At 46.5% G+C, this 144,179-nt stretch overlaps 1 protein-coding gene across 1 annotated transcript; it reads right to left on the bottom strand.

The window, feature by feature from the left end:
• Positions 1–49,852: 49,852 nt before the first annotated feature.
• Positions 49,853–113,852, bottom strand: SAC3D1 (SAC3 domain containing 1). Its single transcript, XM_078662116.1, has 3 exons — positions 113,797–113,852; positions 71,830–72,467; positions 49,853–51,071 (listed from the first exon to the last, which is right to left on the bottom strand). The coding sequence occupies exons 2-3, from the start codon at positions 72,458–72,460 to the stop codon at positions 50,602–50,604; spliced, it is 1,101 nt and encodes a 366-aa protein (XP_078518242.1). The 5' UTR covers positions 72,461–72,467; positions 113,797–113,852; the 3' UTR covers positions 49,853–50,601.
• Between the last annotated feature and the right edge of the window lie 30,327 nt (positions 113,853–144,179).

Raw genomic sequence — 144,179 nt, forward strand, 5'->3', positions numbered from 1 at the left:
CATTTTTGGAGCATGTAAGGTAGTACTCCTGTAGTACTCGTTTGCATACTTTTACATGCCTTTGTGAGTTGGCCCCAAACATTTAAAATGGACTATATAGGTAACAATGATATATAATTAGTAAAAAGAGAAAATAATGTGCCCTCTTTACACTTTTACTAATAGGGAGGTGGAGGTTCTGGGGCATTTAAAGGCATGTAAAAGTACATTCAAGTGTACTAGTGCAGTACTACTTCCAATTCTCATAAATGCATTTGGGAATAGGCCCCCAAACAGTATAGTTTTTTCAAAATATTTCTTTTTATTGAAAGTTGGGAGCAAGGCAACTATCTTTAATGACACATTTTTACAGCACATGTTAACAAATACAATTATTGCACAGTGCAGGGTACACATCAGTTACAATATGTTCTAAGTTATAGGTAGCATGTGTAGTATTTCCCCACTCTCATTGTTCCCCATGTTAAGGCGAATCCTCAAACAGCATACATAACATTCTTGTGCTTTTGTTCCAAATCCCCCAGATCCTGGTCCACTTTTGAGGACAACCTCTTCCCTCGTAAATCACTCCTTCAGCCTGCATGCACCAGTCCATGTCATTTTCCCATTCTCAGAGTCTAGGCCTGGCTACCCCCTCCACCTCTGTGCGATATTGCGTTTCACCACCATACAACCCAGGACGATCCAGGTTATTTCTTTGGATGTGAAGTCGTTGTTGTCCCAGACATTAAGTAGACACCATCGGGGCGAAACCATTACTTGTTTACCACACAGTGTCAACATTCTCCCGGTTATTTTATCACAGTACCTTTGAATAATCGCACAATCCCACCACTGACGAATAAAAGTTCCCATTTGACCACAGTTCTTGGGCAGAGTGAAGAATCAGAGACGCCCATTTTGGCTAGCGTCGTACTTTTGTAATATATTCTATGCAAGACCTTTAGTTGTATTAATCGGAATCGAGAACGCACCGCCACGACCCGGGGGGACGCCAGTGCTTCTTGCCAATCTTCATTGCTCATATCTCAGACATCCCCCACCCATCTAGCCCGTATTTTCCCCAGGTGATCTGGCATATTATTTAATATTTTCATATAAGATAGTGATATTGCCTATTTTGTTAAGTAGTCATCTAACAGTCTATCCTCCAGGGGGGAGGAGGATGGGAGCTCAGTCCCCCTGGGGACTGCTTTTTGAAGTGCGCTACGCACCTGTAAATATCGAAAAGTTTCCCCTATGCCAAGTTCATAGTCCCTTTGGAGATTGCCCAAGGGAACTAATTTCCCCTTTTGCCCATAGGTCCCCAACCTTGGAGAGGCCAATGAGGTCCCATTTATCAAAACCAGGTTGTTTAGCCTATAATCCCAGTTGTGCTGACTCCAATTCTGGAGTAGTCAATGTTACTTATTTTTCCATCCCAGTACAGCTGTTGCCGTATGCCATAGTGTGATTGTTGTTAATGTTGATGTGTGCAGCGGCGCGTTGCCTCGCCCACTGTAAATCGCTCGTAGGTAATTTCCGGATGGCATATTGTATCTGTCCATCCTGTAAGCTGGCTCTGTTCTTGACCAGTGCACCCAGTGGTTTGTAACTGCGAGTTGAGCCGTCCAATAGTGATACTGGGTTGCTAGGAGGGCTATACCCCCATCGTACCAACTTTTTGTGAGCTTAGTCAGTAGGGTGACCGACTGGCATGGGTGAAAATTCAGGACGGTAAGTGTACAAATTCAGGACAAAGGGTCAAAATTCAGGAGAAAAATTCAGGACGAAAGGTCAAAATTCAGGACAAAATTTCGGGACAAAGGGTATGTTTTACAGACACTACAAAGGAGGTTGTGCAATTGGCAGTTTGCAATTTGCCATAAACCTATCTGGTCATTCACCTTTCTCAACTCCCCACCCGCTGCCTCTCCTAAGATCTTTGTAGCCTGCTCCACACTCTTAACTACTCTATCCATCACCATTCACTTTATCTATAGTCTCTCACGCTATGATAAAGCCTAGAAAGGCGACTCCCAAACTTTGAACCCATCACCAAGTTAAAGACAAAAATAATGTGGGCTACATGGACACCTATGTCTTCATCCCCTATTTTCAATTTTCAGGCCCATCATGTCTGTTAACCCCAATGCCACAACGCCATCCAGACCTTTAAAGAACTTTCACTGATTTGTATTGTCACCAGCAGAGTACCAGAGTATGTGTACAATTGATTGGAGGTACACCCAAAGTATAAGACCACTCATAATGCAAGGTTGCTACTTCATCTTCAAAGGGCTTTGAACAGAGAGACACAGGAGGTGGCAGTATTTTGCTATAGTTGGGGCTTTTGTCTTTTCCGGTACCCCTGGGACGGGCGCCTACCGTTCCTTTTGGTAAAATCTTTTTATGCATTCAAACATTGAGTAATTCACTTGAACTTTCATTCTTCTTGAAAAATAACAAGTCCTGGATGAAACTCACTTGGCTCTGATCTTACAGTGAGAAGACAAGGATCCTTCTTCTTTGTCTACTGAATCCTCACCCCTACCTTGCTCATGGCCAGATACTATGGGCCCTCCACTGAGGAATATACAAATGGCATGTATTGACTGACCTCTCCGTCTCAAACAAACTAAATACAGTCACCAAAGATATGTTCCAGCTCCTATGACACCTTTAGGAAGTTCTACATCTGCTGATTCTTCCTAATAAAATATCTCTGGTTCTTCTTTTTTTTAGTCTTTTTTAACACATGCATACTGCAACTCCATTTAAACATGGCAACCCAAAAAAGGCCTTGCAATTCTTTAAAGAGACCAAAATTAGGCGGCTCGGGTGTCACACCCAATATGAGATGTTGTCATCATATTATGACCAGGTTTAACATATTAACAGGGCTTCCTGTAAAAGAAAGATCACAGTTCGAAACAATGTACCTGTTTCAAAAAGCATTGGTTAGTCTCACACACCAGGCTATCCTTCAGCCATACTAGTCCTCCCATCAGCCAAAACCAACCTTCAAACCATCCATCATACAGATACAAACAAACCAACTCAAAATCGTTTCACAGACAGCAACCATCACAATGGACCAACCTGTCTTCACACCTAAGGTCCAGGCAGTGCTTAATTTGTAAAAGAAACTGTGTTGGTGCCCGAAGCTGTGCTCAGCAGCCCCCAGTCAGTGCAATTAAATGTGGATGCACCAAATAGCGACTGGCAGCCTTAAATCCAGATCATGCCTCTTTAATCCACTACCAGACACTCCCTGCCCCTTCATCTCACTCCTGCAGGTTCTTGCTTTCTCCCTTTGTGACAGTTTTTCCGTCTTCAGGCGAGAAGGCGTCTCCAAAAACCACAAGAGTCCTTACTGTATGCGAGAAAGGCCGCTTTTATGAGACAGGTGCAAACTTCAGTTATGCAAAACCTTGGCCTCTAGCCATACAAACTATTTAAACCTAGTATCGTTAGAAATTATAATACCTAACCAGCCACATCCCCTCCCCTATGGAACCCTTTAAATACCCATGCTAAACACAAACATTTGCCTTTCTCTTGCCTTTCAACTTGCCATCCTGCCCTCTGCATCTCTCAACTGGGTCTTAACCTGACCAGTTTCCCTTGAAATAACTTTAAACGTGTTCCAACTAACCACCCCCACACTTTGCTCCTGCTCACCTGGGGCAAATGACACACCATCACAACCTTGAAGAAAGATAACAAGCCTGTCACCCCAAAAAATGCCAGCTCCAACGTAAGCCCCAGCAAATATAAAACCTAACTAATACTGCCCTATTTCCAGAGAGGGAGGGTGGGATTTTTTTTTACTACCTCTGACCGACATGTTATGTCCTCTGCTACCTCTGTAATGCTCTGTCATCAACCATCTCTGCATATATTTGCCTGGCCCCACCCCTTAAGGGTATACCATCAATACCTGCCACCTAGGTACCCAGACTACACCACCCACCGAAAAGATTAGGTGGGAGGGGCTAGGGCTAAACGCCAATCCCCTCCACCCCCAAGCCAGCCGTGGCCCATGCAGGTTGGAGTTGTGGGGTGCTGGGGCCGAATGTGTGTGTGTGGGGGGGGGGGGGTAGGATTTGACTGACAAAGACGAGGGAAATTCAATTATTTTTTTAATTTTCCCTCGTCTGTCGAAATCCCCCCTCCCCTGCTCTCACTTGCACTGGCTGCAACTGCCCCAAGCCCCCATTCTCTTTCTCCCTCTTTCTGATTTGTGTGTTTTTCCCTTGTATGCTCTCAGGGCCAGATGTACAACCCTTTTTTGCAGCCGCAAACGGTAGGTCCTCCCGTTTGCGGCCGCAAAAAAGGGTAATAGCATGTACAACTGCTATGTTGCGAGTCACTGACTCGCAAAATAGCATATGTGACTCTCGCTATTAGGAAGGGGCATCCCTTACTAATAGCGAGTCAACATGCTATGTACTAATGTTTTGCGGCTGCAAAACACTCTCAGTTTAACACCTACTTCAAGTAGGTGGTAAACCACTTTTGCTTTGTGAGTATGTGGGAAAATATTTTTTAAGAGCAGGCAGTGGTCCCAGAGACTACTGTCTGCCCTTAAAAAAATTAAACTGAAAAGTTTCATTTTTCTTTTTTAAATGCATCCTGTTTTCCTTTAAGGAAAAAGTGCTGCATCTTTTTGTAATTGCTTTATTGAAAAAGCAGTAACAGACATGGTGGTCTGCTGACCCCAGCAGGCCACCATCCCTGTGAATGCTTGCCATTCCTTAAGGGTTCGCAAATTCCGCCTGCCTCATTAATAATAATGAGGCATGCAATTTGCGACCCCATTAAGAATCGCAAACAGTGTCTGACACACCGTTCTGCATTTCAATTAGCGATTCGTAAATTGTAAGTTGCAAATGCGACGCAATTTGCGACTTGCTAATTGGCGGGTCATACTTCCGGCCCTCAGTAAATATCTGATGGGTAAAATAAGTGCTGTGGGCCACACCGGCAACCAACGGCTCAAATCAAGCCCTGCATCCAGGATAGGTTTCTGGCAGTACGAATGTCATATGCTGCACTCTTTCATGCATGTTTGACTATGTTAATGTGCATTATAGTTCACAATGCACGATAACAAGGTCCGTGTTTGTGCATTGAATAGCACATTTTGTGTGTGTTCGCTTAGCATAGTGCAGTAGGCCTGAAATTCAAGTTGGGAATGAATGACAATTTTCTTTCTTTCTTTCCTGTTAGCTGATGGATTGTTTTTTGTATGCAAAATTCCTTATCTCCTCTTCTAGGTTATTTCAGCTGAAGGCAAATTTTCCATGGACTTGCTGAGTATTAGCAGCTGCTACTATGAGCTCTGCAGAATTACTAATGTTTTCTCAAATCTTCTTTTGAAACTATTGTTTTCAGCTTGATGTTGCACATACGGGGTTCTGGGTGATTAGACCCCACTTCGTCTTTAGAAATACTAAGGATGGAAAAGTATATGAACATGCTCTAATTTGGGAAGGACCGAGAGAGAAACCGGATGCAGAGACATTGAATTGAAGACCTGTTCCACAGGTATGCAGGGGAACTATATGAATTGGCTACAAGCAGAATAATAATACAGTGCCACAAGGAAACCAGGGAGTTCTTGACTAATTGATTAGAGTTCTATTTAGATACTAATTATTTGAGCATATTGAGGTTTGTTAGGACAATGAATATGGGGGTTCAAGCACAGACGGCTCCTCCTAAATGGCGGAGGAGCATTGCCCCACCTGCTGCGAGCACAGCAGACAAACTCTAATAGATAAAATGGCACAATAATGCCATTTTATTTTGCCACCAGCTCGCATTGTGTACAGCGCAAGTGTGGGGTGGGGGGACGGGGCTGAATCCTGCTATTGCAGTATTACAGCTGCCCTTACAGTGCACGTCAGGTTGGCCAGCTGACTACCTATAGCCAGCCTGGCATGCGCACTGTACACCCAGCAATCCCATGGCTCTAAAACAGCCGGTAGATTGCTGGCTCAGGCCCCCAGCCTCAAAAGGAGTGCTGGGTTAGCCTACTCCTTACAATCCTGGAGCTGCCCTAATGCTGAAAGCAGCTTTACGATTGGTCAAGAGTCACGTTCAATCAATCAATCAATCAATCAATGAATTTATAGAGCGCGCTACTCACCCGTGAGGGTCTCAAGGCGCTGGAGGGAGAGGGGGGGAAGTGTCGCTACTGCTCGAAGAGCCAGGTCTTGAGGTGTTTCCTGAAGGTGAGATGGTCCTCGGTCAGTCGTAGGTGTGTGGGGAGGGTGTTCCATGTTTTAGCTGCCAGGTAGGAGAACGATCTTCCTCCGGTGGTGGTTCTGCGGATCCGTGGGACGATGGCGAGGCTGGCAGAGCGTAGCTGGCGGGTGGGGGTGTGGAACGAGAGGCGTGTGTTGAGGTATTCGAGGCCATTATCGTGTAGAGCTTTGCGTGCGTGAGTGAGGAGCCTCCACTGGGCAGGAAGGGCAGTCCTTCCCTTTCCTACTCGTGGATGTCACATCGCCAGGAGTGTCACACTGGACTGAAGATCGAGGTGAGTTGGGCGCATGGCGCTCCCCGTTGTTTGGTATAGCCAGCCGCCGCTGGGTTCAAGGTGGCTCCCTTTACCGTTACCATATAAAATCAAGAGACTGACAGGTCTGTCAGTTTGTAAGGATCCCTTTACAGCTGTAAAAACAGCTGAGAGTACAGGTTGGAAAATAACCATCTGCTTTCCTTTTCTCTGCAAAGGACACAGTTTCTCTTGGGTTCTAGGGAATGCAACCGGGTGAAACCCCCAAAAGAGTGCTGTTCTCAAAAACCAAAGATTCCTGAAGATCCACTCCTACCACTCGGCCTCTACCATCTTACCATTATCCCATACTCTAAAGGACTCTATCCCACACATGACCTCCTTCATAGGGTGACCAGAGTTTGAGAACCAAAAACAGGGACACACCAGAAATAAAAGTAGGACTAAAGTCTTTAGTCTTCTAAATCTGACCTGTCCTGGTTTTTGTTTAGCCTTGTAAACGGTAGGCTTCCAAAGTATGTGTTCGCCCATACACACACACACACACACACACACACACACATGCATACATTTACAAGTCTACATTACTTAATATTATACATTAAGGGGCTTATTCATGAGCCCAGGCGTCACTTTTGCGCCGCCGATGGGTCACTTTTTGTGACGCACCAGCGGCGTAAAAAATGCACGATGTTGCGTCATATTTACAAAGTGATGCATCCAGGTAGATGCGTCACCTTGTAAACCCCTGCGCCACATTATACCTGCACCAGGTATAATGTATGCAGGGTGGGCGTTCTGACGCCAAGTAAGCCTCATAGACGTGACGCTGTGAAATCTATGAGATTTCACTACGCCACATCTAGGACGCAAATGCGTCAATATCTTACGCCTGCCTCACAGCAGGCGTAAGACTGACGCAGGCACATTTGAAATGTGACTTGCCCCTGTGAAATGACCCACTGCTGGAGTTGCGTCACTTTTGTGATACACTCCAGCAATGTGTCATTTTTGCACCTACAGATACGTCAGAAATACTGACATATCTGTAACTCCTTGCAACATGATGCGTCATACTGTAAATATAACACATCCAGCAGACAGCATCCAGCAGACAGAAAACTCTGCAGCAGCAGAATTCATAACATGTGTTCTTGTCCTTCTCCCCTCACCAGTGTGTGGCTGAGCCTTGGGCCTCAAAAACCAGGCTGAAAAATGGGGGTGTAATTTCCTTTTACAGTGTTGTAGCCTAGAGATTGAGAAAACATGGCATAAACTGCAACCTGCATGGAGCACCGAACCTATAGCACAGATAGCACAAGACCCACAGGAAACTCATTCCAGCTAAATAGGACTGGATTTTGGACAAAGACATCATTATCTTTTAGAATATTCTTGAGGGTGTGTTAAGGACACCAGGAGAACTTCACCATCCCTTCCTGGGGAGCCTGCTCGCCCTTGGTACCTGATGGACTGTGAACCTCAGTGTGTGTGTAGGATTGGTTTGAAGTATACTTAACCAACGCTAGGAACTCTTTCAAAGCCCCCTTAGGTTTGCGAGATCTCTTTTAACTGGGGCGTATATATCTGCCTTTTCTGACTCCACCAGGAGCGCGCTGAATATCATCTTTCAGGTAGCTCCTTGTCTGGTCACTATCTAACAGACCATAGCCCCCTGCTAGAACCTCCTTGGCTCCTCTTCCCAGCCAACATAAAACATGAAACACACATCCAATTTAAGGCCATCAACACCTACATACATCTATGTTATAGATAACATTGCCATTGATGGTTGTCTTTGAACGAACCAGATGGAAGAATGCACTGCAACTATAGGAATCTAGAAAATGCAGAGTGTTATTGCACCAGCCTATCACAATCAATATTAACCCATTGAAGGTAATAAAGGAAAATCTATAAAGAATGGGGGGGATATTTTGTAACTGACATTTAGGACATAATGTCAGATCAGGTCAAGATATCTTTATTTGATTTGCAACAGCAAACCTAAGAGTACAATAAAAATAATTTGTAACAGCAATAAAAACATAATCACAATATTTCTATCAGACAATATGTTTGCTAATAATATTCTGACATACAACCCATGGTGAAGAAAACGAGGGAAGCAAACGATTTGCCCTTAAGCCCAGTGGCTTAACATTCTGTGAAACATTCTGAGAATTCCTCCTGCAATTCAGGACCTACTTTACCTGACCATCCCTCTCTCTCTGTCCAGCCATCTCCTAAGCCACACTAGTCTGGTCTGCCCCACTTATTTCTTGTACTTTTCCACAGCCGTATACTTCCCCCTGCATGGTACCTCCTTCCCCATTCGAAAGCCTCAGTGCCATAAATAATTCTCTTTGTGCCCCATCAAGTGCTGCGAATTATTATCTTTGACCTTAAAAATGTTTTCCAAAGACCATCTCCAAATCATTTCCCCTTGGGATCTGATTTAGACTTGGGTGGTAATGGAAAATCTTCCAATTTCTGAAGGAAGTGCCAAATTTGTGCGAAATATATTGGTGGAATTTTTTTCCAGAATGCTATCTCGATGGTGCTGCAAATCCCATCAGCGGCTTCTCTTCCACATTTATTACTTCTTCAGAATTACGTGGATTTCCCATTACTACCAAACTCTCAATCAGATCCTTAGGCCCTGATTTTCAGTGTAGAGATAAATTCCAATCCTTGCACAAACTCCTGCTCATTCACTGATCGGAATTCCAAGTTGTGCCATGGTTATCACACCCCAGAAATTTTCCCTTAATGATTTCTGAAGGTTAATCTAGGCAAAATTAAATAGTGAAAATGTGCAACAGAACACATAGATTACAATTTGCTCAACCTTGAGTCTACGTGCTGTGCATCATTTGACTTTCCAAAACTTTGACCATGAGGTATTTACAACACCCAGTAAATACCTCACCAATGGGTATTGTTAGTTACATAGGGGCGTATTTACAAGCCCCTAATGCCACCATAATGTCACTTTTAGAGACGTTGTGGTTGCGATAGCCGCCTTATTTACAAGGCAGTGTTAAGCCAATTAACCTGGCTTAACGCTGCCTTGACAATAAGGCACCCTTTGACACAGAACTTAGCGCGAAAGGGGAGGGCAATGGGTGTTTTAGTGGGCGTCCCACCGCAACACCCATTGATTTTGATGCTGCCCCCTAGTTACACGGGTGGTGTATATAGGAGGCAGCACCAATATTAAAAGCAAGGAAAACCTGGTCTTAAACAGGCGAAACGAGGAGAAATGCTTTAATTCTCCTTGTTTTTGCTATTTCCATGTGTGCTGCTTTGTGCAGCACACATGGAAACAGCAACACACCAATGATTGTCTATTTGCAGGAAGGTGTCCCTTCCTACACATGAACATTCATTAAAAACATTACATTTTGTAACTTTTATGTGTGCTTCATTAAACAGCACACATAAAACTTACAAAACCCCATTTAAAGGTTGCTTATGTGCAGGAAGGGACACCTTCCTGCACATAGACCATCTTCCCCGCAAACAGACACCGTTGCACTATGGTGCAAGGGTGCCTGCGATGGCGCCAGGCAGCTACACTTAGCATCAGCGCAGGGAGAAACGCAGGACTACACCATATTCTTGTGAATATGGTGCAGCCCTGCATTTCTTAAGTGAAGGGGCGTGTTGTTAGCCTTCTAGGCTTAACGACACCCGTTGCCACTTTGTTGTAAATATGCCCCATAGTTTTCTAAATGCCTTCTCCATTCCAAAATGCGCAGACCCAGGACCTTCATCTTTAGTATCAGCCAATGGGCTCACAATCATAGAAAACACAGTTAATGAGGCACTGAGGGGAATAAAGCAAAACCAAAGGTGGTGATGGACGGAGCGTTGACAATACAAGCACTCATCCCCAGTCAACTGATCTGGGTTTAATCCATCACCGTTCTTTAGCCCATTCTGCCACCCCAGTTCAGACATGGCCATATGCAAATCAGTCTGACCCTGTGCCTCATGGGAACAGTCGAGTCCGAACTGCCAAGCCATGCCTTTCCTGGACCAGAAACAAGCTTCCGAGGACCGGTTTCAAATTACATTTAACTTTTAAACACAGTTTCATTTAATTTTGCTGTCTGCCAGGGGCAGATAATAATTATTCCTGCATGGGAACACATGAAAACGCACATACGTCTGTGCTCAATCTACCCTCTCTGAAAAAGACAAATGCTAAATTTACTGAAATTTACTGTGAATGATCATGGACACAAAGGACTGTCCCTGCAAAGGCAAGACACCAGGTCAGCCTCCCTCAAGTGCTATGTTGGGCAGAATAGCCGTCCATTTTAATTGTGCAAATTACTTACTTATCGGGTCAGCCGTGGCACTGCATAAGACAGACAGACGCCAAGAAGAGGAGCTGCAGCTAGAAGGGACGTCCATTTTCGAATACAAGCTGGTATCACCCTCAGCATGGAGTTTTGTTAGTTCACAGTTTCATGTGCATTTGTGATTTTTAGGTTACGCCTAAGGCAGCACATGCTCTGTCCCTTGAGAGACCTCTTGATTCTTTACAGGCGGGCTTAGAGGCTGTCCATTGCTTACTATTAGTTGCGTTCATTGTCACTCTTCATTTGCTTGCTTCTTATTAGTCAGCTTCCGTAGGCTTCCTTCCTCTTTGCATGCTTGTCCCTCTTCTGGAGCACAGACACATTGCTTGTGTCCTTCCACTGCTCATTTTTTCATGAGATACTTTTTTCTTTTTGTTTAAGCACTCTACAAGAGTGTGTGTTTTCCAGCTGCCTCTCTCACATACTTCTCCCTAGTACTGTCTTCGTGTTTCCCTCTGCCCCTCACACCAACTCTCTATTGTCTGTGTGTGTTGCCCCCATACCTCCCACCTACCCACTTTCCCTATGTCAATTTGAATGCCCCCAGTTTGTTCCACCAACATCTTCTTGCCCCCCACCCCACCCACTCTTCTTTTGCTTGCCCCCCACACATTCCATTGTCCTTGTGCTCCCCACCCCCTTTTACCTGTCCTTCCCTCCCCTCATCTCTGTGTTGCCTTGGGGAGCACACAGCAGAAAAAACAAAAGCGCTATGACACAGCTTGCACTGGCCGCGTCATAGCACCTTATTTTATTACTTTTAGCCACGCTGTACACATGGCTACAAAAATTGACAAAGCCAATAGCTCTTGGAAGAGAGACCTAGTGGTTTTGCCAATGCTTGGTATTTCTGGCTTGCCAGCCTTGTGTAGTAACTCCCACCTCCTCCTTTGGGGTATAACTGATAGAGAAGCTGTCTGAAAGACATATTGTCTATCAAAATATTTTTTTTATTTATTATATTATAATTGTCTAGCTAAAAATTGCAGTTATGACACACGCGGCCGTGCACCACAATGCACCCAACTACCTCGCTCAAAAGTTGTCTATATCAGGAGGTTCGAGATCCAATAGAAGTACAAAAAATCTACTCCTGAAACCTCGTAGATTCCGGAAAGAGAAAACATACAAGCGCTCCTTCTCAGGAAAGCACCCAGGATCTGGAATGCGCTCCCTCCTGAAACCAGGCTTATCTCCTCCACTGCACTCTTCAAGAAAGAGGTGAAAACCATCCTTCTGGCCAAGATCTCCTGAACCTTATAGGTGCTGGATCAGAGACTCTGCATTGCTCTGTATCACTGTTCACCTTGTCCTTTGGCACTATACTTCTACTTGATGGGGGTCACTATTACGCTACTCTCTTAATACCGACCAATATACGATACACTTTGGTTTACTGATTCACTCTCCCGATGCCCCCACTCAGTGTTCTCTCTACACTAAGACACTGGTATAAGCCATCCACACACCCAAGGTGTACCTGAACACCTCTGTAGTGGGATCAATGACTGGTGCCGTCTTATATTACTTGTTTACCTGTTTGTATATTGATATGTATTATGTATGTTATTATTATCCTACCATGTCAGTGACTATTATACTGCTTCCATTATCTCTGTTCATTCCTACTGCCCCTACCCTGTCTTTGTGAAGCGCTCTGATATCTGTAAGGATCTTGTTCGCGCTATATAAAACTTTGAATAAATAAATAAAATAAATAAATAAATAATACTTTGGCTCCCCCTAGAGTTTTATTACTCTCTCACCTCATGCTGCTGAATATTTGGTGCATCATTCCCTTTCCAGCGGATGATGCAGCAATGAGGTGCTTCCTGTGCAATGCACGGGGGACTATTTTACATTTGAAAAGTACATTCAATCATCACTCTATTTATTTATTGAACGCGTATAAAGGTGGATCCACAGAAACACTACTCTACATATATGCCTGTCATAATAAAGATATTCAATAGTAATATATACATATATTTCAAAATAAAATTGCAGCATGCAGAGTTAACACACACAATCACATATCTATTAATAAAATCTGCATGGATGGCACATTCACAGATATCTTGAATATATGGTTATTCATCCTACAAGGCTTCAACTAAACCATATGATAATTCACATTATCTGCCTGCCCGTCCCTAAGCAGGCAGTCAAAAATCTGGGGGTATGGGTCGACTCTGCCCTTACATTTCAGGCCCAAACCAAAGCAATAACCAGGACCTGTTTTGGACTTTTAAGTGGGCTCAAGCCTTTGTTAGGTTTTTTCGACCCTACCATCCGTCAGGTCATCGTCCAGGCCAATATTCTATCAAGGCTGGACTATGCTAGGTCACTCTACCTGGGGGCGAATAAAGCGGAGATTCTCCGCTTACAAAGGGCGCAAAATGCTGCTGCCCAGACACTACTCGGTTTGTCGAGAACATGTCCTACAACCGACTGCATTGGCTGCCAGTGGCAAAACATATTGAGTTAAAAACTCTCTATATCGCCCACAGAATTCTGAACCTTCAAGCCCCGGATATCTTGGTAAATCTTCTCCCAGCCTACATATGCACCCGCCACTTACGCTCAATGGACCAACACCTGGCTGTTGTCCCCCGGGTGAGAAAAACCAGAGTAGGAGGATGCTCCTTTCGCGTCCTCGATGCAAAGCTCTGGAGCTCCCTCCCTGGAAGCATCAGGAGCATTAATAACAATGCTCAATTCTGAAAAGTCACCAAAACACATCTTTACCCTGCTTGATGGGTCTCCGGTGCCTGTTCCATGGTGTTTTTAACAGTTTGCAGTTCCAGCGTCGGGACACCCGTTTGCTGGGGCAGCTGTGCGCTTTACAAATCAGCTAACATAAGCTCCCAAATACATTGTAAAAATACTAAAAACTTACATAAATGTTGATGTATCAGGATTATTGATCATATCAGTACACCTCAAAAGGATAGAGTTGAAAAATGTCATTCTACGTTAAAATATAGAATACATTCCATTTTTTAAATATCATAATAATGGATAGTAACCATATTTATTACATCAAAACTACATGCGATTACGCAGACAGAATTATGCGGGGAGCGTAACCCAAATTTTTGCGCCACTTTCTTAGTGCAAAATGACCTCCTCATCCAAAATATATATTTTGTGGTAAGAAAATAGCGCTAAATGCAACAGAACATGAACAGCAGCAGCAAACAGCCACTCGTGCTCAATACGTTTGTTGTACCTGTGCTCTTGAGGTAGAACTTTCAAGTCAAATGATTCATAATCATGCGAACAGGCGTAATCGTATGATTTTCAGTAATTTTGCATCAAAAGAGTAACACAAAATTACTGAAATTAATCCAATCACTCCAGTGTAATTAAAATTTTGCCCAGGCTTAGTTACATGATGTATTGGATCTTGTGTAGGAGACTTACAGCGCAATTTAGCAGAATACCTTACAGTACAATAGCATGATAAATGAGACACAGTTCAGATCGGTTTACAGCATGTACCAATACTAAATGTACATGAGTAAGTTAATAGGGTCACATCATTGTCGGTGAGTCTTGGGGAAAAGAAGTGTGCAACAAGATTCACAAGCTCCTGGTCTATAATTTGCCTTTTTATACCATGCCTCTATCTTTTTAACGGATCCAAATACTGCTGGTATAGGTGGGATACTCTTGGTTTCTTAAATACAAAATTACGTTAATTTAGCTTTCCTCCAAGTGCAACTGTCTTCAATCTAAGGGAAGTTAATGGAAAAAAGTAAACTCTCCCAATTTTTTTAAATCTCATTTTATCTGCTCCCAGATGTTGGCATGCACAACACCACATAGCTGTTAAATTGTTGACTCTAAAGTGAGGGTGAAGTCATACGCATTAGAAGGTCATCTCATTGAGGTGAATGGAAAATGAACAGTTTTTTGGACAGTGATAAAGGATTGAAAAGATGCTGATCCCATTGAAGACTACTGAGAAATTTTGTTTTTTAGGAGTGTGAATAGGAGTAAAGAAATAAGGGATAATCGGTTTCCATGTCAGCAATGCACCTCTATTAATCACCATACTTGTCATCATGTTGGAAATTGAATGAGGGTGAGATTAAATGTTTAAGAGGATGAACCCATTAAAATGAATGGAGATTTTTTTTGGGGGGGAGAATGTTGTATGGTTTGCAAACATGGTGACGTTATGGAAGTCTACGGAGGATTTTTGCTATTTTTTGGGGGGTGAATATAATTAACAAGCCAAATTCAGAAGGCATCCACAAACAAGGCTGCTCTGCATGATTAGGTGATGCAGTTCACCGTCTGCTAAGTCCGGCGCCTACCGGGGCCGGAGGAGACAATACGGACACCTACAAGCCGCCGCCAGGTTCGGGTTAAAAGGAATCGACGCCTCCTGCGTAAATGGACTTTGTGCTTACCAAAGCTGCCGCCCTATCATGAGTCGCGCATGCCGCCTACAAAGCGGCGAAATGAAATACAAACAATACGTGTGCGTGCACTGCCGAAGCCTGTCGTGGGGCGGGACTTCCATTTTCTGCTGGAAGCCCGTGCCCACGGAGTGGCTGGCCCGAGGAGCAGTGGTGACGCGGGGCTCCCATGTCCGAGGGAGAGCCCCGCGGAGGCTGTAGAAGTCCGGAGTGGCGCCGATGCGGTGAGTGGGCTTTGTTGTACTGGGGGTGGCGGCGGGGGAGGAGGGTGTCTCTGTGCGCTCGTGTGTGTGTGTGCGGCGGGGCGGTGTCTGTATGTGTGCGCTAGTGTGTATGCGTGCATGTGTGTGTCTCTCTGTGTGTGCGCTTGTGTGTGTGTGTGTGAGCGTGTGCGAAAGCAGGGGGAGGTGTGCCTCTGTGTGTTGGAGCTTTCAAGGGAGACAGGAGATGGTGAACGCACGCGCGACCTGATTTGATTCCTGAGGCTGCGCGTGCCCATCTCCTGTCTCCCTTTTGGCTCCTTGTAAGCAGAGCCGGCAGCAATAGGGTCTCGCTGCGACAGGGCTTGGCCCTGTATCGCAGGTGCGAAACCTAAAAAGGGGACGTGCGCCAAATTAGTTTACGTTGACAGGTATGTATCATCTCCCATTCATCGATAGTTCTACTTGAGAGTTGGGCACAACTAGGCCTGGGTAAAAAATGTATTACGCTGGCATAATTTGGGGAATTTTGCAATATGCTTGCTATGCAATAGTCTTCAAATTACGTCACTACACCTCATTGCGTAATTACGGTGCGGTCATGGCAAAATTCTAGCCTGCGAACAAAGCAAATGACCGTACCTCGACTGGCTGTCATAAGCAGTACTTGTGGCGCTATTGTTTTAGAGGAAAATGTGCCCTAACGTCCAAAGCATAGCACTAAATGCCAAATTGGCATTTTATGTAATTCGCAAAATATTCTGGAAATTTCACGTCATTACATGAAAGCAAATTACGCTATTTTAGCACATCCTTAGACACAACACTTGTTAGCAAGCCCCATAACTGGACACAACACCGTAGATGTGGTCTGTAGACATAGGCACAATACAGAACGCCTCAAACGTGGCCTCAAGAACTGCACACAATAGAGATGCAACCTGTGGATGCTGCTTCCAGAATTTGACAAGGCCATTGCACCACCAGTGCATCACTTTTTTGACGCTCTGGTGGAGTGGTGTGCGAGCCCATATTTACAAGGTCACGTAAAGTCACCCTGCATAACTTTTTATGGCCTTGTAAATATGAGCCCCTTTCATGCGTGGAAGGGGCGCCTCATGGGTGTTGCTTTGGGTGTTCCCAAGCAATATCCATGGAACCCGACACATTCCCAGATTTACAAAGTTTTGTAAAGCTGGGAATGCGTCAGAACCCTACACCTACCCAAGGAAAGCGTATGAGTGGTGAAGAGAGGAGAAATACTTGTATTTCTCCTCGTTTTTTCTGCAGCACGCATAGAAAGGGAAAAATGCCATCAATGATTATTTTTGTGCAGGAAGGTGTCCCTTCCTGCACAAAAACAATTATCGACACAACGCAGGTACACCCTTGCAACATGGCGCAAGGGTGCCTGTGCTGGTGCATGGCAGCCAATTGTGCACCAGCGCAGGGGAAAGCGACAGATGTGTCATATTGTTGTTAATATGACGCATCCCTATGCTTTTAAAATGGCGCACCTCAGCGCAGGAAAATGGCTTACGGCACCGTGCTGCCTCATTATTTTATATATCAGGCACTAAATGCCCGATTAGGCTTTCAGACTTGTGCAATACTTCATTGATAGCCTGTGGCACAAAATTATGCCCCCCCCCCCCCCCCTGCAAAATGTAAAGGGGGCATCTGAGTCTCCCATATCTCATGTCTATTCATTGAGTTTTGCGTTAATGGGGTCCTCTGAATGGCTGAGGGGTGGGGTACCTCCCTGCGCAGCTCGGGCGGCAGTGGCTTGTCTCACACGAGCCTCAACAGTACAAAGGCAGGTTATGAACACGGGCATGTTAGCGATCGGTCGGTGATGCCAATCGGGAAATAAAAAATATAAAAAAACAAGAACAGCGGTGGCAGGGCAATCCATCAGGGCGCAGGCACAATATGTGCCCCCTCCCCTTCAAGTAAACACGACCGTCTTATCTCTACACCAGCATCCAAGGCTGAGCTCCTTCCCAGGGGAGCAGCAGCTGCTCGCAGGTATGATTTGTGACCTGTCCCCTGTAAAGAATAAAGGCCGTGAGCGGAGGGGTTGGGTGGAAAACCCGCCTTAGTGATAAGAGCTGCTCTTCTCATGCTGTCCAGTGAAATATACGACCCCAAAGGCCTGCCTGGCACGTCACGGTCTTGTCCTCAAGTAGTCCTTGGTCTGTCCATCAAAGGACACCCCCAAAAAGCAATATATCACTAGCCCCAGGGCGAAAAAGGAGGGTATGTACTCTTATCCCAAGCCGCCACCTCCCAAAGAATTACAGAGGCGTATGTGTGTGAGTATCACTGTTTTTTCCTGTCAAGGGAATGGTTCTCAAAGGCCCATTGGGCTGGTGAGTAACATGTCTTGTCTCCTGATAAAGGCACCGAAGTGCTGAAACATCTCCTTGCTGTTGCATCCGTCTGTCTGGGACTGTTCTAACTGTGCCTGTGCACTCGGATATACCCCGACCAAATTGTGCAGTGTGCAGCGGAAACAACTGCTGTGGCTGCATTTAGCCAGTGAGGGTTAGCCATGGGTATCAGCTGATACCCCTGGGTTGTCATTTGGCACCCCTATCAGTGCCCTTGCTACCCAAGATCTCAGGCGCCCTGAGACGAGTGGGAGGAACAGAAAGTAAGCAAGCCTTTTTGGTCTCAACAGGCAGTTTTTACTGGGTGAAGTCGTCGATCCATTGTGCACAATACCAATAATTAAGGTGGATTTAAGTCAGCCTGTTGTTTGGCTTTTTAGGTCATAGCATACCAGAAAACACAGCTGTCCAGTTGCGAAAAGACGTCTTAGGGGCTTGTTGAAAGCCGACCACGGAATTCATTCCGCCCAGTGCATACCAATTGGCTTTGTGTTTTGTCACTCACATTTGTGTGCTTTTTATTTGCTGGCTTTATTTGTTTGATCACCTCCAGCATATGTGTGCCCCTCCCCTGGAGTATAGCCTATTTACTGTATTCTTCCACAAGTGCTTGCTTTTTTTGAACAGGCCTTTAAATTTTGTTCTGCTCTGATCACATTTGCTCTGCATTCAAAGACAGAGGTCAAATGTCAGGCTATGTATTTCGAGGGAGCATGGTGTTTACTTTTCTTTCTCTGATTTCAAAGTGAGAGGATTTATTTGCCAATCTAGTGGTGTGAAAGGAAATACTTTTTTTCTAGCACACAACAAAATTTAAGTGTATGTAAATGAACTGTGCAATATTTCTGAATATATTGGGATTGCACAAAAGAAGCCCATTGTTTTTATAATTCTCAAGTGTGGTGGAAACAAATACTTTAACACCTTAGGAGCTTCGTAAACATACCTCCCCAGTGCTGCGCTGTCCATTATCCAGTGCTGAACTGGACGTCCAACGGTCGCACGCAGCACTGGGGAGGTAGTGCCCGTGACGACCGTTGGCCGACGGCAGCACTTAAAGGGTTAATGCATTCAAAACAAATCAATACACTAGATGGTGTAATTTGCACACATTATCAATACAGCGCACAGACCAAATCACACATTGTGCACTGCATAATTTTATCAGTAAAACAGAATGTCTGTGCAAATGTAATGCTCATTTCATTTGAAAATGTGTTGTCTATAATGGCAGTACACTATAACACCATGCATTCTCCACTCTACGACACACCACAATGCTCTATGCCACTCTACTCCATTCCACTCTACGACACACTACTCTACTTCATGACAGTCTAACATTCCACTCCACTGTATGCCACACTACTCCATTCTACAATACTTTACTCCGCTCAACACTTCACTCTACGTCCTTCAACTCCCCTGTATGACACTCTACTCCACTCAACACTACCCTAATCTACAACACTATACTCCACTCTTTGCCAATGCATGCCACTTAATTCTAGGCCACTCTGCCTCACTCCACTCTGTGACACTACTTCACTCTGTGACACTCCATGCCACTCTACGTAACTTTACTCCACTTTGGCCACTCTACGACACTTTACTCCAGTCTACACCCCTCCACTTTGACCCTGCACTCTACAACACCTAGGTCTCTCCACTCTATGACATGCAAATTCTACGCCACTAACGTTTAGCCATGCTGAATAGCAGCAACACTGCTTAACCCCTTCGACGCTCATGACGAGCTCAGCTCGTCATGAAGTACACCTCTTGTACACTCATGACGAGCTGAGCTCGTCATGAACCGCGGGTTTTTGAATTTTCCAGCGCACAGCGGGAAAATGCACCGCATCGATGGTGTTAACAACATTGACAAAACTATTGACAAAGCCAATAACTCTTGTATAGGCGAGACCTATTGGCTTTGTCAATGCTTTTTTTGTCAATGTCATTTGCTTACTTCTTTTTGATGCCTTTCCTTCCTTTTGTTGCGTTTGCCACTCGTCAGAGCACAGCTGTTTGCCATCTATTTGATTGGATGACTTATGTCCTTCCACATCTCCATATCAGTGAACAACTTTCTTTTCCGCACCCCATGTGGGGGCATGTTTTTTCTTCCCCAGGTACAGCTCCAGTCCCTACCTATCCCACATGGGTTTTTGTGTTTTTTTTTTATTAACTCCCACCCTTCCACCCAACTTCTCTACTGCTTCCAGTACCCACTCCACTGTTGCTCACCTGCCCCACCCATGATCTTCCTTTATTTAAAAAAATATTTTTTCTTGTTTGACAGCCAGGCAACTGCAATTTGCTGCCAGGCCACTTATTTCTAACTAAAGCATCTCCATAACCTATGAATATTGTTCTATTTACTGTTCCTAAATGGGCATCTCCCTTCTTCTCCAATCTTGGAACAGTACATACAAATAATGTCCCCCCACAGCATCATAACACATACATGCATGGTGAAGCAAGTCTTTGTATACGTCATCAGGCATACATGCCCGTCTGGTGACGCACGCCTGTGTATATGGCAATACACTGCAGCTTTTTTTGCCAGTGCTATTCAACATCAGTTAAAACCATTTTTTTCTAGTGCTGAACTGCTTTGGAAAGACAATTAACTAGCACACAATATCGGCTTCCCTCCTTGACAAAACTTGAAACCCCCATTTTGCTGGTTTAATGTTATTTCTGGGGTTTAGTCTGTGCACTCTGGGGCACTGCTGTTCAGTGTGTGGTCTCTGACCCTAAAAACACGTTAAATTAGGTTTTACTCCCAATTGGCGTATTTAACTTACATAAAAGTCCCTATGTTATGGTGTACAAGTGCAGCCAGGGCCTGTAAGTTCAATTCCACTAGTGGGCTGCAGTATCTATTGTGCCATCCACTACCGTGACAGTGTAAACATGGCTTTAGGCCTAACAATGATAACTGTGGCAGTTTAAAAACTGCAATTCAATGTGTCAAAATAAGCCCTTTTGACAGGTCTAAACCTTCCTTCTATATAATATTTATTTATTTATTGAAGTTTTGTATAGCGTTAGCTGGACCCGAAGGTATCAGAGCGCTTCACAGCATGTACAAATTGCGAGCAAACAAGTTCGTTCTGAACGGAAAACGAGAGCAGAGAAGAAAACAAAAACAGAAACATCTTTAGTATACCACAGAGGCAAAATGACAACAGTTGCGGAGCATGACTCCGTTGGTGGGATTTCGATAGTAAACCTTCCTCAAGTCCTTTCTGGGTTCCCCTTTACGTTCGAGAGCGCTCTAGGAAGAGGGCTTTGAGAAGTATCTTGAATTTCGGGAAGGAGGTGGTCAGTCTGATGTGGGGTGGGATGGAGTTCCAAATTTGGGGCGCATTACCCGCAAAGGATTTAGTTCCGGTTTTGAGTTTCCGAGCACTTAGTGGGATGAGTAGAAGCGTGTTGGAGCTTCTGAGGTTCCTGGACTGACCAGCCCTTTTGAGTTTGGCGGCCAGATATTCAGGTTTGCCTGTGTGCAAGGCTTTATGCGTGAGACAGGCTGTGCGAAAGCTGGCTCGTTGGTCAATAGGAAGCCACTTCAATTCACTAAGTGCCGGAGAGATGTGCTCAAATTTTTTCATTCCTGTGACCATTCTTGCTGCGGCATTGAGGGTTGTGGTCAGGGAACCCAAGTGAGATTTTGCTGAACCGGTCAAAGATGCGATTCCATAATCAATTTTGGAAAGCACCAACGCCTGTGTGGCCTGTTTGAGATCTTTTGGAGGTAGGAAGGGTTTTATTCTGTACAGTAGCTTCAGGTTTAGGAACGCGGATTTTGTGGCTTTTGAGATGTGTTTTTTCATGTCCAGCTTGGGGTCAAGGGTAATCCCTAGGGATTTCACAGAGTCCGTTGGCGTGAGAGACCCATTAAGGGCGTCTAAGGTTTTGAGCCATTCCTCGATTTGAGTTTTTTTTGTCTCAATTTGAGATGAGGAGAACTTCTGTTTTCTCTTGGTTGAGTTTCAGGTGGTTCATTGAGAGCCACTGTTGGACCTCTTTGAGCGTGACGTTGTCTGTGGATGTCTTCGATCGAGGTGGTTTCCAGGTAGAGTTGTGTATCGTCCGCGTAGAGGTGGAAGGGAATGTTAGACTCCCTTAGAAGTGTGGTGAGGAGTTCCATATATACGTTGAAGAGTTGAGGAGAGAGAACTGACCCTTGTGGGACTCCTCTGCTGACGGGTCGGGGGTCGGACTCGAAGTTGTTGATTTTTATTCTTTGTGAGCGGTTGTGAAAGAAGGAGGAGAAACATTTTAGTACCATCCTTTCAATGCCTGCTTGCTCTTGGAGGGCTTTGAGGAGCAGGGTGTTGTCAAACTGTATCGAACGCGGCCGATTGACCAATGCAACCTTCTCATCCTACTTGACCTGAGTCGAGAGACATGTGAAGATCGTCTAGGACATTTAAGATTGCGCTTTCGGTGCTGCATCCCTTTCTGAATCCTGATTGGTGAGGGTCTAGTAGATTGATGTTCTCTAGGTGTTGGGTTAACTGAGGGAGAACACATCTTTCGAGAATTTTGGATAGGAGCGGAAGGTTTGACACCGGTCTGAAGTTGTTCATGTCCTCAATGTCCAGACCTGGTTTTTTTAGTAACGGAGTGACTTGGCCTACTTTGAGGCAGTCAGGAATGAGTCCCGTGCTCAGTGAACTGTTGATTATCTTGCACCAGATTGGGGCTAGGGTGCGCTTCATGTCTTTCATCAGGTTCGAGGGTAGCTGATCTAGGGAGTGGGATGAGGGTTTAGCGGCAGCTATCATCTTGATTATCTCATCTTCCTGGATGGGGCGGAAGGAGGACTAAAGCGTAGGAGAGCTCACTAGGGAGTTGCTTATTGTTGCTAGTTTTGAGGTCCCCATGAGGTAGGCGGGGTCAGTGCTGAGAGCCAGATCTATTTTGGCGATTTTTTCATTGAAAAAGCTAGCAAAGTTGTCACAGAGCGATTTTGACGCCGTCATATTGGATGTTGACGGTTTGGATGTTTGGCTCCTAATGATGTTAAAGAATTCGTTGGGGTGATTTTTAGCGTTGTCTAGGGCATAGCATAAGAACGATGACTTTTTGTTCTTGATGTGCTTGTTGTAGTTTCTGCGTGCTGCCTTGAATTGGACACGATGGGAGGAGGGATTATTCCTCCAAGCTCTTTCTACGGTTCTGAGGTGTCTTCTTTCCTCATTGATGTCAGTGGTGAACGAAGACCTAGAGGGGGGCGTTTCTGGGTTTTTTTAGTTTCAGGGGTGCCACCCGGTCCAAGGTGAGCGTCAGGTTAGAATGGTAGAGTGAGGTAAGTTTGGAGGTTGAGAGGTGCTCCGTTCGATTGGAAGGAGCGTGCTTAGCCCTTCTTCTAGCGTGTCTCGAGGGACTCGGGATGTATTCCTGGCCCATTTCGGAGGAGCCAGAGTGGGGGGTTTGGGAAGGGCCGGTTGGTTGATATGAACAAGAATAATGTGGTGATCGGACCAGTCAACAGGAATGATGTAGTTAATAGTGATTGATTTCTTGTCCGAGATGATTGCATCTAGGATCGCTCCTCTGTGGTGTGTTTCTTCTTGGCAGTGTTGAAACAAACCATTGTCTAGCAGGAGTCCATTCAGAGATTGGATGAGCGGGTTTTTTGTTTCATTCCATCTTAAGTTGAGGTCCCCCAGAATTAAGCGGTTACCGTTGCTGAGAGCGCATTGGGTGATCAAGTCCGAGAGCTGTGTTCCAAATTCATTGTGGTTACCGGGAGGGTGGTACAGGAGATGGCAGAATAGTGGGCTGTTAGTACGCGATTTGATGATGACCAATAGGCATTCGAAGGAATTATAAAGGCAAGAGGGATATTCTGAAATGGAGAGGTCGCTCTTGTGAATGATTGCTACGCCACCCCCTCTGTGCTCAGATCTATCTTTGTGGATGATTGAGAAACCTGGTGGCACCAGCATATCCATGGTGGGATAAGACAGGGTGTTTAGCCAGGTTTCCGTGATGAAGGCTACATCCAGGTCATGTGAGAGGATGGCTTCTACTATTTCAGTAGCGTGTTTGGAAGCGGATCTGCTGTTGATGAGCATGCAGTTAATGCGCGGTTCTTCTTTAGTGTCAGGGAGGGCCCTGGGTATAGAGGATAGGTGCTCTGGAGGTCTGGGGGCTCTACGGTGGGGGGGTCCCTACCCATACCAGTAATAACTTGGATTGCGGATTTGGGTGAAGATATCAGAGACGGGGTTTGAGCTAAGGTGGGCAGAGTCGTTATCTGTGGGTGGGGAGCTAGCTTGTGGCAGGGGATGGTGGGGTGATCGTAAGATGAGGCGAGTGTAGTTGCTTGCCGGGGGGAAAGGTTGGGGTTAGTTCTTCTGGGTCTGTCTGTTCGTGATTCCACCCAGGGTTTCGTGAGTGAGGGCCGGGGGCCTGCGGGAGCCGTGGTCTGGGTGGGGGGTAGTGAGTCAATTCTCTTCGTTAGTGGAGGAGTGGGGGGGTAGCGAAGACTGGGGTTGACAGCTGTATTTTACCTAGGGTGGAAAGTGTTTCCTTTAGGCCATGAATTAGTATCCCGAGCTGTGCTTCTAGCAGGTCAAGGCGTTGCATCATTCGGTCCCGCGGGAGAGGGCTGCTCCAGTCCAGGAGAGGGGGGGAGGGGGTTGCTCCTGACCTCCAACTTTGCGGAGGGCCTCAATAAGTTTCGAGCTCCTTAGGAAAAGGTAGATGTCCGGGCGGAGCGACCATTTTGGGGTCAGGCGGCCACGGTGGCAAAAAGATTTCTTCCTTAGGTGTCGTGCTGTATGGTTACTGTCGAAGTTCAATACCATCCTCCTGGGTGGATCCGTTTCAACTTCAAGATTTGGGACACTTTAATCACACAGTATGCGCTAACATGGATACATCCAGGTGTTAAGGAATAAGACGGGAGGAGTTATCAGACATTTATCCCAAAAGTACGAATATTGTCTAAGCGACAGTTGAACAGTGAGGAGAGTGGCAGCTACGTCGCAAAATGAACCTGCTGGCACCATCCTCTTTACAACTACCTGGTGTTAATATGTCTCAAGCTCTTTGGGAAAGGGCAGATGTACGGGCGGTGCGGCCATTTTGGGGTCAGGCGGCATCAGTGCCAAAAAGGCGCGCTGGGGCTCAGAATCCTCAGCGCTGGCGGTGATATGGTGCGGTACTCTTTTCGGGGTGGTGATCCTTTAACATTCGACCCCAGGTTGGCGGCTTTAGGTGGTGAAACCGGCCTTGGCGTTTATTCTTTTATCCGGCTTCGGCTAGCGGGCGGCAGTTTTAAAGGCAGGCACTCACCGGAGGCGAGGAGCGCAGTGTCAGCTCTGCGATGAATCCAGCCTCCGCCTGCAAGGGGACTCCGCTTCGGGCTCGGCCGTTCTTTGAGGTTGGCGCTTTGTCTACAACTGTCTCCGCGCCGAGTGCTTCATCAAGGGGATCCGATTTTATCACTGCGGCTCGTGCTTTACTGTGAGCTGAGATCTCCGTTAATGATTACTTTGGCTCGCCTCGCCGCCAGTCCCAGGCACGGGTAAGTGCCTGTCTTATTCTCGCCTTTGGGTGGTGTTCTATTCTGGAGGGTGCTGTATCAGTTCTCCTGTCTTGTCATGGAGGGGAGGGCGGTGTTTCCCATGATGGCTCTGCCGCCAGGATCGATGACCCCCTCCGTGTTCCTCGGGGGTTTCAGGGATCCCGGTTCAGGCCCGCAAGAGGGACCCTGTTGCGAGCTGTGTCGATCAGAGGGAGAGGGGGGGGGGGGGGGGAGTATCGGGGGGGGGGGGTCGCTCCGGTTGGGATTTTCACTGGCTGTGATCCCAGAACCCGTAGCTCATGCCCGTTGCTCCCTCCTTTCGGCCCCTCCACACGTCTTATAGCACATGAGGCAGGATACATGGTATTTGAACGTAGGACAGGTAGAAAGTTAATATTAAACCTGCCCCTACAGTGACCAGCACATAAAAGCTATTTTCACTGTAGAAAGGCTGACTGTTCCATAGAGAAACACTGGGATGCACTATTAAATTTAATAATGCTATCTTCAGCTAGGAAGCACCTAGACTTTTAATTAGTGGACGTTTAAAAATATTTACTAAATGATTAATTCACTGGTGAAGTAAGATTTTAGTAACTATTAAGAAAAGGGTACTTTTGGAAAGGTACCCCTGTCTAGAGCCTCTGGAGGCTTATTGGCATTAGCCTCCAGCTGCAGCCCTCGGACTGCCTGAGTCAGACAGGCTCCGATCCCAGTGGAGAGGGAGCTGCTTCCAGAACTGCTTTGAAGTGACCACACAGGAAGGGTTGCTCATTTCCCTGTCCACACCTCTGGGGTGGGAACACAGGCTCCGCACAAGGGGAGAAAGGTTTCACCACACTGGATTTAGGCAGAGAGAGTCATTGAAGGACTGTTTGCAGCAGGAAACACAGAAACTACTGCAAACGTGGGTAGGGGTACCTCAGGGAACTTTTACCCCATTGGCAGGGACCAGGAGTCACCTCCACCCATAAGCTAGTGACAACCCTAAATGTGGCATCCCCAGGCACCTTTCTCACAACACTCTTGACCTGTGAAAGAAGAGAAGAAGGACTACACCTACTGTTTGAGACCTGAGAGGAGACCAGAAGGGCAGGTCCTAATCACACTTTTACCCAGGACAAGGACAAGGATTTCAAGGGTCATTTGGCCAACAAGTCTATATCCTTGGGAGTGAATTTCGAATTAACCCACTCTGAGCTTTTCCTGCCCTAAACAATGGCCTCACAGGCTCCTCGTTTAATGCCTATCTGACATCGTGGAGTCAGTCTTGGATCCAGCCCGCTGCTTTGCCCTGCTGAAGGATTTTGACTTCTAGAAAAAAGACTAAGTCCCAAGGTAACTCCTCTGACCGGGTCAAATCTGACTGGTGTATTTGACCTGTTCTTCATCACTTTTGGACTCCAATCGCACTTAGGATGCAGTCTACTACGACCAGTTGATTCACCTTGGTGCTTAAGGCTTTATGGTGCTAATTTTAAACTTGAAAAATTAATCTCTCTGGTTCTCCATATTGGAGTTTTGTAATTTTGTTAATTTAATTATTCTCTATTTATATGAATTGTAGTGGGATTTGTATTGTGTTGTGTTAAATTTTTTAACTCTTTTGGAACTTCTGAATTTTTCACCCACTAAGCCCGTCTGCTTTGTGCCATAGCTACCAGGGGTTGAGCTAAGGTTTAAATTACTGAAACCTTTACAGGGCGTAACAAGATAGTGACATTGTTACTTGTGGTGAACTTCCATCCACACCAACAAATAATACACTTCCCCACAGAAGATTATCAATTTAGGAAGGAGGGTACCCTTACACACTTAATAGATACTCCCTGGTGTGGTCTCAACGTTTCCTTTGAAACTCTACTCAACACTTGGTAGCTGAGGCATAGATAACAGAGTTCCCCAGAAATATGATTGAAGCATTACGAACAATCTTAAATCCAAGAACACAACATAATATTCCCAAAGCAATTAAAGAAAATATTACACCTATTAAGCAGAAAGGAACCAAACCAATCACATTTTCAAAAAAAGCTTTAAGTCAAATAGCACCTAGAAAAAGGAAAGTGCCAATTTCAATGCTTAGTTCATAGGTGATTGGAACCTTGGAGCAATTTCAGGTTGACCACAATGAAGTGGAGGTTGGTAAGCCAAGCAGGTCACACAAGTTAATGTTTTTATCATGTGACTTAGTCTAATTTTTGCAGCTCAAGTCTTCCGGCAGGGTAAGTTCAAATCGAATGCCATCAAGGTTCCCTCAAAGTCAGATACCTCATCATCCAGCTCACACTGAATCTGTTGGTTTTTGCACTAAACGCGGAGCCGGACAAAGCCGGACTTCATAGCTGCAGATGCCTCTACACCACTGAAATAAATCTGCCCCCTTTTTCAAGTACAAGATTTTACCTTTACCCTTTGGTTCTCAAAATGCACCAGTGAGGCAAGACTTGAAGTTGTAACCAGAGAGGGCTCTAGAAGGCTGGATACCTTTAATGCAAGGTCCTGCTGAACCAGTTTTTAAAATGGCAAAAGCCCAAAGTGTGACAGGTGTGGTAGTCTTGCATAGCAAGGGTATGCCCTCCTTAGGGTAGCCTCAAGACCTTATCCTAGTCCAGTTGTAGGTATACAGCCAGTCTTCTCCTTGGAAGTACAGTGGCATAAATGATGATCCTCGAACTATAGGTTGTCGCAGTAATGAAGCACGTAATGTGTATCCTTTGGTGCTGGTTAAATAGTAGTCCTGCTGTGGTTTTCAGAATCCTTTGAAATGTTTAGGTTAAGAAACAGGGGGAACCAAGGGGAAGACTATTAGAATCATCAAGCTTGTGAGGGGCAGAATTACTTGTAATTTCTATTGGTACCTTTGTTAAAGTGAGATGGGTCTTACACCTCAATCAAAAGTGCTGTGTTAAATTGTAATTAAGGCTCCCTGTTTTCTGTTTTTATGGATTTTTATAGATAAATACAGACAGAAAACAATTTGTTTTCTGTCTGCATTTATTTTTAGAACTGGATGAATACAGGACATTGTGCTGCTTTTAAGTGACTGTCTTTCAGTTAAATAAATATGGAAATGTAGTTTTACAACTTCATTTAAACACAAAACACAAAATAAATATGGATAAATACAGATAAAATGGCCCAAAAATAAAAATACAGACGGAAATGTTAAAAAATTAAATACCATAAAACCGGGAGCTCTAATTGTAATGCCTCTACAAACCACAGTTTGCATGCATGGGAGAATTAAACCGTTGCCAATAGAATCCAAAAGTTTTCTACCCGAAAAATGTTGACGTGTTAAACCTGCCAAGATTTACTGAGTGAAAAATGCCCAGCAAATACATCGACCGGCAGATTTTGGTGCAGAAAGTACCCAAACCTATCCTATGCCCCCCAGTTTAATGGAGAACGTCGAAATTGGTGATTTGTATTGCATCTGATAGTTAACTATCGCTTTATTTAGCAAGGAATGATAAATATGGTACAAATATCGAGCCACTTGTAATTGAGCTCTTACTGTTTTCATAGTATACAATGTGCTCTTAGTGACTTTGATATATGTAATTGAGCATAGTTATGAATCTTTATTCACACCAAGATTCCTTACTTCCATTGACTTTTCTGAAATTGCCTAAAGTTCTCAAGGCCAGACAGTTGTGGGTTAGTGGTTGTGCTATTATCCACAGGTCATGATCCCTGTTTTTATAGTGTTGGGCTTGAGGTGGTTAGACCTTATACATTCATTTATTTCATGGAGATGATCGACAAGACCCAATATGTTTAGGTTCTTGGGGTTGTCCAGTTTAACCCCTTTGCTGCTAGGCCTTTTCCCCTCCTGTGCTAAGGCTTTCTTTGGCGTTTTGTGGTAGTGCGCGCTTAGGCCCTTGTAACTTTTTGACCACATAAGGTATCCACGCCAAATTTGAGTCCTTTTCTTCCAACATCATGTGGATTCTAAAGGCGCCCAGGGTTTGTGGATTCCCTTGGAGGGGTCCCAGAAATTAACCAAAATATAGTGATTTTTTTGTTTTTTTCAGAAAAATGGGCTGCAAATGAAAGCCTCTGGGTTTTTCCCTGAAAATGTTATCAAAAAAGGTTTGTGGGGCTGAAATCTCCATTTTCTTAGCTTTTAGGGAATGACAGTCTTTTGTCAGAGAACCGACATTTTTCACACAGTTTTGGCATTTTTCTGGGACATAGCCTATTTTTGCTATTTTTAGAGCTTTCCACCTCCTTCCAGTTAATGGTAGAAATGAGTTTGAAAGCAATAATGGATCCTGGAAAGCCGTACATTTCCGAAAAGTAGATAAAATTCTGAATTCAGAAAGGGGTCATTTGTCTAAATCCATGAAGGTTTCTTTATAGAAACTAACAGTTAAATATTGGAATGATTTAAAATTTGTTGAAAAAAACAGCCTTTTGTCTCAACGTTTTCACCTATAACTTTTTTTAATTTTGACAGCTCTTGGAAAGCAATATACCGTTACATCCGTTAGACCTTCCTGGTTGTGGGGATATATAGGACTTGTATTTTCACCAAGAACCCGACGAACCCAGATCCAAAAACTGAGCAGCAACTTGCAATGGTATTTTTTCATTTACTGGGTATACAGCACTTTGTCTTGGAAAATGTATACATGGAAAAATCTGTATGAAGGACACCTATGTATTTCTGAATTGGGTACAAATTATAGAGTTCAGAAATAGTATATAATTGCACATTTTCAAAATTGGGAATACTCATACTAGCGTGAGAATTATTGGTCATTTTTCAAAAAGATTTTTTTTTTTACACAATGTTTTTCATTGAAAGGGAGAAATGCATGAAAGCTCAATTGGTAATAACAGTTGATTTACAAATCTGAATTACCCCAAGTCTCCCGATAAAAACGGTACCTCACTTGTGTGGGTCGGCCTTGTGCCTGCGACAGGAAACGCGCAAAATGCAACGTGGTCACACCTAAATTTTGCAGTTACAAATTGACCCTTTTTTGGCAAAGTGCCTACCTGTAGTTTTTGCACCCTAGCTCTGCCGGCACCTAGGGAAACCTAGCAAACCTATACATTTTTGAAAAGAAGACACCCAGGGGAATTCAGGATGGGGTGACTCGACTGCCTACCACCAGGTTTTGTTACCCAGAATCCCTTGCAAAGCTAAGAATTTGACAAAACACATTTTCCTCACATTTCTGTGGTGGAAAGTTCTGGAATCTGCGTGGATCAACAAATTTCCACCCACCCAGCGTTCCCCCAGGTCTCCCGAAAAGCATGGTACCTCACTTGCGTGGGTAGGCATAGTGGCTGCGACACGAAACAGCGCAAAACGCAACGTGGTCGCACCTCAATTTCCCAGTGAAATCTTGCGCTTTTTGGACAAAGAGACTACCTTTTGTTTTTGAGCCCTAGCTCTGCCAGCACCTAGGGAAACCTAGCAAACCTATACATTTTTGAAAACTAGACACACAGGGGAATTCAGGATGGGGTGACTCGACTGCCTACCACCAGGGTTTGTTACCCAGAATCCCTTGCAAAGCTAAGAATTTGACAAACAAAACACATTTTCCTCACATTTCTGTGGTGGAAAGTTCTGGAATCTGCATGGATCAACAAATTTCCACCCACCCAGCGTTCCCACAGGTCTCCCGAAAAAAATGGTACCCCACTTCCGTTGTTAGGCATAGTGGCTGTGACATGAAACAGCGCAAAACCCAACGTGTTCGCACCTCAATTTCCCAGTGAAATCTTGCGCTTTTTGGACAAAGAGACTACCTTTTGTTTTTGCGCCCTAGCTCTGCCAGCACCTAGGGAAACCTAGCAAACCTATACATTTTTGAAAACTAGACACCCAGGGGAATTCAGGATGGGGTGACTCGTCTGCCTACCCCCAGGTTTTGTTACCCATAATCCCATGCAAACCTAAATATTTGACACAAAAAAACAAATTTTCCTCATATTTCTGTGGTGGAAAGTTCTGGAATCTGCGTGGATCAACAAATTTCCACCCACCCAGCGTTCCCCCAGGTCTCCCAAAAAAAATGGTACCTCACTTGCGTGGGTAGGCATAGTGGCTGCGACATGAAACCGCGCAAAACGCAACATGGCCGCACCTCAATTTCCCAGTGAAATCTTGCACTTTTTGGACAAAAAGACTACCTTTTGTTTTTGCGCCCTAGCTCTGCCAGCACCTAGGGAAACCTAGCAAACCTATACATTTTTGAAAACTAGACACCCAGGGGAATTCAGGATGGGGTGACTCGTCTGCCTACCCCAGGTTTTATTACCCAGAATCCCTTGCAAAGCTAATATTTTGACAAAAAAAACACATTTCCCTCACATTTCTGTGGTGGAAAGTTCTGGAATCTGCGTGGATCAACCAATTTCCACCCACCCAGCGTTCCCCCAGGTCTCCCGAAAAAAATGGTACCTCACTTGCGTGGGTAGGCATAGTGGCTGCAACAGGAAACGGTTCAAATCGTACGGTGGTGAATTTACAATACCCTATTGCAAAACGACCTTGATTTTTTGGGGGGGGCACCTGAGTTTTTGGCCATCTTTGGAAACTACCAAACCCAAACACTTCTGAAAACTAGACACCCGGGGGAGTCCAGGGAGGTATGGCATGCGTGGGTCCCCCAATGTTTTCCTACCCAGAACTCCTTGCAAACCTTAAAATCAGGTAAAAATATTTATTTTCCAAACTTTTTAGCATGGGATCTCCGTGCCGGCAAAAATGTCCTACCACCCAGCGTTCCCCTTGTTCTCCAGAGTAAAAGGATACCTCACTTGTGTGGGTGCCCCAAAGCAGAACAGGCCAAAAATGAATTTTGAAAAAAGTAGTATTTAAGTTTTACAAAATTAAGCCCCCCTACCTTAGTCACAGGCCTTTGGCCCACCCACACAAGTGAGGTATCATTTTACTCGGTAGAACAAGGGGAACGCTGGGTGGTAGGACATTTGTGCCGGCAGATCCCACCCAAAAATGTATGGAAAAGTGGGTTTTTTAACCTAAATTTAGGGTTTGCAGGGATTTCTGGGTAGGAAAACATTGGGGGACCCACGCATGCCATACCTCCCTGGACTCCCCTGGGTGTCTAGTTTTCAGAACTGTTTGGGTTTGGTAGTTTCCAAAGATGCCCGCCAATCCCCGGGCCAAAAGCTCAGGTGACCCCCTCAAAAAATAAGATTGTTTTGCTAAAGGTAATTTTTTGGTCTCCACAGTACGAATTGGGCCTTTTCCTGTAGCAGCCACTATGCCTACCCACGCAAGTGATGTACCATTTGTATCGGGAGACCCTGGGGAACGCTGGGTGGGAGGTAATTTGTGTGAGCCCAGTGATGCCACGCTTTCCCACACAAAAAGTGTGAAAAAATGATTTTTTCAGCTAAAATTGAGGTTTGCAAGGGATTCTGGGTAAAGGAACGTTGGAGGATCCACACAAGCCATACCTCCTTGGAAGCCCCCGGGTGTCTACTTTTCAGAAATGTGTGGGTTTGGTAGGTTTCCCTAGATGGCCGTCTAGCACGGGGCCAAAAACCCAGGTAACTCCTCTTGCAAAAGCTGGTGGACCATTGTCAAATCCACCAGCTTTTGCAAGAGGAGTTACCTGGGTTTTTGGCCCTGTGCTAGACGGCCATCTAGGGAAACCTACCACACCCACACATTTCTGAAAAGTAGACACCCGGGGGCTTCCAAGGATGTATGGCTTGCGTGGATCCTCCAACGTTCCTTTACCCAGAATCCCTTGCAAACCTCAATTTTAGCAGAAAAAAAATCAGTTTTTTCACACTTTTTTGTGTGGGAAAGCGTGGCATCACTGGGCTCACACAAATTACCTCCCACCCAGCGTTTCCCCAGGTCTCCCGATAAAAACGGTACCTCACTTGCGTGGGTAGGCATAGTGGCTGCAACAGGAAAAGGTCCAAATCGTACGGTGGTGAATTTAAAATACCCTGAAGCAAAATAACCTTGATTTTTTTGGGGGGGGCACCTGAGTTTTTGGCCCGGGGCTCGGTGGCCATCTTGGGAAACTACCAAACCCAAACAGTTCTGAAAACTAGACACCCGGGGGAGTCCAGGGAGGTATGGCATGCGTGGGTCCCCCAATATTTTCCTACCCAGAACTCCTTGCAAACCTTAAAATTAGGTAAAAATATCACTTTTCCAAACTTTTTTGCGTGGGATCTCTGTGCCGGCAAAAATGTCTTCCATCCAGCGTTCTCCTTGTTCTCCAGAGTAAAAGGATACCTCACTTGTGTGGGTGCCCCAAAGCAGAACAGGCCAAAAATGAATTTAAAAAAAGGTAGTATTTAAGTTTTACAAATTAAGCCTCCCTACCTTAGTCACAGGCCTTTGGCCCACCCACACAAGTGAGGTATCATTTTACTCGGGAGAACAAGGGGAACGCTGGGTGGTAGGACATTTGTGCCGGCAGCGAGATCCCACCCAAAAATTTATGGAAAAGTGGGTTTTTAACCTAAATTTAGGGTTTGCAGGGATTTCTGGGTAGGAAAACATTGGGGGACCCACGCATGCCATACCTCCCTTGACTCCCCCGGGTGTCTAGTTTTCAGAACTGTTTGGGTTTGGTAGTTTCCAAAGATGCCCGCCAAGCCCCGGGCCAAAAGCTCAGGTGACCCCCTCAAAAAATAAGATTGTTTTGCTAAAGGTAATTTTTTGGTCTCCACAGTACGAATTGGGCCTTTTCCTGTAGCAGCCACTATGCCTACCCACGCAAATGAGGTACCATTTTTATCGGGAGACCTTGGGGAACGCTGGGTGGGAGGTAATTTGTGTGAGCCCAGTGATGCCACGCTTTCCCACACAAAAAAGTGTGAAAAAACTGATTTGTTTCAGCTAAAATTGAGGTTTGCAAAGGATTCTGGGTAAAGGAACGTTGGAAGATTCACGCAAGCCATACTTCCTTGGAAGCCCCCGTATGGCTACTTTTCAGAAATGTGTGGGTTTGGTAGGTTTCCCTAGATGGCCGTCTAGCACGGGGCCAAAAACCCAGGTAACCCCTCTTGCAAAAGCTGGTGGACTTGACATTGTCACCATTGTCAAATATATAGACTCCTGAAACTTAACAAAAGACATCTTCTCAGGACAAGACTTCTGGTACACAACGAAAGCATTAAAGGATGCCAAGTGGAACAGATGGATAGCCAACTTCTTGTACCAAACGTAAGCCTTTCGAAGAGCAGCATAAGGTTCCAACCTCTGATCTACTCTGTCAACACCACCCATGAACTTAGTGTAAGCTAAAATGCACACAGGTTTGCGCACTTCAGCACCCTGACCCCAAACAGGCACAGGTTCTGTACTTTCATCGTGGATAGTAGTCAGCATGTACACATCTCTCTTGTCTGCAAACTTCACAGCTAGAAGCTCCCCACATCGCAATGCTGTAGACTGTCCCCGCACAAGCCTTTTGCAAACAAGTTCCTTTGGGAAACCTTTACGGTTACTGCGCATTGTGCCACAAGCAACAGTGCCCACTTTGGCCAACTCCTGGAACAACCGCACACCAGTGTAGAAGTTATCTACATATAAATGATGGCCTTTGTTAAATAATCCTCTACCTAGTTCCCACACAATTTTCTCAGTCACTCCAAAAGTAGAAGGACAACCAGGAGGGTTAATGCTGGACTCCTTACCAGTGTACACCCTGAAATTGTAGACATATCCAGTCTCACTGTCACACAGCATATACAGTTTGATTCCATAGCGTGCCCTCTTACTAGGAATGTATTGCCTAAAAACCAAGCGGCCCTTGAACAACAGCAAAGACTCATCCACTGCAATTTCTTTACCAGGGACAAAGATCTCAGAAAAACGATCAACAAAGTGATCAAGGACAGTCCGAATTTTAAACAAACGGTCACAATCAGGGTGATCGCGTGACAACGCTAAACTATTATCAACAAAATGCATCATCCGAAGAAGAAGCATATACCGATCACGACTTATGACTGCTGGAAATATAGCTGTTGCCATCAAGGGACTAGTGGACCAATATGAAGTCATTGACGGCTTCCTTAGCAAGCCCATCAAACAAGTTAATCCCAAAAACTTCTTCATCTCTTCAACATTTGTGGGAGTCCACCGGATTGCTCTAGAATAGGGCTTAAGGCTGGAACTGTTGGCCCTCAAAAATTGTTCTGCATACAAATTGGTTTGCTCAACGATCTCTTGCAAAAACACATCGTCAAAAAACAACTGAAAAAATGTATTGGCAGAAAATTCTCAGTATTCACTCTACATCCAGGAACACCAGTGAACTCTGGCAATGCCGGCTGCACCAAGCCAGGGGGAACCCAGAGGCCATCCCTATCAACGGGGGGAGCAGCCACCCCAGCCTGCAGCCCAGAAGCCTCTTACTGCTGTTCACCAACGGGAAGCCTAACAGCCACAGATACTTCTGGCTGCACAACACCAACAGAAGACATAGCATCACCAAAGGGCTCCTCCTGCACTACACCAACGGGAAGCCCAGCAGCCTGAGATGCTTCTTGCTGCACTACACCACCGGGAAACCAAGCAGGCCCAGATGCCTCTTGCCGCTCTACACCAATGGGAAGCCTAACAGCCCCAGATGCCTCTTGCTGCAATACACCAGCAGGAAGACGAAAAGCACCAGATGCCTCTTTGCGCACCACAGCAATGTGAAGCCTTTCGGGCGCAGGCTCCAGCCCACATGCCTCTTGCCGACGTAAAAAGAAAGGAAACCTTGCAGCCCTAGGCAGCAGCACAGGTGCCTCTTGGCCCACTACCGGCACCTCAATGTCCTCCTCTAACATAGGCCCTTCATCAGCACTAGAAGAAGATTCATCATCCGATGATGATGATTCCATGCGAAGAGAAAACTCACTGCCTGAATCTTCTGCCCCTACCTGGGAGTCCGAATCGGACTCAGTCTCTGAACCATGGTCAGAGGAAGACTCAAAAAGCAAACCAAGAACCTGCTGAGCAGTAATCCTGCGACTAGCCATTATCCTTACAAAGCAAGAAGACTGCACACACAAGTGAACAACAACCTACACTGTGCAAAGTAAGAAGTAAACAAGGTAAGGCTTTCACAAAAAGATAAATACAATCCAAAACAATGTCTCTCTTACCAAATATAGCTACACTCACCAGCACCTACTCTGCTGAGACACAGCAAAAAGAAATGATATCCCACTAGAAAGATAAAAAGAAATGACACATTAGAAAACAAAGTGCACATCAAACACTAATGCTGAAAAAAAAAAACGAAAAAAAAAACACAGTGCCACACAAACTGCTAGAAGTACAACCTTTTTCAAAAAGGCAAACATCAAGGGAAAGTAGTACAAAATATATTCACTTACCAAGCACAATCAACTACACAAGCTGCAAACAGACATGCAACCTACAACAATCCAAACAGCAAAAGCCTGGAACAAGACAAAAATAGAGAAGAAAAAAAAAATTACTACCACATTTCACAAACAATATAACAATTAAAACACACAAATCTGCCCCCCAAATTTAAATTCGGCCAGATGGGCCATCAAATAGGGCTTAGACCAATTGGGATTAGATGAGGTTTAACATCAAGACACTGGTTAATTTTTTGAATTTTTTTTACTGCCTGACCCCTTTGGTGCCAGTCAGTCTTTTGCTCCTACCAGTACACCCATCACACAGGGGCAGTAAGGACATTCATACACCTTTTGTACGCGTGACACATACAAAACATTCACACCGCCAGCCGCCAGCGCCATTCAAGGGCCCATCACTTTCACACGCCCACATATCTGACACAGTAACTTCAGAAAATGATGGACTGCGTAGAGTGTCACTCAACTAGCAGTGTGTGTAGTGACCAACAGAAAGTAACTACTCACACACCGCCAGCCGAGTGCCAGTCCACCCACACCACCATCCAAGCACCAGACCATGCACACCGCCAGCCAAACATCACTCAGCGCACACCGACAGCCAAGTACCACTCCACGCACACCATCCAGCCAAGCGCCACTCCACACACACCACCAGCCAAGCACCACTCCGTGCACAGACAGCCAAGTACCACTCCACGCACACCACCAGCCAAGCGCCACTCCACGCACACCGCCAGCCAAGCACCACTCTGTGCACAGACAGCAAAGTAGCACTCCACGCACACCACCAGCCAAGCGCCACTCCACACACACCGCCAGCCAAGCAGCACTCCGTGCACAGACAGCAAATGACCACTCCACACACACCACCAGCCAAGCGCCACTCCACACACACCGCCAGCCAAGCACCACTCCGTGCATAGATAGCCAAGTACCCCTCTACGCACACCGCCAGCCAAACACCACTCAGCGCACACCGACAGCCAAGTACCACTCCACACACACCGCAAGCCAAGCACCACTCCACGCACACCGCAAGCCAAGCGCCACTCACCGCCAGCCAAGCACCGCTCCACGCACACCTTCCAGCCAAGTACCACTCCACACACACCGCCAGCCAAACACCACTCCACACACACCACCAGCCAAACACCACTCCGTGCACAGACAACCAAGTACCACTCCACGCACACCACCAGCCAAGGGCCACTCCACACACACCGCCAGCCAAGCAGCACTCCGTGCACAGACAGCAAAGTAGCACTCCACGCACACCACCAGCCAAGCGCCACTCCACACACACCGCCAGCCAAGCGCCACTCCGTGCACAGACAGCCAAGTACCACTCCACACACACCACCAGCCAAGCGCCACTCCACACACACCACCAGCCAAGCACCACTCCGTGCATAGATAGCCAAGTACCCCTCCACGCACACCGCCAGCCAAACACCACTCAGCGCACACCGACAGCCAAGTACCACTCCACACACACCGCCAGCCAAGCACCACTCCACGCACACCAAAAGCCAAGCGCCACTCACCGCCAGCCAAGCACCGCTCCACGCACACCATCCAGCCAAGTACCACTCCACACACACCGCCAGCCAAACACCACTCCACACACACCACCAGCCAAACACCACTCCGTGCACAGACAACCAAGTACCACTCCACGCACACCACCAGCCAAGCGCCACTCCACACACACCGCCAGCCAAGCAGCACTCCGTGCACAGACAGCAAAGTAGCACTCCACCAGCCAAGCCCCACTCCACACACACCGCCAGCCAAGCACCACTCCGTGCACAGACAGCAAAGTAGCACTCCACGCACATCACCAGCCAAGCGCCACTCCACAAACACCACCAGCCAAGCACCACTCCGTGCACAGACAGCCAAGTACCACTCCACACACACCACCAGCCAAGCGCCACTCCACACACACCGCCAGCCAAGCATCACTCCGTGCATAGATAGCCAAGTACCCCTCCACGCACACCGCCAGCCAAACACCACTCAGCGCACACTGACAGCCAAGTACCACTCCACACACACCGCCAGCCAAGCACCACTCCACGCACACCGCAAGCCAAGCGCCACTCACCGCCAGCCAAGCACCACTCCACACACACCACCAGCCAAACACCACTCCGTGCACAGACAACCAAGTACCACTCCACGCACACCATCCAGCCAAGCACCACTCCACACACACCGCCAGCAAAGCAGCACTCCGTGCACAGACAGCCAAGTACCACTGCACGCACACCATCCAGCCAAGCGCCACTCCACACACACTGCCAGCCAAGCACTACTCCTTGCCCAAGGGGTCGCTTGCTAAAAACTAAATTTAAATTCCCTGGTGCTAGTGGGCATTTTCTGCCCCCCCTGGGGGCAAAACGGCAAAAAAAACGGGCCGATTTGCCCCCAGGGTGGACAGAAAAACAAAAACACAATCATGGCCACCTGGAAGCGACCCTTACCCAAGGGGTCGCTTCCCAAAACAAACACATTGCCCCAACAAAAATCCCTGGTGCTAGTGGGAAATTTCTGCCCCCCCCTGGGGGCAAAACGGCCAAAAAACGGGCCGATTTGCCCCAGGGGGGGCAGAAAAACAAAAAGTTAAGTGTGAGGCCACCTGGAAGCGACCCTTGCCCAAGGGGTCGCTTCCTAAAAGCTAAAAACAAAATCCCTGGTGCTAGTGGGCATTTTCTGTCCCCCCTGGGGGCAAAACGGCATAAAAAAAACGGGCCGATTTGCCCCCAGGGGGCACAGAAAAACGTAAACAAAAAACATGGCCGCCATCTTGGCTCCAAAAAACAACCCTGGTGCTAGTGGGGAATTTCTGCCCCCCCCCCTGGGGGCAAAACGGCCAAAAAAACAGGCCGATTTGCCCCCAGGGGGGGCAGAAAAATGAAAACAAAGTCACACCCCGCCTGGAAGCGACCCTCACCCAAGGGGTCGCTTCCTATAAACTAAAATTAAATCCCTGGTGCTAGTGGGGGCATTTCCGCTGCACGATCGCGACGCTGTGCGCGATCGTGAGGCAGAAATGCCCTGCAAAGAGACATCAGGGGAGAGGAAAATCTCTTTCCTCTCCCCTGATGCCTCTTCGCTGCCCCCAAACCCCCGCCAGCCACGAGAAACCCACCTTCTATCCAAGCGCGCAGGAAGCAAATGGCTTCCCGAACACTGGGAATCCCTGATGATGTCAGCGCGCGCTGTGCGCGCTGACGTCATAAGGGATTCCCATGGGGGTGGCGGCAGCGGAAGCTCTTCCGCTGCCGCCCCCAGCAAAACAACGAAGATCAGAGACCCGAGGGTGGTGCGCCAGCGCTTCCCCCGAGGGTGGGGCTGATGACGAGCTGGCCTTGTCATCCGCGCACGACCGGTGCGCGCCATGACGAGCCCAGCTCGTCATTAGCCCCGAAGGGGTTAAGTATGGTTTGCATGTCATCAGTGGAAGTATCCAAGCAGTTGCGGAACGGGGTCCAAACAGTTTTAATAAATGGATACTTGTAGGACAGCACAGAGGTAAATGGCGGTGTATTCACAAGCCTCTGCCTGGTTTATTTTAAGGAATGAATAGACCCATATTAGTGAATTTCTGTGCATGTGGATTTTTTCAAGTTTAAGGCATAATGGTGATGGAGCTGATAGATCCAGAAGGAGCAGTGCTGTCAACCACCATTATCATAGTAAGTTTTGTGCGGAGTGTGTATTAAAGGAGAATGCAGATTGTTACGACCCTTGACTCTGCCTGCAGGCAGGTCGCTCCCACGCCACACAGCACCACCTATCTGTGCCGTGTCCCTGCTCTCAGCCGCTGTTGGAAGTTCAAGGCCCTCCTCCACCCGCAGGATTCCACCTGCGCCTCATCCCTGGTGGCCCAGTGGTCGGCTGTAGGTGAGACTCTGCGCGCCTTGCCTGTCTGCCGTCACGCTCTGTTGCCAGGAATTGTACTGTATTGTGCCCTTATTTCACTGCTCTTGCTTTTCTGCTTTTTTGTACTTGTTTCTCTGTCTCTGTATTTGGCTCCTGTTGCCCCCTTGTACTGTATTGTGCCCTCCCTGCTGCCCGCTTCACCTGCACTTCCAGATCCACACCGACCCCAACACCACCCTCTGAGGAACACTCATCTACAAACCCCCCGGACCACAGCTCCAGTTCAGCAACAACATCGTCGACTTAGTCAGCCCGCACGTCCTGGCCTCGACAGACTACATCCTCCTCGGAGACCTGAACTTTCATTTCAAGAACAACGACGTCTCCAACTCCACCACCCTGATCGACAACCTCGCCAACCTCGGACTCAGACAGCTCGTCACAACGCCCACCCACTCCACCGGTCACATGCTTGACCCCATCTTCTCCGCAAGCCCCCACATCAACTTCAGCCACACCACCGAACCCCACTGGACCGACCACCGCTGCATCCACTTCACCTTCCGGAAACACACCATGCACCACCACACCCAACAGATCCCCCGCTGCAGCTGGAGCAAAGTCACCGCAGACCAGCTGAACATCAGCCTCACCCGAAGCCCACCTGCCGATCCCACTGACACCGACTCCCCCACCCGTTCCTCAGGCGCTGGATCGACAACTGCGCCAACACTCTCGCCCCGCCCAAGAAACCCTCCAACAGACGCACCGACAAGAGAGCCAGCTGGTTCACCTTAGACCTCCAGGCCTCCAAACAAACCTGTCGGAAACTTGAGAAGACATGGCACCACGAACAGACACCAGACAGCCATGCAGACAACAAGAACGCCATCCGCAGACACCATCACCTCATCAGATTCGCGAAGAGGACCTCCTTCGAAGACTGCCGCGTCAACGCACACAACAGCAAGGAGCTCTTCAACATCGTGAAGGAACTCACCAACCCCAGCTCAAACACCAACGACATCCCATCATCTAAAGACCTGTGCGACTCCCTCGCCACCTTCTTCCACCGCAAACCGCCCTGACAGCCACCAACACCTCAGACCCCACACCCACCATCGACTATGCCCCCCGTACTCGCCTGGGCCAACGTGAACAATGACAACACCATAAAACCATGAGCACAATCCACTACGGCTCACCGTCAGACCCATGCCGGACCACATCTTCAACAGAGCCAGCGCCACCATCGCACCCCACCTTCGCAAAGTCATCAACATCTCCCTCGAGACCGCGACCTTCCCGGAGAGCTGGAAGCACACGGAGATCAACGCCCTGCTCAAGAAACCCAAGGCGGACCCGAGAGACCTCAAGAACCTCCGGCCCATCTCCCTGCTCCCGGCTAAAGTCATCGAGAAGATGGTCGACAGGCAACTGACCCGCTACCTCGAAGAGAACAACATCCTGGACACGTCCCAGTCAGGGTTCCGCAGCAATCACAGCACCGAAACTGCCATCATCGCCGCCACCGATGACATCAGGACCCTGCTGGACAATTGTGAAACCGCGGCCCTCATCCTCTTGGACCTCTCAGCCGCCTTCGATACAGTCTGCCTACGCACACGCCTCCACAACGCAGGGATCTGAGACAAGGCTCTGGAATGGACCACTTCCTTCCTCTCCGGCAAAACCCAGAGAGTCCGCCTCCCCCCATTCCAATCTAAAGCCTCCGAGATCATCTGCGGCGTGCCCCAAGGATCGTCCCTCAGCATGACACTGTTCAACATCTACATGGCCTCGCTCACCCACGTCGCCCGACTGCACGACCTCAACATCATCTCCTACGCCGATGACACCCAACTGATCCTCTCCCTCACCAAGGACCCCCCTCACCGCCAAATCCAACCTCCACGAAAGAATGAAGGCCGTCGCCAAATGGATAAAAAACAGCCGACTGAAGCTGAACTTAGACAAGATGGAGGTCCTCATCCTCGGTTCCAACCCCTCAGCCTGAGATGACTCCTGGTGGCCGACTGCCTGGGAGCAGCCCCGACACCCACCGACCACGCACGCAACCTGGGAGTCATCCTCGACTCAACACTCTCCATGACCAAGCAAGTCAACGCCGTCTCATCCTCCTGCTTCAACACCCTCCGCAAGATCTACAGATGTATCCCCACCGAAAAAGAAGAACAGTCACCCATGCCCTCGTCACTAGCCGGCTGGAATACGGAAACGCCCTCTACACGGGAGCCCCGGCCAAACTCCTGAAACTACTACAACAAATACAGAACACCTCTGCACGCCTGATCCTCGACGTACCCCGCCACAGGCACACCACTCCCCTCCTGAGAGACCTACACTGGCTCCCCGTCAACAAGAGGATAACCTTCAAGCTCCTCACCCACGCACACAAGACACTCCACAACACCAGTCCGGCTTACCTCAACAGACGACTCACCTTCTACACCCCGAACTGCCAGCTCCGCTCAGCCGACCTCGCCCTCGCCACCCTCCCTCACAACCGAAGAGCGACTACCGGCGGCAGATCCTTCTCCCACCTCGCTGCCAAGACCTGAACACCCTCCCCCTGCTCCTACGACAGACCCAGGACCTGCTAACCTTCAGGAGGCTACTCAAGACCTGGCTATTCGAGCAATAGCTGCACCCCCCCCTTCACGGGTGATTAGTGCACTTTACAAATGTATTGATTGATTGATTGATCTGACACAAAATTGTTTTCCTCAACAAAGATAGAAAGTTGGGCAAAGACAGCTCTTTCAAACAGCTCATCTATAAATGAGCCTTTGGCTACTAGTCTTTAGTTTGATGATTCTATTGGTCAATGTTCTTTTTTGTGGTGTGGTCTAATATAGCAGTTCTTTGGCTTGGATCAGAATGATGCTTGTTCTAAGGATTTGTTCAAGACACTCCTGGTTATTGATCCAGGACGAGTATTTGGGAAATTACTTCTAAACATTTTTGCAGGTGTCCGTTGGGGATTTAGTATGGTTGCTTGCCCTGATTACATTACTTGTTAGCAAGTATCTGGCAGGAGGTTTGTAATCGTTTACATTTTCATTTAGAAGGATCCTGTCTGTGTGTGATGAGTTTGAAGGTTAGTCCCCTTACCTTTCTATTATTGAAATACATTCTTTGGAGATAGAGTCACAGAATACTTTATCTTGTGGTGTCTGAGGTGAGTCCAGAATCTTGTGTAGTTCCTGATGGGAAGTCACCATTCATTACGCTTTCAGAGTAGTTAACTCTCAACAAGTCTGGTTGCTGATTTGTATTCTCTGTTATGGCAGTGTAGAAGGATTTTATCATTCTCATCATGTGACTTTCTGCATTTGCACTGTATTGTAGGTGTAGGGTTCAGTCTCCAGCTTTTTAGTTTTATCATTTGCATATGTGGCCCTTTCCTTGTGTTTAACCGTGGTGGTTGTTTTGAGTGGTATCTGAAAGTCCAGGCCATCGATAGCCAGTTGTTGAAGGTTGACATTCCTAGTGGCGGTGTGTTAGCTGGGTTCTCTGTAAGATGAGTTAATTAAGACTATGATTAAAACTGAACCGAGCTCTTGAGGCGGAAGCCGAGAGCGTTTTTACTTCTTTTTAAAAAAAGTTACGAATAATTTGATTGTCACTTTAACTTGTTGCACGTGTCACTTACTCTGCTCAGGTTGTACTCTGCGCAGTGGATCTAGCGCTGCCGAGGCCCCCAGAGCAAACAATCTTCTCCTGCCGCCATCTCGGCAAGGCCGCAGGCCACGCCCCCTTCAGAGGCCACGCCCCCGCCGCCGCCCATAAAGCGACGCTGAATACCAGCGCCTATCATTAAGACTGAACCGAGCTCTTGAGGCGGAAGCCGAGAGCGTTTTTACTTCTTTTTTACGAATAATTTGATTGTCACTTTAACTTGTTGCACGTGTCACTTACTCTGCTCAGGTTGTACTCCGCGCAGTGGATCTAGCGCTGCCGAGGCCCCCAGAGCAAACAATCTTCTCCTGCCGCCATCTCGGCAAGGCCGCAGGCCACGCCCCCTTCAGAGGCCACGCTCCCGCCGCCGCTCTTCCAGACCTATAAATCATGTGTATCTTTCGGACGGGCAGCGGATGAGCGCAGCGGGCGCGACGTTTGCGCGCCGAAGGCGCGCCAAAGGAAAGCCCGTCTGCGCCCGTCCGCGCCAGGCCGGGCCCTAGGGCAAGCCATGCTGACCTTCCCATCTCATACTCCGCACAATCTCTCAAAGACCTACAGCATCTTGCCCCTCCGGTGTCTCCTAATTCCCACAGCCGTATACACACAGCTGGCCTTTTGCGCCCCGCTCTACTCTCTCCATTTGGACGCACTCCTACAGTTAAACCGACCAGGAACGCCACTTCCATCAGGGTGTCATACCTGAACACCCGCTCTTTAGTAAAATACCGCGAGGACATTTTCATCCTGTTGTCTAATAACAACCCTGACATACTCCTGCTCACGGAAACTTGGTTAACTCCAGAATCCCTCCAGATAATCTGGCGGCCCTTCCCCCTGACTACTACATCCTCAATGCCGATCGCCCTGGCGACCGGCCCGTGGGTGGGGTGGCAGCCATCATATCTAAGCGCCTGAGCTCCACTTCCTCTTACTCCCTCCTCCTTCCAGAGGTGGACAACTTGCTGGTTAGCCTGGAGACTGACGCCGGTGCCCTCACCATTCTTCTTTTATATCGGCCCCCTCATCCTATGCCATCTTTCTCTAACATCATGAGCGAACAGCTATCCAATCTGCTAACGCAACACTCCAGTTTTGCCCTCTTCGGCGACCTGAACTACTGGTTCAACGATATCAACGATACCAACGCCGGCCCCCATGCTATTGAGCTCTTTGAGTCTCTCAACAGCTTAAACCTTATCCAACAGGTCACCCGACCCACTCACATCAAGGGCCACATCCTGGACCAGATCTGGACCTGCAATCTGGCTCTGTCTCAGCCAGTAATATCCCCTTGCGTCTGGTCAGATCATTATTTAGTTGAAACTTCCATCACTGTCGTCGGCCGGATTCCTGCTCCTCTGATGGCTGGTGGTTCCTCACGGAAATGGAGCACACATGATTCCCAGGGCTTTTTCACTACTCTGGCCGACACCCGCCCAGTCTTTAATCCCACTGACAACATCAACGTTATAGTAAATGACATCGGTTCCTGGCTGAGGTCAGCCAGCGACCAGTTTGCCCCCCTTACCAAATTTCCCCGCACTAGGCACCATAACTCCCATAGGTGGTTCTCTGATGACCTCAAGCATCACAAATTAAAAACGTGCCAGCTGGAACGATTCTGGAGACGCGATTATTCTAACTCAGCCAGGTTGTCTTACATGGCGGCACGCAAAGAATACAAAACTGCTATTACCCTAGCAAAATCGAACATTTTTCCAATAGGATCTTGACTGCAGTTAATAAATCAAAGGAGTTCAAAGTCATGAATGAACTCACCACAGACGACAGAACTCTCCCAGCCCAGACCCCTACTCAAGAAACATGTGACACTCTCAACCTCTTCTTTGTGGAAAAAATCATAAAAATTAAAAACTCTATCCCTCTCCCATCCCAGCTATACTCTTCGGACACCTCCTCCAACAACCCCCTGACTCTCACCACCTTCCCGGCTCTGAACCCTATCTCATTAGCGGAACTCGCTACTCGCGTCAATTCTGGCTCCCCTAACGACTGCTGTCCTCCATCTGTCTTACAGAATGTTTGCCTCAATCTACCTGATTGTATTCTAACCCTGCTGAACGGTTCACTCAGCAGCGGCATCGTTCCCAGCTCTCTCAAGGAGGCCATCCTAGTGCCCCTCTTCAAAAAACCTGGCGTCGACCCCGCGGAACCATCCAATTATCGTCCCATCTCCCTACTTCTCCAAATTAATGGAGGCCCACGTCACCCGATGCCTGTCTAATTTTATCGAATCTTCTTGCCACCTTGAGCCCAACCAAGCTGGCTTCAGACCGACCCACTCTACCGAGGCCGTCATCCTGGCAGTCCTGGACACGCTTAGGAGTAACGCGGACGCAGGGATCCCCCAAGCCCTTGTACTCCTGGACCCGTCGGCCGCGTTCGACATGGTGAACCATAACATCCTTCTCCACCGTGTCGGACAGGCAGGCATCCAGGGTACTGCCCTTAAGTGGGTTGAGTCCTTCCTGACCGGAAGAACACAGGCTGTCCGCATGGGCCCCTATACCGCAACAAAAACCCCCACGACCTGTGGAGTCCCTCAGGGCTCCTCCCTTTCACCACTCATGTTCAACCTATACCTCCGGCCCTTGATCCATTCACTTCAGAAATGGGATGTTACTATTTACAACTATGCCGATGATATACAGATTGTCCTCCCTCTAAACTCACCTCATGCCATCAATACGTTTCAAACTGTTATGATCCACATCCAACACTGGATGAACTCGAATCAGCTAAAACTGAATCCCGGGAAAACCGAGCTCCTTCTCCCCGGACTCAGCCATGCTCACTGGGGTTCTCAGTTCTGGCCCCTTGAGCTAGGTCCCCCCCCCAGCCCCGGTCAAATCAGTGAAGAGCCTGGGTGTGATTATCGACACCGAACTGTCTCTCAAAGCTCAAGTGGGTGCGGTCATTTCATCTTGTATATACCAGCTTCGGAAGATCCGCAAAGTTCGCCACCTACTTCCGCCCGCTGCACTCACCCAGGTCGTCATCTCGCTAGTACTTTCTCGTCTGGACTTCTCCAACTCCCTCTACCATGGTCTCCCACAATCTTTGCTGCACCGCCTTCAGGTTGTTCAGAACCAAGCGGCCCGCCTCATCCATAAAACTCCTAGATAGCAATCGGCAAAACCTTTACTTCACAGCCTGCATTGGCTACCAATTAGCCAAAGGGCAGCTTTCAAGGTGGCCTGCCTCACCTTCAAGGCCCTCCATTGCACCGGCCCGCATTTCTCAAATCCCTAATCACTCCCCATCGACCAAGGCGCAACCTCCGATCAGCCCACCTTCATCTGCTAGTCACCCCCAAAGCTAAAACCAAGAAATTCGGTGGCCGTCGCTTCTCCCACCTAGCCCCCGGATTTTGGAATCCTCTCCCTCTTTCCATCAAATCCAGCCCCTCCTTCCTGAATTTCAGAAAATCACTCAAAACTCACCTCTTCCCACTCCTTGGTTAAAAACACCGCCACTCACGCTTCCCCCTCACTCACTCTGTCTTAAAGCGCCATGAAGCCTTTTTGGTGTTAGCGTGCTCTATAAGTTGCACTTAACATAACATAACATAACATAACATGAGTATCTAGTATTAGAACATACATGTTTTTCCATTGGCTATACCGATTGACGATATAGTCACACTGTGATAGAATTAATAACTTTCTTCTGGTGAGCAACATTGTCACCTTGTTTTGATAGGATCTGGTAGTCCTAAAATGGGAATCTTGTATTATTTATTTCTAGTTGTGTTTGTTTTGTTGGATGTGAATTTCCTAGCATAGAAAGACTTGTCCTGTTTTCCTTTGTGTCTTCTTAGTTGGTTGGAGAATCAGTATTTTTCCCTGCTGTGATGAGGAGCCTCCAAGGTCTTGCATAAGAAGGTTATCATTTTTCTATCGTGTGTGCTTTTCTAACTGTAAAATTACAAGCCTTTCCTGATGTGGTGGAAGCATGCTGCGAGGTTATATAGATGTAGTGCTCCTTCTTGTTTTTCTCCTTGTCGTTCACTTGAGATCACCTTAAGGCCTGACCGAATGGTGATTTTGCCAATCGAGACCTGATCTATGAGGCTACGTTAATCAGTTGTCTTTTTTGTGAACTGAATGTGGAAGTGGCTGTGGTTGGTATATGGAGGTAATATTCCCAACCTGGATGTGTTTAAGGGTACCATGTTCGAAGAAATGACTACCCCAGCTTGGCTGAGTTTGAGAGTGGGGTTGTTACTTGGAGCAATGAGTTCCAACCCTTTGGAATGTGTTTATGGGCCTTACCCAAAAGCAACTATATCAATCCTTTACAGATTGGGGCTGTGACCAAAAGCAAATGTCACAACTCTGATGAATTATTAGTTATTAGAAGACCTATACCCAGGAGTGACTCTCTTCACTCTCCGGGTTCTATATGAGCTGTGCCCAAAATAGGCTATCACAACCCTTTGGGATTTGCATGAGGACTGCTCTCAGGAGCTACTATTCCAACCACTTGGAGTTTGTGTGACAGTTGTTTCCAGGAGTGACTATCCCAACCCTTCAACATGAAAGAAATGTTCCCAGTAGTGACTTTCTCAACTCTTCAGGGTTGTAGAAGGGCTGTTCTCATAAAGGACTATTCCAACCCTTCAGGGTTTTTATGAGGCCTGTAACCAAGAGTAGCCCTTCGGATTGTTTGATAGCTATATCTAGGAGTTATTGGCCTAATCCTACGATGATGTCTGCGAGTAGAAGCAAGGAAAGAATACACAGATTTTGTTCTGCCAGTGTTTTCCTGTACTTTTTCCACACAGGGCAGTTTGACGCTGCATAGCTTGGTCATAGATGGAGAAAGATCCCCTATAGAGAATTCCTGAGTGAAGCAATATACCAGTTACTAATATAGATAGCACAAAGCTAAAGCAAAGCTTTAAGTTCTTGCCTCGGATTAGTTATTTCAATGCACAACTAATGCTGGTATTGTTTAACTATGTACAGAAGAGTGTCATCCACCCAAACTCAACGATTGTGATACTGGATTTGAGTGAACACTAGTGAAAGAAGGATCCTTTAAAGTCTGGTTTCATGGACAAAAAGTTTTGTTCATCCTAGAAATCCAGAGAGCATTAAGAAAGAGAGAAGATTCCACCCTAGCACCTTGATTATAGGCACATCCCAATACTTGAATGTAACACCTAGGACTACAGATGCTTTGAAACTCTTCTATATTAACAAGATTGAACAAAACGCTTTTGATCGCGGTGTACGCATTGTTCCCAATTTGTCTGTTTTCCTACCATTGTTGGAAATAATGATTATTTGTTTTAATACATCAGGTGTATTAAAAATTTCACAGGCTGCGTGTACTATACATGTTTGAGGGATTTTTCTAAGAGGAATCCCCCTGCAATCAAGTGAATATCTCTCAGCCCAAATACAATCTTTTTGGAACTTTTATTTCAATTTTGGAGCTGCTGAAGAGGAGTAACTGAGAAACGAATCTTTAAATTTGTTTGCACCAAAACCCATTCAGTTATCACAGTGTAAGCATAAAGAGTTTGTTTCAGATTCAAGAAAAAGAGCTTGTGTATATTGTAACTCAACTGGTTTTAATTTCCCGATGCGGGGGGATAATTTGTCATCATTCTTCAAATTAGAATAAAACCACAACATTTCATACATAACGATAGAGAAAAGAAATCCGAACTAAAGTGAACTTGTGAGGGCAGTACATTACCCCTCTGTTTCAAGAGAGACACAATACAGTCAAGAGCAATATATTTTGGCAGGAAATGTCAGTGTTGTAATGGGATCTGGATTACACATGCCTGTCTGCTGACTAACAGGATACCATTTAGGCTTTTCTGATGGTCAGAAATTGTTCCCCCTCTGATACAACTGATATTACTTTCAATTTCCTCTTCCCTTCTCATCATACCCATAATGGTCTTCTCTAGCCCTTTCTAAACAGGACGCACACCCTTTGGTCACAGGATAAAGATCAAGGCAGCACACTATAATGTGCCACTGGGTCGGTGGTTAAAGCTGGTGCAGGCACATGCCTTCTATTGGACACTTTTTACCACATATTTGAACTCTTCTAGTCCTCGCCTCCCATCCATAGTAAATGTAAACATTTGGAGACTAGGGTCTCAAAAGTATCTCAAGTGCTGCAGGGACAGTAGTAGTCTACAACTGCAGTGACGGCTCATTTATGATCTCAGACCATGTCCTCAAGCCAAGCTTCTTGTCCACTAGTTTATATGAGGGGGCGTGTAGTACTGCTCCAGGGTCCTTGAAGGCAGACCTCAGGAAAACAACAGAGTTTCCGACAATAGTCAGTCCGTGTTGTTGACAGAACTGGGTGGCCTGCAGCTGACTTTCAAAGCCCAGCAATTGGGCTAGGCGGTCCAATGGATAACGACAATTCTTGCTGCTGAAGCCATGGCTGAAGATGAGCAAGGCTTGGCGCTGGCATGGCGCCACATGGCGGTGGATGGAGCAGGACTGGAGAGGAGACAGCTGTCTCAAGAGACGGAAAAAGCGTGGAAAGTTGCCTTCCAAGTAGGCTCGGTTGACGGCCATCGCCATGCGCACCTCTGGTGTTTTTCGGATGTGGGTGGGAAGCAGCAAGGCCTGGCACAACGCCTCTAGCGATCCTGTGAAGAAATGAGAAAGGGGTTAAACAAGTCATGCCCCAGCCACACAAAACAAACAATCAACAATCTATCTGTTGCAAGGAGGACAATAGCTACTATTCACAAGGGAACCAGACATGGTATACATTTGAAAGATCTTCTAATGGAAAGCTCCTGCACACAATGTACATGCGTCCTGTATCATCAGAGCTTGAAGCAGGTTTTCCAACTCAAAAACTGTTTCCAGCACCTCTTGGATTACCCTTCTGCCATCAAGATGAGTGGATTGATTGCTCCAACTCTTCCTTACTAAAAATTATCTTAATATAGGTCTCCTGCGCTGCACTTCAGACACTGGGCAATATAAGAGAGCGCAACCTGGAAGGTATACTGTGACAAGGGTAGAAGTGGAAAGTAATACCCTCACACTATACAATTAAAAACAAGCATTTACAATGCAATGGTTTTGCCTTTGTTAAAGTTAGAGCTATTGGCATTGCTCTTGACATTATTTTTATTTATGTTTTTTTTAACATAAATAAATGGCATTGTCATTTACAATGCCACTAGCTTTATATCTCGCAAATGACACACACAAACACACACAGAGCCCCCCCCACACACACCCACACAGAGCCCCCCACACACACAGCCACACAGAGCCCCCCACACACACAGCCACACAGAGCCCCCACACACACAGCCACACAAAGCCCCCCACACACACAGCCACACAAAGCTTCCTACACACACAGCCACACAGAAGAAGTCCACATTTGTAAAGCGCACAATCACCCGTAAGGGTCTCTAGGCGCTGGGGGCCGTCGGGAAGATTAAGCGAGCTATTGCCCAGAGTCACATGGCGCTGGGCTAACCTGCCGCCGGAGCCGGGGATCAAACCGTGGTCCCCAGATTCCAGCGTCAGTCACCCTGGCCGCGGCGCCACACCAGAGCCCTCCACACACACCCACACAGCACAAGCGGGCAACAGGGGCACACGGAGGCACAAGCAGGCAACAGGGGCACACGGAGGCACAAGCAGGCAACAGGGGCACACGGAGGCACAAGCAGGCAACAGGGGCACACGGAGGCACAAGCAGGCAACAGGGGCACACGGAGGCACAAGCAGGCAACAGGGGCACACAGAGGCACAAGCAGGCAACAGGGGCACACAGAGGCACAAGCAGGCAACAGGGGCACGAAAACAGAGGCACAAGCAGGCAACAGGGGCACGAAAACGGAGGCACAAGCAGGCAACAGGGGTGAGTGAGCGACTCCGTCAGAATAGAGGAGCCTGCAGTTGGACAGAAGTTGCTGACTGACAACTAAACAGTACGAGAGGAGGTTTTGGCACGCTTAAGGTTAAGTTGTTGACAAGAATTTCGGAAAAGACTCAACATCATTTTGCTTTTCACTGGTTGGGGGTTGTGCACGCTGCCTCCTACAGTTAGGACATTTGTACTACAGCCTGCACATGATGATTGGAGGTTTGGTGTGCTAGTAAACTTGTCCTCACCCGGAAGAGACACTTTAAGCCGTGGATGCTTTCACGCACTGTGAGCAGGGCTCACCGGTGGCACATGCTCGGAGCCTCTCAGACGCTTCTCTTTTGCTCACGATGAACTCCCTGTGGAAGGGCCTTGCATGGAGTTTCGTTTCGGAAAGGCTGGGCCTTTCCTGGTGCGAAGACAATGCAGCCTTGCTCGGGGGGGTGAAGGGAGCCCGCGGCCTTTTGTTGTCATGCATATCTCGCCTGGTGGGGGTCTGTTGGCTGCCATCGCCCCGCCCCCGCCTTGTGCAGGGTTTCGCATACCCCAATCCGACCACCCACAACAACAACCTGTACAACGAGGACCCGTGCCATCTACAGCAGCCGGCATGCCTGCGCACTGTAACATTTATATAGCGCTTACAACTATGGGGGGCGCAGATACACCGTCTGCAACCAAGTATTAATCGGAATGCACTTAAGAAGCAGACAGCTGACTTCTCGCTACCCTCACTCAACCCGCTCGAGAAGAAGGAATACAAAACTCAAATCAGGGTCCATTTCTTTTACAACCTGTGCGCTGGCATCACCAACATCTGCGCTCATTCGCCCCGCTGGGGGGAGCCCTGCAAGGGGGGCAACGGGGCAAGGGACTTTTGAAAACTAGCACAAACTACCAGAAAGGTTTGCCCCGTGTTGGCACACACGGCGCCTCCGGAAAAGAATATTCAGCACCAGCTGTCCTTAAAACTTAGCAAAAAATGCAAGCAACTTAGCAGCATAATAGACCACGCCGGCGGACTTACATTCGTCGGTCCTGCGGCTTCAACTGCCGGTGCATGGCCAGAGAAAATCCGAAGTAGCTGCCGGGGTCGCCTGTCTTGAGGATGGCGTCGTCCGTGTCCAGGTTGAAAGCGCACACCCAGGCGCACAGGGACAGGAGGTGCAGGGTCAGGTGGAAGAGCATCGCCCTGCTAGCGGCAGCCATGGCTGGGGGTCGTTCAGTCAGCGCCGGTCGGGATCCTGCACCTTGCTCTGTGCCTGCGCTCCCTCCCTCTGCTCAGCTCCCGCGATGCTCCGCCCTCGGGTCTCCTCCCTCGCTCGGGTCCCTGCCTGCCACGCTCTGAATGGTGTCCTTGTTCTCTCCAGAGACTCCTCCAGCTTTTAACAAGTACTAGCTGCACAGTCCGTAAGCCCGCCTCCTGCCCCTCTCCAGAGCCCTGCTGCCGCTGGCCTTTGAAACCATGGCGGCAATTACTGAAACCACCATCACGTTCAGACACCATCCTTCTTAACGCCATCTCCATTACACTTAAAACGCCAGTCACAGACTCGATGTAAAAACCTATCCAGGTTGACAACTCGTTTAAGTGTCTAGCCCTCTTGCTGCACCAAGTGACGTCACAGCCATTTTCAGTAGTACAATTGCAGAACTTAGCCCCATGTCCACCATACCAATTTAAGACACATTCCCTCTGCCTGCAGCATTTGTTGTCAACCCCCAACCCCAAAATGATCCCCCTCACTTGTGCAGTATCCAAGTGAGACCCACAACACTTACAATGGAATCAGAGGTCGCTAGAATTTATCGTTTGAAAATTCGACTTGCAGGCATATCGCTGTAAATGAAAATGACACGTTTCCTGATGAGAACCATGTCGATGGTTACATAATCTACTTCACGTTAATGCACGGTTCAAGTTGAACGAATAACTGCACAAAAAAGGTGCACCTACTACAACACTTGTAATAACGGTTAGAAATATATAACGTGAGCAGCAGTGGGAAAAAGACAGCGCTGACAGACTTCCGTGTGCTGCAATGTAAACGCTTTAAATAAACACTGTCTGGGTAAAACAAGTTCAGCTCGGAATTCTGCTGCTTCTGTCTGCATGTGTAAGGAGGCGAATGCTTTCTGAAGACGGCCACAGTGCAGGACTGTACACACTGCCATGGGTTTTTAAAAATTGCACAACGCATGGAGTGGCCGGCAGCCATGTGGTTGGGTTAATCTGCTGCCTGTCATGCATGGGCGTGAGGCGGGCGAAGGGGCGGGACAAACCAGGTGACAGCGGCACTAGGAAGCAGCACTGTGACACCTGAACACAGAGGGTAGCCACTGGTTTTGATCTAGCTGCCAAGAACCGGTTCCCCTCCCAGATGTCACGAGGCCCCGCTCCCTGCCCAGTCGCTTGTGAGCGGACTCTGCGTCCTGGGACCGCTCCAGTTTTCTGTCTTTTGGGAACGAGTTTGGAAGTGCAGAGATGCTGAACGCTGTGTTCGGAAGGGACCGCTTCTCCTACGAAAGGGTGCACGCACAGGAGAAGGTAGGGGAAGAACTTCAACTATTGCATGTTGTATTTGTGCAGCTTTCTTGGAGTGAATCGGTTAGCTGGGTGTCGGATTGCAGCATGTAACAATGCCCTACTCCTCGCAGCTACCTGCAATCGATATTATGGTTTGTAAGTAATCCTGTTTCTGTCAAGTTTCATTGAAATGCCGCCCCCGTGCTGTCTGTTGCTCCCTGTGCGTGGTTCCCGGGCGGAGACGCTACAAGCAGTTCAGCGGGATGCAGCGGCTGTCTAGTTTCGAAACTCTAATAATAAGCACCGGCAGCCTCACAGTGATGCAGGCGTTTGTTTACACGCGTGACTGAGGGGAGGAGCTGTGTCATCACTCACTGCTGGGAGGGGGCGGGAAAGGGGAAGGAGAGACACAGAAGACGGCCGGAGCAGGAAGGCGGGTGCCGGCAATGCCGGAACAGATTCGGGGGCGTTCCCGGCTTTCGGCTGACGTCGCGTGACGTCGGCAAAAGCCAAAGAATGTCGGGAACGCCCCCGAATCTGGTCCGGCATTGACGGACAGGCCCCTCGTCCAATGGCTAGGCTCCATTTATGGAGCCAGCCAATAAATGACGAGGCCCGACCCAAACCCCACTACAGTTCTCATCAGGTTTTCGCCTGCGCGAAAAAGCTGCGCAGAGCGCAGCTTTCGCCAGGCAAAACCTAAAAAGTGACTGTAATGTAGATCAAAAATTCAGTTTAACTGGTGCTACAACAGACTACACCCCTGCTATCACGAAGCGTAACCAAATTGATTACTAGAAGTAATCCCAGACAAATTAAACCCAAATTGTCCAGAGCACACAACCAGATTAAAGTATTTTATATATTATTTAGAAAAGTAAGAAGTTTTTATTCTAATACTAGATTTTTTTTTAAATCACATTACCACAACAAACTAATGTCTCCACATTTAGTGCACATAGAATAAACCGAAATGCAAATTACATTAACCGTCACAATAAGCCCAGACAGTAATGTTCAACACAGAGAGCACAATGCAACAAAAATAGCATGCCTTAAAGTATTCTAATAATACTTGGCTATATCGACTGCGCTCACTGTGATCAGCAAACATTACCAATCTCTACATATGACACACAAGCATGGTATTATTGGAGTGCTTTAAGAGAAGCTATTGTTGTTGCGTTGTGCTCTCTGTTTACTGTCAGTCATAATAACATTCTTCTGATTCACAAGGTATCCATAGGAGCATAGTCCATACAATAAAAACATATAAAATGCACAGTAAATAAAATCACATAAAAGACAGATAAAATGTAATCCAAATCAAAGCATTTAAAGAATACAGTCCATTCTAATCAGTGCTGCAAACTTAATCGGTAAACATGGAGCTGCGAGCCCAGACAGACATTTTCAGAAAAGCACTAACGTAAAAACTGATCTCATAATCAGGGAGTTGTAACAGGAGCCTAAAGGCTAGCATAAAGTCCCTAATGTTACGTCTTTTAATACACAAGGAGTAAAGAATGCTCCTTCAGCGGCGGCCTTAGGCATGTGCAAGCTGTGCACCTGCACAGGGCCGCCAAACCCCAGGGGCCGCCACGCCAATATATATCCTTAATATAATAATGCTCTGAGGATGGATACATATTTGCGTGGCGGCCCCTGGCAGGGATTTGGCGGCCTCCGGCTGTTCCACTTCCAAACACCATGCCCCCCCCCACCCCTCTTAACTGGTCTCTGCGTTCCGCCCCGCCCGGACCCCTTCTTCCGGGGCCCCTACCAACGCTCCCTGCCCAGGGCCACCATGACCCTAGAGCCGCTCCTGGCTCCTTCGACCTAATATAAAAGTTACAAAAATGTATAAAAATGCTGCATGGACTGTCCAGAGCTCCCATCGCAAGGGTAGGTGCTCGAATCCAGATTTTGTTTGGGAAGCCCAATGGGAAGCACAGTAGGTATTCAACTGTGCTAGCTCTAAAACTGAACAATAAGCTACTTTCCCAACGTCCCATAAATATAGTAAGGTATCTGGACGGTGGTGGTTCTTCTATCATACTCAAATAGGCTGCCACACTCGCCTTCCCCCTCTCTACAGTTATTATTGCACTATAATCAAATTATATAAGGCTTGCTCACCAGCAAGGAGGCTGTCCATAATGATATCCTTGGTCAAACTGGCCTCCTTTCCCCCCCATATTGCTAGCCATAATAAGGTAGGACGTGCTCTGATGTAGTCCATTATGTATGGGACGCCCAGTTCTGCATGGGAGATTAAATGAGGGACAAGACAGGAACTACCAGGAACTTTCTGCAAAACCGGTTTTCTTCAGATTGAATGGCATCACTTTTGGAGGTGTCCCACATCCCAGCCCTGTATGCGGCAATCGGAGTACACTTTGTTTTTTAGATTTGCAGCAGTGGGATAAGATTTCCCCCACTAAATGGTTGGGGTAAGCTGAGTAGTGAGTGACTCAATAGCCCTAGACAGTTTCATTCTACACTGAGTGATATGTGGTAGCCATGATCCTGTTGCAGCAAAAGTAACCCCAGATATGAAAAGGTGCTGGTGCATTTTAAACTGTTTGACCCAACAAAGAGAGTTGACAACTCATATCTCTTCGCACCACCAGCCGTGATATAGGATTTAGTCAGATTAGTTTATAAATCCAGTGTGCCCATAAAATCCACAGAAGCATGCACTTAAAGGCGCAGGGCTTTTGGCGTTCGTACCATCAGCACTGCGTTGTCTGCAAAGAGGAGTGAAGGGAGTGATAAACCATTAACTTTCGGAATGTCTGGGATAGCAGAAGTTAAAAAAGGATGGAGCTTATTAATGTAAAAAATGAATAAAAGAAGGGCTAATAGGCACCTTTGGTTTAATTCGCATTAGACATCTACGTCATCTGATACATCTCCATGGGTACTAAGTGGAATTATCGCTTTCATATCCCAGTGCAAATAAGCTAAGAAGTGCACCAGTGCCTCATCCATCCCAGAGGAAAGGAGGAGTTAAGTCCATAGCTTTGAGTGATTGACGCTGTCGAACACTGAGGTCAGGTCTATAAAAGCCAATTATAAAGGAGATTGTTTGGCTATAGCATATTTTCCAGCAACCAAATTTAGGTTCAGACTTTGCTCAATTGTCCCAATCCAGTTCCCAAACCTGTATTGACAAGGGTACAAAATAGACCCGTCCTGTGCCCACTCATTATTCTATTGCACAGGATCCTTTCTGTTGTGTCACTTAAACATACAGGCCTGTAACAGCCCAGCTGAGAACCGTCACCCTTAAAAATTGGCACTATAATAGAGGTTGTCCATGATTATGGAAGTGGAGAAATAGGTTATTAAAAACATTCACTAGTAAGGGGGCCCAGAAATCGAGATTACACTTTATAAGATTAATTGAATTAATTAATTGGGGAGAGGAGTTGGCCTAACGGCTAGTGCGCTCGACCTCGGACCGGGGGATCTGGGTTCAAGTCTCGGTAACGACGCCAAAACCTCCTGTGATTCTGGGCAAATCACTTAATCTCCCCGTACCTAAAATGAAAGTGTGTCCTCATGTAACGTAACTTGAAAATATGTAAAGCGCTCTGATACCGGATTCAGTTCGGGTCTAGTTCGCGCTATATAAAACTCTGCAAAAAAAATAAAAAATAAAAAATACTAAATTGGGATACCATCCGGGCCAGGAGCCTTAACACAAATGCTCTGACCTATGGCATATTCCACCTCACTCAGGGTTATCAGAATACCTGTATAATTATTAGGAACCTCGAAGGGTTCAATCTCATCAGTCATAGCAGCACAGAGGTTTGTAAAATGAGCGTCCCATATCTCACTACGAATATGACAATTGATTGTGGACGCCATTTGGTTCCTTCGTCTCATGTCTGATAGAGCGGAACAAAAAAAGTTTGCTATTCTTCTTGTTTGCTGCTAATACTAAAGATTCCTACTATTGGAATAAATCCTCCCTCCTTCGCCTAGTATTTACTTCCTTACATTGTTTTCGTAGGGAAGCCACCATCAAGGTGTCCCTAGGTTGCGCCGTCGGTGTATTACGGAAAAAGAGATTTGACTCAGAATAATCAGTGTTAAACCACCTAAGATTCATCGTTTCTTTATATTGGTGCAAAGGTCATTAAAATCACCTACCACACGATGTTTTGTATCACCTTCACTCGGCAAGCCTCAACCAATTCCATATTCTCCTTGATTATTTTAGTGAAATATGTGGCTGGCTCCTGAAGCCTCCATTCCAATCTTAGATCGTCTGTGGACGGCTAAAGATTACTGGCTCCACATTCGACCCTATATTGCAGCTTTTGAGACATTGAGAATACCACCTCTATAGGATTATGATCCCAAAAATATGAGGGAATTACTTTCCCATATAACAGAGGCTCTATCAAATTGGCCGATATGAAAAAATAATTAAGTATAGAGGAACAACCTCTTCCCCCTATAAGTGGGTATCAATGTGTCGTTACAACCAGCCTTGTCCATTAATTACATTGTTCAAGTGCTGGAAGGCCAAGTATGACATCAGCTCTAAGCCATAGAGCCAGGGCTCACGGGGTTTACTAGTTTACTGGTTGCAACTCCTTTGATTGTACTAACAGGGTTAATCTAAAATCACCTGAAAGGCAAAGGTCAACCAAGTGCCCTTTACTTACAGCATTGCTCGACAGTGAAGTGATATGGTCAATTAGGATTGGGAATTTTGTGTTAGGAATATTGGTGAAATCGTTACTATAGAAATTAACTAAATATAGAGTCAAACCCCTTTTACATTTAACAGCCTGAAAACTATTATTAGGAGTCTCGACTGACCTGGTGCAGCCCTCAGCAGATCATTTCACCCAGGTGGCTAAGCCTCCGATGCACGACCAGATCGAGAGGCATTTGCCGCCATACTAGGATATTAAAATCCATCAATTACCATATTCTGAGTTGCCCACGTTTCCTGAAGCATAATAATGCCATACTGTATTATAAAAGTTTGCCATTCTGGTAATAGAACCTTAGATTGTAGTCCTGCCACATTCCAATGTAATATCTTCAACTCAGTGTCACACGGGCCCTTGGCATGGTCTGTTTACTGACTATGAGGACATCAATTTGTTGTGGTAATGTGATTTTTAATCTACTATTAAAATAAACACTACTGGTACTTTTCCAAGTTATATGTACAATACTTTAAAATGGTTTTGTGCTTCGGACAATTTGTGTTTCATTAACCTGGTAGGTATGAGCCCATGGAGTGCATTGTGTGATTGTGAAAATGGAAACCTGCCTTCAAATGTATTTCTAAGTTAAAAAAGAGACACCTACTGGGTTCATATGCGGTCACTCACCAGAAGTGTAACTAAAACAATTAGAATACTGGGGGGCTCAGAGAACCCTAAATATACAGAACTGTTTGCACGACCTAGAACAATTACGGCGCACACCTTCAGCAACAGACTATTGCAAGGTCCCTTCATACTCATCTGAAGGTGGGATTTCAAGACCATAAAGGAGTGAACAGCATGATTAATGGAGTTTTCAGTGGATTAATTATCTAAGGTGATCTACTTGCAAGCAATCTGCCCAATAAAAAAAACACAGCTTCCATCACCATGTGAGAACACCAAATCAATAACCTTGTAATTACTCATGAAGGAACACTTTGAGAGAGAAAAGAAAAACATTTTAATGAATTGCCAGAACCGAAACTTAGGATCGGGGTATAGGATAGAAAGGAATTAAGCACCCTACAGATAAGAGTCAGATCGATTTGCTGCAAATAATGATTTGGTAGACTGTGGATGGAGGGATCAAATTTGCTTCTGCTGTAGCAGAAGGCCCAATGGGTGACGATCCAGTGCTTTTCATGGAACAATTATTACAATGCTACTAGTTACTACTGAAACAGGAAAGCCAAAGAGTGCATTAAGTAAGACCACATCACTCAGGCTGCATGAATTCTCTACACAAATGTATCATACACCTTCTATAGCATAAGCATGCACGCCACCTAGAAGCGATAGCCAAGAATGCTCTAATGATGAGAAAACAGTTGTTACTGAAATTGACTCCAAATAAACCATATTAGATTGGAAGAGACTTCTGGTGCAGCCCTCAGCAAATAATTTCACCCAGGTGGCTAAGCCTCCGATGCACGACCAGATGGAGAGGCATTTGCCGCCATACTAGGATATTAAAATCCATCCATTACCATATTCTGAGTTGCCCAAGTTTCCTGAAGCATAATAATGTCATACTGTCTTATAAAAGTTTGCCATTCTGGTAATAGAACCTTAGATTGTAGTCCTGCCACATTCCAATGTAATATCTTCAACTCAGTGTCACACGGGCCCTTGGCATGGTCTGTTTACTGACTACGAGGACATCAATTTGATGTGGTAATGTGATTTTTAATCTACTATTAAAATTAACACTTCTAGTACTTTTCCAAGTTATATGTATAATACATTTAAATGGTTGTGTGCTTCGGACAATTTGTGTTTCATTAACCTGGTGGGTATGAGCCCATGGAGTGCCTTGTGTGATTGTGAAAATGGAAACCTGCCTTCAAATGTATTTCTAAGTTAAAAAAGAGACACCTACTGGGTTCTTATGCGGTCACTCACCAGAAGGGTAACTCTAAAACAATTAGAATACTGGGGGGGCTCAGAGACCCCTAAATATACAGAACTGTTTGCACGACCTAGAACAATTACGGAGCACACCTTCAGCAACAGACTATTGCAAGGTCCCCTCATACTCATCTGAAGGTGGGATTTCAAGACCATAAAGGAGTGAACAGCATGATTAATGGAGTTTTCAGTGGATTAATTATCTAAGGTGATCTACTTGCAAGCAATCTGCCCAATAAAAAAAACACAGCTTCCATCACCATGTGAGAACACCAAATCAATAACCTTGTAATTACTCATGAAGGAACACTTCGAGAGAGAAAATAAAAACATGTTAATGAATTGTCAGAACCGAAACTTAGGATAGGACTATAGGATAGAAAGGAATTAAGCACCCTACAGATAAGAGTCAGATCGATTTGCTGCAAATAATGATTTGGTAGATTGTGGATGGAGGGATCAAACTTGCTTCTTCTGTATCAGAAGGCCCAATGGGTGACGATCCAGTGCTTTTTATGGAACAATTATTACAATGCTACTAGTTACTACTGAAACAGGAAAGCCAAAGAGTGCATTAAGTAAGACCACATCACTCAGGCTGCATGAATTCTCTACACAAATGTATAATACACCTTCTATAGCATAAGCATGCACGCCACCTAGAAGCAATAGCCAAGAATGCTCTACATCTAGTTAATGATGAGAACACAGTTGTTACTGAAATTGACTCCAAAGAAACCATATTAGATTGGAAGAGATTTCTGGACATGCACTCTGGTTTGAGCGAATGGGACATACATGTTGGACTACTGGGTTCAGCCAGACTGAACGTCACAAAAGATAACAAGAGCATTGGCTCCACTGAACATGAAGTCCTCGCAGATGTCCTGATATTTCATGAGGCAGATTCTATGACCACTTCGCCATGGAATGTTCCTAAGGTTGCAAACAATTAAAACCTTGAGCAGGACTTGCCTCAGAAAGAGGCAAAAGGGATACATTGTGATATAAACAAATAAGACCATGTCGTTCATTACAAGATCAGAATTTAGTAACTGCCCTATTCAAATTTGAAAACACTGAGCAAAATCAAGATCACCTATTATATTGTCAATTACAGAGACAAACAGTCTGAAAGGCACTATATGAAATACTGAACAGACCATATCAACTTTGGTGATCTCAATGGGAAACCCCTCGCTGTGCACCTTCCCCTCCCATGAAAAGTAAAGATTTTCGCCATGCAGTGTATAGATATCAATAAGGACTCAATGCCTTCTCATAGTACATTATTAGAATGTATATCAAGACGAAGCTAGCGCAGAACACATTCTTCAAAAAGAGACAGATTAAGGAAGTACAGCTCAGGTTCAAGAAGAAAACTAAACAAATAATTGAAATACTTAGAGTCCATGTACGTATGTTCTGAGTCAAGTAATGAGAGCTAAATGTGTTCTTCTTAAAAGATTTATAAAATCAGATGAATACTCGCTATTTTACCTAAAGCAAAACTACTGTGAGCAGGGGGGAAGCAGCAGACTACTCGAGCGGCAAAGAAAGGTTGACAATGAAAAAGTTTCATCCGTTGATGGTAGCAACGTAGACACTAGTACTACCACAATGTTCACTACTAACCCATTTACTATATTCTACATCAACTTTAATCAGCTTTGAATTAACATACTGTCATGGGGACAAAGGTCGGTACATAAGAAATAGACTATGAAAGATCAGTCAGTGAGATGATCCCTCGGGGGATGATGGCTTTCCCATAAATTTAACATAATATCTGGATAATACACCACTCCATTAATCAAGGGTAATTCCAGAGGCTGAGGAAAATGTTAACTTTTTTTAAACAAAGTTCAAAAGGGTGTTAAAAAAATTGGTTTCCAACTGGGCAGAGGTGTCACCAAACAGGAGACCTTTCAACAAATATCCATTGTAATTTCTTACATAAACATGCTGGCTAAGGTTCGACCAAAAAAATTGCTAACATATTTCTCCAGCTCATCCATGGCCCTGAAGTATGATTCTTCCCTGGTAGAGCAGTGGGGTACAACGAGGTCCTTTAACGAACACTCAAACAAAGAATACGCTTGTCAACCCAAAGTGTCAAAAAGACATTAGATAAAGAGAACTAGATTACCTATGGAGCACCATAGATCAATTTGAACTGGGGTGGAAATGTATGCATAAAGTGAAATTTTTATGTCACACTTCTATGTAATGGGGGGTATGGAAGATTTCATTCAGGTGTCTTTCCTATAGACAAAGGGTCAAGATGCAAAATTAATTGGGGGAAATGCGAGCCATTACCTATTAGAAAGCGAACACATAATGCAGGCATAGGACCACATTATTTGCATTAGATTCCTCAAAGGCGTGAAATATCTATTTACAATTCTACATAATGGATTGAAGAACTGGATGCAGAAGAATCTAGACCTCCCTTTAGTCCAAAGTAACTTTGAACTGAAATACATTTTTTCTGGGATTCTCTAAAAGCAAGAATCTTGAGTGCATCAGGAAAGATGTTCAAACCCTAACAAACCTTGCGCATGCCTGCTTGGTCATCCCAATTAGGAACTATATTATTCAGTATACCAAATTTCAGAATTAGCAGTCGTTGTCGACACATCTGAGCAAAGGCCAAACTGAAATAAATGGAAAGCTTTAATGAGGCCAACACCCACTGACATGGAAACGGTATAGGAAAGCAAGGTATCTATCCAGCTACGTTCGAATATGCTGAAATTCGATGCAGATCACTTAGAAGCACTATTTTGAAAAATATTTGAATACATTTTATTTAATGGATCCCATTTACAGTCAAGGTATCTGAAAAAGAAATTCCTTTCCAAGAAAAACATTAACAGATGCCAAAAGTATCCCCTTTACAGAAGACGATCCATTACCGCAGCCTATTTCAGAGGATGTAATATAAATCGACCCCAATAACGACACAAAACAATACAGAAAGCTGCCGTTGTTCACTAATATCTAAACAAATAGAGAGATTTTAGAGGGTTAGTTTAATCCATATAGTCTGTCTCAGTAGAAAATAATTCCCCAAAAATGTATCAAAAGATTTCCAATTAAAAAATACCAGGATACCGCAGAGCAAAGTGCAAAGCACAAGAGAAGTGAAACATAAGCTTCTGCAGTTGAAGAAATAACATAACAGGCACCAAGTCACATACAAAATTCATATACATTACATTGGTGACAAACAGTAAGTGTCTGACATGCCCATAGTGATATACCTCAAATTTAAGGAACTATCCAGCATTTGGTGATTACTGGGCCCAGGTACGTGTGTGGTCAGGACTGAAACAGAATGTTACCCAGTCCATCCCAGGATTTCATTGAGATTCCAAAATTATATACGAATGTATTGGGACAGAGTTCAGAGGTCGTGGATGCCAAATAATGCATCTTATATAATTAGCTTACAGGATACCAGTGTATGTGTAAGAGATGTTTATCGCCTCAATGATTGAGAGAAGATTTTTGATGTTTGGGGTCCTATGTTGGTGACGCATTCTTCCTAGAGTGAGGATATAATAACAGACCTGTGCAATGTTCCGTTTTGCTTACTTTACTTCTCCCAACTGGATTGAAATGAGAGGTGGTACAGGAGGGACCGTGAGACACAGAATATTGATTGAATAATGGGGACGCATTGCAGAACGGACGCTGCACTTGGGACTTTGCTGCTTTTACTCTTTCTCCTCTACTCCTCGCGGTACCCGCTCCGCGGGTCCCGCATCGTGAGGGGAGTCTGACCATCGCCGGGGGCCACTGCTGAGGGACAAGCAGGAGAGGACTGTGCGAGGCGGGGCTGCGAGCGCGGGTGCTGGGACTCTGTTTCCCAGGAGCACCCGCCTGCCTGGATTGTGATCACCTGGGCCGCTCTCCCCGACCCCTCCCCCTCCTAGTCAGTGATTATTATATTTTGAGGCCAGTTCTCCCGCGGCGCGGGAGGGCGCCGGGAGAAGCCCGGGACAAGGGCGGGACCGTCTGTGGCCGTCCGGGGCCGCAGGAGGCCGGGCCGGGCCCACCCCCCTTGTTCGCGTATTTGCTTCCTGGACGCACTTCTGGCCACAATCCCCGGCCAAATATAACTTTGTATTTGTATAATGCCGTCCCCTGCAAAGGAGAGTACTCCACTGAAGCCGGGAGGAGCTAAAAGCAGGACCTTAGAGAATTATTTCTCGCGGGCGGGGGGGGGAGGGGGACAAAGAGTGTAACCTGTCTCGATTAAGGGCTGAAAGGAGACGCTCAATAGACAATTTGAAAAACACCCCCCTTGGAGATCAATCCACTATGCCCAGGGAGGAGCTGTCCTTAATAGACGATGTCCCACTCCTGTTGAGGGGTTGTATGAACACATCACCAGTTGAAGCTATGAGTATAGTTCCAGTTACCAGTCCCAGCCCCACTAGGGTGACTATTGATTTAGTCTCCCAACCACCCCTAGGTCCTAAGGCTAGTAAAGTTCAACCCATACCTGCCATTGCGCAAGGAGCACTTGGGCCTCCCCCTAATAAACGTAGAAGAAAGTCGAAGGGCGTGCAGGGAAGGAATAAACCAAAAATCTCGCGTTTGGACTTTGGGAAGTCTTCTACTAAACCCCCTGTACTAGTAACAAAGTTACCGGTTGATCCACATCCCAAATCTACTGCCCAGGATAACTTAGCGCCCGCCTCAACAACAATAAACGTGGGAACTAATATCGCTAACCTTCCCCTTTCTGTTGTGCCGCTTGGGAACCTGGAATTCTTGCTAAGGTCTCTATTATTACCGATTAGCGAGAGTATAAAAAAGATCGAGATCAGACTAACCATACTGGAGACCACATTAGGTAGTCTGAAAATCCCGGCTGATCACCAGAAAAGGAACTTAGTACACACTCCCATTACTTTAGCCCCCCAACAGCCTGCAAATAGGGCTGCAAATACAGTCCCCTCACAAGCCGCAAATACGGCGGTTTCGCAACATCCTTTAAAAAATAACCCTGTATCAACTAGGCCCCCTAATTTTAACATCCCCATTCCCCCGTCAGGTTCGGTTAATTCGGCACAGCAGGTAGACAGTACCACACTGATCCCCCTAATGAAACTTCCCCCGAGACCACGTAGGCCCAACCTACCCCCCGAGACTAATGATTTTACTGTAGTCTTGGCAGGTGTTCCCCCACTTGAAATAGGTGAAACTGAGGATTTTTGTGCCTTGAAAAGTAGGGTCATTAAGTGGCTAAACACAAATAGACCCCTCCCGTTACACCTTAATAATGAAATCATAATGGTAAGAAGGGTGCCATGGGTGGGGAGAACCCAAAAATCCATTATTGGGGACTGCATACTGGTGAGTTTTAGGGACACAAACACAGTGACCTATATATGTCAAGGGAAAAATAGATCTAGGGAATCCACTATTCAAACCCTTCAGGTGTCTTTCTTCTTTCCCATCACTCCAGTCCCATTGAAGCCGCCACAAATGCAATACAACTGGGAGAGGGTTGGCAGGAGGGGGAGACACCAGGATCCTAACTATAGATCTTCATTTGGCCGACCAGAACCACCCATTCACACCTATAATCGGTTCAATTGTCTGAATGATTTAGAGGGGGTGGATTGACAGATGGATAATGCCCCCCAGGGTCATATGGAAAAGAGTGCCTTAGTAGAGGTGTTGGGAGTGCGGAGCTCTTATGTTCAGCAAACTGAAATGACTGGCGTTGGGAAACCAGGGTGCGTCGAACCCAAGGTTACAGCCACAGAATGTACAGGAGGGGGACATGGGCTGGCCATGCAGGGGCCAACACAGGAGATTTTATCAAACCTACAGGAGGGTTTAGAAGGGAGGGGGGAGGGAATGCGACTGATTTCCTGGAATGTAGCGGGGATAGCGGGTAAATTCACCAACAAGGAATGGGTTGATTTTATTAGGAAATTTCATGTCATATGTGTTCAGGAGACATGGGCTTTGGTGAGCAATTACCACCTACAGGGGTACAAGTGCTTTTTTGTTCCTGCCCGAAAATCCAGATCCGGGAGTGCAATGGGCGGGCTGTCCATTTATATTGATTTAGACCTCCCAGGCACCTGGTCTTCTCCAGATTGGAACTCATATGGGATCCAGGTAGCTCGGTTCCTTGGAAAGGGGCTAAGACTCTCTATTTTTAACATCTATAACACTGAGTCAGCAAACAACCATACCCCGCTACTAGCTGAACTAGACCAGAGGCTGGAACAAGAAATAATATCCCAAAATAAAGGGCAGTCTTATGGTCTGCTATTAATGGGAGATTTTAACTGCCATCTCTGTCCGGCATTGGTCACGGCAAATTCAGATTGGTCACAATGCCCATTGGAAAAGGGGCCGCATTTCTCTCACACACCCACTGGGTCGGCTCTTGGTCTACTTCGGCTGAAGTATGACTTAGAACACACCATTACCATGATTGACCCACAGTTGGATGGTACACTTCCTCCAACTTTTAAGGGCAGGGGCTGCTCATCCATTATAGATTATATTTTGGCTTCGAGATCCCTGATAAACAAAATAGTTAGGGCAGGGATAGAATGGAGCAGCTTTAGCGACCACAACCCTCTCGTTTTGGTGCTCTCATATAGGGGGGTGCTGGAACTAGACCCCGTGGTATAATTGAGGAGAGGGTCACAGACCAAGGTAGGCGACTGAAATGGTCCAAAATAGATGGGGCAAAGTTTTTCAAAACCCTGGGTGATAAGGGCCTACCGGCCATTAACGATTGTCTAGACTTAGAAGTTCAGGGATCAAGGTTACTGGAAGCATTTGAGCAGATTGCTAACCTGATCGATGGCCTACTTAAGTCCAGTGCGCCCCCTCGTAACCTGGTCAATCCTCGGTGGTTTGACAAAGACTGCTCTAAGGCACTAAGGGAGCTGAAATGCTGCCTAAAGCTAAAACCGAGGGACCCCCAAAAAATTAGGGCGTGCAGAGAGAAATATAATAAAGAGACTAAAAGGAGGAAACTTGCCCTGCAGGCAGAAGCTTGGGCAGACTTAAGAGAGGCAGGGGAAAGAAAGGATCTTGCGGGCTTCTGGAGAATTATTAATAGTCCGACTTTTCAAGAAAATGATTCCCCGGACATAGGGGCTAACATCCTACCGGAACAGTGGATCTCACATTTCAGAGGTTTATATAATTATGAGTCCGGTACCTCTGTAGAGCCACTGGTAACCCTAAGTCAGGTTTCTCCGGTGGTATTTACTCTTAAAGAGATCACTGTAGGGATGGAGGGTCTGACTAAAAATAAAGCTCCGGGCCCGGATGGGATCCCCCCTGACCTATTTCTCAGTAATATAGATTTATGGGCCCCTTTGATGACCAGGGTCATAAATACTGCCATCTCTTGTGACCTGCCACCATCCTGGTCAAAAGCAATTATTGTGCCAATTTTTAAGAAGGGCAACAGGGACGACCCTAAGTGCTATCGGCCGATTTCCCTGATTGACGTATCGGCCAAACTCTTGGGTAGGGCAATCCTTAACAGACTGTCCGAGTGGACCGATGAGAATAACATCTTCTCGGACACTCAATACGGGTTCAGGACAGGGAGGTCTACCAGCGACCAATGCCTGAACCTTTACATGCTGACTGCCAAATACACTTTGGCTAGTGATGAACCTATTTATATGGGTTTCATGGATTTGGCAGCAGCATTTGACCACGTCAATAGAGGAAAGCTATGGGACATGATGTCAAGTATGGGGATTGAGAGTGGTTTAATCACCATACTAAGGGAATTACATAGCGACACTACGGCCAGGGTCCGATTTAACAGGGAGGGAGGTTTGTCTGACTCCTTTCCATGCAAGAGCGGAGTAAGACAAGGTTGCATCCTTGCCCCTTTTCTGTTTTCCCTTTACATTAACAACCTGGAGCAGTTTCTTTTGGGTTTAAAGGCAGATTCCCCCAGGGTCGGGCAGAGGCATATCCCTGTCTTGCTTTACGCGGATGACGCGGTTCTGCTCGCGCGTACCCCGCATAGCCTACAAATCCTGATTGATGGGTTCGTTAACTTCATGAGCACCCTGGATCTATCTGTTAACCTGGGTAAATCTTATGTGCTCCTGGCCGGCAAAAAACCTTCCTCAAAATGTATTTATACAATAGGTACCCATATTTTAGAGGAGGTCAAAACGTTCACTTATCTCGGAGTGACTTTCGATGGCGCTTTACAGTTTAACTCCTTGGTGACAGAACGTTGTAGCAAAATGATTGCCTCAAATGGGGCTATAGCAGGATACGGCAGGAGACTAGGTAGATGGAGCCTGGAACAGGTGGTGAATTTGTATTGCTCTGTATCATGCTCCAAAGTAATCTACGGGGCAGAAGTATGGGGCTTTGTGAACACTACTAGAATCCAACAGGAAGAAAACAAATATTTGAAATCTATCCTGAGGGTACCAACTAGCACCGCTGGGTTTATAGCTCACAGGGAGCTAGGGAGGCCATACCTGGATGACCTGTTAAAATTTAGGCCAATCGTGGCCTGGTTAAAAATATGGGCTAACCCAGAGGCGCATCTAAGCAGAGAAATTTTATTGGACTGCTTAGATAGGACCAACTGCATGCGTATCCCTTGGCTCAAATATGTGAAAAATACCCTTGAAGACTTAGGTTTTGGAAACCTCTTCACGAACCCCACAACAATTTTAGCCCAGCATAAGAAACAAGTAGGGGAAATTTTCCTAGAGCGGAAAATCCATTACAGAGCTGAGGCAGAAACACTCAAAAAGACTGTGAGGGCGCATAATTTGGTGAAGAGTGTGGAGGGTATGGAGCCTTATCTGTATCTCATGCACAATGCACAGGATAGATTTCTTATGTGCCGTTTCAGACTGAATTTACTTCCTTTTATGTTGGCTTCCCCAGCAGGTTTTTCCACATCAATTGAGCAGAAGGGACCCTGCGGCTGCGACAATAGGTCTCCGCAGGACTCCCTTCATTTTGTTTTGCTCTGTCCCTATTTTTCTATGCCCAGGCGCAGTTTTCTTGTAAATATTTTAAAAAATGCCCATCAGGAACAAGCCAGGGATGCACTAGTCTTTTTGCAAAAAGCTTCCGATCCCCTTACCCTGTGTTGTATCATGAATTTTATTAAGGTTGCGGTCCGATTAAGGATGACCAGGGGTTAGGTATGAAAGACTTGGACTCTTTATTGTATGCTTATGGATTTGTATATTGATATCTTTTTATCCATGCTAGCTTTGTATAAGGATCTTCACTAATGTTTAATAACTTTTTATTATTGTATATATGTTTGTGCTTTTATGGTGTTTTTTAATCACCGAATAAAGATTCTTAAATGAAAAATGATTCATTTGTGAACAAGTAATGCGCTTTTTGGTTTAAAAAGTACTTTATGGTTGCTATGACCTAAAAGTCTCTATGAATACAGGGCATATATTCTATTGAAGTGAACTCAACCCGCATAATACGAGTCTAACTAGACGCAAAGTTCTTTCCCAAACAAAGTATTTTTGGATAGCTTCCACATGCATTTCTGTGTTGTTAGCTAGTATTTCTAACTAGCTCTGCTGTGAGCTATGTTCTCTGTAAGGGTTCCATTTAGGAACAAAATAAAAAAGGTGGCAGTAAGGAGACTCGGGGCTATTGGAATATTTTTTGTTATGAACATGGTGAAGCCAATCCTGATTTACTGGTGAAAGTCTCAGAGGAATGAACAAATCCATTGCAGGGCTGGCCCTGTTATTTGGGGTCTATGGTGGTCGACTGTACCAGAGACCACTCTCAGATCCAGTAGCACCAGGCTTCTAGAGAGTGATCAGCTAAATATGGCATGAAAGCCTCCCTCATATTAACCCAATTATTCTGTAAGCTTATGGACGGTTTAAAATTCAATTCAGGATCCTGCAATAGAATCCATGATTGTACAAATTCTTGCAGTGGTTTTGTGACGAGCACGCTCAAGATCTCATAACTTAGCCGACTGCTTTTATAGAAGTATGGTTCTGGGAGCAGGTTTGAGGATCCTTGAGGCACATCCTTGTTCAAGGGAGGTGTTCAGGACCTCTGGTATCAGTAGTACTCTGGTCATGTGGACCTTGACCAAGGATGGTAGGTATGATTCTAACACAGTGTTAGATGCTATGATTATACCTACATTCTAAAGATGTTAAATATAACACATAGTTGAAGCTATAGAGAAGTGTGGGTGGGTGCATTGTTATTGACATCTTAGACACAGAGTAGATAGAGAGTATGCATGGATCGCTTATATAGATACAAGGCAGGCACTGTGCAAGCTTCCTACTCACCAAGATTATACAGCAAGAACAGTGCCTGGTACTCTGCCTCCTGCTCGTACATCCCACTCCGGTAGCAGCGACAGAGCCACCCAAAACATTCTTGCACATGAGTGTCATTGATGCGCGGGTCAAAGTGGCAAAGCGGGGCCTCACAAAGTCGGTAACCTGCACAAAGCAGAAAGCCCAAGCACTTCTCCAAGATGGCGACACAGACCTCCCCACCCACCCGCTGGATGGTCATGTCCTGACGCACAGCCCGCAGCCGGTCAAACACAAAACTGTACACCTGGGACCAGGGAACATCAGACCGAGGTAGCACATCATCCACCAGATACTGAACCGTTTGCAGCAGCACAGCTGGAGGACGCAGGTCGCTTGGTTTGGTGGAATCTTTTCCAGCCGCCGGCCTTGCATACTCCTTCACAATCTTGAGAGGGTCAGCTCTGGGTAAGCGGTGCTGCTCGGTACCATCCAGAACCTCAAATGGGTGGAGTCTCTTCTGTGCCTCTCTCTCACGCCTCTCTCGCTCTGGACACATGTAAATGCATGTGCCAGTTGGAAAGCTTGCAGCTGAAGGGGTGGCAGTGTTGTCCATATGGTGCAGGAAGGATGGAGTTGTAGAAGGCACATGAACCTCCATGGAGTACCTGGAACCAAAACATGACAGTCAAGGTTAGATTGGAGTGGGCCTATTCACTGTTCACCAACTCTCCACTGCCACCTAATACAGAAACGTTATGTACCTCTCCAACAGTCCATTTCTAGATTTGGTATGACCCCATTAAACTCTTGATAGTGTTTGAATGGGTGCACTTCCACATGGATCTGAGATATCTTGTGGCCAAGACTCATTTCAGCCGTGTATCAATGGAGTCGTACGCGTTGAACATGGATTTTTTCAGTTAAGTGCTAAGTGGTGCTTCTTAATAGGTTTAAACTTCTGTTCCTTTCTTTTCAAAGGACGAGCGTTTATAACCCTACAGATTGTGTTAGGTAGTGCGGCTCAGGCAGTGATTGCTTGGGCACTCAATGTCTTCATGTGTAGGTACTGGCATGAGTGCTGCTTATGAAGTAACTAGCACCTGTCTTTCTTACACTGGAAATGTGTCAGAATGCATGGATGGCGCAAGAACGTTCAGCTGTTAAAGCTGGAAAAAATTAAAAAGGGGTTACTGTGGGGAAAAAAATGACAATGTAGAGTTGAGTGGCATGGAGAGGAGTACCGTGGAGTGCCATGGAGTAACATACAGTGTTGTGCAGTGTCGTGAAAGGAGTAGAGTGTCGTAGAGAGGAAGGGTGTAGAGTTGAGTGGCGTAGAGTGGAGTAGTGTCAGATTGGCGAAGAGCGGAGTGGCGTAGAGTAGAGATGAGTGGCATAGAGGGTGTTGAGTGAAGTACAGTGTTGTAGAGTAGAGTGACGCAGAGCGAATAGATTGTCAGAGTGGAGTAGTGTGTCATAGAATAGAGTGGAGTAAAGTGGCATGGATTGGCATGAAGGTTATTGCGTAGAGCGCAAGAGTGGAGCAGGGTCGTAGGATGGCAGAGTGGAGTAGAGTGCAATGACAGAGTGGAGTAGAGTGTCAGCGGAGCAGAGTTTAGTGCATTAGAGCATCTTAGAGTGGAGTAAAGTGTCAGTGGAGTGCTGCCGAGTGCCCTAGTGTGAAGTGGCGTAAAGTACAGTGGTGCAGAGTAGATTGGTGTAGACTGCAATAGGGTAGAGTGCATTGGTTTTGAATGAAGTAGTGTAGGGTGCATTGGCATATAATAGAATAGAGTACAATGGCATTGAGTAGAAAGGTGCAGAGTAGATTAGAGTGGCGTGGAAAGCAATCACGTAGATTGGAGTAGAGTGAAGTGCAACAGAGTGGAGTGGTGCAGGGAAGAATGCAGTGGAGTAGGATGCAGTAGAGTGTTGCAGAGTAGAGTGTAGTGGACTACGGTACAGTGGCAGAGAGTGCAGTCATGTAGGGTCACAGAGTGTAGGGTCGCAGAGTGCAGGGTCGCAGAGTGGTCCAGAGAGCAGTGACGTAGAGTGATGTAACGTGCAGTGGCACTGAGTGGCATAGAGTCAAATTTTGTACAGTATAGTGGCATAAAGTGCAGTGGTGCAAAGTAGCTGGTGTAGATGCAGTGGCATATGATGCACTGATTTTGAGTAAAGTGGTGCAGAGTGCATTGGCGTAGAGTGCTGTGGTTTAGAGTACAGTGGCATAGCGTAGACTGCAGAGGCGCAGAGTAGCCCAGCATAGAGTGGCTTAGAGTGTAGTGGCAGAGTGGAGTGGCGTAGAGTAGATTGTTTCCGAGTAGAGTGGAGTTGTGCAAGGTAGAGTATAGTGGTGCAGGGTAGAGCGTAGTGGCATAGAGTAGAGTGGTGCAGCATTGATTGCAGTGGCATAGAGAGGAGTGGTGCAGAGTGGAGTGGCACAGAGTAGTTTGTTTCAGAGTAGAGGAAAGTGGTGTTCAAGTGGTGCAGAGTGGAGTGGTATAGAGAAGTGATGTGGTGTAGAGTGGAGTGATGCAGAGTGGAGTGATGCAGACTGAAGTAGCCTAGACTGGAGTGGTGTAGAGTGCACTGGTGCATAGTTAAGTGAGGTAGAGTGCCCTGGCATAGAGCAGAGCTGTGCACAGTACATTAGAATGGCATAGCGTGGTGAAGTGGCATTGAGTAAAGTGGTGCAGAGTAGAGTGGCAGAGTTCAGTGGCAGAAAGTGCAGTGCTGCAGTAGAGTGTCAGAGTGCAGTGATGTAGAGTGGCCTCGAGTGCAGTGATGTAGAGTGGCCTCGAGTGCAGTGATGTAGAGTGGTGCGGCGTGAAGTGACAGAGTGCAATGGTGCAGAGTGGTGTAGAGTACAGTGAAGTGGTGTGTAGTAGATTGGTATAGAGTGCAGTGGCTCAGTGTATTGGTTTTGAGTAAAGCGGTGAGAGTGCAGTGGCATTGAATGCAGTGGTGTAGAATAGAAAGGCATAGTGTGAAGTGGTATAGAATGGAGTGGCGCAGAGTGGCGTAGACTGCAGAGACAGAATGTTTCTGAGTAGAGTGAAGTGGTAAAGACTGCAGTGGTATAGAGCAGAGTGTCCTATAGTGCAGTGGTGTAGAGTATATTAGAGTGGCTTTGCGTACAGTACAATGGTTTAGAGTGGAGCAATGCAGAGTAGAGTGGCGTAGAGTTGAGTGGCAGAGAGACGAGTGTTGCAGAGTGACGTAGAGTGAAGTGGCGGAGTGGTGCAGGGTAGAATGCAGTGGCATGAAGAGAGGCAGAGTAGAGTGGTGGAAAGGCATTGGCATAGAGTAGAGTGGTGCAGTGGCAAAGAGTGCAGTGGCTTAGAGTGCATTGAGATTGCAGCAGCGTAGAGTGCAGTCATGCAGAGTAGAGCGTCAGAGTGTAGTGGCATGGGGTGAAGTGGTGCATAGTAGAATAGAGAGGCGTAGAGTGCAGTGACGTAGAGCGCAATGGTGTAGAGTGACGTAGCATGCAGTGGCATGAAGTGCAGTGATGCAAAGTAGTTGGCGTAGGAACAGTGACGTAGGGTGCACTGCTTTTTGAGGACAGTGGTTAGAGTGTAAATTGTAGCTGATTAATTTCCCCGTTTTATACAAATTGCATTTTAAACTATTTATTTTGTCATAATTGTGATGTCATATGTTGCTCAAGTTTTAATCTAAGATTCTTAAAAAAAAAGCTTTTTGCACTGTACATATGGAATATAGTATTCAATATTTTGATGTATTGTTAACTACTGTGTATTGATAACATTGTTGGGTCAAGGGAATTATTTCTTGGTGAAGTGGAGTCCATTGGTGTGGAGTGCAGTGGCATAAAGTGCAGTGTTGCAGAGTAGGATGGCAAAGGGTGGACCGGTGCATAGTGCATGGGTGTAGAGTAGTGCGAGGTAGAATGTATTGGTGAATGTATTGGTGCACAGAGGCCCAGTGGGGAGTGGTGCAAAGTAGAGTGCAGTGGCGTCATGTGGTGCGGAGTGGAGTGGTGTAACATGGAGTATGAATGGCACGGTAGCATACAACACGTCTTCAATTGAAATGCACATTACATTTGCACTTGCATACAGTTTTACTGATAAAAGTAAACAGGGCACAAACGATAATGTGTGAAAATGCATCACCCAATGTATTGATTTGATCAACCGCACAGTTCATTTACAGACATTTTTCAAGCAGACCTCAACTAGCCAGCAGGATTGTCACATAAATCTTCTAACTTTGAAGTCTGAGAAAGAAAAACACCAAGGTCCCTGGACGACACAGCCTGATATTTGACCTCCGTCTCTGAATGCACAGCAAATGTGACAAAATCAGAACACGATTTAAAGGCCAGTTTACAAAAAGGGAGTACATGGAAGAGTACAGTAAACAAGGTTTGGCCAAAGGGAGGGACGAACTCAAGCTAGACAGCCTAAAGCAGACAAGCACTGGCAAAACCAATAGGTCTCACCTATGCGAGAGCTATTGGCTTTGGTAATTTGTTTTACCCATGTTGTACACCAGTGTGGCTGCTGTTCAGCATGGATACAAAGTTAGTGGTGTGGAATGGAGTGGGGTATATTGGATTGGGGAAGAAAAGAATGGGATAGATTGGGGTGAAGTGGGGCACAGTGTGGTAGAAAGAATAGGGTGAATTGGGGTAGACTGGAGTGGGGTAGATTGGTGCGGGGATTCGGGTAAATCAGCGTGCTAGGCTGGAGACAGGTAGATTAAATTGGGGAGACTGGGGTGGAGTGAGGTAGAATGGAGTGTCGTGGGATAGATTGAGGTGGATAAATTTGGTTGGGGTAGATTGGATTGTAGTGGAGTGGATTGGGGTAGAGTGCAGAGGGGTAGATTGGATTAGAGTGGGGTAGACTGGAGTGAGGTAGATTGGAGTAGATTTATATCAAATTGGAGTGGGGTAGATCGGGGTACACTGGAGTGGAGTGGGGTAAAATGCATAAGAGTGGGATAGAGTTGCGTGGGTTAGGTGGTCTGGAGGGGCATAAAGTGGAGTGGGTAGTGTAGAAGTGAGTGGTGTAGAATGGAGTGGCATTTCGCAGAATGGAGTAGCGTGGCATAGAGTGGCATAGTGTGGAGTATGCATGGTGTGGTACAACACTTCCATTACAGACAACACATTTTCAATTGAAATGACCATTACATTTGCACCAAAATACGGTTTTACTGCACACAAACGAGAATGTGTGCAAATGACATCACCTAGTGTATTGATGTGTTTTGATCGTATTCAAATATTTGTTTCCACCACACTTCCGAATTACAAAAAATTTGCTTGATTTGTACTAATTCTGAAATATTCTAAAAATAGCATAATTCATATTTTTTTTGTGTGCTAGAAAAAAAAACATACTCTTACATGGGTCTTTACATTTGGTACTTCATAGAAAGAAACAAACACCAAGCTCTCTGGAAGACAGAGCCTGACATTTGACCTTTCTATTTTGTCCAAAGGACAAGTAGGCTCCACCCTCCTACTGCCGAAGGTCAGAGGCTCAGTATACAGTGTCACATAACAGTTAAGATAAAGAGGAAACCTCTGCGAATACAGCAAGACATGTATCCAATCATACGAGATGCTCAATGCCTGTTTTCACAGTTCTTTAATGCAAAGCTTTTGCTGCTAAGGCGAGATCTAAAAGACAAAACAGAACGCTTCACAGCTGTCTAGTCTCCAAAATATGTACACATTTGCACACTACATTTTTTTAGACACAGCAAGTTCTCACAGTATGCTCCTGGACCTTGACATCATATGCATATACCTAAAGTGATCAGAGTAATGCTCCAACATTTGTCTTCACAGAAAAAAGGAAAAATGTGTTTTATTCGCACATGTTTCCTTACACTGATAACCATTACTCCTCTTGGTGTGACAACTTTAAAAAAGAATATGATGTGCTGAATCTGCTAAATGGTGGCGATTATAGACTTGAAATTGTTATGGTGAATATCTTCAATTGTACATGACAATGCCATGAACAACTAGCTTGAGATATATATATATATATATATATATATATATATATATATATATATATATATATATATATATACATACATACTCAATTTTTACTACATAAATGTAACTTCCAGTTTAACAGATGTTGGATGAGTTAGATGATTCTAACTCTATTTTAGATAGATGTGCCCTCTATATCAACTTACTATCTAGTTAAGCGAGGAAGGCATTCTTTGTGTATCAGTCTATAAGCAAAACTCTTCTATAATGAAAGTGCTGGCATATTTAGAGTCCTAATGTGATCAGAAAGCTGGCCTAAACAGATCGGTCTATAAAAGGAGTGCAGATGTCCAAATAGTTGACATAAACAAAGCCGTGATACAGTCGGTCAGAAATAATCAGAGAGGTGGCAGAATCACAACCTTGCTAGAGTCCAAACAAAACACGACATGACTGGGTCTTATCAATGCTCTGATATGGTGACAACACTACCGTAACGTGACACCTCACTGCTTTGCACCAAATGAGACAAGTAGATTTACTTACAGGACAATTAGATTTTCGAAGCATCTTGTCTCTAGGGCAAGTAGATATTTTATATAATTCCGCACCCGTGTGTGGTTAAAGCCTGTTTTCTCAACTCATGCAATTGAGACACACCTTTTCCTTCCTTTCATTTGCCTGACATGTTTTCAGTATAAACATGTTGCTCTTCTCCCAGGTTCATTTGAGAACGGGGTTTCCCTTTGCCTTCCTAGTTATACCATCTCAACTTTAAAGAATATGACACAACATATATTTGTGAATCACTAATTCACCATTTGCGCATGTTGGCGCCGAACACGAAAAATGTCACATACCTGTATACATTTTGCAGCTTGTCATGTAGTAGATTATGTGCTATGTACTATCCTGCCATATAGTCGTGGATTCTGCATACTACAATTTTTGGTTTTTGTTAAGTCCGAGTTTTTTTTGGAGAATGACCTGTGGTCACAGGCGCTACCTTAGATTACTGTATTTCATTATTTATCGAAATATGTAAATGGGTGTGTCTGCTTGTATGTGTAAAGTTAATACAATCCTTTACAAAGCCAATAGGTCTCACCTATGCAAGAGTTATTGGCTTTGGCAATTTGTTTTAGCCATGTTGTACACCAGTGTGGCTACTGTTAGGCAAGGCTAAAAGTGAGTGGGGTGGGGTAGATTGGGAATGTTTGGGTTGGGCATATTGGAGTGTGGTAGACTGTGGTGGGTATATTGGGGTACATCGTGGGGGTAGGTTGAGGTAGATTGAGGTGGGCATGTGGGGTAGATTGGGGCTGATTGGGGTGGGGTAGATTGGGACAGGCTGGGATTGGGTAGATTTGGGTGCAGTAGATTAGGGTGTGGTATATTCAGGTAGATTACAGTGGGGTACATTGGGGTAGAATGGAGTGAGGTAGGTTGAGGTGGTTCGGGGAAGTGCATTTTGGGTAAAATGGAGTCGGATAGATGGGAGCAGATTGGGGTAAATTGGATTGCGGTAGATTGTGGTGGAGTTGATTGGAGTGGGGTAGATTGCTGTAGGATGGGTGGGGTAGATTGGAGTGGGGTAGGTGAGGTAGGCTGAAGTGGGGTAGTATGGGGTAAACTGGAGTGGGGTCGTTTGAGGCGAAGTAGACTGGAGTAGATTGAGGTGGGGTAGATTGGCGTAGGGTAGATTGGGGTGAGGTAGATGGAGGTGGGGTCAATTGGAGTGGGATTGGGGTGGGCAGATTGGAGTGGGGTACATTCGGCCAGGCAGATTGAGGTAGATTGTGGTGGAGTGGGGATACTGAGATAAGGATGATTGGAGTGGGGTAGGTTGGATTAGGTAGATTGAATTTGGTAGGTTGAGGTAGATTGGAGTGGGTTAATTTGGGTAGAATGTAGTAGTTGGAGTGGGGTAGATTGAGGTATATTGGATTGGAGTAAACTGAGGTAGGATGGGTGGGGTAGATTGGAGTGGGTTAAATTTGGGTGGGGTAGGCGGATTAGGGAAGATTGGAGTAGGGTAGATTGGAGTGCGGTAAATTTGATTGGGGTAGATTGGAGTGGGGTGAAGTGGCTTAGACTGGGCGAAGTACATTGGAGTGGGGTAGATAGGAGTGGGGTTGATTGGAGTGAGGTAGACTGAGGTACATTGTAGTGGGGTAGATTACAGTGGAGTAGATTACAGTAGGGTATATTTTGTGGACTGAGAGGGGTAGAAGGGAGTAGGGTAGACTGAAGTGGTGTGGAGTAAGGTAGATTGGAGTGAGGTAGGTTGGGTGGATTGAGTAGGGTAGATTGGAGTGATGTAGATGGGATAGATTGAAGTGGGGGTGGAGTAGGGTAGATTGGAGTGGGATATATTGGGTGGATTGAGTGGGGCAGACTAGAGTGGATAGATCGGAGTAAGGTAGATGGGGTAGATTGGGGCGGATGGAATGGAGAGGGGCAGATTGGGGCAGATTAAAGAGTATTGATTAGAGTAGATTGGAGTGAGGTGGAGTGTGATGCGATGAAGATGGGGACCAGTAGCACATGGAGGAAAAGGGAGAAGCAGTGCCATGAAGATGGAGGGGTACAAAAGGGGGTGGTGATGGACGGAGCATCTGAACCAATCAAACACTCACACCCGTATAGAGGCTACGCGGCCGGCTGAGGGCTGATTGTTGGGGCGGGCTTTCAGCGGCCGCGGGTGCCATCTTGGGTTGGGTTGGCCGGCGCATTGGATCTTTGCCACACCCCCCTCGTTACTCCTCTATTTAAGCGGCCACTATGTGTCAGCGCAGCGGACGAGCGCAGCGGGCGCGTCGTAGGCGCGCCGGAGTTGCGCCTGAGTTCAGCCCGTCTGCGCCCGTCCGCGGCCGGCCGGGCCAAGGGGCAGGGGATGCTAGTCATTTAATTTCATACTCAGCTAGGCAACTCTCGGATTTTAATTTACCCTGCCATGTACCCTCATTATCCACCATGGGGAAGCTCACTGCTTTCGGTATCCTTCGCACATCCCCCTTCCCTCATGGCCCCCGCACTCCTCCGATAGTTCCACCAGAGAACCACACTTCCATTCGGGTGTTATATCTAAATACCCGCTCTATGGTGAGACACCAGACAGATATTTATATCTTGTTGACGCAGGAAAAACCTGACTTACTTTTGCTGACCGAGTCCTGGCTTACGGAGGATTCCCTCCCCGACATCCTGGCTGCCCTCCCTCCAGATTATTTTATCCTCCACGCTGACCGGCCCCCTGGTCACCCTGGAGGTGGCGTGGCGGCTATCATCTCAAAACAATTCCATCTTATTTCTTCGTCCTCCTCTGAATTATCACAAGTAGAGAATCTGATCATTAGTCTGGGAACGGAAGCCGGGGCTTTCACTTTCGCTCTGCTATACCGCCCTCCACGTTCTATGCCGGACTTCTCCGAGAATTTATGCGAACAGGTGACTGCTCTTCTGACCTCACATCCTAGCTTTGCCCTTTTCGGGGATTTTAATTACTGGTTTAATGATGCCAATGCAGGAGCACATGCCACGGCACTATCTGAGACCCTTACAAGTCTGAACATGACTCAACATATCTCTTCACCTACTCACATTAAAGGTCACATATTAGATCATGTTTGGACTACAAATCTTACCCTTTCTCAGCCTTCTATATCTCCATGCGCGTGGTCGGACCACCATATTATTGACACTACCATCACTCTCAGTGGGGGGACTAAGCCCCCCCTGATGGCAGGCGATTCCTCACGCAAATGGAACAACTACGATTCAAAGGGATTTTTAGCAACCCTGGCCACCACTCGCCCTATTATCAGCATCCACGATGATGTTAATAGGATGGATACTGATATCGGTAGCTGGTTAAAAGGGGCCAGTGATCAATTTGCCCCATTAATTAAGTTCCCCTGCACCAGACATCCCAACGCCAACAGGTGGTTCTCTGACAACCTCAAGCAATTAAAACTTGAGGTCCGCCAATCGGAACGCACATGGAGACGGGATTACTCTAAGTCATCTAGACGGAGATACGTGGTGGCCCGCAGAGAATACAAATTAGCTATTCTCTCAGCTAAATCGGAGCATATCTCCGACAGAATCTTCTCTGCTACCAATAAATCTCGAGAAGTGTTCAAGATTATGAACGAGCTGACCACTGACGATAGGACCCTCCCAGCATAAACTCCGACTAAGGAGACCCGTGATGCCCTCAATCTCTACTTCATTGAGAAGATCATCAAAATAAAAGACTCTATTATTCCTATCCCACTGTCACCATTCCCTGATGTTTCCCCTGATAATCTTCTATCCCTCACTCAGCTCCCTATCATAGATCCTCCCGCCTTAGCAGAATTAGCTACTCGTGTAAGATCTGGCTCACCGAATGACCATTGCCCTCCTTCAGTACTGCGGGACATTTGTCTTAAGCTACCAGAATGCATATTACCATTCCTGAATGCATCCCTCATCTCTGGCGCAGTCCCTAGCTCCTTCAAGGAAGCAATCCTCGTGCCGCTCTTGAAAAAACCAGGGGCGGACTCTGCCGAACTTTCTAACTACCGACCAATATCCCTGCTGCCCTATTTGTCAAAACTTCTCGAAGCCCATGTCACCCGGTGCTTTTCCAACTTTATCGAGAGCTCTTGCTTCCTTGAGCCTAATCAGGCCGGCTTCAGGCCGGCCCATTCCACGGAAGCTGTTATCCTGGCAGTTATGGATACTTTGAGAGGGAATGCAGATGCAAAAAGACCACAGGCCCTTGTGCTTCTGGACCTGTCGGCCGCGTTCGACACGGTGGATCATGACATTCTTCTCCACCGTGTCGGACAGGCTGGCATTCAGGGCTCAGCTCTTAGGTGGGTTGAGTCATTCCTCACTGGCAGGTCACAAGCTGTACGTTTGGGTCCCTTCACTGCGCCGAAGTCTCCTACCACTTGCGGAGTCCCCCAAGGCTCCTCACTTTCCCCTTTATTATTTAACCTATACCTTCGTCCTTTAATTTGCTCGCTCCATAATTGGGATGTCACAGTCTTCAATTATGCGGATGATTTGCAGCTCGTCTTTCCCCTTGATTCTCCACAGGCGGTCAACAACTTTCACGCCGTTATGACCCATATCCAACAATGGATGAATCAAAACCAATTAAAGCTCAACCCTGGAAAGACTGAGCTGCTTCTCCCTGGTTCGAGTGCTGCATACTGGGGCCCGCAGTTCTGGCCCCTTGATCTTGGTCCCCCTCCCACACCAGTCAAGGCGGTTAAGAGCTTGGGGGTGACGATCGACGCGGAGCTGTCACTTAAAGCTCAAGTGGGTGCCACGGTCTCTTCGTGCATGTTCCAACTCCGAAAGATCCGGAAGATCAGGCACCTACTCCCACATGCGGCTCTGTGTCAGGTCGTCATGTCCCTTGTTCTCTCTCGCCTCGACTTTTCTAACTCTCTTTATCACGCACTCCCCCGATTTCTTCTGTGTCGTCTCCAGGTCATGCAGAATATGGCGGCCCGTCTTATTTTTAAGATCCCTAGGTGGCAATCTGCTAAGCCCTTGCTTCGCAAGCTTCATTGGCTTCCAGTTGGGCAGAGGGCTGCCTTTAAGACGGGCTGCATGGTTTTCAAATCTCTTCACTGCCCCTGCCCCGCTTTTCTTAACTCCCTGATCACTCTGTATCGACCTGCACGTTCCCTCCGTTCAGTTCACCATCACCTACTTGTCACTCCCAAATTCAAAACCAATAAATTCGGGGGACGCCGTTTTTCTCTCCTCGCCCCTAAATTCTGGAACCCCCTTCCCCAGGCCATTCAATCCAGTGGTTCCCTCTTTCAGTTCAGGAAACTTCTCAAAACTTTCCTGTTCACTCTCTCTGGGTAATCTCTCTTTGTCACTCTACACATGCTCTGTCAGCAAGCGCCAGGAAACCTCCGGGTGTCAGTGCGCTCAAACAGTGCCATTTAACATAACATAACATAACCCAGTCAACAGATCTGGGTTGAATCCATCACCGTTCTTTAGCCCACTCTGCCACCAAGTTCAGACATGGCCATATGCAAATCAGTCTGACCCTGTGCCTCATGGGAACAGTCCAGCCCTTACTGCCAAGCCAGGCCTTCCCTGGACCGGAAACAAGCTTCCGAGGACCGGTTTCTGGCATTGCAGCCGTCTTCAGCCCGGCTTGCTTGAATCCAGTGGCAAAGTGAGCAAGGGACTCACGTCTGAGCATACCCTACCAACTATGGCGAACAAAGTGGTACAAAAGGGGGTGGTGATGGACGGAGCATCTGAACCAATCAAACACTCACACCCAGTCAACAGATCTGGGTTTAATCCATCACCGTTCTTTAGCCCACTCTGCCACCCCAGTTCAGACATGGCCATATGCAAATCAGTGTGACCCTGTGCCTCATGGGAACAGTCCAGCCCGAACTGCCAAGCCATGCCTTCCCTGGACCGGAAACAAGCTTCCGAGGACCGGTTTCTGGCATTTCAGCCGTCTTCAGCCCAGCTTGCTTGAAGATGGAGGACTTATAACACGAACATTAGATCCCGAGCTAAAGAAGAGTTAGTCAATTTAAAATATCAAGTCCAGAGTTTCAAGTATTCTTCGTTTATATTCTTCATTTATTTTTCATTCTTTAGTAGAATCCAATCTTCACACGTAAAAGAATAAACAACCGCTGCCAACACGTGTTTCGTCTAGGTCGTCAAGACCAAAAGACTTCGTCAGGGCATGTAAATCTCACGAAACCGTCATATGAGTGCAAAGAAAAAATGGTGTTCTAATCCAAAGCCTGCAACAGTATTAGATCCAAAGAGTATACAGCTCAAGGAGCATGTCCACTTCAAACGGGCGTCCTGTCCTTCCAAGGGTTAATTCGTGTCCACAAAATCCAGGGACTGAGTCGTATCTAATCTCACAATTGAGTTATTATCCTCCGAGTACAGAGTCTGGAAAGAGAAGAGTTTCGCCGCCGCCAAACACCGGGAAACTCTTCTCTTTCCAGACTCTGTACTCGGAGGATAATAACTCAATTGTGAGGATAGATACGACTCAGTCCCTGGATTTTGTGGACACGAATTAACCCTTGGAAGGACAGGACGCCCGTTTGAAGTGGACATGCTCCTTGAGCTGTATACTCTTTGGATCTAATACTGTTGCAGGCTTTGGATTAGAACACCATTTTTTCTTTGCACTCATATGACGGTTTCGTGAGATTTACATGCCCTGACGAAGTCTTTTGGTCTTGACGACCTAGACGAAACACGTGTTGGCAGCGGTTGTTTATTCTTTTACGTGTGAAGATTGGATTCTACTAAAGAATGAAAAATAAATGAAGAATATAAACGAAGAATACTTGAAACTCTGGACTTGATATTTTAAATTGACTAACTTTTCTTTAGCTCAGGATCTAATGTTCGTGTTATAAGTGTGTAACCGTGGCCCCTTTGGAGTCGCAGTTTGTTTGATCCTGGTTGGGTGACCAGAATCTGATCCTTTTGAGCTTACCGAATATTGCATTGTATCAATAATTATTTCTTTCCAGGGCAAATTATCCTCATTCACCCGTTTTCTGTTGTATTGTATTGAAGATGGAGGAGCAGTAGCGCGATGAATGAGGGGCAGCAGTGCCATGAGGTAGCAGAGGCATTGTTGTGATGATGTGCACTTTCCTCTCTATTATCAATAGCTGTGTAGCTAATTTATTTTGAAAAGTGAAAAAAAGACTAGTATAGCCCAGGGCACACTCATCCCATTGCAGATACACCTAGGAAAACCCAACTATCCAGTTGCAAATGCTTGGCAGCTGTTTTCCATGTAGGTATTTTGTCATAAAACACCATTTATTTTGTGAAATGTTTTGTCTTTGTACAACATTTGTGTTACTCCAAGTGAACAACTATAATGAGAGAAAATATAGTTTTACTGCATATCAGGTTCATTTCTCACTTTGTCTGTAACTGCATGGACAAAAAAGACATTTCAGGGTTCTTTTGCATGCCCATAATGCCATGGGCTCTAATTGACAGTTTAAGCTGCTTCATCCTTTTGTAATTGTCTTTTAGCCACACCAGCCATATGTTTGAAAGTTGCTAGTAGATAGCGCAGAGTGCATAGGTAATGGGCCCTAGTTTTTAAAAATCACTTTCAATTTAAAATCTTTTCAGATTAGGGCTGTATATATTGTTTGGGCGTGATTTTTGTGTCCCGACTGGAAAACATTGCAGCTTTTCCCGCATGCTGATCTCCCAAGTGCGAGGGGAAACAACTACAGCGTTTGAAAATGAGGGTATGGGAAAACAACATGGAATAAAGAGTCAATGACAACGGAACCTAAGTAGCAAGCATGTATGAAGTGTTTAAATATAATTAAAGGGTCGGGGGTTACATAAAAAAAACAGGCGGGGGTGAAACAGAAAAGAAGCACCAGAGATGAGGTGGGAGGGGAAAAAAGCAGCACACATGGGGGGCGGGTGGTAAAGGAAAGGAGCGAGTGAAAACACAGGCACACTTATGGAATGTTTAAACACAATAAAAAAAGTATCTCCAAAAACAGGAACAGTGGATAGATGCAAGTACTTGGTCCATGCTCTAGGGGAGGTCCAAACACAAGGAGAGGCATCACCCATGCATGCCATGACAAATAGGAATGAAGGATATGAGAGCGAAATGGAAGCAAAGAAATTGTAAGACAGGGGTGGGCTGTAGCCCACTAACTGTAAACAACAGGTTTAGAAGAGACAGCACATGAGCGGTCTAGCTGAGACCTAAAAATACAAGCTGCTCAGTAAAGCTAAGTAGTAACCCTTCTACTTTCCAGCCACAGAAAATGCGTGTGGGAGATATAAATCTACAAAACAAGCTAGAAACAGTTGGTTACAGGCAAGGAACATTTTTTGTTTGCAGCATATAATATTGTAGATTGCAAGTTGTGCGACAACTTAAAAGCATTACCCCATCTCCTTATAGATGATGTGGGTGTAAAGTAGTTGTAGAGAGTAATGTTTTTAGAACTATTTGACCCACCTAGACTTTTTTTTCTTGCATGAATAAGTGTACACCCAACCACGTTGCTTTACAAATCTCCATCAGCGGTATGTTGTGTGGTAGCACATTTCCTGCATATTGAAAGACCCTATGGATTTTCCACAAGCTATATATTTGCACATCAAACGCACAAAAGGTGATGGAAGAAATACTTGCAGTAAGTCTAACCACTGGCAATCGCTCGGGGTAGCATTCCAACCCATCAGAACTGCCAGTTTGGGCTGCATTAACCCTACTGTAGCAGGGTCAAGACTGATTTGCATATGGCTTTGTCCAAACCAAGGTGGCATGGTGGGCAAAAGAACAGTGGGTTTGAATGCTACCCAGAGAAACTACCACTGGTTAGACGTAATACAAGCATTCCCCAATCATCTCGTGTGTGTTTGTGTTCTATATTTTGCACGTGTATAGTAAACCTAAATATATTGCACAATTCATCTGGCTGTGCCCACTTTAGAAATTGATTTACCCTGTTGAGAAGGTAAAAAGGAAACAAGCAACTATTTTGCATAAGGAGTCCATGTTTCACATGTAGAAAGTGTGGTGCTCTTTCTGCTTCAAGGGTCCGGAAAGACCATTGGAAGTTCAACTTTTTTGATTAAGATGAAAAGGTATACCACCTTGGTAAGAAAGCATAGATGTGTATGTAAGCCTACTTTATGTTTGTGAATTTGACAGGTTCATCCACTGAAAGCAGTTGTAGTTTGTTAAATCGGAGCAAGAAGGTGATTGATACTACAAAGGCAACTTTCCAAGTTAAGGCCTGCAGTGAGCATGAATGAAGCGGCTCAAAATGGCATCCCATTAATGTTGCTAAGACAATAATAAAATACCAATAGGGCCCATGGGATGCCCAAGTGGGATAACCCTTCTCAAAAATTCCATGAAGGCTTTGATAACAAGAATCTTCCAAAGTGTAATAAATTGTCTGTTTTGTAAATAGGCAGATATTGCCAGCAAATGTACACAAATGGAAGTGTGGCTATAACGGACGCTTCAAGGCAGTGGTCTTCAAACTTTTTAATGCTGCCCCACCACCCCTGCAGTAAAGAAATAGAATTCATTGGGCCCCCGTCAGATTTCTAAGAATTATTCTATTAAACTAGCAATGTTTAAATGTCTCGACTTTTTTAAACAAAAGACATTTAAACATTGAAGTTAAATTCTGTTACCATTTTTCCCCAACTACGATATAAATGACAAAAGTAGCTTGTGGTGGCCCATTACAGAGTGGCCTACTGCCACTCACTTTTCCCCACCACTTAAAACAAAGCATTGCTATTAGCATAATGCTTTGTTTGGCCAGAGCCTGGCACTCCCCTAGGGATCACTTGAGACCCCCCTATGGGGGCCCAACCCCCAGTTTAAAGACCCCTGCTTTAAGGGAATAAAGGTATTTCACAATGTCAGATGAATTTGATGTGAGTGCAGGTATGGAGGTTCAATCAATGTAGTAAACAAAATAGGTCTACTTTGCTGTAGAGCACACCTATGTAGTGGGTCCTTCGTGATAATCACACACTTAGATGGTAAGTTAACAGGGCCAACCCTGGGAGAAGAGAAAAAACAGTTATTTTTAGCCAGTCCTGCATTTCTAACAATCACCAACAATAAGCACTCTAGAATGTTGCTTTGTTTGATAGCTTTCATTTTGTGACATGTTTGACTGAATGGCCCCCATAAGGTAAACAAATGTTATGTCATCAGGAGCACAATCGCTAGATTGAATGACTGGATTGGAAAGGTAAATGTAACCATTGTGCGTTGTCAACAAATCTGCACGCATCCTGAGCTTGTAGTGCCGCTCTTCTGACATTTCAAACAACTTGGGGAAGAGCAGCTTACCTGGTCCATGTTGGAGCGACTAAGATCAACGTCAATGATGCGGGACGCAGTCTGCATACCACTGTTGGTATTAGTGGGAGAAGTGGAAAAACGTCAGACACCGACACCTGCAAAATTGAATCAGTCTCCAAAATGCGTGAACTCTTCCACTATCGGAAAAGCATGAACTTATAGGGTGTTAAGTGTTCCGTCCACATATTTCTCAATCTGCAAACAATGCAAACAGGACGTAGTGGCATTGATAGTGAACACTACCTGATAATGTTGGGACAACATGAGTGGGATAGGCTTTGCTGATCTGTTTCCTTTTATCAGCTAATCTAAATATGGGTAAACATGGTTTTTTTTCTGGTGGAGGTAAACATGATGGCACAATGCTGACTGAGTACCGTAAGGCAAAGGCAGCACCACAAGGCCCAATTGTTACCAACAAACCCTGAAAATTCCTAGATGACAAAATCTTTCGGAAGGAATGGTCCTACGTGGCATGGAAGTGTACTTGGGACTGGCTTGTGTTGATCATCAACACAGCCAATAGAATAGGCAATCCAGACAGGCAAAAAACAACCTAAAATCTACAGTCCTCAATGCCACCTTTAAGAAAAGGTTAGACAAAATTAATAAGGATCTAACGCAACAAAGGGAATTCCTCACACAATCCAAAGTCACAAAGCTGCAAAAGGATATTAGGACATTTAGTCATGAAACAACATATCCCTATGTTACAGATGAGCATTACTCTGAAAACCCAATGAAAATACCACATAAAAGAAATTACAGAAGAACGTACACACCGCAAAATTGGTCATTCAGCTCAGGAAGTAGTGGCGGATAGAGCAGCGAAGTAGATAGTTGGGGCCCACACACTCAAATGCTAACACCACAAATGGGCCCACCCAACCCAGGTTTCCAGACGGGATTCTGGCCACAACCATACCCAGGTATCCGCAAGGATTCCCCTTTCAATGTGGCCACCATTTTTTAGGGAGAGGGCATGCCCGTGGAAGAGGACGACAGAGATAACAGGGAACACAAAGCGTACAATGGATGGATCCCGAAATGAGAGTTACAAGGAGCATGTCCAAAGACAACTACCAGCTAGGCCTAAGAAGGAAGATCCAATAACTGAGACCACCACAGAGGCAGAGACACAACATGACAACTCCTTCGTAGTTAACTTTAGTAAACTACTGTTGGACAAAATGGAGTTGGAGGTCCTGAACAAAGGACTAGGGTTCGTACCTACCCCCAAAATGGATACATTCCAAGTGAGAGCAGAACTATCTGGGTTCTTCGGAAAACTGAAACTTAGATTTTTTTTTGGTGACACACTGAAAGAAGACAAGAGCCAATAAAAACACTGGCTTGCGGGTTAAATCTACCTACTTACCCCCAACACAAGCTATACCTGCAGCAATACAAACCTTTGTAGAGGTAGTCATCAGAGAAATAGACGATATGAAGAACAATATTGGCTTTGGCAACGCTTCCACAAAAGAAAGGAAAACATTGGACAAGCTGGACCAGAGACAGGACATCATAATAAACCCAGCAGACAAAGGGGGTGCCATAGTGGTCCTCACAACAGACATGTACGAAACAGAATACAAGAGACTGTTATCAGACAGAGCCAGCTATGATGTCCTGACGTTAGACCCGACCCCTCGTATAACCAACGAGATCAAATATATGACAGAAGAAGCACTCAGCATGGGTTGGATTACAGCACATGAGGCCAGATTCCTTGTATCAGAAAATGGCCAGATTTTACATACTGCCAAAACTCCTTAAAAATAAGTTACCACCACCAGGCCGCCCAATTGTATCTGGGATTAACTCTATCCTGGGACCATTGTCACCATTTTGTGGCTGGTTCCTTCACCCACAAGTGAAAACTATGCCCTCATACCTAAAAGACACGAAGGGAGTATCATGCCTCCTTAAAGACATACACATCAACAGTAGCACAGAGCTATTGATGACACTAGATATAGAGGCACTATATACTTTTATACCTCTGGAAAGACTTTAATTACAATTGAAAACCTTTTGAGAAATGCCCAAATTGACATTACCCCGGTGTCATTTGTGATGGATAGTGCAAAGATTGCCCTTACAGAGAATTTCTTTCAGTACGAAAACACCATATACCACCAGGTGAAAGGGAGATCGAAGGGCAGTACATTCTCCCCTAGTCTAGGATGTCTGTATGGACTCAGCAAAGGGGATACCTCTGACTAAACCTATATTACTTTATCACTGAAATTTATCATAAACATTATAGATGAGGATGCTCTAAAAAGAACGAAAGCCTGTAGTTACTTCAAAACATTATTTTATTATTTTTCATTTCTATTTTCTGTTTGTCAATTTCACTGTTTATACATAAATACAAATTAGTTTTTTGACACGAGAAAGAATCTTAAATAACAAACTGTATGAACGAATTATAAATTTCATAAGGTGCAATTGAAGCAAGAAACCCCTAACAATTCATCTTATCTTATGGTCATTCATTCTATCATGCATACTTCTACATACACTACCATTCTAAAAAGACAAATCTAAACATAATGACAAAACCTCACATAAAACTAACACAGAATGTACTGGATAGACCTTTATAGATGTAAAGAGGAAAGGTCCTAGTGCTTGGTCATTTTCCGATCTAAACATTATCAAAATTGTGATACATGTCCAAGTCTTTGACGTGTACGGCCTACGTCCGTTTCGGTGACAGTGGATAATTAATTACCTTCATCAGGGCCAGATCATACAGAAAAGAATTAGGACAAAACAAAAATACATCAAGTAAAATGGGGGGGTTCTTCAATTTCTATTTATATTAGCGGCAATGGTCCGTGGTCTTCTATTTAGTGGATTTATTAATGTATACCGTTTATCACAGGTGCGGTTGCATCTGGTAAAAAGTATCATATGATTTTATGTTAAATGCCAGGAATTGACGGCGAGCCCAGTCGTGTGCAGATTTTGTAACAGGGTATTTTTCAGTGGAAAATTCTTCTGCTGTTTCTGGTCGTAATAATAATCCTGTTAAGGGTTGCAGGTGTAGGACGTATTGCTAGTCCCAGTTTGGGAGACCAGTTGAAAACAATGTGTCATCTCATCATCGTTTTAGGTATGCAACGGCGCCCATACCAAGGAACCCCAAGTGGCAGAGCACACCCTGTACAAAACTGGAAAATCCTAAATAAAGCTGGTATCACCGTTTTCTATCAAAAGAAGCACAAGTAGAAGGGACAGATTGGTACATTCTAATACCTCAAAAAAAATGGTCACTGATGGGACCCAGAACACACTACGGAGTTTGCCACCAGTGAGGGGACACTTCCCCTGGGGAAACTGTTCAGTATGTCCTTTCACTAAGCAACAGCGGTGGAAATCTGGACTAATTGCCCTTGGCAACTAAACCAACATACAAACTGCAACACAGAAAAAGTGATCTTTATGATCAAATGTCCTTGTGACATGAAGAACATTGACATGACTACCCGAAAAAAGCTACCTGAGAATTAATGAACACCGCAGCACTATGAGGTGCAAAAAAACATCCACTGGACTAACAAAATACTTCTTGGATCTCCAACAAATAGAAACCGAATTACAATGGGTTATCTTGAAGGCACTCAAACATACACCAGGAATCGACATCAGCAAGAGACTGTTTGAGAGAGAGCAGAGATGGGTCTATCGGCTGAAGACCCACATCAATGGGTTGAACAATGATATTCCAAGGGTTCAGATTTAACCCATCCTATTGCTGTTAACCTCTACCCCGTGATATAGGTAGAACTCCCTCCAAGAAAATGAACATGGGATTGATAAATTAATGGATCAATAACAAGTCCCCCTAATGTGGAAACAGCTCATTCTCTCAAGATCTAATATCCGTTACCCCATAATTGTGTAATTTCCAAATTGGATAAGGATGGGAGAGGATGAAGCCTTACGGCTAGAGCGGTTGACCTCAAAGCAGCGGAACCGGGTTCGAGTCTCGGCAATGATGCTTAACATCCTGTGGTTCTGGGCAAATCACTTGATCTCCCTGTGCCTAACAAAAATGAATGTGTCCTTCTGTAACAAAACTGGTGCTCATGTAAAGCGCTCTGATACCCGATGTCTCGGGTCTAGTTCGCGCTATTAAAAACTCTATAAAAAATAAAAGATTAGCACCTCCTGTTGGTGCCAGGCTCTACAACTTGAACACTACAATTGGAACAACACTTCTGATGCTTCTTTAGGATGTTCATATAAAAACATAATACACTGCCCCTTACTCTCACTGTTACCTTAAATGGGTTGCATTATTTATTATTATTTTTTTCTACCAGACACAGACCTCCCCATTATAATTGAGCTCTTGTCCTTCGAGGGAGCTGTTAGACTTGCCATCTTTTGGCATGTTTCCGCTGAGTTTCGCAGTCTCTGGTACTATGTTCAGCCCTAAAGCCGAATTGTGTAGGGTCCAGTAAATGGTTTGAATGAATGAATTGTGTCAATTGAGTATTTATTAGTTTTTCCACAATTTTTGCAGGAAATGGTAACTTGGAAATAGGACAATAGTTTGCCAGTTTAGTCTTCTTGAGAAGCGGCAAAATAGAAGCTTTTTCTACATGTTAGGAAAGATCCCAGTGCCAAACACCCAGTTAAAGATGTTGGTCATCTGACAAGGCAATAGGATCAGGGATCTGTTTAAGAATGGAGGGGGGGTCAGGGGTCATAAGGCAACCCAGATGTGGTAGATTTGATCGTATGCAGCCTTTTCTGATTTTGTGCTTGCATGAAGGTATGACACGGGGTGAATTCAGATACGTCATAAAAGTTTGTTCCCTTTTCTACCCTCCCTCTTGAAAGAAATTAAACTGTGACATTCTAGCATGTTTCTCATTTTCCCCGTCCTTTAGGAAGTACTATTTCCGGTCTGATTTCCTGATTATTCAGTATGCTCCTTTTTCCTACCTTCCCTTTAGACTTCTAAATGGTTGGCATCATATATCTTTTGCATAGCTATACGTTTTTCATGATTCTGATTATTGATAGCTTGCTTGCTGTAAACCTTTGGCTCATGATTTCTGAAGAAAATTAAATAAAGGTTTTCAAAACTTCCTGAGACTGTGGTCATTACATGAGTGCAAATTTCATTGTATTATTGACTGCCTTTCTTTATAACTAACTCCCTGATCCATGGTGATCATAGATAACAGTGACAAGGAGTGTAAGTCAAGGTATAGGACCTAGGAAGTATAAAAATTCTGATAATCACTTAGAACAGGTAACCTGGGCGTTGACTGTGATAAAATTGTATATGGGCCCAGGTAAGTATTTTGTAAAAGTGTAGACGGGTGACCTGCGCGCTCTATCAGGGGTAAGTATGTGAACCCACAGGAACATTTCTGCAACACCGTTGATAGTAGCCATTTGTGTTCTGTAACTTTCCTCCATGCCTAACCCCTTTCCTCTACAGGTGTGTTGTGGACTGTACACAGACTCCTTTTTTGGCAACACTGGAACCTTCTCTGGAATTGGAGCCTCTGTTGTGCACCTTATTGCTTCCACTAAACCCTCATATTTGAAAGGCTGATGTTGTGTTTTGTGCTGTTGCTGACCTTGTAGAAGAATGGACTGGTAAATCTGCCTATTGGGAGGGGTGCCACACTAAGGTTGTACATTGCGAGGTAATGACTGTGGTTGCTGTGGAGCCCCAATGCACTTGGCTTTGTGAGTATCTTTTTTGACATCTCCCTGAACCTCATGTGCAAGTGGGCTGAAAGGTGTGCTCCATCAGATGGTAAATTTAGCAGATGTGCTTGAAGGCGAAAATGGGAAACACATGGATAAGTGTGGTGATGTAGCATGACAGTGGCATTAATTTGCCATGCTATGATGAAGCATGTTACCCTCGAGTGAGTAAAGGTTCTGGTCGTAAAAGGATTCCTTCCCTAGCAGTTCCATCACAAATGCACTGTTTAACATACAGGACAACATTTGGCTTTATGTTAGTCACCCTTGTTGCAAAATACCAGGCATACTTTTTTGTGAGCTGTACGATAAAGAGGAATTAGTACGTTCCTGGTTGGGCCCATCCGTTTAGATCACCGGTGTGGATATTATTAGTGGAATAAATTTGCCAGCATTTTGAAATGATCTTTCCTCCTGTGGCAATGTCCCTCCAAGCACGGTACAGGGCTACACATAGTTCTGGCAATGTAACCCAATCCTGAATTGAAGCACCCCGCTATTTTGGAACTTACACATCTGACAATCATCCTCAATCCTTATCTAAACAACACCCTGCTGTCTTTGAGACAACCACTAAAAGCTCTGCCCAGAAATCGCAATCATGATTTGCACTCTCTTGGATAGTAGCACCCCAGATATCCCAGTACGATGCTGCAGTCTAAAATCTGTAAATGCCCCTAAATGTTGCTGTGCAGCACACACTGCTACGTCTCGACATGCACAGTGATCCTATCAACACTTCTTGCTATTCCAGTACTGGACTTGCAGTACCTCAGCCAATGCACCTCAATTCCGACCTGCAGCATGCAGCACCATTAAAATACTGAGGCACACACATACACTTCTGTTGAGGCACCTCATCCTTCCATGCTGCTTTCCCCGTAACTACAGTAACATAAACCCAGCTCTGCCAATGCACCTATATCCTGTCATACATCACCCCCAGCTATTCGACAGTGAGAAACGCACACACCTCTGTAAGCACGCTTTAACGAGGCTGAGCAAGACCAAAAACTGCTGGAGTAGAGGGACACACAGACAACTCTTCCAAAGTCCCACATCCTGTTATTTCTGCACACAAGCCCAAACACACAGAGCTGTAAGTGCCCCTCAAGTCTGACCCACAAAACGTCCCAATTCTGTAATGATACACCATAACCAGGTCTGCTGCATTCACTGATATTACAGTATGCCGACTCCCACACACCTCTGTAAATACACCTTAGTCATAGACTACGGCACCTCCTATAGTATTGGTACTTGCATACAGGTCTGGCAGGGCAACTTAATGCTGCGGTTATTATGGCAATGAAGCGATAAGATCAGTTGACTGGGGGTGAGTGCTTGCAATGTTCAACACTCCGTCCATCATCCCCTTTGCTTTTGCTTTGTTCGCCCTAAGTTGGCAGGGTATGTCCAGACGTGGGTCCCTTGCTCACTTTGCCACTAGATTTAAGCTAGCCTGGCTGATGACGGCTGATTAGCCAGAAAACGGACCCAAGATGCTTGTTTCCGGTCCAGGGAAGACATGGCTTGGCAGGTCGGGCTGGACTGTTCCCATGAGGCACAGGGTCAGACTGATTGGCATATGGCCATGTCTGAACTGGGGTGGTGGAGTGAGCTAAAGAATGATCCTGATTAAACCCAGATCAGTTGACTGGGGGGGCGAGTGCTTGCAATGTTCAACACTCCGTCCATCATCCCCTTTGGTTTTGCATTATTATGGCAATAGCACGCACTCTGCTCTGTCCAAACATCTCAATGTGGGACTTGGGTGGGGGGCCGGAATGGTGACAATCTTAGGTGGTAGGGGGCGCCACCTGGCCGCTTCCTACTGGTGCCCCAACTACACCACTGACCCCTGCCCTAGCTGTCACTTACTGGCCTTGATAGTGAGGCCTGCCCTCTGTAGAGCCTTAAACACTTCCCAGAGGCGGTACAAGTTATCTTCCCAGCTGGAACTGATCACTGCAATGTCATCCATGTAGGCGGCACTGAAATCCTCCAGCCCAGCCAACACCTGGCTGACCAACCTCTGAAAGGTGGCAGTAGCGTTCATCAACCCAAAGAGCATAACCCGGAAATGGCAGTGCCCCTCTGGTGTTGAAAACGCTGACCTCTCTTTGGCCCGATCGTGAAGTCAATATGCCAGTACCTAGACGTTAGATCAAACGTAAAAAGGAACTTGGCAGTTCCCATCCGAGCAATGAGCTCAACAGCTCTGGGGATGGGATGCGCGTCAGTCTTAGTGATGGCGTTGAGCCCACGGCAGTCCACACAGAACCGTAGCTCAGGTGTGGCACCGGATGCAGCAGCCTTTGGGACCAAGACCACTGGGCTGGCCCAAAGACTATTTGTTTGGCTGTATCACCCATAATGCTAGAATTTTGGAAACCTCTTCCTTGATGCTTGGCAGACAGGTCAGGAAGAGGCACACTCTCCTCCTACATTCCATCAGATGTCGCCAAGAGCATGCTCACTTCAGACCTCTCAAAGTGAGGTTTGAGGTGGTTCACATGTAGGGCCCTTAAAGGGTTCCTTGGAAAACTGCGAGTTCACCAGATAGGTGACATCACTCTTGCGCTCCACCAACTCAAATAGCCCAGTCCACTTATCCTGGCGAGCACACAGCTGTACTGGGGCCATGACCCACACTGTCTGGCCAGGCTGAAACTCAACGATCAACTACAAACTTAGGGGTCTATTAAGGGATCCAAAAGTGATCCTCTACTCAAAAGTAACCTCATCAATAGTACAAGGGTACGATGACAGTGACACTCACAGACCAAATCACAAGATGTGAGGAACCAGTAACGTGAGTCACCCCTGGTTTAGGATTCCCATCAACAGTCTTGTAATGATCAATATTATCATTTGGTAATCCTTATCGGGTATTGTGTCTCTAGATCATTGAGACCGGCATACCCAGATAACCAGATATGGGGTAGCGACCCACAATCACTCGGTACTACCACATGATGTTGATGTGATGGGAAGTGCAGTGTAAAAATATATGTAAGTGGTGGTCTAAAAAAGGATAGGGAGCTCAACCAAGGTAAATTTTAATGACTGTTGGCCCCTTCCCTAATAAAAACAAGAACAGTATCGTATCATCATCGCAGTCCAAACAAATAGCTGCGAGGAGACCAACATGTTTCAGCCACTAAAGGTTAACTCCTCTGGCTTTCGTCAGGGTCTCTGTTCAAATAATATACTACTGCTTACAAGTGAATAAAGTGTGAAAAAATATACAAAAAAACACACACAAGTGAAAAACAGTAAAGGATATAATGTTCCATAAACTGTATCAACTCCTCTCTTCGGCACCTGGTTGCAAATATACTGTATAAGGAGGACAAACGTACAGGAAGATCACAATCAGCTACCATGGTCTGTGGTAAACATAATATTGTTTAAAAAAATAATAACTCTGCTTGCTTACTCACCCAGGGTGTCCGGGGAGTGGACCTCACCTCTTCCTGGACCTGGCTCAGGATATGTGAGACCCCGCTCTACAATAACACAAACCGGCTACGTAAATTACAAAGACCAGGAGGTCAAACATTAATTTACTCTTGCGGTGAAAATACTGTGTCAGGAGCTTATTAACACCCATCTAGAGGTACTCCAAACCAACCTCTCTCCACTCCACTATCAACTTAATGTCTGCACATACAGTTAACTTCAATCTTACTTTACTCCAGCAACTAGCTGATGATATGCAGAGAAGCCTGATAAAAAGCTAAACACCTGCTAGACCAAGTGGACCAATTCTCCTACCTGTCCGTCGTTGTCTCAGGCCGTGACTGAGTCAGGGGGAGGCGCAGTCTCTCCTATGCACTGACTTCTTCACTGTGCTGGTAGGTGTCGTCCCACCAATCAAACCCTGCAGGGGAGGGGACTTGCCCTGTCGCCGCCTGTATAGGGAACAGTTCTTTAACACTACCAGGGTGATTGATCTAGCGCTTAGACTGGCAGAAGTGCCCCTCGCTATAATCAGGACTACCTAAACTGCCCAGTGCTCATTACTCCCACTCCCTCAATCACCAGCTCATTCATGGCATCGCGCTCGTATTCTCGCGAGGTTTGAGTCAAACTACCCGATGACGTCACCGCGGCCATTTTGGTAGTTTAATGGTTAAAACACTCACATATTGTGGACTATCTCAAGTGTATCACTCGAGACCTGTATATCTCGAAAGGCACAAAACCGCCTCACTCAGGGGTAGTAACAAGATAGAGACAGCCTGTACATTGGGGGCATCCATGTCCTGCGACCCGGCCTCGCGCTAGACTGGCAGAAGTACCCATAGCTATAATCAGGACTGCCCGACCTGTCCAGTGCTCATTACTCGCACTACCACGATCACCAACTCATTCATGGCATCGCGCTCGTATTCCCGCGAGGTTTCAGTCAAACTACCCGATGACGTCACAGCGGCCATTTTGGTAGTCTAATGGTTTAAACACTCACATATTGCGGACTAACTCAAGTATACCCGTATATCTCGAAAGGCACACTGCCGCATCACTCAGGGGTAGTAACAAGATGGAGACAGCCTATACATTGGGGGCATCCATGTCCTGCGACCCGGCCTCGCGCTCATTCTCTCGCGAGACTAGCCGGATGGAAACTACAAAATGACCTCACAGTTACAGTGTCTGTAGTTCAATTCTAAATCTAACATCGAACAATGTCATTTAGATGATGCATGGCTACGTGCATCGATAGTGCTGCCACAATTAAACTCCCAAACCAATGGAGGGTGTAGTCACCTCGTGCCCACGGCTGAGGTCATATCAATATTAGAAAATCAATATTGGTAATATAGTTAAACCGAATAGCAACTTAAAGATAGTTACCAGAACCCAGGGTAGCAAGGCTCACAGTCATGCCAGCCTGGAGGCACCGGAGACATCTTCAACCACCCCCTGTCCTGAGCCCAACCAAAATAAATACTCATGGTCAAGATTCCTCCACAAATAAAGTTAAGTTCTACCTAGACGGCCATGCAGCCAGGGGCTTACGATGATAACTAGCCATCTGGTCTCTCATATATTCAGCTTCATAGAGAGAATGTTGTTAAGCACACGGTCAGGCAGTGACCAGTACTTGGCTCTTTACCATGTGTATTACACGCACGACCACATGTACACCCACAAATGAGCGATATATCAGGACAGGGAGAACCACGGAATGTCATCGTTCAACCCTTGTCTGTCTGTCCCCAATTTGAACACCCACTTTTGTTCACGAATGAAAAGGTACCGAGACACATCGCTCACATGTGGTGGGATGTGTGGTTTTTCCAAAACATGCCACGTGAAGTCAGTTTCTGCATGATTCCGTGAGATAAAATGCTTAGTGAGTTTGGAGATGTCTTTCTTGCAGCGAAAAGTACTTTTATGCTCCTGCATCCTCACACGCACCTTTCTCGTGGTCATGCCCACATATCGTTCATTGCATGTGCAAGTGATGAGGTAGATTAGGTTAGTACTGTTGCAGTTTGTAAACTGCCGCAATTCCCATGGCCTGTCTGTACCAATGTCCACACTGGTGATTTTGGTCGTTAGAGGGCAAATCGAACAGCCACCACACGGATGGTGCCCTACCACCGGGGGGAGATCCCATAATGTACCTATCTCTCTCCTGGGTGTTGCTTTAGGTCGGGTGTGTACCAAACGATCCCTCAGGTTAGCTGAGCGTTTGAAAGCGAAAAGTGGGAAAGGGATTTTGTCTTTGCCACTGTTCAGAATTTTCCAATGCTTTTTTATCACCTTCTGAACATAGTTCGATTTGGTGTTGAATGTGCTCACTAGTGTTAATCGGTCCAGAGGTGGTTTCTCTACACGTGGTTCCAGGAGGGCAGCACCACGAGGGGTCTGGAGAGCGAATTGTATAGGAAACCGATGGCTAGAAATTCCCTTCTCCTGTACGAGAGTCAACACCCTAAGTCCCTGAGGGATAATCTGCCCTTTGGACAGTTTCTTCGAGTCCATCGGAACTGTTCTACCCCAGAAACCTTCAAACGCCACGCAGACGATCTTTCCAAGCAATTGAGAGAGAGGCATTACCCAAAGAAACTGATCCAGCGCTCATACAAACGAGCAGCAAATAATCATCGTGCTGCCCTCCTGGAACCACGTGTAGAGAAACCACCTCTGGACCGATTAACACTAGTGAGCACATTCAACACCAAATCGAACTATGTTCAGAAGGTGATAAAAAAGCATTGGAAAATTCTGAACAGTGGCAAAGACAAAATCCCTTTCCCACTTTTCGCTTTCAAACGCTCAGCTAACCTGAGGGATCGTTTGGTACACACCCGACCTAAAGCAACACCCAGGAGAGAGATAGGTACATTATGGGATCTCCCCCCGGTGGTAGGGCACCATCCGTGTGGTGGCTGTTCGATTTGCCCTCTAACGACCAAAATCACCAGTGTGGACATTGGTACAGACAGGCCATGGGAATTGCGGCAGTTTACAAACTGCAACAGTACTAACCTAATCTACCTCATCACTTGCACATGCAATGAACGATATGTGGGCATGACCACGAGAAAGGTGCGTGTGAGGATGCGGGAGCATAAAAGTACTTTTCGCTGCAAGAAAGACATCTCCAAACTCACTAAGCATTTTATCTCACGGAATCATGCAGAAACTGACTTCACGTGGCATGTTTTGGAAAAACCACACATCCCACCACATGTGAGCGATGTGTCTCGGTACCTTTTCATTCGTGAACAAAAGTGGGTGTTCAAATTGGGGACAGACAGACAAGGGTTGAACGATGACATTCCGTGGTTCTCCCTGTCCTGATATATCGCTCATTTGTGGGTGTACATGTGGTCGTGCGTGTAATACACATGGTAAAGAGCCAAGTACTGGTCACTGCCTGACCGTGTGCTTAACAACATTCTCTCTATGAAGCTGAATATATGAGAGACCAGATGGCTAGTTATCATCGTAAGCCCCTGGCTGCATGGCCGTCTAGGTAGAACTTAACTTTATTTGTGGAGGAATCTTGACCATGAGTATTTATTTTGGTTGGGCTCAGGACAGGGGGTGGTTGAAGATGTCTCCGGTGCCTCCAGGCTGGCATGACTGTGAGCCTTGCTACCCTGGGTTCTGGTAACTATCTTTAAGTTGCTATTCGGTTTAACTATATTACCAATATTGATTTTCTAATATTGATATGACCTCAGCCGTGGGCACGAGGTGACTACACCCTCCATTGGTTTGGGAGTTTAATTGTGGCAGCACTATCGATGCACGTAGCCATGCATCATCTAAATGACATTGTTCGATGTTAGATTTAGAATTGAACTACAGACACTGTAACTGTGAGGTCATTTTGTAGTTTCCATCCGGCTAGTCTCGCGAGAGAATGAGCGCGAGGCCGGGTCGCAGGACATGGATGCCCCCAATGTATAGGCTGTCTCCATCTTGTTACTACCCCTGAGTGATGCGGCAGTGTGCCTTTCGAGATATACGGGTATACTTGAGTTAGTCCGCAATATGTGAGTGTTTAAACCATTAGACTACCAAAATGGCCGCTGTGACGTCATCGGGTAGTTTGACTGAAACCTCGCGGGAATACGAGCGCGATGCCATGAATGAGTTGGTGATCGTGGTAGTGCGAGTAAGGAGCACTGGACAGGTCAGGCAGTCCTGATTATAGCTATGAGTACTTCTGCCAGTCTAGCGCGAGGCCGGGTCGCAGGACATGGATGCCCCCAATGTACAGGCTGTCTCTATCTTGTTACTACCCCTGAGTGAGGCGGTTTTGTGCCTTTCGAGATATACAGGTCTCGAGTGATACACTTGAGATAGTCCACAATATGTGAGTGTTTTAACCATTAAACTACCAAAATGGCCGCGGTGACGTCATCGGGTAGTTTGACTCAAACCTCGCGAGAATACGAGCGCGATGCCATGAATGAGCTGGTGATTGAGGGAGTGGGAGTAATGAGCACTGGGCAGTTTAGGTAGTCCTGATTATAGCGAGGGGCACTTCTGCCAGTCTAAGCGCTAGATCAATCACCCTGGTAGTGTTAAAGAACTGTTCCCTATACAGGCGGCGACAGGGCAAGTCCCCTCCCCTGCAGGGTTTGATTGGTGGGACGACACCTACCAGCACAGTGAAGAAGTCAGTGCATAGGAGAGACTGCGCCTCCCCCTGACTCAGTCACGGCCTGAGACAACGACAGACAGGTAGGAGAATTGGTCCACTTGGTCTAGCAGGTGTTTAGCTTTTTATCAGGCTTCTCTGCATATCATCAGCTAGTTGCTGGAGTAAAGTAAGATTGAAGTTAACTGTATGTGCAGACATTAAGTTGATAGTGGAGTGGAGAGAGGTTGGTTTGGAGTACCTCTAGATGGGTGTTAATAAGCTCCTGACACAGTATTTTCACCGCAAGAGTAAATTAATGTTTGACCTCCTGGTCTTTGTAATTTACGTAGCCGGTTTGTGTTATTGTAGAGCGGGGTCTCACATATCCTGAGCCAGGTCCAGGAAGAGGTGAGGTCCACTCCCCGGACACCCTGGGTGAGTAAGCAAGCAGAGTTATTATTTTTTTAAACAATATTATGTTTACCACAGACCATGGTAGCTGATTGTGATCTTCCTGTACGTTTGTCCTCCTTATACAGTATATTTGCAACCAGGTGCCGAAGAGAGGAGTTGATACAGTTTATGGAACATTATATCCTTTACTGTTTTTCACTTGTGTGTGTTTTTTTGTATATTTTTTCACACTTTATTCACTTGTAAGCAGTAGTATATTATTTGAACAGAGACCCTGACGAAAGCCAGAGGAGTTAACCTTTAGTGGCTGAAACATGTTGGTCTCCTCGCAGCTATTTGTTTGGACTGCGATGATGATACGATACTGTTCTTGTTTTTATTAGGGAAGGGGCCAACAGTCATTAAAATTTACCTTGGTTGAGCTCCCTATCCTTTTTTAGACCACCACTTACATATATTTTTACACTGCACTTCCCATCACATCAACATCATGTGGTAGTACCGAGTGATTGTGGGTCGCTACCCCATATCTGGTTATCTGGGTATGCCGGTCTCAATGATCTAGAGACACAATACCCGATAAGGATTACCAAATGATAATATTGATCATTACAAGACTGTTGATGGGAATCCTAAACCAGGGGTGACTCACGTTACTGGTTCCTCACATCTTGTGATTTGGTCTGTGAGTGTCACTGTCATCGTACCCTTGTACTATTGATGAGGTTACTTTTGAGTAGAGGATCACTTTTGGATCCCTTAATAGACCCCTAAGTTTGTAGTTGATCGTTGATTTCCACGGGGGATAATACTTAGGCTCGGTCTATAAACATCCCTCTAGCCCTGCAAGATAGTGTGTTTTTCCAGGCTGAAACTCAGCCAGAGTGGCATTCTGGTCATAGCAGCGTTTCATATCTTCCTGGCTGGCCTCCAGGTTCACCTGAGCGAGTTTCCTGAAGCGCGCAGTCTGGTTTCTGAAGGCCAACTTGTATCTAAATGCATCCTGGTGGGGACTTACTGTGAGCTTTCTCCCAGCCTTCTTTCAACAGACTAAGAGGTCCCCTCACAGGGTGACCATACAGCAGCTCAAAGGGGCTGAACCCCAGTGACTGACTTCTACAGTACCTCCCTGTAAACAAAGAGAAGGCAGGGCAAGAAGACCCCACTTACGTCTCATGGAGTCTGACAGACCCCCAATAATGCCCATCGGGGTTTGGTTGAACCTCTCAACCAATCCATTACTTTGGGGTCGTAAGGAGTGGTGAGCTTGCAGGTTACACCACACTCCTCCCACAGAAAGAGACTACATATACTTGGATATGACGTTGGTATCCCAGTCGAATACCACCTCCTTTGGGAATCCCAAGCGGCAAAAGATCTCCATCCATACCAGGCCCACCACGGGCGCGGTCCCTGTTCTCAGACTGATAGCCTCCGGGTACCAGGTGGCATGTTCTATCAAGACCAGGATAAACCTGTTGCCCATGGTTGTCTTGGGGTCTAGAGGTACCACAATGTCAATTCACACCCACGCAAAAAGGGTGCTGACAACAGAGAAAGGTTGGAGTGGAGCCTAACATCTTCTCCCACTCTTACTACTTGCCTGGTAAGACCTACAATGGGTATCAAGAGTTTGTTCGCATTTGGAGCCACAGAATTGGGTGACAAGCCTGTCAAAGATCTTGTCCTGCCCCAAATGGCCTGCCGAAGGCACATCATGAGCCAGACTCAGTAGGAAGGCTCTGGAGCACTGGGGTACCACCAGCACATGGGCTGCCCCAGGCTCAGCAACCTTAGGCTCACAATACAGGAGACTATTCTCCCAGTAGATCCAATGTGATCCAGACTGATCATCAGCTGCCTGGTTTGCAGCCTGCTACCGCAAACCCACAAGAGAAAGGCATTCCTGATGCTCCTTGCAGAACTTCTCCCTGGTGGGACCCCTTTCTTGCTGCCAATGGGTCAGCTCTGGCATAAATTTGGCCACTTACTCTCTTGTAGGTTCCGGGGTGTCCCCTTCAAGGTCAGCCTCCTCCCAGAACATGGGAAATTCTGGAGCGGGTTTCCCAAGCCCCCTCCTCTTTCTGGTAGGCACCTGGCCCACTCTTTCAGGCTCCAGGTCCTCTTGATCACCCCTACTGGCTGCCATTGACCGAGTGGTCACACACGCCCACTCAGGCAGACCCACCATCTCCAAGTGCGCTCAGTGTTCCACCTCACGCCAAAGAGAATCCTCCAGGTTGTTCCCTAGCAGACAGTCAACAGGCATCGTTGGACTCAGTCACCCTCAAGAGACCCGAACCCTCCCCCCTCCCCCCCCCCATCAAAGGGAACCTGCGCCACCTTGTACTGGCACTCAGAGTTGTCAACAGCAACTACCATATTATACACATTAGGGACTAGCTGCTCTTCAGACACCAGGTGACACCTTACCGTGGTCACATTGGCTCCAGTATCTCCACCCTCGGTCCATTGATGGTCATCCACTACCTGTAAGTCTTCCTGTTTTCAGGCTGGAAGGTTCTCTGGACCAGTTCACTGTCCCCTAGGGAGAAAAGGGCCATCTCAGCTGGTTCCCACCCTTCCACTGGAACCAAATCCTCTCCAAGAACTACATAGGCCAACCCCTGTGACTATGCGCCTGTTGGTGCCAGTGTCCACTTGAGACATTTGGGATCCCCTTTAGTGTGACCCTCCTGACCACATGAATAACACTTGCAGGATCCATTCTCTGCAGGCTTCCCTGTAGAGATCCAAGGCTTCTTCTCATGTGGGGGACGCAAATCCTTAACCTGGGAACTAGATTGGGGCCCTTTTGAGTAGTCCCTCTGTTTACCCTTGCCCCCCCACTCTTCTGCGGGGAACCCTGTCCACCCTTGGTGGAGTCTCCCGCATACCCCTCGTGGACCTTAGTGCTGACCCAGTGGTCTGCCTCCACAGCAAGCTTCCTGGGATCTGCAAGATTACGGACAATCAAGTGCTAGCACAGCTCTGGAACACTACTATTGGACAACTGCTCCTATGCAATTAAATCATAAATCCCTCTATAGTCAGTTACCTCGCTGCCCTTCACCCAACCATCCAATGCTCTGCAGAAGGAAGCAACATATTCAACCCATATTTGTGACTCAAGCTTCTTAAAGGCCCTGAACTTCTGTCTGTGCATCTCTGGGGTTAACCCATACCTCCTGACCAAGGTCTCTTCCATGAGGGGGTACTTCACCCGATCCTCCCTGGGTAAGGTTAGCAAGGTGTCCCTCCCCTCTACAGTGAAGGGGTTCCACAAGCCTGCCCCCCAATCTCTCTCTGGTACCCTGTGTGATTGCATTGCTACTTCATACGCCAGTGTCACCCCCCACTTCAAAATCTTTCACTACATCCTTAGGTATATGTACTTTCTCTTCTGTGTGCACTGAAGACACGCTGCCACCATTTGAACTGAACTCTGTTTGCTTGGCCTTGATGTCCAGCTCCTTCAAACGCAATTCATAAGCCAACAGCAATTTCTTTTCCTCCAGAGCCAGGGTTTTATCCTTCTCCTTTTGCTCAATTTCAAATGTCCTGCTTTCCACTTCGAGTTTCTCAAGCTCCAGCTCATGCTCATGCTCTCTGCTCTGCCGTCTATCCCCCAACTCCTCTGGGGACAGACTCTTAAAGACACACTGCTGCCTGCCCTGGAGATAACCTCCCCCTCAGACAGATCCTGGGCCTTCACTTGGTCCCCAGACATTTCCCTCGCCTCCATATCCACAACTTTCTCTCCTGAGAGCTCACTCTCATTTCTGGCAGCTATCCGGACCCTCAGCGCCTTTAGTAGCCCCTCTTTCCTGGTGAGGCCATTGATTTGGACTTTGTTGCAATTACAAATTGACTTCAATTTAGGGACGGCGTAAGACCCCAGCCTATCTTCCTCAAACACCAAATCCAAGGATGCCACTGAAGATGCTCTAAAGAGAGACATGCTGAAGTAAGGAGCTCAACAACTGCAGAAACCGAAAAATGAAACATTACGTGGTTGCGTACTGGTCTGCGATATGGATGTAGTGCACACCAATCACCGTATGTAAGGTACAAATGCAAGTCCTATCCTCACCGCTGGCCACCGATGTTAAAAATGGGGTTTCTGGTTGTCAGTCAGTTTGCACCCTGTACAAGCAGTACCCATCATTATAGTCGGGATGAGTAAAGTACATACCTAAGTTTGCCTGTGCTCACCCTTTGGTAGCTTGGCACAGAGCAGTTAAGCTAAACTACAGAAGCAATGTGTAAAGCACTTGTGCAAATATACAGTAACACAGTGAAAACACCACACCACAAGAGTGATCTAATCAAAACAAGACCAAAACGACAAAAATTCGACATACATACATCAAGATTAACACTGTAAAAAAGTTCAAAACAGTTTAGTCCATAGAAAATTATGGATACGTCCCTTTTTAGTGCAAAGTACCGGAGATGTATCGATAGATGAAAACAGGCGCAAGGGAGGTGAGCCACTGGAAAGCAAAGCAATGTATCGGTTCCTTACTCTCAGGGAAGGTGATGCGTAGGTTCGTTACTCACAAAGAAGGTGAAGCCTCTGTTCCTTACTGCTACGCAGGGGAGGTGATGCATCTGTTCCTTACTGTGAGAGGAGGTGATGCGTCAGTTTCTTACTGTGAGGGGAGGTGATGCATCAGTCTCCAGACATGCAGCCTTGGCTCCGAACTGTAGCCCAGCACTGATGACGGAAATGGTGCACAGGTGCTATGCGTGGAGAACTGGAGGTTGATACGGCGGCTCCAAAACAGGTGCTGCATTGATTCCTTCAACCGCGGACCTACGATGCTTTGATTCTTTCAGCCGCACAGCAGGGCCTGCGTCGGAGTTCGTGCAGTGGTCTCGGACTTCAGACACACACTGCACTGAACTTGAAATTTGGCAGTCTATTCGGCAGCTGACAGGTGCTGCGTCGATTTCTTCGGCTGCACGGCAGAGATGCTTGGAAATTTCTCCCGCACAGCGGTGCTGCATCAGAAAAACAGGCGCTGAAAGGGCGATACATCGATTTTGATGGTTTCAAGCAGCAAAACAACCTGCAAGGCCCCATAACTGGAATTAGCACCACAAGGCAGGTTGTAACTCCCAGCAGTGGAGTTCAGGGATGCTGCAGATTAAATCTTTGATGGCTTGGGGCTTCTTAACAGGAGGCAAGCGCACACAAGCCCTTGGAGAAACTTCACAAGCAGGATCCAAGCAAAGTCCAGTCCTTTTCCTCTCCAAAGCAGAAGCAGCAACTGCAGGCCAACCGAGCAAAGCAACACACAACAGCAAAGGGGCAATACTCCTCCTCACAGCTCTTCTCCTTGGCAGATGTTCCTCTTGATCCATAAGCATTGTCAAAAACAGAATTTAAAAACTAACTTAACTAAAAGATGTGTTTTTAAATCCTGAGCTCAGTGAGCCCAACCCCTAAATCTCTAGCTGTTCCCAACTGAAAGTTACACTTGTAAAATGTTGCAAGCACTACCTCTCCCATAGGCTATCATTGGAGCTGCCTTGTGATAATGAAATACTGGCAATTTAGTTTTTCACTATCTGGACATGTAAAACACGCCAGTACATATCCTACCTCTCAAATACACTGCACCCTGTCCATGGGGGTACATGTAGAAAAAGGAAAGTTTTGGGCCTGGTAAGTGGGAGCACTTACCAGGTTAATATGGCAGTTTAAAACTGCCCTCAGAGACACTGCAGTGGCAGGCTTGCGACAAGTTTACAGGGATACTCGTGAAGGTGGCACACCCAGTGCTGCAAGCCCACTAGTAGCATTTGATTTACAGGCCCTGGGCACACACAGTCCACTTTACTAGAGGCTTACCTGTAAATCAAATATGGCAATCATGGATAATAAATCAGAATAATAATTTATACAGGGAGCTCTTACACTTTAGCACTGATCAGCAGTGGTAAAGTGCCTAGAGTACCTAAACCAGCAAGAAAGAAGTCCAGAATACAGTCAAAAATACAGGAGGCAGAGGCAAAAAGAAGGGAAGCCACGCAAAAGATGCCAGATCTAACACTCTTTATAACTGCGCCCTTCAACTTATTGGCTGATAAATTTCTTAAAAGAAGAGGCCAAATATTTGGCAATTCTTCTTTTGCATGATTTACACTCCTGGGGGAAGAAAATATAAAAAAATAATTACAGAACATCAAACAGGTTTTCTGCAAGGTATGGGAAAAATCTCAGATTTGATGGCCTTATCATTAACAAGCATTTGCAATGCAATCGGTCTCGCATTTGCGAGAGTTTAAGCTGTTGGCATTGTAAATCACAATGCCTTTTATTGTTCTGTTTTTAAAACCAACACATAGATAAAAGGTTTGTAATTTACAATGCAATAGCTCAAACTCTCGCAAATGCGAGACCTATTGCATTGCAAATGCTTGTTAAACTGGCTTCTTGGACATACCAAATGAAGTGGCCAGTGAGTGAGAGCCATGTGTTAAACGTTGCACAGTCTAGTGCCAGAGACTGTCTTCTCAGTGCTCTGATGAGACACATCCTGTGCCCTCTGCGACATGTCTTGTGGCAAACCTTCAAGTCCATAGTTTAATACAGCATGCCTCGCAGAGCAGCACATGCGCTGTCTAGGCTCGACCTAAAAATCCAAAGCAACTAATGAGTAATAGACTGTTCAAACGTTTCGCACAAAGCAGTTGTGGCCAGACTGAAACGTGCTCCACAAGATGACAGAGATTCCTGAGGGAGAAGAGAGAAAAATCAGATTGCGGGGTACAGCTGTCGGCTTGGTTCAAAAGAGCAGTTTCAGAGGGAGCGCGAGCACTACTTTTTGTAACACTGACAGAGAAACGCATGAGCGGGACAGAAAAACAACTCAACCCCACCTTTCCCAGAATTAAGCCACAACATGCATGTGTGCCTCTAAAACAAATAGAACAAACATGCCTCCTAAGCCTGCCCTGAAAGAAATCCCTCGGGCAAAAAGCATTAATCGCAATCTAAACCCAGTTGGGACACGGGAACATGTCCTGTCAGTTATGCACAAATAGAAGTCCTCACAGAGAAGAAAATATTTTTTAAATATACTTCAAAGTCCATTACAAACCTAACAACAATCAATAATAAAAGATCAACTCCACCATATAAATAAAAATAACTGAGAAGAGCAGACGATGCTTGTCACATTAATGCAGAGATTTAAAATAAGCTACACGAAGGGCATGGGCAGGAGAGACAATGGAGGAAGCACCAGGAGATTTCTCTAATTAACACAGCGCCCACTATGCGGCGTCCATGCAGGGGGGGTGGGCATATTTAATAGTTATAGCCAACGCAAGCGAAAGTGAAAGGGCGCACAGCACGCAGCAAATTCCAATTTTTTTTTTAAAAAGGCAGCCATTGCTAAAGCTGGCGTCCCACCAGTGCGCTTTAGATTAATTAGGCAAATAGTTCTCTCGAGGGGCAGAAGCAAGCAATACTGCAAGGACACCCATAAAAGGTCCAGTCCTGATGGGAGGTTACAAAAGAAGACAGGGAGGTACTAAGGAGGGACTAATAAGCCTATTAACAAATCAAAAGTCAATATTTAAGAAGGACAATCACAACAGTCTATTGAAAAGATGGGCGGAGAGTGGCTGGAGCTTCAAGTCCATACCTTAATAGAGCATGCGTCGCAGAGCAGCGCATGCGCTGCCCAGGCTCGACCTAAAAATGAATCAAACGTTTGCAAAGCGATTCCTGTTATATCTCTGTTTTGTTGACTTCAAGGGCCACATTAGATCGAGAATCCAGGAATAACTTATGGGTAAAACTTTTTCGTTGGGGGACTCCTCCAGCTTTGCTGAAAGGGATCCTCTTACTATACACCAACACTTGAGTGCGCATAAAAATTGGTCATGGGTCTAACCTCTCGAAAAAAATACTGAGTCTGGCTTGAAGTAGGGTTGTGTCTTGGCGCCACTCGTGTTTAACTTATAGACTGCTGATCTACCAACTGAACTGGATAAGGCGTATGGCCATCCACCAAGGTTGGGAGGAGTCCCGCTTTCTTGTCTATTATATGCTGATAACATTTTATAACTCACCAAGACTAAGGTTGGGTGGAAAGACTCCTGGTTAAATTGGATGAGTTTTTCTATGACAATAAAATGTAAATCAATCAAGGTAGGAAGGTGAAGAAAAAAAGGCAAGTGGTACATTAATGGCACCAAGTTGAAAGAACTTTGGATTATAAATTCCTGAGTGTCATTGTTGATATCAGAGGAAACCTGCAAGCCCATAAGCAGGCCATTAAAGCAAAAGCTAATGCTGGATAGCCTTTTTTACTATCTACAGGTTTCTGAGAGGAATGGCACTGGCAAAATAACAAACGTCAAGCTGTTGCCAACCCTAGCTTATGGCTACGAAGCTTTTTGTGGCAAAGGGCACACATTAAGGACACAATTATTGCAAATATTTATAGTTAAGTCTTTTGCCTTCCAAGAAATGCTTCACCCACCCAAAATTGCTTTGCATTTGGTGTAAATGTCCAGATATTTGCAAGTTTATGGATTTGTCTCAAACAAGTTTTAAGTTAAAAGGCTGCCAAGCTAAATTCCTTTGACTAAGCGATCTGAATGGAAACCAGAGAGAATTGTACAACTTATTTTGGGAAATATTTGGACGCAGCTTTAAATTTATTACAATTAAAAGTTGGCTTTGCCCGTTTCTTTTCAAGAATTTAGAAAATTAGTAAATAAACCTATTCAACAGCTGTCAAGATCACAGAACGAGGTTCTTTTACCTCAATGTGCCCATGCATAGAGGATTTTTAATAATTATATAGTTCAACATAGACTGCCATACTTGGCAGCGTGCTACTCAATCTTTTTTTTTTTTAAACTAGGCATAAATATATGCACTTTAGAAGAAGAGGCCTGCCAATGAACGATCTGGCTCCACCAAGGATTAAATCCAAGTATAGCAATGTCTGCAGATTATGTCATTCAGCAATTAAGACTATTATTCACATTGTTTGTATTTGTTCTTGCCTACTAGTCTAGCAGTGTATTAATTCCTGTAGGCAGGCAATCATTGCGTGCCTGGAACCCAACCATTTGTGCTTAAATACTGCGTTTAAGAAGCTTTTGATGCTGGTGGAGAACAGATTAGTGAAGGCCAGCCACTAGCACAATTATTTCGGCCACATAGTCAACTATAAAGCGTTAATGTGATTAGTTTGATCCCTTCTAGCTTCGTCTTTGTTAATATGTCTTTTAAGTGATTATTTGTTTCACTGAATCAATTAGTATGAACGTCCTTTTGTCATATATGATGAAATGTCCTATTAAGCGATTGCTTTGCGCTGCTGCTACTTTGAGCGATTATTTGGTTTTTAGTTATTTAATTGCATCAGTCTTTTGTTTGTAATTTTTTTTAAATATCTATATACAATAAAGTCATTTTTTCATTCACAAGCGTGTCTGGCAAGGTACCTAGATCATTATTTGCAACACAACCCCTACACATGCACAAACGTACTATATTGCTATTTACGCGCGTCCCCACAGAATTGGCATTGTACGGCTGTCTCAATGGCACACCTTGCTTTACCATTTTACAACAATAAATAGGTCCACATATTTGTGCCGGTACACCTTAGTGATGATCTGAGGCACTTCAGCTATTCGGGCCTGGCACCAAAGCATAATGCACATGAATCCTGCCATGCAGCTTACTCACTTATTCCATGACGGAACAGAGGCAGTTCAGTTCTACCAATGTACTTCAGTCAAGCAAGGTGCGAATGGGACAGAAAATAGGCACAGACACCAAAAGAAAAGTGGCACCAATTAGTGAATTAGAACGCTAAAAGCTAAAATAGTGGCCCATGTTTACAAACTGGGGAAGTTTTGAACGTGTAAAGACACGCTGTACAAGTGTTTTGCAAAGTATGGAAGACTGCGTGGATGTCAGTTTGCAGAAGGCAATATGTATTTAAGTGTTAGGGAAATCATCAGTAACAAACCGGCACAGCAGACCATAAAACAGGCTCATAAACAGCAAAACACTGCTCTGTCAGACAAGCCCGATGGTCCGGCAGGCCAGTCCGACCCTGTTGCCCTGTGACTCCAAGCCACCGGTGTCAATTGTTGCCAGTGCCAGCAGCACAAACGCTGGTGCAAGTACTGACAAAAATCCTTCCATCGCACATTTCTGCCAATGCCCCTCATTCGTATTTTGCAGCTCCCTATACTATACTAATAAGAGACGAACAATATTCTACCAATTTGTGAAATGGCAAACGAGGATGTAGTGAAAGTATGGGGGGGGGGTACACTGCAGGTGTAATTGTGAAGGGAGGGGGAACACAGGAATAATGTTCTATTTCAGATGCACCATTCGTTCTCGAGTAGTTGAACACCCACTGCAACTGCAGTACCTTTTCCAGCGCAAGTGTTTACTTCTTTTGCTAATCTTAAATGGGCTTCCTACCAAGTGCCATAATGTTTTCGCCTCAACAATATTGCCCCAATATGAACCGGGCATTCTTTTTGTTATTTTAGTGACGAGCGCTCCTGTAGGTCATACTGTAAAATGCTGCTGTCTTGGAGTGGACAGCGGTTATGAGGGTATATAAAGAAGATATGAGCGCGCCAACCGCTCCGGCTCAAACTTTCCTATTAATATACTGCTGACTTAGAGCGTGTTTTAATGGAAGGGAGTTGAGACAAATATTCCGCTTCAGCAAGCAAGTCCTTCCCCTTAGCTACCGCCCACCCGACTTCAGCTGTCCACACACTCCCGTATTCCCTCCCGGCAGCATCCCCTGCTATACTCACCAGCAGCAGGGTGTTCCGCTCCCGCACAACCCAGTTGCTCGGCACACATTGCAACTTCCTGGTAACAACTTCCGGTCACGTATCCCACAATGCGCTTTTCTGTAGTTTTTACGTGTAAACCATCGTGCCCCGTGTTACAGAGCCAGAGCTACTGTAGCGAACACAGTTGGTACTAGTCGCTGGTGGGGATCACCCGCACTTATTTTTCTGCATCAGCTATTGACAGGGATTTAGACAGAGAAAACCACACTAACGGGAAAGGGGGCGCGACAAAAAACAAACAAGCATTAGCAAAGCCAATAGCTTTGGCTTTAAAATGAATGTTGTATGGTAAGGTGAGACACTGCAAGAAAATACCACAGGAAAGGATATGTATGTCTGTGGAAACAAAGAACTGTTCAATAATATTGGTGTAGGTTAAAAGGTTAGGTTATAGTTACACTGTCAAGCTAGACCCAAAAAATTATTGTAGATTAATGATTGCCCTCCTCCCATCTATGCTGCTGCTGTAGAAAAACACCATAAATTATCTAGTTATTTAACTAGCATTACAATGTCATGTGTGTGTGCTCCTGAAAGTTCAAGCTTAGGTATCTGGATAAATAAACAAAAGGTGCACTGTTGTCTGGAGGGCGGCACTTTGTTTGGGAAGCACAGAACTTGCGCTCAATCAAAATATGTACTCCTGGTTTCCTCCTCTCATCTATGCTGCTGCTACAGAAAAGCACCATACATTATCCAGTTATCTAACTAGCATTACAATGTCATGTGTGTGCCCATGAAAGTTCAAGCTCAGGCATCTGGATAAATAAACAAAAGGTGCACCGCTGTTTGGAGGTTAGCACTTTGTTTGTGGAAGCACAACACTTCTGCTCAATCAAAACATGTACTTCTGGTTTCTACAAGTGGGCAGAGACAAAGACCATCTCCAGGGGTGTAGTTTCAGGGGGGGTATTTGGGGTGTTACACCACTCTAATAAATATATTCCGTAGTAAACAGTTGGGTTCAGGTGCTAGAAGTCAGGTATGGTGAGGTGTTTGCCGGATTTCACTTGGTTTATTTACATACACATGCAGACAAAGAAAAACACACACTTGTCTGTTTTAAAGATCTTAAGAAAGGGTTATTTTACAAAACATTGAGTCATAAGTACCCCTCACAATCTGCACTCCTCTTCTTTGTACGACCCCTTAAGCCCCCCTCCTGCCCTGCTTTTCGTATAATGTATTTTAACCAGCCTGATTGTTAGGAAGTCTGAAGCCCCACCTCTGCCCCAATCTTACTTGCCAAGCTATGCCCCTGGCCATCTCCTGGGGATTCTCACATAACTGACTTGTGACAGCAGCGGTGTCCAGCCAAACCATAAAAAACATAGTGGATTTGGTTAGTGATAATGGATTTAAGAGGCCTGAGGTGAATTCAAGACTATGGTTCCTTTGTTTTCGGCATGCCAAGGTTTAATTGCACCAGCCATGGGCTTCTGAGCATATATCTTCTGGCCCTGGTACTCTTTCTTTAACAAATTAAGTACTGCACAGAAGCCACCAGTCCCGAGTCTCCACACCAAATACCATGTTTTCCCACTAACCGCCACCCTGCCACAACAATCTAAACTCAGAACTCCATGTGAGGGTGCACGAGCAAAGAAACAATGAGAAAGAAGGACACAAAGGATGACAAGGGCAAATAACAAACAATTAAATGTCTTCAAAAGAACATAAAATAGTAAATATCTCTGTGACATTTTCTCCCCCTTCTAAAGAAGGCTATCCACCAAACAATCCTTGAATCCAAAGTGTAGACCAACGTTACATGAAGTGCCACCATGCTATGACAACCCAGGGTGCTAGGGTGTGGGACCATCAAAGGCACACAAAGGTACTGTAATGAGTAAAGGTGGTGCAGGTGACATTTGGCTATAATGTGAAAGTACCCATAATCCCACCGCCCATGGATGCATTATCGTTTACACTTGTAGTGGGCAACAAGGATGCATCATGACGTGACACCTATACAGCACTAGAAATGTTCTACCAATGCCCATTTTCCAACATTGATGCTGAGAAGCTGTCATAATCACACACATGGGGCCATTGAAATTGTCTCCACCATGTTCATGTAGTGAGCATCTGATTCTGACCAAATCACCAAGAATATATATATATTTTTTCCCTCAAAGTTTTATATGGCGCAAACTTGACCCGAAGGTATCAGAGCACATTACATGAGCACCAGTTACGTTACACAATTTTTGTTAGGCTCACGGAGATTAAGTGATTTGCCCAGAATCACAGGATGTTGAGCATCATTGCCGAGCCTCGAACCCGGTTTCCCAGATTTGAGATGGACTGCCTTAGCCCGAAAGGCCACGTCCTCTCCCCTTACTCCATCTTACTGTTGACCCCCACCCTTCTTCTGTCATAACACTGCTTCATTTTGTCTTGTTTTCTCTCTATTTTTTGGCATAATGTTAATCTTCTTTCAAAGCCAGCTGTATGGTTTCTTTGAATATACGTTCAGCAAGTTCCACTATCCCATTTCTCCGTGTATTGTATAGTTTTGCTTTACAATGGGTGATATCACATGTTTTGGAAAACTCTGATATTTTTGCAGAATTAAACTGACTACAGTTATCACCAAGAATTTGTTCAGGAAATGCCTGTCTAAAAAAACACAAGCTTGAAGAATTCAGATATGCCCTAAGAAGTAGGGTATTCCAATATTTCCAAATCTTTCCACTTACTGTAATAGACTATCATGGCTATGGTGTATCACATAAAGAATATTTATTCATTTGACCTATGAGATCTACGCCCAACTTCTGTCATGGCCATTCAGGTAATTTCATTGGTATAAGGGGGCTGGCATACATCTTTAATGTTTTATCAGTCTCTTAACACATTTTATACTCATGCACATACATATCAACATCACAGTTATGGCAGGACACACGTAATCCATTCTTAGTTTCTTTTTAATGGCAGACATACCTACATGCACCTCGTGGGATAGGGAATTGAGGCATGGCCTTAACAGCAGGATGCAGACGGTGTTTCACTTCTTATACTGACAGCATCATCAATAGTCAATTAGGCTCTGATTTTCCAGTGTTGCCTAAGATTATTATCTAACCTTTTCTTTTTTGAGCAGCTCCTAATGATACGTTTGGTAATCTCAGCATAATCAGGATCTACATGAAAGTCATTCAGCCATTCTTTCCTGTTTACTGATTTTTGTTTGCTGAATTCATTTGATAAGTATGCAACAGCCACAACCTCCTCCTCCTCACACCAGTCATCATCACATATCTATATGTTAGAGGGCACACATGATAGGAAATCAGCTGTAACATTGGTTTTACTAGGAATATATTCTACATTAAATATATGTTCACGCAATTTACATGCTAACTTGCCAATTTTAGCCCCCTTTCCCAGTATACTCACCAATGGCTCATAGCTGATTGTGATAAGGAATGGCCTACCCCACATGAAACTTTTAAACTTAGATACAGGAGGGCCAAACACCCACAGTCCAAGGATTTCTCGTTCTATTCTAATGCACATAAAACGTATGCCAGGCTCGAGTATGTTCTGGAAACTCGTGAAATCCTCTCACTCTTGAAAGACGTAGATATACACACAGCCGTGCTGTCTGACCACGGGGCAGTCGAGATCTTGCTGTCTCGTCCCCCGGCTATCCCTCCCTCCAGGTTCTGGCGCTTAAGAGACTCCAGGTTGCATCGCAACAAGGTCATAACACAAATCCAGCACTCACTTAAGGACTACCTCACACACACTGATACCTCCGAGACATCACACGAGGTATTGAGGGAGACACTCAAAACTGTCACCAGAGGAGAAGTCATTGCAATATCTTCAGCAGACATAAGATCTGCAAGGAAAAGAGAGAGGATCTCACCAAATGGACTATAGAGCTTGAATGTATACACCAGCGTAGGGGTGCCCCTATGGTCTGGCGCCAACTAACCAACTCTCGCGCTCAACTGGCAGCATTAGATACAGATAGGGCAGAATACACCACCCTTCACCTGTGCCACTCTTACTACGTTGGGGAGACAAATGCAGCTGCGCCTGGCTAACACAGTGCGGGCCAAAAGACAGCATCAGGGTATCTCAGCGATTTATTCCACACAGGGGCACCTAGTTTCCGACGGTCCGGACATAGCGAATGCTTTTAAGGATTTTTATGCGCACCTATATAACTATCAATCTCTAGAAGCAATATCTCAGGGAGGCAAGAACCTCCATGTTCAAACCTGAACAGGTGGAGTCCCTCGATGATGATATTTGCATTGAAGAGGTCACATCGGCCATTGTGTGCCTTAAACTCACAAAGTCGCCAGGCCCTGACGAGCTCTCTGCGACTTTTTACAAATACTTTTGTTCGATAATAGCACCTATCTTGACAAGACTTTACAACTATTTCTCAGAACTGAGGGCGATCCCAACTCAGATGCTCACAGCCTCTATAATAGTCCTGCCCAAACCGGGTAAAGATAAACTATGCTGCAGCTCTTATAGGCCCATTTCCCTTTTGAATATAGATCTGGAATTATACACTAGCATATTAGCTCACAGGATCAACTCATACCTTCCCGTTCTAGTGGACCCGGACCAGGCAGGCTTTATCCCCTGCAGACAGACTAGCGACAATACTAAACGCGCCTTACATATCACAGAAAAGGCCGGTAGGGCTCACGTGGAATACATGCTCTTGGCAGTCGATGCAGAGAAAGCCTTTGACCGGGTTCACTGGCTATATCTAGAACAAGTTCTAAAACACTTTGGGTTTGGGGACAAATGTAGGACAGGCATTCTAAAAAATGCTATCAAGCCCCAATAGCAACAGTTCGCCTCAATGGATACACTTCGACCGACTTCCCAATAGAAAGTTGCACCCGGCAAGGCTGGCATCTATCCCCACTGCTATTTGCTCTCTACATGAAGCCTATGGCCCAGAGGATTCGAGACCATCCAGACATCACCAGAGTACCATTCAGAGGTGACAGTCACTCCATCAGCCTATATGAAAATGATGTATTGGCATCCCAGGTAAATCCAGCCACTTCCCTTCCGGCCTTTATAGGGGAGCTGGGGGGCCTTTGGGGCGGCATCGGGATTTCAAATAAACATAGATAAATCTCAAGCCCTCAATCTTTCTGTGCCCCAATGCACAGTAGATCACCTAGCGTCCCAACACCCTATCCAGTGGGTCTCTGAGACAATGCCATACCTGGGGATCAATCTAGCCCCTACGATTCAAGCGAGAGTAGATTGCAATTACAAGGCGCTTTTTCAACAAATCCAGCACTATCTTGGGATGTGGAAACATCTGCAAATCTCCTGGCTGGGACGGATAGCGGCCTGCAAGAAGATGGCATTTCCTAAGATATTGCCAAACTCCAGAGAGAACAAGCACATTTCATTTGGCAGGGTGTGGAAGCCACGCATGGAAAGATCCTTGAGTTACCTTCCATCCGAAGCCGGTGGCTTGGGTATCCCAGACCTACATCTCTATTTTAAAGTGGCGTAACTACGATAGCTAGTGGAATGGGGCTGCCAAGAGTCCGAGAAGCATTGGCTTTTCCATGATAGAGCGATCGCGGGCGCGGCCTTTTGGAAGATCCCAGGCCCCGAAACCTATATCTATCTCCGATAACCCGGACAAGCATGATTGCCTGGGACCACACTAGCATCAAAATGGGTCTGACCACTTATCCATCTCCAATGACACCCCTATACCAAAACCCGGACTTCACTCCGGGAACCACGACAAAAGGATTCGCAACATGGAAGTTGTCAGCCTGCTGCTCCATGAGCCATTTCTTCGACCCGGAGGGCATACTCTCCTTTCCCCAAATGCGTGAAGAATTTGGGCTCCTGGAATCCAAAACTTTTAACTATTAACAACTTAGACATTGGATCACACACCTTTCAAATTGCTCCAACTCGCAACGCCACTTAACCCAATACGAGAAATGGCTCTTGACAAAATCGACAGACAAAGGCTTGATCTCTGAGCTATACATTATCTTTCTCCAAACACATATATACACATTTCGAGCGGGACGGCGGGCAAGATGGGAGGAGGAACACTGCACATAGTATGGCACTTACAGAGACGTTGACAAAAATGACGACACAGTTGTACTACACACCGGTCTGGTTACATAAAATAAAACCCACGCTAAGCAAGAGCTGCTGGCGAGGATGTGGAGACAGAGGTTAGCTGATACACTTATTGTGGGACTGCCCCCAGATCCAGCAATGTTGGACGCAGGTCATAGATGACATAGACTAACATCTAGATACACAGCTCCCTCGACTTCCAGCCTATGTGTTATTAGGTCTCCCGAGTCCAATAACATTCCCCTTAAAATCCATGCTCGGCCGGCCAAGCCATTCTAGCTCACTGGGGCACTGCGCTTATACCCACGCATACAAATTGGTTACACAGGCTATGGCACATACTGGGAATGGAAAAAATCACAATGTCATTAGCAGGGCAGGGGTCTGGATCTTTGGAAATATGGTGCCATTTGTGTCACTACTGTCGCAGGAGTTCCGCGAATTGACATTTTCCAGACATCTCAGACTATTGCGTCGTTTAGAGGCCCCTCAACTCGAGGTGTCTTCGGAACAATGAACAGATCCGCAACTATACAATGGTTTTGGTTTCGCACGGGAGTGAGTGGGGATGGGGTGGGGGGAGTTGGGGGGCAGAGCTTTAAAGGGTTTTTCCTTTATTCGTTTTGTATTCATTTCAACGACAGCACGAAATATTATTTTGGATCGCCCCTTCCGGGGTAGCTCAACCTCGAAGGCTAAAATCTGCTGCTATAACTGTTTGTTATATTTGGAAATGCTAATAAAAGATTTAAAACATAAGCTTAGATACATCCCATTCACATGCTAAAATTTCTCGATCTATCACAGAGTGCTTAGCTTCACATCTGGACGTGGGATTGTAGGATGCAAAGGCAACAGGCTGGTCATCATCCAATCCAGCCAGGCTCAGGGCAGCCTCAAGTCCTACATGGCTGGCACCAATAGTTAAAACGGAATACAGGGACGTAGCAAAAGATTTCAATGACAGAGCATTTTGAAATTGTCTTTTCAAATCCTTCTTGCTTTTGCTACAATTTTCCTTCCAAATAAATGTGAATCCTTCTTGACCAGTTGACGCATATGTTCCACCTTCTCGGTGTAGTTCCTTATGAATTTAGACTAGAATTTGCATAACCTTAAAAAGAACATGAGTTTCTCCTTGTTGCAGGTTATGCCCTCACAGACTGCATTACTCTTGACATGTTCAATGATATTACTGATAACATCTCAAATGACATCATTCATGACAACACTGGGCACGGCGGGTGCCAGAAGGTCTAGTGAGCCCTATAAATTATAACGGTGTGTTTAAAAACATCAATTTCAATGAACATCTATAAAGGTACAAGTATGAGATCAATGGCTCCATGTTCAAATGGTCAAAATACATATACATTACTACAAGAATCAATACAGTCATTTCAATCAAGTAAATGCAATAAAATATTAGCAGACATAAGCGCAAAATCAAGAAAAGGATACTGGTACATTTGAGGGCCATTAAACACAATGATATTCACTACCCTGTTGCATGCAATTTCAACAGAAGAGGAAAGGGTGAGCTCCTGATAGATTTTGAGATTGACAGGATCCTACCCAGCGAAAGACCGGCGATTGCAAATTGACCTTTAGAAGACTGGCGTCCAAGTATATCATGGAATTGGAAACCGAGATTCTGCAGGAGTTGAATACAGACGAGGGACTGCAATTTCCACCTCTTTTTATGTTTTATGTGTTATTCTAACAAGTATTGGAAATTGAGTCAGACAGTTAGAACCATTGTGGTTATCAGCAGTTAAGAGCTTTTTTTCTGTATTTATCTAGATAATACAATATGAGAGAGTATGGGTGGGGTGTGCCTAATATTATTGAATCAACAGTTCAGCTGGAACAGTGTTGATCCTGCCCACTGGGGCTGGACAAAAAGAGTCAATTTTTGGCTTGTATCTTTGACACTGTAATATTTGTTTTTCATTCTATGGAGTAATCCTCATAATCATAACGAGGACTTGTGATACTGTGGCCCTACATGTCCCCACTTGGGGTACAATAGATCAGCGAGAATAGTATTTAATTTTGCACACTGTGGATAGATGTATATAGCTCTTTTTGGCTCTTGTCTATGATATTGTTCCCTGTCTTATTTAGTTCTTTTATTTTTCATGCTTTGGAATACCCTCGTATTCATAGTGAGAAGGGGTTTTGATACAGTTACCCTTTGGGAACTACATTGCAGTAATTAATATTTATCTTCAGATACGTGCAAGTGTGTGAGTGAAGTTTGCCCTAGCTCTCTTATCGCTGAATGAGATGCCCCATATGGTTTTTGGTTGACTTACAGTAAGATCTATTTTTGTAGGTTATGTGTGGTGTAATAGCCGTGAAATGTTTATTGTCCTATAGATTAACAGTTCTTGCAAGATGGTGCCGATAGCCAATGAATGCAACAATTGTTTAAGGGTGTTGAGACTACATGTAATCCGTTACATGATATGTATCACATGCAAGTCAACCCCAAGGACCACTATTAGAGTGATGGAATACGTGCACTTATATGGTTCTGTATGACTTGTGTTTATTTATGCATATATTTTCTGCGCTGAATTTTTTAAATGCCAGCATTGACTTTTCTGATAATGTGGATGGAGTGTGGTGCACCCCACTATGGTGTACCACATTCAATTCATACCTATGGACTTGAATAAGAGCAATGAAATGTCTCCACACATTTGATTCTGTATAGTTTGTGTTTGTTGGACTTGGCCTTTTCCCCCCAAAATTTTTCGCTTTTGACCCCCTTATCTGGATTGTCTCCCCCATGGGATTAAACCTGTATAGGCCATGAGTGGTGTGAGACACCTTGTGAAAATGTAATTACCTGACATAATGTGAGCACTTGTAAAATCCCCCATTTTAAAACTGCACCCCCATTTTAAAACTGCACCTGACTGAAATGTATTGCTTTTAAAATGGATGCCATGGCCATGGGTTTTGCCACTGGACTGACATAGGTCAGCGGTCTAGATAATATTACCCAGCAACCCCTAGCTTTTGGAGGGAAAGCCTGGCACCCAAGGTGCTCACCCCCTCCCCTAGAACCAGTTTAGGCTAGATGTGCCAACATTCTAGAAGGTCCTGGCACTGCCTGGGAGGAGGGTATAAATAGGGTGAAGTGTCACCAGAGAGTCAGTCAGCGCTGGGACAAGGAAGGGAGGGGGACCTGCTGTGAGGTGCTACCGCCACATGGGCCTGTGAGCTGGGCCCTGTACCCCTAAAACCCCCCTCTGCTGTCCCCTGGGCCCCTGACAAGGGAGGGCCCCAACCCAGGTCACTGACGCTGTTTGGACCGGGTACCACGCCAGCATTGCGTGAGGAAGCGCCCAGGAGGTGAGGAGTGTGCCCCTGAGGCGGACTGCGGGACTGTTTACCCCCCTGTGAGGAGTGCTGCCAAGTGCTGTAAACTGCAGTATCGTCCCCTAAGCGCTGGGTGTCCAAAGACTGTTGCTGCCTGTGGAGCTGCCCGGGGAGGATTGTGCCCCCAAGGGACTGTGCCCTGTGATTGGTGTGGCCCTCGAAGTGCTGACCCAAGAGTGGAGGAGTGAGGCAGTGGTGAGAGGAGGTGGACGCACTGAGAGCAGCTAGTTTGTCTTGAAGGCAGACAGTCACTTCAGAGAGACGTTCCCCCTTCAGCCTCTGACCAATCCCTCCCCATACATCAATTGCTGAAAAGAAAAGCTACCAGCGTGTGAAGGAAGACCCTTTCAAGTCTGCACCCCTGTGAAAGCTGACAGGACACTCTTACTGAAGATCTCCCTAACTTCCCATGCCCAGCGCTGCACCTACCAGCGTGAAAGAACAGCTGTGAACCCCGTGACGTGGCTGGAGTTCCTTGTCGTGCCCGGGGGAAGTCGTGGGACTGTGGAGCCTTAGGTGTCCTGAGGAGCGAAGGCGCTGCTTGCGCACATCCTTCCTGTGAAGCCGGTGAGGGAAGTGACTGACTGTGGGACCCCGGGGCACCGGCCGCGTTGATTGAAGTAAGAAAGCGCTTCCGCGCATGTCCCCAGCGAGATCACTACTTGAGGCAGGAGGGGCCTAGGTTTGGGCAGGCCCAGAAGAGCAGCGTCCTTCCTGTGAGCGGCCGCTAGAGGAGGCGGGAGAAGAGCGAGCGCTTCCGCGCATGCCCGGTGGGGAAGTGTATCGCCGGAGAAGAGCCGGCCGCGTCACCGGAGGAGCGCCGCGACGGAGCTTCAGTCAGCAGACCCCTCGAAGGAGGCAGAAGCGCCGCAACGGTCGTTTTGGTGGGGAGCCTTGGGCTGGGATAGCCTTTCCTGTCTTCCCCCGCCCGCCCCGACTGCTACAAGACTCCATCAACACCGCGCGAAGAGGGAAAACACCCGCTAACTCACCTTCTATCTAAAAAGTAAGCCGGGTAGAGAGGGAGCGGGAGGCGGCAGCACCGGTTGTCTAGAAACACCGGAACAGCGGGACTAAGACCCAAATGATTAACTGACAAGTCCCAGAAAGCATAACACGTGGAATTGGGCTAGTGATCCGCCCAGCCCACGTGAAACTAACTGCTAATTGACTCAGAGGAGAGAGGAGAAAGGTGTGCAGGGGACAACAGGGTTCCCGAATAAAAACTCTTACAGCTTATTATTAATTGAGAAAGTAGATCCTCCACCAGAAAGGTGTAGCCTGTAAGTTAACCAGGGGGAGAGCCTTGCTAATTCTACTGTGTCTTCCCTTTTAGCCACATAACTGGTGGGTTATGCTGAGAAGATCTACATCAGGTAGAGGTCTGTTGAGTTGAGCAGATACCTAAGAGCTGTGGGGTAATGTACTTGCCTATGAGTTGTTTAATGACATATTGAAATTAATGTCTTTGGTGATGGGGGTCCAATGATAATGTGCTGTGATGACATGCCCAGTGTTACGCCTAAGCTAGGGGATTGATGCCCAAGTGCAGTGGGATCCAAGCCTGGTTCAAATGTTATTGATGCCAATGCACTACCTGATGTTTGTGTTGCAGGTTGGGGGCTAAGAAGTCATGTTCCCCAGGTCTTTTCCCTAAGGCTATAGCACTGGGGTTCTGTATGCCCTGTAGAGCTTGCGAAGGTGGCTTAATAGTCCTATGGTTATACCCGCCTGCTAGTGGATGCTGGTAGGCCATGATGTCTTTTCTTACAGGGGTTATGCAGGATGCTGTCTGCTGTAATTACAGCCGCTACCAAGGATGAAGGCCTGAGTTGGCCCCGCCTGACGCATAGTTCCCTAGAGGGAGGGGGGAAGAAACCTGATGTTTTATTACAGGTGTTCCTACCTAATGTTAATGCCAGGTGATTCCTATTCTTTTTGCAGGAGTCGCCAATGCCAGCTAATTTTGGGTTCTTATCCCTAATGTTTGATTGCATGTTTAATGGGCGAATACGCCAAGTGCATTTTTCCCTTATATAGGGGTCACTGATGTTCCGTGCCAAATGCTAACCTGTTTATATTTCAGCTAGACACTATGGACTATGGACTAAACCCTTTTTGTCCCATGTAAATAATCCCCCACTGAAATACTTGGCTTTGGTGCCAGTTGGCGCCGTGTTATGATGACACTGTTGATGCATTTTTGCCTTGCAGGTTGGAGATACTAAACTACTTAATTTTCCAACTCAAATTGGTGTCCTGCCTCTTCTGTGGTGTGCCTGGTGTGTTGACTGAGGGTACTGCGTGAGTGCTTCACATGTCCTCCAAGTTTGGCCTGCCCGCTTGATGCCATGCTACCCCCTTTGAGACTTGGGCAACCCCCAGTTCCAACATTTGGTGGCAGAGCGGTGGGATAGGACTTGTGTTTGCGCAGTACCACAGCGGCCACAGGTTACACCACAAGTAGAGCCTTGTGGTGGGGATTATTGTTTGAATATTGTTTTTGATTGCTTCCTCCTGAAGAGTATTCTGAATTGTCCCCTTGTTCCACTGGGAGGGTGTGTCCCGGGTGTACCTCGCCACGATGGGGTTGATTTACCAGGAAGTGGAACTGATGGAGTACACCGAACAGGAGGTGATAGACTTCCTCCTGGAGAGAGGGATACCCCCAGTAGGGAACATTAGGAGGAATTTGTTTCTCTATGAGGCCCTCAAGAGGGGAGAGCCCTTAGAGATTAATGGGGACTTGTCTGACTACCCCCCCGAAGTTTTGAAGGGTCAGTGGGTTAGAGACCAGAGAGAGGGCTCCCCATCCAGAACCCTGGGAGGTAGTTGCTCCGATGAGGAGGAGGAAGAGTCTAGCAGGGCAGAGACGCCAGTAGCTGTGGAGGACACCGAAGATAGGGAGTCTCGCACTGGGTCCAGTCCCGGGGGCACTGCCCCATCCCTTTCCCTGTCCCCAGAAGAGTGGGTAGATAGGAGGGAGGAAAGGGAGTATCAGCTGGCGCTGGCAAAGCTCAGGCATGCCGAGGGCTTAGCGCAGCTGAGGGTAGAAGAGCAGCGACTAGAGACTGAAAAAGTCCTAGCGCTGGAGAGGATGGCGGAGGCGGAGAGGGCCTTCACCAGGGAGAGATCAGCTCAGGTGGGTAGGTTGTCCCCTGAGAGTGGTTTTAGGAGTCTGGATTCACCGGAGAGGGTGGGATCCAGTGGTGGCAGCGAGTGTAGGTCCAGTGCAAGGAGTCCCACTCCCGAAGCCCAAGAGACTGTGCCTGATTCCCCGGAAGAGGAGGACGGGTTAGTGTTTAGGGGCAGGGGAAAGCTGTCCCATCAGTCCTGGGGAGAGTTTGAGGAGGAGTGTTGGACTGTACTGGAGGATTGGGTGGTGAGGAGAGCAGTGGAGGATTGGGAAGGGCTGTGCCATGCCGTTATCCGGGAGCACATGCTAAGGAGTTGTGTCCCAAGACTGCGTCACCATCTGTTGCGGTGCGGGTTCTCAGACCCCAGGGAACTTGCACGGGAGGCAGACCTCTGGGTAAGTGCCAGAGCGTCTGGGAAGGCTGAGGGAAGTGATCCTGAAGGGAGTGAGACGGGGAGGTGTCCCGAGAGGCCCCAGCTGTGGTCACCGGGCCTGGAGTATTCTTTAAGAGAACCTCCGGTTGGGAGACTAGGCTGTCCCGATGCGTCATCCAGAGGAAAGGATCCCCTCATGTCAGGAGGACCCGGAGCCTCAATAATTGGAGCTCCAGTGGTTCGGGGGTCTGACCAGTCACAGGGTTTAGATCCTGGACTGGGGTTCCAGGTTAAGGGGTTGCCTGACCTGGAGGGTGGGGTACCTGTAATTCAGGTCCCTACCAATTTGACTCCCAGGGGTACTACTCCCAGTGGGAGGGTGCGGAACTCTGGGAGGGGGTGCAGAGGGAGGAAGGTCTCTTCTCTGTCACCAGCTCAGCCACAGGGCGCAGATCCTGGGTTGGGTGGCCAGGGACAGGGTTTGCCTGCCCTGGTGGGAGGGACCTCTGTAACCAGAGTCCCCCCGGAAGTGACTCCCAGGGGTACTTCTCCAGTTAGGAGGGTGCGGGACTCTGGGAGGGGGTGCAGAGGGAGGAAGGTCTCTTCTCTGTCACCAGCTCAGCCACAGGGCGCAGATCCTGGGTTGGGTGGCCAGGGACAGGGTTTGCCTGCCCTGGTGGGAGGGACCTCTGTAACCAGAGTCCCCCCGGAAGTGACTCCCAGGGGTACTTCTCCGGGTAGGAGGGTGCGGGACTCTGGGAGGGGGTGCAGGGAGAGGGAGGACTCGCCCCTGTCACCAGTTCAGCCTGTGGGTTTTGGCTCCAGGTTGGGGAGAGAGTTGTGTGAGGGTGTCCCCCAGCGTAGGAGATGGAGGAACCCTTGGAGGAGAAGTAGGGGGAGGAGAGCCTCGCCCCTAAGGGCTGGTCCGTCTGAGGGTGTAGACCCCAGATGGGTGGACCAGTGGCAGTTTGGAGAGAAGAGAGTGGTCCAAGGGAATTACAAGCCTGAGGCTAGAGCCTCCCACTCTAGGAAGGAGAAACATCCCACTAGGGAACACCAGTGGGGTGGTTTTGTTGGTGAAGGGAGGGTTGCGAAAGAGAACCATTGGGTTCCAGAGTGGAGGAGAGACTGCAGGTGCTCCTGTAGTTGCAGGCCTGCGTCCACCTTTTACCGCCCCAAGCAGGGAAGCCCATCAAGGCATTGATATGTCTACCCTGGCTTTTGGCTGGGGGGGAGTCGTGTTGGACTTGGCCTTTTCCCCCCAAAATTTTTCGCTTTTGACCCCCTTATCTGGATTGTCTCCCCCATGGGATTAAACCTGTATAGGCCATGAGTGGTGTGAGACACCTTGTGAAAATGTAATTACCTGACATAATGTGAGCACTTGTAAAATCCCCCATTTTAAAACTGCACCCCCATTTTAAAACTGCACCTGACTGAAATGTATTGCTTTTAAAATGGATGCCATGGCCATGGGTTTTGCCACTGGACTGACATAGGTCAGCGGTCTAGATAATATTACCCAGCAACCCCTAGCTTTTGGAGGGAAAGCCTGGCACCCAAGGTGCTCACCCCCTCCCCTAGAACCAGTTTAGGCTAGATGTGCCAACATTCTAGAAGGTCCTGGCACTGCCTGGGAGGAGGGTATAAATAGGGTGAAGTGTCACCAGAGAGTCAGTCAGCGCTGGGACAAGGAAGGGAGGGGGACCTGCTGTGAGGTGCTACCGCCACATGGGCCTGTGAGCTGGGCCCTGTACCCCTAAAACCCCCCTCTGCTGTCCCCTGGGCCCCTGACAAGGGAGGGCCCCAACCCAGGTCACTGACGCTGTTTGGACCGGGTACCACGCCAGCATTGCGTGAGGAAGCGCCCAGGAGGTGAGGAGTGTGCCCCTGAGGCGGACTGCGGGACTGTTTACCCCCCTGTGAGGAGTGCTGCCAAGTGCTGTAAACTGCAGTATCGTCCCCTAAGCGCTGGGTGTCCAAAGACTGTTGCTGCCTGTGGAGCTGCCCGGGGAGGATTGTGCCCCCAAGGGACTGTGCCCTGTGATTGGTGTCACCCTCGAAGTGCTGACCCAAGAGTGGAGGAGTGAGGCAGTGGTGAGAGGAGGTGGACGCACTGAGAGCAGCTAGTTTGTCTTGAAGGCAGACAGTCACTTCAGAGAGACGTTCCCCCTTCAGCCTCTGACCAATCCCTCCCCATACATCAATTGCTGAAAAGAAAAGCTACCAGCGTGTGAAGGAAGACCCTTTCAAGTCTGCACCCCTGTGAAAGCTGACAGGACACTCTTACTGAAGATCTCCCTAACTTCCCATGCCCAGCGCTGCACCTACCAGCGTGAAAGAACAGCTGTGAACCCCGTGACGTGGCTGGAGTTCCTTGTCGTGCCCGGGGGAAGTCGTGGGACTGTGGAGCCTTAGGTGTCCTGAGGAGCGAAGGCGCTGCTTGCGCACATCCTTCCTGTGAAGCCGGTGAGGGAAGTGACTGACTGTGGGACCCCGGGGCACCGGCCGCGTTGATTGAAGTAAGAAAGCGCTTCCGCGCATGTCCCCAGCGAGATCACTACTTGAGGCAGGAGGGGCCTAGGTTTGGGCAGGCCCAGAAGAGCAGCGTCCTTCCTGTGAGCGGCCGCTAGAGGAGGCGGGAGAAGAGCGAGCGCTTCCGCGCATGCCCGGTGGGGAAGTGTATCGCCGGAGAAGAGCCGGCCGCGTCACCGGAGGAGCGCCGCGACGGAGCTTCAGTCAGCAGACCCCTCGAAGGAGCCAGAAGCGCCGCAACGGTCGTTTTGGTGGGGAGCCTTGGGCTGGGATAGCCTTTCCTGTCTTCCCCCGCCCGCCCCGACTGCTACAAGACTCCATCAACACCGCGCGAAGAGGGAAAACACCCGCTAACTCACCTTCTATCTAAAAAGTAAGCCGGGTAGAGAGGGAGCGGGAGGCGGCAGCACCGGTTGTCTAGAAACACCGGAACAGCGGGACTAAGACCCAAATGATTAACTGACAAGTCCCAGAAAGCATAACACGTGGAATTGGGCTAGTGATCCGCCCAGCCCACGTGAAACTAACTGCTAATTGACTCAGAGGAGAGAGGAGAAAGGTGTGCAGGGGACAACAGGGTTCCCGAATAAAAACTCTTACAGCTTATTATTAATTGAGAAAGTAGATCCTCCACCAGAAAGGTGTAGCCTGTAAGTTAACCAGGGGGAGAGCCTTGCTAATTCTACTGTGTCTTCCCTTTTAGCCACATAACTGGTGGGTTATGCTGAGAAGATCTACATCAGGTAGAGGTCTGTTGAGTTGAGCAGATACCTAAGAGCTGTGGGGTAATGTACTTGCCTATGAGTTGTTTAATGACATATTGAAATTAATGTCTTTGGTGATGGGGGTCCAATGATAATGTGCTGTGATGACATGCCCAGTGTTACGCCTAAGCTAGGGGATTGATGCCCAAGTGCAGTGGGATCCAAGCCTGGTTCAAATGTTATTGATGCCAATGCACTACCTGATGTTTGTGTTGCAGGTTGGGGGCTAAGAAGTCATGTTCCCCAGGTCTTTTCCCTAAGGCTATAGCACTGGGGTTCTGTATGCCCTGTAGAGCTTGCGAAGGTGGCTTAATAGTCCTATGGTTATACCCGCCTGCTAGTGGATGCTGGTAGGCCATGATGTCTTTTCTTACAGGGGTTATGCAGGATGCTGTCTGCTGTAATTACAGCCGCTACCAAGGATGAAGGCCTGAGTTGGCCCCGCCTGACGCATAGTTCCCTAGAGGGAGGGGGGAAGAAACCTGATGTTTTATTACAGGTGTTCCTACCTAATGTTAATGCCAGGTGATTCCTATTCTTTTTGCAGGAGTCGCCAATGCCAGCTAATTTTGGGTTCATATCCCTAATGTTTGATTGCATGTTTAATGGGCGAATACGCCAAGTGCATTTTTCCCTTATATAGGGGTCACTGATGTTCCGTGCCAAATGCTAACCTGTTTATATTTCAGCTAGACACTATGGACTATGGACTAAACCCTTTTTGTCCCATGTAAATAATCCCCCACTGAAATACTTGGCTTTGGTGCCAGTTGGCGCCGTGTTATGATGACACTGTTGATGCATTTTTGCCTTGCAGGTTGGAGATACTAAACTACTTAATTTTCCAACTCAAATTGGTGTCCTGCCTCTTCTGTGGTGTGCCTGGTGTGTTGACTGAGGGTACTGCGTGAGTGCTTCACATGTCCTCCAAGTTTGGCCTGCCCGCTTGATGCCATGCTACCCCCTTTGAGACTTGGGCAACCCCCAGTTCCAACAGTGTTTATATATGGTAATATGTTATTTGTATTTGTAAGAAATTACAGCATTGATTTTTGAATGTATATGTATTTTAACAAGTCCAATATAGCTCCTTTGTCCACTTATGTGTACTGACATCGATTTTCATGTAGTGGATGTTCTTAAACACATCAGTATGGAGGAAAATTAGCCATGATCAAGGCTGGTGCCGATACACGTTGGGTGTTTTGGTTGCATTATTACAGTTTCACTGCATGAAGCCCTTGAGTGCAAGTTGTTTTGCCATTTGGTGTACACAGTTTGGATTTTTATATCGGGTTCCTCTTCATGCCTGTAACTTGCACCAACGCTGAGGCTGTTAGTAGAAGGAAGTTGTATGGCTAAACTTTATTGGAAATATATATATTACCTACTGGCAGTCGCCAGTAGGTAGTTATAGTTAGGACCTAGTTTCCATAGGAAGAGTGTTTATTCATTTGCCAATACCTTTGGCATCATTTGATGGATCCTCACAAATATTTCAAAACAAATTTGCCACTCACTTCAGCCGCTGTGTTGAAACTTTTTGGGTCATTCGTCAAACTGGGGCCAAGGAAAAACAAGCATTAGAAATGCAATCGGGCTCGGATTTATTTGAGTTTGAGCTAATGGCATTGTAAATGCCAATGTCTTTTTGCCATGTGTTATGGAGTGTGTGCATGTGCTGTGTAGTGGAAGTATGTTGGTTGAATTGTAATTTTACCAATGGTGGCATGCTGTGCTTTATATGAATATGTTTAAAAGTAAAGTGCACCATACTGCGATTGCTTGGTGGAAAAGTGCACTGCCGGCTGGAGGTGTGTGTGCCTGGTGGAAGGGTGCACTGACGGCTGGTGGGTGTGTGCTTGGTAAAAGCGTGCACAGATGGATGATGGTTGTTGGTGTTTGTGCATGGTGAAAGCATTCATTGACGGCTGGGGGTGTGTTGTTGTGTGTGTTGTTTTCTGTGTGCTTGTGAGTGTGTGCTGGTGAGTCTGCGGGGGTGAGCCTGGGGAGTGAGTGTGGTGGTGAGTGTGTTGTGTTGAGTGGTGACAAGTGTGTGGTGTTGAGAGACTGAGGTGTGTGGTTTGTGTGTGCGTTATGTGTGTGTGGTGTATGTGTGTGTGGTGTTTTCTGCACACTCACACACTGCCCCTACACATTCACACACTGCTCACCCGCACACTCCCAATGTCACCCTGCATAGTCACACACTGTTTACCCTGCACACTCATTCTGCACACTCACACAATGTGCACCCTGACACACTGTCTCTGCAGTCACTCTGCACTCACTGTCACTCTGCACTCACTGTCACTCTGCACTCACTGTCACTCTGCACTCACTGTCACTCTGCACTCACTGTCACTCTGCTGTCACTGTCACTCTGCTGTCACTCTGCACTCACTGTCACTCTGCTGTCACTCTGCACTCACTGTCACTCTGCACTCACTGTCACTCTCTGTCACTCACTGTCACTCTGCACTCACTGTCACTCTGCACTCACTGTCACTCTGCACTCACTGTCACTCTGCTGTCACTCTGCACTCACTGTCACTCTGCACTCACTGTCACTCTGCTGTCACTCTGCACTCACTGTCACTCTGCACTCACTGTCACTCTGCTGTCACTCTGCACTCACTGTCACTCTGCTGTCACTCTGCACTCACTGTCACTCTGCTGTCACTCTGCACTCTGCTGTCACTCTGCACTCACTGTCACTCTGCACTCACTGTCACTCTGCACTCACTGTCACTCTGCACTCACTCTGCACTCACTGTCACTCTGCACTCACTGTCACTCTGCACTCACTGTCACTCTGCACTCACTGTCACTCTGCACTCACTGTCACTCAGCACTCACTCTGCACTCACTGTCACTCTGCACTCACTGTCACTCTGCACTCACCGCCACTCTGCACCGCCACTCTGCACCGCCGCACCGCCACTCTGCACCCCCACTCTGCACCCCCACTCTGCACCGCCACTCGGCACCGCCACTCGGCACTCTGCACCGCCACTCTGCACTCTGCACCGCCACTCTGCACCCCCACTCTGCACCCCCACTCTGCACCGCCACTCTAAATGACAATGACTTATATTTATGTTTTGGTTTTAAAGACACAAATAAAAAGGCATTGCCATTTACAATGCCAATAGCTTAAACTCACATAAATGCGAGACCTTTTGCATTGTAACTTATTTCCCCCCCCAATCAGGCGCCCAGATCTACAAAGCAACACTTCAAGATAAAGTCCAGAGCTGGGCTGTCCCCTAAAGCCGGAAGCAGCTATTAGCGCGTTTCATGGTAAAATCAGGTTTCCCCAGACTAAGCATCTTGGTTTAGAAAGATACCCAAAGGTCATACCCCTGCTCACAAGGTTATGGTGACTGCCAGCTCTAAGTACCTGGTCTGACTGAACGAATTCAATATAAAGGATTCAGTCGAACTCAGATAGCTCAGTCGGGGTAAACACCCGCTGCCGAGGTCTGTGTTAAACATAGGTGCCCAAAATAGTTAAAATACATGTCCGATTTTCACTGTTTAGAATAATATATATGTGAAACAATGAACCCGAATGGAGCGCATATATATATATATATATATATATATATATATATATATATATATATATATATATATATATACATACATACATATATATATATGTTAATCAGTTATAGAGCTACTCACTCAGCAAGTCTAGCCATAGTGCAGTCCTCCTGGACTTATGTTGGACGTCCCTGGAGTACACTTTGCAAGTTACATTGACCGAACCCACAATAACACTTCAGTAGGTTTAAGCTACAGTTTAGAGCTTTATATATAATGTGTTGGTTACATGATCTAATTCAGGAGCGTGATAAAGGCCTCCCAACTCTTCAAGGGCCCCCCCATTCAGTCCAATGTCACTTACAGTCTCTGAGACACTGGAGACTCGGGCACCTCATGACATTCTGCGGGGGAAGAGGGATTTGTTTTGCGTTACGCCGCCGATCCAATTCTAATAAGACAGCTCCGTGGGTTTAGCCTACTCCAAACATCTGTGCAGCCAAGTTGGAGGGTCCGGGATCACATCTTTCAACAAATTTGGGATGTCAAATAAGGGATGTCATCAATAAAAAGTACAATAAAACTAGTGCTGCTTGGTTGAGTGATAATACGTCTGTGCTGCTCTTAAAAGCATCGGCACAGAGGCCAAGGATTGCATGAGCATAGACCCTGAAACACTGCCTACGCATGAAATTAAGACCCCAGCTGGCAGCTGCTCGGATGGTGTGGGTTTACAAAATCAGATGTATAAAAGTGATTAGAAAGGGGACGAGATAGTGCTGTGCCTATACAAAGCCCGGGTTCTGGTTTACAATGATTTTACTACCATGGAGCAGGTTACCATCCCGGAGTCCTCTTTCCGAGCATCAGTGCCAACAGCTAAAGTGGCGTACATAAAACGCTGCCTGGTAGGCACCAAATCGCCCTTCACCAATCAGAAGACGGTGTTGTGCACCACAGAGAAGGGGCTGCTTTTGCCAGAGAGGTCGCCTCAACACCAGTGATACTTACTCCCCATTCCTCCGGAGCGGCACCTCTGAGACTGGCTGCTCACACCGCAAAACTCCTCTTTGTGGCAACGCCTATGAAGGCGACGGTTAAGAAGGCCGTTTATGTCAGTCACTTCGGGGCGCACTGCAGAGGTGCTGTCTTGCAGTATGATGGTGGCCGAAACCCGAATAGGACGAGGGGCGTGTGGAAGTGTGCGGATAGGACGGCGGAGCCGAGAAGGGCCGCGTAGAGACCCTGAAGGATGTTGGCGGGGAGGCAGCCGAATACTGGAGTGTGAGCGACAGTGGGCGCTGTAAGAAAAAGAAGCGTCCACGGGACCACTGTAATGAATGTGAAAAGGGAGGGGCAACCTCTCACAAAGAGGTTTGCCAGAGCTTAAAAATCGAGAAAGAACCCAACGTCAAAAGCTTTCGGGAACACCAGAAAGCTTTACCTACTACTTTTTTGTGGCAACGGAGGTGCGATTCAGCCCGCGATTCAGCCAGTCAAGCAGGAAGGAAAAGGAAACTAGTTGAGAAAAGCCTAGTATTGCAGGAAAAACACCGGGCGCCAATCATGATGGGAATTGTAGTTTGTAGAATGACGTACAGAGCCACGGTTCGCGGCTGCTATAGGTATGCAGCTCTGGGGAAATAATACCAAAACGCAACTTTACTACATCAATAATAGTGAGTATTCAACATCTATTGAATCAAGCCCAGCAATCAAATATGACGCAGTGCACTCTCTCGAATTCTTACAAAGTGAAGTGAGGCTGATGAAGCCCTTTCCCGGCCTGGCCTGCAGCAGCTGCGCGCTGAGCGCTGCTGAATGGTGAACGCGCCCGGCCATCTGGATTCACTTACGGAGGCACCCTGACAGCTCCTAATTATAATTAATGTACTTCTTTGCGCGAGCACGAACGAAATATGCCCAAGATGGCGGAACAAAACTACATTTACCCTATCACTTCAAGCCTATTAAAACGACAACACAACGAAGACGAATCACTGGCCAGATGACAGAACACGCTAAGGAATGTGTGGAATTTGTCTCGGCCAAAGCCCTAGGAGATACTTCTTTTTTTTCTTCTTTAACATTAGTTCTCGAAACTCCTCCCACTTTCAGTGGGGAGGAGTCCGAGCCCTAAAAAGGGGGGTCCCAAAGCATGCTTTCCCCATGTTCATTTCCATAGAAATCATTAGCCACAGCTAAAGCTCGAACTGCTGAATGGAATTACACCATATGTGGCAGAAAGATAGCTGTTGGTCCAGAAAGAAACCTCTTTATTAATTGGTGTCATTCCATTCAGTAGTTACAGAGTTATTAAAAGAAATGTAAATGTGTATATCTGGGGGAAGTGGAGGATCCGCGACTCTTCCCGATCTCGTGCTGAGAGCTGATTGGCTGCCAGCACTTCAAACCAAGAAGTGTTGGCAGCCATCTTTGGACTCAACTTGAAGCCAAGTCCCACAAAATATTTTTAAAAAATTTAAAAAAACAAGGGACAGTGTAGGAATAACCCGACCCCCTAGGCCTCTGGGCCATAAAAGCTCAAGTCAAGTCAAGTCAGGTAATTTGTATAGCGCGCTACATACCCAGAGGGTCTCAAGGCGCTTGAGGAGGGAGGGGAATTACTTGTCGAATATCCAGGTTTTAAGTTGCTTTCTGAATGCTAGGTGGTTTTGAGTGAGGCGGAGGTGAATGGGGAGTGAATTCCAGGTTTTAGCCGCCAAGTAGGAGAAGGATCTTCCTCCCATGGTGGTTTTGTTGACGCGTGGAACAGCAGCAAGGGCTTGGTTGGAAGAGCATAGCTGGCGGGAGGGGGTGTAGAAGGAAACCCGCGTGTTGAGGCATTCGGGTCCAAGTTCGTAAAGTGCTTTGTGTGCGTGGGTGAGGAGGCGGAATGTTATCCTCTTATTTACAGGGAGCCAATGGAGGTCTTTCAGGTGATTAGAAATTTGATCTTTACGCGGGATGTCTAGTATGAGTCTGGCTGATGCGTTCTGGATGCGTTGGAGTTTTTTCTGAAGTTTTGCGGTGGTACCGGCGTATAGGGTGTTTCCGTAGTCCAGGCGGCTTGTAACCAGTGCGTGGGTGACCGTTTTTCTAGTTTCGGTGGGGATCCAGCGAAATGTTTTTTTGAGCATGCGAAGAATGTTGAAGCAAGATGATGAAACGGCGTTGACTTGTCTGGTCATCGAGAGTGAGGAGTCCAGGATGACGCCCAGGTTCCGTGCGTGGTCCGTCGGGATGGGTGCTTTATCCAAGGGCCGCTGTCCACCAAGAGTCGTCCCAAGCGGAGGGGGAGGTACCTAGGATAAGGACTTCTGTTTTGTCTGAATTCAGTTTCAGACGGCTGAGCTTCATCCACTCTGCTACTTCTTTCATTCCTTGATGTAGGTTGGTTTTGGCGGTGTTAGGGTCATTGGTGAGTGAGAGGATCAGTTGAGTGTCGTCAGCGTAGGAAATGATGTTGAGGTTGTGTTGGCGTGCGATGGTCGCGAGGGGGCTCATGTATACGTTGAAGAGGGTGGGGCTGAGTGAGGATCCTTGTGGCACGCCACAGATGACTTCAGAGGCCTCTGACTTGAACGGTGGGAGGCGGACTCTCTGAGTTCTTCCGGCAAGGAACTAGGTGATCCATTCCAGTGCTTTTCCTTGGATTCCGATGTTTCTAATGTAACAGGGTACTATGACAGACTGTGTCGAAGGCTGCGGAGAGGTCGAGGAGGATGAGGGCGACTGTGTCTCCATTGTCCAGTAGAGTTCGAATGTCGTCTGTTGCTGCGATGAGTGCGGTCTCAGTGCTGTGTTTGGCTCGGAAGCCGGACTGTGAGGAGGCGAGGGAATTGTTGGTTTCGAGGAAGGCGGCGAGCTGGTTGTTGATTGCTTTCTCGATGACTTTGGCCGGGAATGGAAGGAGCGAGATGGGGCGGTAGTGTTTGAGTTCGGTGGGGTCAGCTGTGGTTTTTTTTAGAAGGGCGCTGAGTTCGGCGTGTTTCCAGCTTTCCGGGAAGGTGGCGGAGTTGAGGGAGCAGTTGATGACGTCTCGGAGGTGTGGTGCTATGATGGAGTCTGCTTTGTTGAAGATGTGGTGAGGGCATGGGTCTGTGGGGGGTCCTGAGTGGATGGAGTTCATCAGGCGGATGGTGTCCTCAGTGGAGATTGGGTTCCAGTCATTAAGGATGTTCAAGGGGGGTGAAGGTTCGGCAGAAGGTTGGGTGGGTTGGTCTTCGGGTTGGTTGTTGAAGCTGTTGTGGATGTCTGCGATTTTGTCGTGGAAGAACGAAGCTAAGGAGTCGCAAAGGGTTTGAGAGGGAGTGATGTCGATGGAGTTGGCAGTGGGGTTGGTAAACTCTTTGACGATGTTGAATAATTCCTTGCTGTTGTGGGCGTTGTTGTCTAGTCTGTCTTTGAATGCGGCTTTCTTGGCTGTCCGGATCAGTTGGTGGTGTATGCGGGTGGCGTTTTTGAAGGCGTCCCTGGTGCTGGTGTTTGGGTCTTTTTTCCAGGCCTTATCGAGGGAGCGACAGAGTTTCTTGGATTTCTTAAGCTCATCGTTGAACCAGGGGGCGTTTTTGCTGCCTAGTTTGATTTGACGTTTTTTCAAGGGTGCTAGGTTGTCGGCGCTGTGAGTTAGCCATTGTGTGAGGTTGATGGCTGCTTGGTTAGGGTTCGACGAATAGGCTGGGGGGTTTTGAAGAAGCGATGTGGAGATCTGATCGATGGTGATTTTGTTCCAGTTTCTTCGCAGAGTGGGTTGAGGGTGGTTGTGTATTGTGGTCTTTTTGTAGGTGAAGTGAACGCAGCTGTGGTCCGTCCAATGGAGTGCTGTGGTGAGACTGAAGGAGATGTGCTTGCTGGAGGTAAAGATAGGGTCGAGTGTGTGTCCTGCGCAGTGGGTGGGGGTGTTAACTAGTTGTTTGAGTCCGAGGTTGGCGAGATTGTCCAGAAGAGTGGTGGTGTTGCTGTCGTTGTTCTTTTCCAGGTGAAAATTGAGGTCTCCCAGTAGAATGTAGTCCTCGGAGGGGAGGGCGTGAGGGGTGATGAAGTCAGTGATGTCTTCGCAGAATTGTGCACGGGGTCCTGGGGTCTGTAGAGGAGTGTGCCTCTGAGTGTGGTCTTGGGGACGGTGTGGATCTGGAAGTGAAGGTGTTCGGCGCTAGCGAGGTTGACGTCTGAGCTGGTTGAGATGCGGATGGAATTTTTATGGACGATGGCGATGCCTCCTCCTGTTTGCTTGGTGCGGTCCTTTCGGATGATCTTGTAGTCTTCCGGGATGGCTATGGTGATGTCTGGAGCTGAGGAGGCGTTCATCCAGGTTTCTGTTAGGAAGGCGACGTCCGGAGAAATGGTGTCTAGTAGATTCCAAAGGTCGATGGCGTGTTTGTGGACCGAGCGGGTGTTGAGCAGGATGCATTTTAGGTGGTTGGTGTCAGATCTCTGTTTGGTGTTTGTGGATGTGGAGTTGGTCTTGGTGCCGTCATACTTGCAGGAGTTGCAAGTGAAGGGTCCATGGGTGTGTCCAGGTGTGGCTTGGGCGCAGTTGGGGAGTCGGCCGGGGTTTAGTGATAAGAGGGTGGAGGCGTCGTATGTAATGCGGGAGGGGTGGGTGGTACGGGAACCAGGGGGTCTGGCGCTGGGCGCGGTCCAGGCGCAGACGGGCGTAGACGGGCTTACCTTTGGCGCACATCGGCACGGCCGCAGCGCGTAGACGCTGCGCGTTTAGACATCTGTCATATATGGATAGTGGAGGGTGCGGAGCGTGGGAGGGTCAGCTGGGAGGCGGTAGCGGGGAGGGTAGGCGGGCCAGGGGAATACACAATAAACAAAATGGAGAGTGAAGAGTTAAACGGGGGCACAGTTCAATAGTCACAAGGCACTATTGAATACAATTAATGCACACAGTTAAGCCAGCACGCAATGCAAAATATGAGAATGGCAGCAGCTGCAAGCAGAACAAAGTCGCGCTAATATTCACAGCAGCAGGCGAGGCTCGGCGCTATATAATGGTCAAAGCGCTAGTTTCAAGCCTACGATACCGGACTCTGCACACCAGTGAGGGGCTTCACACGAGGATCACGATCGAGTCAGAGGCCAGGGAGCGTGAGGGGAGCGGCCGCTTAGGATGAAATCCTGACGGTCACAGCCTCGACGAGGAGGAGGTAAGCTCTCTATTCGTGGGTGGGAGGGGCAGCTGGGAGGCGGTAGCGGGGAGGGTAGGCGGGCCAGGGGAATACACAATAAACAAAATGGAGAGTGGAGAGTTAAACGGGGGCACAGTTCAATAGTCACAAGGCACTATTGAATACAATTAATGCACACAGTTAAGCCAGCACGCAATGCAAAATATGAGAATGGCAGCAGCTGCAAGCAGAACAAAGTTGCGCTAATATTCACAGCAGCAGGCGAGGCTCGGCGCTATATAATGGTCAAAGCGCTAGTTTCAAGCCTACGATACCGGACTATGCACACCAGTGAGGGGCTTCACACGAGGATCACGATCGAGTCAGAGGCCAGGGAGCGTGGGGGGAGCGGCCGCTTAGGATGAAATCCTGACGGTCACAGCCTCGACGAGGAGGAGGTAAGCTCTCTATTTGTGGGTGGGAGGGGCAGCTGGGAGGCGGTAGCGGGGAGGGTAGGCGGGCCAGGGGAATACACAATAAACAAAATGGAGAGTGGAGAGTTAAACGGGGGCACAGTTCAATAGTCACAAGGCACTATTGAATACAATTAATGCACACAGTTAAGCCAGCACGCAATGCAAAATATGAGAATGGCAGCAGCTGCAAGCAGAACAAAGTCGCGCTAATATTCACAGCAGCAGGCGAGGCTCAGCGCTATATAATGGTCAAAGCGCTAGTTTCAAGCCTACGATACCGGACTCTGCACACCAGTGAGGGGCTTCACACGAGGATCACGATCGAGTCAGAGGCCAGGGAGCGTGGGGGGAGCGGCCGCTTAGGATGAAATCCTGACGGTCACCTGCTCCTGCAAAGCTCCTGCCCTTCGTTAATTATCGGCCCTCGGGGGCATTTAGCAAATAAAGGAGGGGGCTCTTGGGCCCACTGCCTGTGGCTTATTATGCCCTGTGGACCACAACCTCCCTAGGGCTACTTTTGAAATAAATGTGGGGGAGGCCAGTATGGCCTCCCCTGCTCCCTGGGGATCACCACCTCCCATGGGTTTCTTTTATATAAGTGGGTGGGCCTCTTGGACCCCCCCTAGCCCCGGGGATCACCACATCCCTGGGGCTTTAAGTATGAACAAAGCAGGGGGCAGCTCAGACCACTCTGCCACCCTGGGGGGCGCCACCTCCCTGGGGTTTTAATTTTAAATAATGCAGGGGGGCCAGGGTGACCCTCAGCAGTAACCCTGGGCGTAGTGGGTATAGTGGGGATACACGGAAGGCCACCGAGTTGCGAACAAACTCTGTTGCCCTCCGCTTAGCACACTACCCCACCCGCCTCCAACTAGCATTATTAAAAACTAATGATACTACTTTAAAACAAGTAAATTAAAACAACTTACCTGTTCTCCGGCGTCCGCGGGCTGCCCTCCTCCTCTTCCTTGCACATTTGTAGTTATCCCAAGAATTTTCAGAGACAGCGAAAAAGAGGAGGAGGGCAGCCAGGGGACGCCGCAGGACAGGTAAGTGGTTTTAATTTACCTGTTTTAAAGTAGCATAATTACTTGTGTAATGGGGGGTAGAGGCGAGGGCTGGCCAACTCCACTCTGCTGTGGAGTGTACAGAGAATTGCCTACTCTGTGTTCTCTGCGGAATGGTGAGTAGGCAAATCTCAGCACATGGAGTGGAGGTCTCCGCCCAGGGTTACTCCGCAGCCCAGGGACCACAACCTCCCCGGAGCCTTTTCCAAAATTAATGAGGGTGGGCAAGCAAGGAGTGGGGATGCGTGGCCCCTCTCCCAGAGCCTTAGATGGCCCTGGGGACTGCAACCCCCCAGGGTCGGCTCTTGCTATGTCCTGGGGTGCCCACCCCCGGGACTTAGCTATTTGCGATGGCTTGACAGGAGCTTTATTGCTCATGTCAAGTCAAAGCAAACTGTGCATTGAGTGCAGTGTGCAGTGAGTGCATGCAAAATGCTCACGCTTGCTGAAAGCGGAGCACAACAGCTTTTACACACAGGGAGATGAATGATGAGCAGCTCCCAATGTGTAAAAGAAATGCTGGCTCAGCTCACAGTTAAAGATTACAATCGTATATCTCAAATTAAGACATTAGAAATTAAAATATACTTTGGAAAAGTAGAACAAATGACCTTCGGAGTAAATACATTAAATATACAGAAGGTAAAATGTTAGGATATCAATGTAAATTAATTAGAAAATGTATTCATAGATTAAAAGGTTATGATACAGTATTACAATAAATATTAAATGTATTACAACTTTGTTAAGTAAACAGAATAGATTAAAATTTGGTTAATAAATGAAATACATTTTAATTATTTAGATGTAATTAAACCTTAGTAAATTAAATAAAATGAAAATGAATAAATATTCACTCTCTAGGTATATTTATAGTTTGTGCTTATGTTGTCTACAAAAAAATGTAAAGACGAAAATGCACAACATAGAAAGGACTTACATTTACAAGTAGGAAAAATAAATTAAGAATAAAGTTAACTTAATGGGAAAAATAGGCTGGGGTATGGTGGATGTAGTGAGTAGTCATGGCAGTGTAAAATACATTTACAACGTTCCAGGCAGTAATAAGAGTTAGAAAAATACTGAAGGTGTTGTGGTGGTACTGCGATGAAGAGGTGGGTGATATTGTAAAACAGTCTCTGGAACACGATGGCACTGGCAGCAATTTGTATACAAGTTTTCATTAATACAGTGGCAGGGTGCATACTAACTGAGAAGGACTTGACTGATGTGGTTAGCTGGGGTGCCACATATCCATGCCACTGGCCTCTGGGGTTGTTAGTTAAAAGGCCATGGCCTAATCTCCACTTCCTTATTCAGAACTCCACTTCAACGTACACAACACTTCCGTCTGACAGTTTTTTTGCCAAAAAAGACCACCAAAAGAGACCAATTTGATAACTTCCTTTAGGTAAAGAACATTAGAGCCATCCTGCCAGCCCATCTCCTGCACATTAGACCTGCACTGCCAATCCAGCCTGGTCTTCTCATTGGTGTAATTCTTGTCACGCCCACCCAATCTGACAATTTTTCTGCTGAAAAATGTTTCGCCTGAACAGTTAAACTCAGTATCCTGCTTTACTCAGTGTAAGGACAACTGGTATACTAAATCTACCGATTTTCCTGTAGATTATGACAGACCCGTCCATATAGTCCATGAAGAAAGATACCACCAGGCCCATCCAATGTATTCATTATGTCGAAGAGCAGGTCTCCAGGCCACTCCAGAAGTCCAATTTCTGTATAGTAGTGTGTAGTAGAGAGCAGCCTACAACCAGGCCACCTCTATCAACATATGGACCTCCTGGCCCATCCAATCTATCATTTACACTGAAGAGAAAGGTCCATGGCCCATTCGATTTGCCATTTCCTACATGTAAAGACTTCCAGGCTGACTGAGCGTGCAAATGTATCCTAATAAAAACTCATCAATCTGCCTGTTTTACTGACAGCCCTGAGAAAATCCAGTCTGCCTGCTTCAGAAAATCTACTTTCCTTGAAAGTGAGGAACCCCAGGCCAATTCAGTCTACCCAATGTCCACTTTGTTCCAACATAACTGACACCACAGAGGTTTCTGCTTTCTCTGCCTTGGCCACAGGATTATTGTCCTGCGTGTGGTTGTTTCAGCACCAAACCGCATTCATTCCGGACTCTATAGAGTGGTGTGTACATTTAATGGTGGATGAGCATCAGACCAGGTCACAAAACTAGTTAAATATGTTTTTCTGCATATTTGGACAACAGGTAGAGGTCATGAATTTACTTTCCAGATGTTAGTCACCACTGTGTCTTGCATGGTGTCAGACATTTCTGAATGGCATAATTGCGGTTGCAGGTTGGTATGGCTTTGCAGCGCCCCTTGGGTTTGGTACCTACACACCCCAGTTTCAATGATTTTATCACAGACCAGAGTCTGGTGTTGTCAGGGGAGTAGCTTCGTCAGTTAGACTGGTAGGGTGGGAGCTTCAGATTTTCAGACAATTGCGCTGCATGTCATGTAAATCATTATGGGCCAGATGTAGGTAAATCTGATTTACCGACTCCTAAATACCGACTCATACCGAATCGGTATTTAAGAGTCGGTAAATTGGAAGGAGGAAGATGTAGGTAAAAAATTACCGATTCTGTAAGAGTCAGTATTTACCGATTCTGTAAATACCGAATCTGTATTTCCCATTGATTCCTATGGGCCTTGCAGCCCATAGGAATCAATGGGAAATACAGATTCGGTATTTACAGAATCAGTAAATACCGAATCCTGGCAGGGGGAACGGGGTGTCACTTTGACACCCTGTAGCACCCCAAATGCAGGCTTG

Source organism: Lissotriton helveticus, chromosome 9 (assembly GCF_964261635.1).
Source record: "Lissotriton helveticus chromosome 9, aLisHel1.1, whole genome shotgun sequence".
NCBI lineage: Eukaryota > Metazoa > Chordata > Amphibia > Caudata > Salamandridae > Lissotriton > Lissotriton helveticus.

Bases quoted from the DNA above. Each gene is read 5' to 3' on its own strand.
- SAC3D1 (XM_078662116.1), bottom strand. From the start codon at position 72,460: ATGGAGGTTCATGTGCCTTCTACAACTCCATCCTTCCTGCACCATATG. The intron at 51,072-71,829 runs GTGAGTAGGAAG...ATTTCTTCACAG, and splicing joins GTTCTTGCTGTATAATCTTG to GATCGCTAGAGGCGTTGTGC.